The 119,271-nt window shown below is 37.0% G+C and overlaps 2 protein-coding genes across 4 annotated transcripts; both read right to left on the bottom strand.

Moving 5' to 3' along the window:
* Positions 1-9,968: 9,968 nt before the first annotated feature.
* On the bottom strand, positions 9,969-41,840 carry LOC117015037 (membrane cofactor protein-like). Its single transcript, XM_033093428.1, is given in 10 exon segments — positions 9,969-10,016; positions 15,965-16,141; positions 16,397-16,555; positions 24,600-24,797; positions 25,677-25,737; positions 25,739-25,763; positions 33,255-33,357; positions 33,679-33,784; positions 33,786-33,868; positions 41,720-41,840. Coding segments are annotated over 8 exon segments (786 nt in total). The 3' UTR covers positions 9,969-10,016; positions 15,965-16,141; positions 16,397-16,466.
* Positions 41,841-41,959: 119 nt separating this feature from the next.
* On the bottom strand, positions 41,960-82,588 carry LOC117014326 (membrane cofactor protein-like). 3 transcript variants are annotated; one of them, XM_033092041.1, is made up of 12 exons: positions 82,502-82,588; positions 79,087-79,272; positions 78,643-78,742; positions 73,271-73,356; positions 71,442-71,639; positions 62,981-63,163; positions 60,424-60,471; positions 55,512-55,562; positions 54,969-55,004; positions 54,398-54,458; positions 45,834-45,912; positions 41,960-43,180 (listed from the first exon to the last, which is right to left on the bottom strand). In XM_033092041.1, the coding sequence occupies exons 2-12, from the start codon at positions 79,238-79,240 to the stop codon at positions 43,115-43,117; spliced, it is 1,062 nt and encodes a 353-aa protein (XP_032947932.1). In that variant the 5' UTR covers positions 79,241-79,272; positions 82,502-82,588; the 3' UTR covers positions 41,960-43,114. The 3 variants fall into 3 exon arrangements, with proteins under 3 accessions (XP_032947932.1, XP_032947933.1, XP_032947934.1); XM_033092042.1 differs by lacking the exon at positions 82,502-82,588 and adding an exon at positions 82,335-82,444; XM_033092043.1 differs by lacking the exons at positions 41,960-43,180; positions 45,834-45,912 and having other exon boundaries at positions 54,373-54,458.
* Between the last annotated feature and the right edge of the window lie 36,683 nt (positions 82,589-119,271).

Below are 119,271 nucleotides of genomic sequence, written 5' to 3' on the forward strand. Positions count from 1 at the left end.
AACTAGAGCAAAACTTTGTAAATCTTTTCCTTCACTTTTTATATGAAAGTATATACTTGCCATATATCATTGTATAAATTTAAGGTGTACAGCATAATGATTTGATAATGTATATATTGTGAAATGATTACAATAAATTTAGTTAACATCCATCACTTCACATAGTTACAAAAATTTTTTTTCTTCTCAGCAATCAAAACTTTACTCTCTTAGCAACATGACAATATACAATACAGTATTAATAATTATAGTCACCATGCTGTACATTATATTCCAGTACTTGCTTACCTTGTAACTGGAAGTTTGTACTTTTTGACTACCTTTATCTAACTTCCTAACCCCACTATGCCCTTCATCTGGAAACTACAAATCTGGTACCTTTTTCCAAGTTTTTTTTTTTAGATTCCACATGTAAGATCAGTCAGTATTTGTCTCTCTTTATATGACTTATTTAACTTAACATAATACCTCTGATATTCACCCATGTTGTTGCAAATGTCAGGATTTCCTTCTTTTTTTAATGGCTGAATCATATTCATTTGTGTGTGTGTGTGTGTGTGTGTGTGTGTGTGTGTGTGTGTGTGTAAATAACACTTAAGTTATTTCCATGTCTTCATTATTGTAAATAATGCTGCAATAACAAGGGAGGTACAGATATCTCTTTCACATAGTGATTTTATTTCCTTCGGATATACAACCAGAAGTGAAATTGTTAGACAGTCTGATGAAAGGACATGGGGACATTACTCTATTGGAGCCCACCTCAAAGCAAAAGCCTGTCACTATGTGTTCTTTTACATTAAAACAGGAATGGTATAAGAAAACATTGACAACTTAGCAAAAGAAACAGGCATCTCAGTGTCCTCTTTGATGTTTGCTGTCATGAGATCTTAGCTCAGGTTATTAACGTCTACATATTCACCGAATATTTTTCGTAAGAAACAACATCTCTGAAAAGAAATACACACAAAGCAGATACCTTTAAATAATAAAAGCAAACCTTTCTCTCGTCTGTTCCTCAGAGAGAAATAAATTTTACTTCTCTGTGGCTCTCACCAGTTACATAGGTACGGAACAGTGAGTAGAAGGGAAAGTGGCTGAATAAAATAGTGACATCGAACCAAAAAGAAAGAGTGGCATCATAAATGATAAAATCCATGTTAGAGGGGAAGAGAAGTAAAGCTGACAATTAAGTTCATATATTATGACTTTTCTGATTCTCATTTAGGAATTGGAAAGAGTAATTTTGCGCAAGAAGCTACTTTAACTTTGAAGACTTACAGATCTTTCAGCACATGAACAGATTCTAAATATTGTGCAATTTGTTCACCTCTGAAACATTTAACCTGAAGTGAATAATGTAAACTCTCTTTCATGGAATTAACAGATTGCAGGAGGAGAACTAGTCCTGGTCTCTAGCATCTTAGACTTTGAGGGAATACACAGAGCATGTATTAAATGCATGCAATGTTGTCTTAGAAATCCGTTTTATGACAACTCATACATTCTCAAGTGCATCTTGACTTCTGCACTGAGTACAGTTTCTTCCCGTGGCACATTTGTTTTCAACCTGAGGGAAGATCTCCGTGGAACTGATTATAAAACCTCCCAATTTCCTCGGATGGATCTAAATCTTGTAAATGTGCTCTTTCAACTAGCTACAAAATCTTTTTTTTCTTCAGTTTTTTGTTTAAAATATTTTGAGGAGTTGTTGAATGCAAAGAATTTTAGAGCCAAGTAGAAAAATGTTTATTTGTTCCTCCAGTTTTCTGCCCTATGTCATGTCATTATAGTCCCCACCACCTGACCTGGCCACTGTATACAATAAATCCAAAAAACCTTTGTGACATTCATTTAAGCAGGCAGCTTAACAATTACAAAATCTCCACATCAGTCATTATGGATATAATATTAAAAATAGATTTATGTTATAACAAATGATAAATATTGTTAATGGAAAAAAGAAAAACTAGTCACAGGTAATTAAATACATAAATTATGCAAATAATTCTAATGAATTTAGCAAGCTCCCTTATCTATATATAATATAATCAAAATAAAAATTATGCATCTGTGAAATAAGTGAAAACATAAGTGAAAACTACACTACAAATAAGTGAAAACATTATTGTAAACAAAAGGCATCTGTTTTTTGGAACCACACAGTCATGACAAGCAAAATGAATTCATGCAGTAGGAAAGGCTAGAGCAAGGGAGTCCAAGACCTGAAAATATGGTAGGAGAATTAATTAAGAAAGGAAATTGGAAGGGAAAAGGAGGAAGGGAGTAGATGGGGCCCATTACAAACCAAATTTTAGTAGGTATTTTAACTTTGTGGTTATTTTCATCATAATTTAAATAATGTTTAAAAAAACTACTTATACTATTTTGTATTTTGGAGACTTTCTTTGGTCTTTCCTTTCTTTCCTTCCTTCCCTTCCCTTCCCTTTCTTCCTTGCCAAACGATGAGGGACAGTTTGATTTTGACAGTGGTTTCCTTATGTAGAATAGTTTTCAACAACATTCTCCTATACAGACTCGCCAATCATAAACTTTTTAGAAAATGATATAAGGGCATCTAATGTTTTCTCCCTCCTTCACATAACCCCCCCACACACACACACACTACAACACACTACATGTTGCCTTGCATATTCTAGCAGTAATTTTGACACGGAAGTCTAAGGTGTAACCAAATCTTACATGTATATGGACGCTGTTTTATTTTTTGTCACACTACGAGTATGTCTCCCTCTCCTCCCATCTCTCCCTTTCTTCTTTCCTTCCTTCCTCCCTCCCTTCCTTCCTTCCTTCCTTCCTTCCTTCCTTCCTTCCTTCCTTCCTTCCTTCCTTTAATTTCATTTCACCCATCCTCGTACTCCCCACCCCTTTGGCAACTATTGACTATATATATTATCTATGCTGTACTTTACATCCCTGTGACTATTTTGTAACTACCAATTTCTATTTCTTAATCCCTTCACTTTTTCCACTCAACTCCCCAACCCCCTCACCTCTGGCAACCATTAGTTTGTTCTCTGTATCTATGAGTCTATTTCAGTTTTGTTTGTTTATTCTGTTCTTTAGATTCCACATATAAGTGAGGTCATATGGTATTTGTCTTTCTCAGTCTGACTTATTTCTCTTAGCATAATATCCTGAGGTTCATCTATGTTGTCGAAAATGATAAGATTTCATTCTTTTTTATGGCCATTGTATAAATTTACCACAATTTCTTTATTCAATCATCTATTGATGGGCATTTCTGTTGTTTCCATATCTTGGCTATTGTAAATAGTACTTCAGTAAACATTAGGCGTGCACGTATCTTTTTGAATTAGTGTTTCAGATTTCTTTGGATAAATACCCAGAAGTGGAATTGCTAGGTCATAAGGTAGTTCTATTTTTAATTTTTTGAGGAACCTCCATATTTTTTCCGTAGTGGCTGCACCAATTTGTAATTCCACTAACAGTGCACAAGTTCCCTTTTCTCTACATCCTCACGAACACTTGTTGTTTGTTGATTTATTGATGGTGGCCATTCTGATAGGTGTGAGATGATTATCTCATTGTAATTTTTATTTGCATTTCTCTGATAATTAATGATGTTGAGCATCTTTTCATATGTCTGTTGGCCATCTGTATGTCCACTTTGGAGAAATGTCTCTTCATGTCCTCTGGCCATTTTTTAATTGGATAGTTTGGTTTTTTTTGGCATTGAGTTGTATGAGTTTTTTATAAATTTTGGATATTAACCCCTTATCAGATGTATCATTGGAAAATATCCTCTCCCATTCAGTAAGTTGTTTTTAGTTTTATTGATGGTTTCTTTACTGTGTAAAAACTTTTTAGTTTGATTTAGTCCCATTTGTTTATTTTTTTCTTTTGTTTCCCTTGCCCATGGAGATGTATCCAAATACATACTACTACGACCAATGTCAAAAAGTTTACTCCGTATGTTTTTTTCTAGGAGTTTCATGGTTTCAGGTCTTATATTTAATCTTTTATCTATTCTGAGTCTATTTTTGTATATGGTGTAATTAAGTGGTTCATTCTTATTACTTTGCGTGTATCTGTCCAGTTTTCTCAACACCATTTGTTGAAATGACTGCCTTTACCTCACTGCATATCTTTGCCTCATTTGTTGAAGATGAACTGACCATGTAAGCAAGGATTTATTTCTGGGCTATCTATTCTATTCCACTGAGCTATACATATATCTGTTTTAATGCTAGTACCATACTGTTTTGATTATTGTGGCTTTGTAGTATAGTGTAAAATCAAGGTGCACAATACTTCCTACTTCGATCTTCCTCAAGTTTCCTTGGGCTATTCAAGGTCTTTTGTGGTTTCATATAAATTTTAGAATAAGGTGTTCTAGTTCTGAGAAGAATGTCTTTGGTATTTTAATAGGGATTGCATTGATACTATATATTGCTTTGGTAGGAAGGACACTTTTTTGTTGTTGTTTTGTTTTTTGTTTTGTTTTAATTTATTGGGGTGACAATTGTTAGTAAAATTACATAGATTTCAGGTGTACAATTCTGTATCACATCATCTATAAATTACATTGTGTGTTCACCACCCAGAGTCAGTTCTCCTTCCATCACCATATATTTGATCCCCCTGACCCTCATCTCGCACCCCTTACTCTCTGATAATCACTAAATTACGTTCCCCAGATTAATTTTCAAAACCCCGTGGCCATCTTGTGGCTACTGATTGTTTTCTAATCCCCTCACCTTACTCCTTACCCCCACCCTCCCGCCCATCTAGCAACCCTCAGTTTTTCCTCTTTGTCTCCAAAACTGTTTCTGATTAGTTCATTCACTTATTCTTTTCTTTAGATTCTGCATATAAGTGAGATCATATGGTACTTATCTTTCTCTGTCTGACTTATTTCACTTAACATAATATTCTCTAGGTCCATCCATGTTGTTGCAAATGGTAAGATTTCTTTCTCCTTTATGGCTGCGTAGTACTCCTTGTATAAATGTACCACAGTTTCTTAATCCAGTCATCTACCGATGGGCATTTCAGTTGTTTCCATGTCTTAGCTATTGTGTATAGTGCTGCAATAAACATAGGAGTGCATAAAGATTTTTGAATTAGAGTTTTGGATTTCTCCGGATAGATACCTAGGAGTGGAATTACTGGATCATAGGGTAGTTCCATTTTCAGATTTTTGAGATACCTCCATACTGTTTTCCATAGTGGCTGCACCAATCTGCAATCCCACCAACAGTGCACAAGCGTTCCCTTTTCTCCACATCCGCGCCAGCACTTGTTGTTTGTTGATTTATTGATGATAGCCATTTTGACTGGGGTGAGGTGGTATCTCATTGTGGTTTTTATTTGCATTTCTCTGATGGTTAGTGAGGTTGAGCATTTCTTCATATGTCTGTTTGCCATCTGTATGTCCTTTTTAGAAAAATGTCTCTTCAAGTCCTCTGCCCATTTTTTAATTGGGTCGTTTGTTTTTTTGGAGTTGAGTTGAGTGAGTTTTTTTTTATAGATTTGTGATATTAATCCCTTATCAGATATATCATTGGCAAATATCTTTTCCCATTCAGTAGGATCCCTTTTTGTTTTATTGATGGTTTACTTTGCTGTGAAAAAACTTTTTAGTTTAATATAATCCCACATGTTTATTTTTTCTCTTACTTCCCTCGCGCGAGGGGATATATCAGTAAAAATCTTACTCCGGGTAATGTCTGTGAAGTTTCTTCCTATATTTTCTTCTAGGTATTTTATGGTTTCAGATCTTACATTTAACTCTTTAAGCCATTTTGAATTTATTTTTGTATATGGTGTAAGGAGGTAGTCCAGCTTCATTTGTTTGCATGTGTCTGTCCAGGTTTCCCAGCACCATTTATTGAATAGACTGTCTTTACCCCATCGTACATTCTTGCTTCCATTGTCATAGATTAAATGGCCATATAGGCATGGATTTATTTCTGGACTCTCTATTCTGTTCCATTGATCTATATGTCTGTTTTTATGCCAGTACCATGCTGTTTTGATTACTGTAGCCTTGTAGTATAGTTTGAAGTCAGGTATTGTTATACCTCCCACTTTGTTCTTATTTCTCAAGATTGCTGAGGCTATATGGGGTCTTTTATGGTCCCATATAAATTTTAGGATTATATGTTCTATTTCTGTGAAAAATGTCGTTGGTAGTTTGATAGGAATTGCGTTGAATATGTATATTACCTTAGGCAGTATGGACATTTTAACTATATTAATTCTTCCTATCCATGAACACGATATGTGTTTCCATCTATTTATATCTTCTTTCTTTCCTTTCTTCAGTGTCTTATAATTTTCTGAGTACAGATCTTTTACTTCTTTGGTTAAATTTATTCCCAGGTATTTATAGTCTTTGGAGCAATTGTAAATGGGATTTTTTTTAAATTTCTCCTGATGTTTTACTATTGGTATATACAAATGCAACTGATTTCTGAATATTAATTTTTTATCCTACTACTTTACTAAATTCATCTGTCAGCTCTAATAGCTTCTTGGTGGAGTCTTTAGGGTTCTCTCTATATAGTATCATATCATCTGCATATAATGATAATTTTACTTCCTCCTTACCAATTTGGATGCCTTTTATTTCTTTTTCTTGTCTGATTGCTGTGGCTAGAACTTCCAGCACTATGTTGAATAGAAGCGGAGATAGTGGGCAACCTTGCCTTGTTCCTGATCTTAGAGGGAATGGTTTTAGCTTTTCCCCATTGAGTATGATGTTAGCTGTGGGTTTGTCATATATGGCCTTTATTATGTTGAGATATGATCCCTTTATTCCCACTTTCTTAAGGGTTTTTATCATAAATGGCTGTTGGATTTTATCAAATGCTTTTTCTGCATCTATTGATATGATCATGTGATTTTTATTTTTCAGTTTGTTAATGTGGTGTATCACATTAATTGATTTGCAGATGTTGAACCACCCTTGCATACCAGGGATGAATCCCACTTGATCATGGTGTATGATCTTTTTAATGTATTGCTGAATTCTGTTTGCTAATATTCTGTTGAGGAAATTTGCATCTATGTTCATTACAGATATTGGCCTGTAGTTTTCTTATTTTTGGTGTCTTTGTCTGATTTTGGGATCAGGGTGATAGTGGCTTCGTAAAAAGTGTTTGGGAGTCTTCCCTCCTTCTGGATTTTTTGGAAGAGCTTGAGGAGAATAGGTAATAATTCTTTTTTGAACATTTTGTAAAATTCACCTGCAAAGCCATCTGGTCCAGGGCTTTTGTTTGTTGGGAGATTGTTGATTACTGATTCAATTTCCCTGGTGGTAATCAGACTATTCAGGTTTTCTGTTTCTTCTTGAGTTAGCCTTGGAAGGTTGTACGCCTCTAGAAAATTGTCCATTTCTTCCAGATTGTCAAATTTGTTGGCATATAGTTGCTCATAGTAATTTCTTAAAACTTTTTATATTTCTGCTGTGTCCATTGTCACTTCTCCTCTTTCATTTCTGATTTTATTAATTTGGGTCCTCTCTCTCTTTTTTTTAATGAGTCCGGCTAAAGGTTTGTCGATTTTGTTTATCTTCTCTAAGAACCAACTCTTCGATTCATTGATCTTTTGTATTGTTTTTCTGGTTTCTATTTCATTTATTTCTGCTCTGATCTTTATTATCTCCTTCCTTGTGCACCCTTTGGGCTTATTTTGCTGTTCTTTTTCCAGATCCCTTAGGTGTGAAGATAAACTGTTGGTTAGTGATGTTTCTTGTTTCTTTAGGTAGGCCTGCAAAGCTATGAATTTCCCTCTTAGGACTGCTTTCGCGGCATCCCATAGATTTTGGGTCGTCGTGTTTTCATTTTCGTTTGTCTCGAGATATCTTTTGATTTCTTCCTTGAGCTCATGCTTGACCCATTCATTATTTAGTAATAAGTTATTCAGCCTCCATGAATTGGTGTGTCTTCCAGTTTTTTCCCTGTAGTTCATTTCTAATTTCATAGCATTGTGATCAGAGAAGACAATTGGTATGATTTCAATTTTCTTAAATTTATCAAGACTTGTTTTGTGGCCTAACATATGGTCTATCTTGGAAAATATTCCATGTGCGCTTGAGAAAAACGTGTATTTTGCAGCATTGGGGTGAAATGTTCTGAAAATGTCAATTAAATCCAAGTGGTCCAATGTATCATTTAAGGCTGTTGTTTCCATATTGGTTTTCTGTCTGGAAGACCTGTCGTCCTTTGTTGTCAGAGGTGTGTTGAAGTCACCTACTATGATAGTGTTACTGTTGATCTCTGTCTTTATGTCAGTCAGTACCTGTTTTATATATTTAGGTGCTCCTATGTTGGGTGCATAGATGTTTACTAGGGTTATGTCCTCTTGTCGGATCGATCCTTTTATTATTATATAGTGCCCATCTTTATCTTTTAATATGTTCTTCATTTTAAAGTCTATTTTGTCAGATACAAGTATTGCAACTCCAGCTTTTTTCTCATTTCCATTTGCATGAAATATCTTACTCCAACCCTTCACTTTCAGCCTGTGTGTGTCTTTTGTTCTGAGGTGAGTCTCTTGTATACAGCATATACAAGGGTCTTGCTTTCTTATCCAGTCAGCCACCCTATGTCTCTTGATTGGAACATTTAATCCGTTTACATTTAAAGTGATTATTGATAGGTACATAGTTATTGCCATTTTTAAATTTGTGGTTAGGTTGTTTTGATCTTTCTTCTATTTACAGAAGTCCTTTTAGTATTTCTTGCAATGCTGGCTTGGTGGTAATAAATTCCTTTAGCTTATTTTTTTCTGGAAAGCTCTTTATCTCTACATCAACTTTAAATGATAGCCTTGCTGGATAAAGCAATCTAGGTTGTAGGCCTTTGTTTTCCATCACTTTGAGTATCTCCTGCCACTCTCTCCTGGCCTTCAATGTTTCTGTAGAAAAGTCATTTGATAGTCTTATGGGCGTTCCCTTTTATGTAACCCTCTGTCTTTCTCTTGCTGCTTTTAGGATTCTCTCTTTGTCTTTCAGCTTTGCCATTTTAACTATAATGTGTCTTGGTGTGGACCTGTTTGGGTTTATCCTGGTTGGAACTCTCTGCACTTCCTGGGCTTGTATGTTGGTTTCCTTCATCAGGTTGGGGAAGTTTTCAGACATTATTACTTCAAATATGTTCTCAATCCCTTGCTTCCTCTCTTTACCTTCTGGTATTCCTATGATGCACATGTTGTTGCGCTTGATGTTATCCCAGAGGTCTCTTAAGCCATCCTCATTGTTTTTTATTCTTTTTTCTTTCTGTTGTTCCGTTTGGGTGATCTCTGCTACCTTGTCTTCTAAGTCACTGATTCGATCCTCTGCTTCATCTAACCTGCTGTTAATTCCTTCAAGTGAGTTCTTAATTTCGGTAATTGTGTTCTTTAGATCTAACTGGTTGTTCGTTATGATTTCTACATCCTTCTTTATGTCTTCTTTAAGCTCCTTAAACATTCTTATTACCAGTGTTCTGAACTCTGTCTCTGAAAGGTTGGTTACCTCTGCTTCATTTGGTTCCAGTTGTGGAGGTTTCTTCTATTCTTTTATTTGGGACGTGTATCTTTGTTTCCCCATTCTGGCTGACTCTCTGTGTTTGCTTTGATGTATTAGGTAGATTCCCTAGAATTCTTAGTTCTTGTTAGGTTATCTTATGTAGTATGTGTCCTTTATACTTGACTTGCACCACTTTCTTCTCCTCTGCGTGTGCTCCAAAGGTGACTCTTGTGTTGTGTATATTGTCCTGTTCAAGAAGAACTTTAATTGCTTTTCGCTTGTGAGTAGGTGGGGTTAACTCTTAGGCTGACTCGTTGTGAGACTTGGCTCTGCCCCCCGCAGGGTGTTCTGCTGCGTGAGGGTTAACCACTTAAATGTGGTTTGCCCTCTATGGGCTCTAGTGCCTTCAGAGAATTCCCTCTGGGTGTGTGACTTTTAGGTCAAATCCAGTAGTACTCTGGTTTGGTCTGGAGTTGGCCTCTGGATATGTTGAATCTTGTGCCTCTTAAGCTGGGCCCTGGTAGGGCAGTTTCAGAACAAAACAAATCACCAAGCATAACAACAACAACAACAACAACAACAAAGAAAAAAATCAAATACATTCATATGTAAAAACATCCGATAACCCCCACTCAACATACGCAAAGATATCTAAGATATAAAGACAAAGCAAAACAAAACAAAACAAAGCAAAACAAAAAGCAGTGCCAATCTTGGCTTAAGCCCACCAAGTAATGTCCAGGTTGTCCTCTGCTGTACCAAAGAGCCCCCTGCTTATTGCGCAGGCAGAGCCGGTCACCTGGTGCCCAGAGTGACTTTGGGACTGTAGATTTAAATGCGTGGGCCTGATGGGTCTGGATGATAGTTTTTACAAAGTCAGTGCAGTTTCTGCCCTTGCCTGAACATATGCACACTGAGAGTAGCACCACCAGCCCCATGTCCAGTACTCCTGAGTCTTAGGGCACTTCTTCAGTGTGTGTGTGTGTGTATGGCGTGGTGAGGGCGGGAGATTTCTGAGCTGCTGAAAGCCCAGAGCTGCGTCTGCTGCTTACTGCTGATCCCTGGGAGTGTCTCGGCAGTTGCACTTGCCCCGCCCTAGGCAGGCCAGAAAGGGTGGGGACTGGGGGTAGAGGAGTCTCTTCTCTCCTAGCCCAGCCAAAATCACACTCTTCCCAGCCTATTCCCTGGGTCAGGGCTGCCTGTCAGTCTTCCCAGAGCCTGAGCACTACTACGGCTCCTCTGTAATCTGACACTACTCCTCAGTTCAGTGTCCAGTTTAAGTCTCTGGAAGGGCGGGGGTAGGATTGGAAGAGCGGGGGGGAGGGGCCCAGGTATGGAGTCTGTGTTCTTTGTCCGCCCCAGGGCCCACTAGCCGCCCTCCTGGTGGGAGAAATCAGCCGTGGGACGCAGGGAAAGAGCCCACCTCCTGGTCTATGTGCTCTCCGTTCTGCCCTGGGATCTCGTGAGTACCCGGAACTGCGGGTGCCACCGCGGTTTTCGCCGCCACCGCCACTGCCGGCTGAGACCCCGCTGCGGGCCCGCACGTTTTCACTCCGCTCCCTTCCTTTCTTCCCCTGCTCACCCAATTAGCGCACCTTCCAGTAATCCTTCCATGAGTCTCTTAGCTGTTCTGTGTGATGAGCAAAGAGTTCTTTGGTGGGTTATAGGTCCCGTTTGTAATAAGATCCGGAGGAGAACTCAGAAAGTGCGCCCCGCTGCCGCCATTCCTATGATGTCAGGAAGGACATTTTAATGATAGTAATCTGTCCAATCCATGATCATGGTATAGCTCTCCATTTATTTGCATCTTCCACTTCTTTCTTCAGTGTCTTATAGTTTTCAGAGTACAACAGGTCTTTCACCTGTTTGGTTCAATTTATTCCTATGTATTTTATGCTTTTTGATGCAAATGTAAATGGGATTGTTTTCTTAATTTCTTCTTCTGATCATTACTGTTGTATAGAAAAGCAACAGGTTTCTGTATATTGATTTTGTATTCTGAAACTTTACTGAGTTCATTTATTAGTTCTAATAGTTTTTTGTTGGAGTGTTTATGGTTTTATAAATATGTAGTATCATATCATCTGCAAATAGTGAGAGTTTCACTTCTTTTCTAATTTGGATGACTTTTATTTCTTCTTTCTGTCTGATTGCTGTTTGCTAGGACTTCCAATATTACGTTGAAAACAAGTAGTGATAGGGAGCATTCTTGTCTTTTTACCAATTTTAGAGGAAAAACTTTCAGTTTTAACTGAGTATGATACATTTATTATACCAGAGGTGCCAAAACAAGGTATACAAGTGGACACTTCGGTCAACATTGCTCAAGCAGTAGTTTGCCATAATCAGAAGTATCTGGTATACTGGTATATTTGTATTGGTAACCACTTTGAGCACCTCTTGTAATTGAAGAAGTCAAATGTTACTTGTATTCATCTTTTGTTATCAGTATACATTGAGCATTACAATTTTAATAGTTTTCCTTTCGTAAAATGTGTATACATGTTTTTGTCACCCTCTGTATATAGCCTTTATTATGTTGAGATATGTTCCTTCTATAATGGCTTTTTTGAGAGTTTTCATCATAAAAAGATGTTGATTTTTTAAATTGCTTTTTCTTCATCTATTGAGATAATCATGATTTTTATTTTTTATTTTGTTAATGTGATGTATCCTGTTGATTGATTTATAGAAGTTGAGCCATCCTTGCATGAAGTGGGATAAGTCCCACTTCATTATGATGAATAATTCTTTTTTATTTATTGTTTAATCTGGTTTTCTAATATTTTGTTGAGAATTTTGGCATCTATGTCCATCAAGGACATTGTCCTTTAATTTTCTATTTTTGTATGTTTTGGTCTCGTTTTGGTATTAGGGTAATGCTAGCCTCATAGAGTTAGTTTGGAAGCATTCCTTCCCCCTTTTTGTGTTGAAATAGTTTAAGAAAAATAGGTATTGATTCTTCATTAAATGTTTGGTAGAATTCACCTGTGAAGTCATCTCATCCTGAACTTTTTTTGGAGAGTTTTTTGATTACTGATTCAAACTTATTGCTAGTATATTGCATTGTGTGTTCACCACTCAGAGTCGGTTCTTCTTCCATCACCATATACTTGAGCCCCTTTTCCCTCTTCTACTACACCTCCAACCCCATTACCCTCTGGGAACCACTAAACAGTTGTTTATGAGTTCTTGGTTTTTTGTGTTTGCCTTGTTCATTTGTTGCTTTGTTTTATATCCCACATATGAGTGGAGTCATATGGTTCTCAACTTTTTCCATCTGGATTATTTCGCTTAGCATAATAATCTCGAGATCCATCCATGTTGTTGCAAGTGGCAGTATTTCATCTTTTCTTATGGCATACCACATCTTTTTTACCCAATCATCAATCGAACAACATCTTTGTTGTTTCCATGTCTTGGCCACCATGAACAAAGCTGCAATAAACATTGGGGTACATATAGTTTTACAGATAAATGTTTTCAGATTTTCTGAGTAGATACCCAGAAGAGGAATTGCTGGGTCATATGGTTATTCCTAATTTTTTGAGGAATGGCCATACGGTTTCCCATAGTGGCTGAACCAATTTACATTCTAACCAGTAGCATATGAGGGTTCCTTATTTTCCACAGCCTCTCCAACACTTGTTATTACTTGGCTTGTTGATGACAGCCATTCTAAAAGGTGTGAGGTGGTATCTCATTGTGGTTTTGATTTGCATTTCCCTAATAGCTAGTGAACTTGAGCACTTTTTCATATATCTGTTGGCCAGTTATATGTCTTCTTGGGAGAAGTGTCCGTTCAGGTCCTCTGCTCATTTTTAATTGGATTATCTTTTTTTGTTGTTGTTGAGCTGCATGAGTTCTTTATATATTTTGGATATTAGCTTCTTAGCGGAGGTGTTGTTTGCAAATATCTTCTCCCATTAGGTTGGTTGTCTCTTTGGTTTGATGATGGTTTCTTTTGCTGTGCAGAAGCTTTTTAGTTTGACATAATCCTATTCACTTATTTTTGCTTTTACTTCCCTTGTTTTTGAGATCAAATTCATAAAACCCTCTCTGAACCCAAAGTCCAGCTACTGAATTTAGTACCTATGCTTTCTTCTATGTAATTTATTGTTTCAGGTCTTATATTTAGGTCTTTGATCCAGTTTGAGTTAATTTTGGTATATGGTGACAGATAACAGTGTGGTTTCATTCTTTTGCACATGGCTTTCCAGTATTCCCAGCACCATTTATTGAAGAGGATTTCTTTTCTCCATTGTACCTTTTTGGCTCCATTGTTGAAAATTATCTACCCATATATATGTGGGTTTATTTCTGGGTTCTCAATTCTATTCCATTTGTTTGCGTTTCTATTTTTCTGCCAATACCATGTTATTTTGATTATTGTCACTTTGTAGTAACAAATTGAAGTCAGAGAGTGTGTACCTCCACCCTTGTTCTTTTTTCTTAGGATTGCTTTGGCTATTTGGGTTTTTTTTTGTGATTCCATATAAAACTGATGATTTTTTTCTATTTCTTTCAAAAATGCCATTGGGATTTTGATGAGGATTGCATTAAATCTACACTGTTGATTCTTCCAATCCATGAACAGAGAATATCTTTCCATTTGTGTCTTCTTCAATTTCTTTTAATAATGTCTTGTAGTTTTTAGTATATAGGTCCTTCACCACTTTTGTTAAGTTTATCCCTGCTATTTTATACTGTTTGTTGCAATTGCAAAAGGAATTTTTTTTTCATTTCCTATTCTGAGATTTCATTATTAGTATATAGGAATGCAATGGATTTTTGAACACTAATTTTGTATCTTGCATCTTTATTGTATTTATTTATTGTTTCTAGAAGTGTTTTGGTGGAGTCTTTAGAGTATTCTACATAAGGAATCCTGTCATCTGCAAAAAGTGACAATTTGATTTCTTCATTCCCAATTTGTATGCCTGTTATTTCTTTCTCTTGCCCGATTGCTCTGGCTAGCACTTCCAACATTATGTTGAATAACAGTGATGAGAGGGGGCATCCCTATCTTGTTCCTGATCTTAAAGGAAAAGCTTTCAGTTTTACACCATTAAGCATGATATTAGCTGAGGGTTCATCGCACGTAGCCTTTATTATGTGTACTTTTCCTCTGTTTCCATTTTATTATGAGTTTTAATCATAAATGGATGTTGCATCTTGTCAAATACTTTTTCTGCATCTATTGATATGATCATATGATTTTTATCCTTTAGTATGTTTATGTGATGTATCACATAGATTGATTTGCAGATGTTGAACCATCTTTGTGCCCCTGGAGTGAACTCTGCTTGATTATGATGTATAATCTTTTTAATGTATGTTGTATTCAATTTGCAAGTATTTTGTTTAGGACTTTTGTGTTTGTATGCATCAGAGATATTGGTCTGTAGTTTTTTTGTGTTATGCTTACTAGGTTTTTGTATCAGGGTAATGTTGCCCTCATAAAATGAATTAGGAAGTATTGCATTTTCTTCAATTTTTTGGAAGAGTTTGAGGATGACAGGTATTAAATCATCCTTGAATGTTTGGTAGAATTCACTAGTGAAGCCATCTGCTCTTGGACTTTTGCTTTTTGGGAGGTTTTGGATGATTGTTTCAATTTCCTTACTGTTCATTGGTCTGATTTGATTTTCCAGTTCTTTGTGATTCAGTCTAGGAAGGTAATATATTTCTAAGAACTTGTCCATTTCTTCTAGGTTATTGAATTTGGTGGCATATAGTCCTTCATAGTATTCTTGGATGATCCTTTGTATTTCTGTGATATGCATTGTAACTTCTCTTTCATTTCTGATTTTGTTCATTTGTGTCTTTTCTCTTTTTTCCTTAATGAGTCTAGCCAAGGGTTTGTCAATTTTATTAATATTTTCAAAGAATCAGCTCTTTGTTGTATTGAATTTTTTCTATTGTCTTTTTGTTCTCTATTTCATTTAATTCTGCTCTAATTTGAATTATTTCCTTTTATCAGCAGATGAAAGGAAATAATTTGTTCATCTTTTTCTAGTTCTTTAAGATGTAATGTTAAGATTTCCAGTCAAGATGGCAGAGTAGGTAAATGCTGTGCTCACCTCCTCTCAGACCACATCAATTACAACTGAACTACAGAGAAACCATTATTGAGAATTGCCTGAAATGCAGCTGAACTGAAGTCCTACAACTATGGACATATAGACTAAGTCACTTTGAGACTGGTAGAAGAGATAGAGATGCAGAATAGGCTGGTCCTACACCTGCATGTGACCATTAAAAATCAGGAGGGATATCTCAGCTGTAGACGTCCATACCCAAGGAGTGAGGGGACTTAGCGCCTGCACAGCCCAGGGTTTCAGTGCTGGGGAGGTAAGTCCCCATAACTTCTGGCAGTTAAAACTAGCACAGATTGTGAGTGAGTGAGATGGAGGGCAGCTGCACTCCCAACATTCCTTTTAAAGGGACTGTGCACAAACTTACTTGTTGACAGACTCACTCTCTCTGAGCTCCAAACTGGGGCAGCAGCTCGAAAGGCACCAGGTACATATGGGGAGGAAATGAACGGTCTTGCTTCAGGGTAAAAGCTGGAGGGGTAGCTTTCTCCTGGAGGAAAACGCTGGTGGAAGCCATTCTTTCTTTGTTGAGTCCTACCCCTCCCTGCAAGCAGAGACAGGCAGATGCCATACCTCAGTCTCAATTAAACTGGCTATCACCATTTGTCTGCCCTGCTATAGTGATTCCCTGAGACTATGGCCCACCCAGTGTTCAGGGATACCCAAGCTGCTTCCAGTGGCTCAAACTGCAGATTTTCCTAAAATTTCTCAAAGGTTCACAAAACTCAAACAAGCAGCATCTGACTTCACTGTGTCTTGTACCTCTGGGTAAGTAGGCTAAGCATGGCAGTTGCGATACCTGGCCTCAGTTCGCAGCTTGGCCTCTTGAGTCACTTTCAATCACAGTGTGGGCAGCGGCCATCTCTGTATCACTTGTGGCTCATGCCAGGTGGCCCCAGGCAGGACAACAACTGTGGCTGAACTTCATCTTCAGCTGGTCCTGGACCTCCTGGGAGCCCTGCATAGAAACAAGCACAGAGAAGTAGCCAAAACGGGCAGACAGAGAAACACTTACCAAATGAAAGAACAAAACAAAGCTCCAGAAAAAGAATTAAACAAAATGGGGACAAGCAATCTCCCAGATGCAGAGTTCCAGACATTGGTTATAAGGATACTCAACGATTACCCTTATGATCATTGGGAGAACTTCAACAAAGAGATAAGAAATATAAAAATGGAGATAGAGAACATAAAAAAGAACCAGTAAGAAATAAAGAATACAATAACTGAAATGAAGAATAGATTATAGGGAATCACAGTAGATTAAATGAAGCAGAGGATTGAATCAGGGATTTAGAAGATAAGGTAGCAGAAAACACCCAATCAGAACAGCAAAAAGAAAAAAGAATCCAAAACAATGATGAGAGTTTAAAGGGCCTCTGGAACAATATCAAGCATACCAACATTCGCTTCATAGGGGTACCATAAGGAGAAGAGAGAGAGCAAGAAATTGAAAACCTATTTTAAGAAATAATGACTGAAAAGTTCACTAACTTGGTGAAGGAAATAGATATACAAGCCAAGAAAGCACAAAGAGTCTGAACAAGATGAACTCAAAGAAGCCCACACCAAGACACATCATAATTAAAATGCCAAAAGGTTAAAGACAAAGAGAGCAGCAGCAAGAGAAGAAGAGCAGCTTAAAAGCAGCAAGAGAAAAACAGTTATCTACAAGGGAGATTCCATAAGACTATCAGCTGATTTCTCAAGAGAAATTTTGAGGGCCAGAAGGGAATGGCAGGAAATATTCAAAGTGCTGAAATACAAGGACCTACAACCAAAATTAGTCTACCCAGCAAAGCTATCATTTAGAATTGAAGGAAAGATAAAGCTCTTCTCAGACAAGAAAAAGCTAAAGGAGTTCCTTACCACCAAACCACTATTGCAAGGACTGTTAGAGGGACTTCATTAAGATCAAAAAAAAAAAAAAAAGATTAAAAATGTAAATAATAAAATGGCAATAACTACATATGAGGTCTGACAAGTTCGCAAACTCATCCTAGAAAAAGTACTACATACCTCATTGCTGAATATCACTATGGTCACTTTCAAAGTACTCTTCTTGGGAAGCTATGCACCAATGCTAGCTCCTAGTCCATCTTTCAAAGCAATTTTGGAACACTTTTTTTGGAATGGCCATCAGAGCTGTCATGTTACCCTTGATGTCCTGAATGGCATCAAAATGTCTTCCTTTCAATATTTCCTTTATCTTTGGGGAACGAAAGAAACCACTGGGGGCCATATCAGGTGACGGGAGGTGTTCCAATACAGTTATTTGTTAAATGGCTAAAATTCCCTCACAGACAGTACCATGTGAGATGGTGCATTGTCATGATGCAAGAGCCATCAATTGTTGGCGAAAAGTTCAGGTCATCTAACTTTTTCACACAGCTTTTTCAGCACTTCCAAATAATAAACACTTGGTGAACTGTTTGTCCAGTTGGTACAAATTCATAATGAATAATCCCTCTGATATAAAAAAAGGTTAGCAACATTGTTGCAACAAGTTCGCAAACTTTATTGTCAAATCTTGTATCTATCAACTATGACTTTAAATGTAAATGTATTAAATGCTCCAATCAAAAGATAGGGTGGTTGAATGAGTAAGAAAACAAGAAGTTTACATATGCTGCCTACAAGAGACTCACTTCAGATCAAAAGACACACACAGACTGAAAGTAAAGGGAGGCAGAAAAGGTATTTCACAAAAATGGAAACAAAAAATAAAAAGGCTGTGGTAGCAATACTTATACCAGACAAAACAGACTTTAAAATAAAGACTATAAAAAGTGATAAAGACCCAGTGATCCCAGTTCTCCATAATTATCCAAAGAAACCCAAAATGTTACTTGAAGGGGACATGTGCATCCATATGTTTATTGCAGCACTGTTTGCAATGGCCACAATGTGGAGGCAGCCTGGGTGTTCATCGATGGATGAATGGATAAAGACTAGATGGAATATATATAATGGAATATTGCTCAGACATGGAAGGGTATGGGTTCTCACCATCAGCGGCAGCATGGATGGATCTAGAGAATATTATGCTCAGTGAAGTATGTCAGACAGCGAAAGGCAGGTGCAACATGATTTTGCTTATATATGGAATCTAAAGAACGAAACAAACAAACAAAACAGAAACAAACTCATAGATAAAGAGAACATTTTGATGGTGCTAGATGGGAGGAAGGTTAGGAATGGGTTAAAAGGGAGAAGGGATTAAAAAGTCCAAATTGGTTGTTACAAAGTAGTCAAAGGGATTTAGGGTATAGCATAAAAATATAGTCAATAATATAGTAATATCTGTGTATGGTGTCAGGTGGGTACTAGTTTTATTGGTGTGATAGATGGGAGGGGTTTGATGGACAGGGTGAAAGAGATGAAGACATTAAGATGTACAAATTGGCAGTTACAAAATAGTCATGGGGATGTAAAGTAAAGCATAGGGAATATAGTCAATAACATGGTAGTGACAATTTATGCCACTAAATTTATGCCACAATTTAGTGCCAGGTGGGTACTAGACTATTCCAGGGGATCACTTCTTAAGTTATATAAATGTCTAAACACTATGCTGTACATCTGAAATTAATATAAAATAATATTGAATGTCAACTTTAATTGAAAAATTTAAAAAGGGTGGGAAAGTTAAAGGAGAATAAGAGGTTCAAATTTCCAGGTATAAAACAAGTAAATCATGGGGATTTAACGTACAGCATAGGGAATACAGTCAACAATATTGTGATAGTATAGTATGGTGTCAGATGATTGTTGGACTTATGGTGATCACTTCTTTTGGTATATAAATGTTGAATAATTATTTTGTACACCCAAAACTCACATAATATTGTATGTTAACTATATTTTAATAAAAATATTTTAAAAAGAGATGTAATGTTATGTTGTTTATTTGGGATTTCTTGTTTCTTGAGATAGGCCTGTAATGATATAAATTTCCCTCTTAATACTGCTTTTGCTGCATCCCAGTAAGTTTGATACGATGCATTTTCATTCTCATTTGTTTCTTTGTATCTTTTGCTCTCTCCTTTTATTTTTTCTTTGACCCAGTCGTTCTTTAATAGCATGTTGTTTAATCTCCACATATTTGTAGTTTTTCCCATTTTCTTTTTGCAGTTGATCTCCAATTTCAAAGCACTGTGGCTGAAGAACATGCTTTGCATGATTTCAATCTTCTTAAATTTGCTGAGGCTAGTTTTGTGTCCCAACATATGGTTTATCCTTGAGAATGTTTCATGTGCACTCGAAAAAAATGTATAGTCTGTTGTTCTAGAATGAAATGCTCTGTAAATATTGATTATGTTTATTCGGTCAAATGTTTCATTTAAGGCTGATATTTCCTTATTGATTCCCTGTTTGGATGATCTATCTATATCTGTCAATTGGGTATTTAGGTTCCCTACCATAAGTGCGTTTTTGTCAGTTTCTTCCTTTAGTTCTGTTAGTAGCCGCTTTATATATTTTAGTGCTCCGTGACTGAGAGTATATATACTACTACTAAGTGTAATGTGTGTCTTCTTGTTGTATTGTCCCCTTTATCATTATGAAATGTCAATCTTTGTCTCTTGTTACCTTTTTTATCCTGAAGTCCGTTTCATAAGATATAAGTATAGCTACACCTGATATTCTGTGGTTGCCATTTGCTTGGAGTATCATTTTTCACCCTTTTAATTTGAGTCTATATTTCTCCTTATAGCTGAGATGTGTCTCTTTGAGACAGCATATGGTTGGGTTTCGTTTTTTGATCCAATCTCCTACTCTGTGCCTTTTTATTGGTGAGTTCAGTCTATTTACATTTAGGGTGATTATTGATATATGTGGATATCCTATAGCCATTTTATCTTTTTTTTTTCTGGTAGGTTGATGTCTCCATTGTTTCTTTGCCTTTGTGTTTCTGTCTGTTATTTTAGTTTGGTGGTATTCTATGATTTTTCCCTCTTTTCCTCCTTTTTATATTATGTGTGTCAGTTCTGGATTCTTTTTGAGTGGTTACCATTAAATTTATGTAAAAGACAGTTTCAAATACACAGTAGTCTTTTTTCTTCAGCATGCATCTTATCTCCATCCCCCTCTGCAAATTCAAATTTTTACTCCCTCCCCTTTTAAGTTTTTGCTGTTAAAAATTATCCCTATTTATGCTGTGAGTTCGTTTCTGAGTCTCAGTACCAAATTGCCCTCTTCTTTTTTTTTTTTTTCACAGATGTTTTCATCTTCTTTACCCTTTATGTTATGTTTCAGAGTATAGTGCCCTATTCTATTTAGGGGTTTCCAATTCCTGCTTCTGTCTGTTTGTTAGTAATCTTGCTCATAGTTTTGTATCCTTTTGTCCTTTTGTTTCCAGTCAAATAGCCTCCTTTAGTATTTCCTGTAATGCAGGTCTTGTGATGCAAAATTCCCTCAGCTTCTATATATCTGGACAGGTCTTTCTTTATTCCTCCTTCATATTTAAAGGATAACTTTGTTGGATAACTATTCTTGGCTGGTAATTTCTCTCTTTCAATATTTTGAATATGTGATTCCACTCCCTCCTGGCTTATAGAATTTCTGCTTAAAAGTCTGATGGAAATCTAATGGTTTTCCCTTGTAGGTTACGGACTTCTTTTCCCTGGCTGCCTTGAGAATTCTTTCTTTGTCATTAATTTCTAACACCTTCAATATAATGTGCCTTGGAGAAGGCATGTTAGGATTGAGGTAATTAGGTGTTCTATTTGCTTCTTGGATTCGAGGATCCAGTTCTTCACATAGGTTTGGGAAGTTCTTGTTGACTTGTGCCCTTCTCCCTCTCTTCTCTTTCTGGTATACCCATCATTCCTGTATTGCTCTTTCTGATGGAGTCAAATAGTTCTAGTAGAGTTCTTTAATTTCTTCTAACTCTCAAGTCTCTCTCTTCTTCCACCTGCATCATTTCCAGATTTCCATCTTCAACATCACTAATTCTTTCCTCCATATAGTGAGCTTTATTTGTTAAGTTGGCTATTTAATTTTTCATCTCTTTTATGGAGTTCTTTAGCTCCAGAATTTCTACGTGGTTCTTTAAAAATTTCAATCTCTTCGATAAAATATTCATTTTGTTCATTGATTTTATTTCTGAGTTCATTAAACTGCCTATCTGAGTTTTCCTGCACCTTGTTGAGTTTTTTCAGAACTGCAATCTTGAATTCTCTGTCATTTAAGTCACATTATTTCCATGTCTTTAAGTTTATTTTCTGGATATTTTTCATTTTCTTTCTGAACTGTCTTGTTACCTTGGTTATTAATGGCAATTAATGGAGTATTTCTCCTGGGCATCTATGAGAGTGAATTATATAGCAAGTTGATATGAAGAGGTCTTTCTTTTGTTCTCCAGTAGGTAGCACTGGAGCATTTTATTTTCTGTTGCACTGAGGTGTTTTATTTTCTATTGCAAATTTCTATTGTTCTACCTTCTCACACAATGGGCAATTTCCTGGGGAGGTGGGCTTCTCCTCTGTGACCAAGTCACCTTGGTCTCAGGACCACCCCCATGGGAGGATGTGGTGAGTGATGGGGTTCTGAGCCACTGAAATCTCAGTGCTGGCCCTGCAGCCAGATTCAGAGCTATGCACCTCAGCAGACTTGGGTGCCCCCACTGAAATCAGCCTTGAAGGGTGGGGGAGAAGCAACTGGAATATTTGTGACTTTGTTCTCTTCCAAGTAATTGTGACGGCAGATCACAGCTACCTCACCCCTGTAGCTCCTTCTTTTTCACTGGAATTAGCTGTACTGTGAGTCTGCCACTCAGGAACTCTCTCTCCAGTTCTCAGTGCTGTAGATACTCTGCTCTTTACTCTAACACTGCTACGATTTTTTTCTGGACCCATTGCTAACACTGGGACGTTGCTGGGAGGCAGGCAGGCAGGCTCCTTGGCTTTGTTTCCTGCCTGTCAGTGATGGCTGGAAGACAGCAGTTGTTGCACTTCTGTATTTGGTCTTTGCCCTGAGGACTCTGCCCTGATCGTTGGGTCCAGCTGTATTATATGCTGATGTCTCAGGCAAAATTGCTGGGGCTGCAAGGAGTGCACATGTAGCCTCAATCCTCCCCTCTCCCAGGACCACAGTAAAGCTCTGGGCTGTGTCCTGAGGCCCCATCTCTGCACTTCTTCCATTCCCTCCTCCCCTGTTCACCCTGATTTTCCCACCTTCAGATGTTTCAATGTGCGGATCTCTCAGATGTGTTGGTATATTGCACAGGGAATTCTTTGTTGCATTATAGTGTTCAATTTACTGTAATTGCAAGGGGAGATATCAAGGAGCAACCCTCATGCTGCCATGTTTCTGATGTCCCTGTTTTTTAGGTTCTTAAGGTGGAATCTTAGATTATTGATCTGAGTGTTTCTCTTTTTCTACTGTATCTCATGCTATAAATATCCTTCTAAGCAATGCTTTGGCTGTATTCCAGAAATTCTGATATGCTGTGTTTTCATTCTTATTCATGTCAGAACATTTTCTAATTTTTCTTGTGACTTTTTCTTTGATTCATGGGTTAGCGAGAAGTATCTTGCATAATTTTTAAATAATTGGGGATTTTACATACATCTTTCTTTGGGTTTCTACATTCATTCCATTATAATCGGATAATGTACAGGAAATAATTTTAATTTTTGGAATTAAAAAATTATTGTCTAGAATATGTTATTAAAGATCATTCTACTTGCACTTGAAAAGAGGAAGTATTTTGCTGTTATTCAGTGTTTCATTTCATTCAAGAGTCAAATACCCTACAATATCTCCCTACACTTGGTCATGCTCTAATGCCTTAAACATTGTTATTTAAGTACAGGCATATCTTGGGGTTATTGAAGTTTTGTTCCAGACAACAGTAATAAAGTGAGTATCAAAATAAAGTGAGTTGTAATGGTTTTGCTGGTGAGAGTCTTGCCTTCAATTTGTAAAAAATGCAACATCTGTGAAGTGCAGTAAAGTACAATTAAACAAGGCATGCCTGTATGTTTTCTCCAGAGTGTATCAATATTATTTGTGAGAGGATTAGTCTTTTACAATTTAATCTATCATTTTCTCTGACCACAACACTCATATTTCTTGTATTACAAGACAAAACTTTCTTATTTTTAAAGCCAGTATGTATTTTTTGATACTTCTAAGTAAAAGAAATCTTGCATATACAAGAAAAAAAATTGCACATACAAGAAAAGAAATTCATGCATATACACAGAAATTTATGCGTATACACAGTCCGACAGGTAAGTTCATGAACTCATCATAGAAAAAGTGCTACATACCTTATTGCTGAATATCACTAAGGTCACCTTTGAAATACTCCCTTTGGGAAGCTATGCACCAATGCCAGTGCCTAATCCACCCTTCAAAGCAATTTTGGAACTCTTTTTCTGGAATGGCCATCAGAGTTGTCGTCATAGTACCCTTGATGTCCTGAATGTCATTAAAATATCTTCCTTTCAATATTTCCTTTATCTTTGGGTAAAAAAAGAAGTCAGTGGGGGCCAGATCAGGTGAGAAGGGAGGGTGTTCCAATACAGTTATTTGTTTACTGGCTGAAAACTCCCTCATAGACAGTGCCGTGTAAGCTGTTGCATTGTCATGATAATGTTGGCGACAATTTCAGGTCGTCTAACTTCTTCACACAACTTTTTCAGCACTTCCAAATAGTAAACTTGGTTAACTGTCTGGTTGCTGAAAACTCATAATGAATAATCCCTCTGATATCAAAAAAGTTTAGCAACATTGGTGCAACAAGTTCGTGAACTTAATTGTCAGACCTCATATATCAGAGAATGTCAGCAACATGTGAGGTGAGGGGTGGGGATCTCTACAACTAGAACTATTTTTTTTATTTATTTATTATACTTGACCTATGTTAATTTAGAAACAAATTTAACAGGAGGAAAAAGCACATACGGCTGTTTTATTTATTTGTTGGTAAAAGTATTTACCAAGTGTTTCCATACTATTTACAATGAGAAGGAAATACATGGAAATATTATTACCTTTACATTCAGTAGGGTCACTACTCCATGTGTTATGTCCAGAACAAATCAGCTTGCTCTCTCCAACAAGTGAATATTCATCTGGTCCATTTGAAGGATTACAACTATAAGTCACTACTTCATTATATTCAAATGTGTCCTTGTGATTATTGGTATATTTTCTATTGGATATTTTTCCAGGTGGTTGACATAAAACCTCTGAGAGAGAGAGAGAGAGAGAGAGAGAGAGAGAGAGAGAGAGAGAGAGAGAGAGGACATGACAGGCAAAGGAAAAAGTGAAAGGTTAAGACAGCGTTAGTAATGTTTTGTGAACTGCCTTCAATACATTCATTAATGTAAATTTCTACAATCTAGTTGTGAATCCAATATCTATTTAGAAGAAAGTTTCTATGAGAAAATGTATTATCCCAATTGAAACCATTAATAGAGAAATGAACTTTTAGAATAAAACTCATTTTCTGAAATAGTTTATATAAAATACCTATATGAATTACCTATATTTATCTGCAAGGCCATACTAAGTTTGGTTCTCACCATAAGAGATTCTGACAATTTAATGAGAAAATTGCTTATGATTAAAAATACAAGTCAGTGCTGGTTGACAAGTGCTTCATAATTTATAAATATATCCATTACTAAATCGATGGTTCACAGTTTTATCAAGATTGTCTTTTTTCACTTTCATCCTTAAGAGTATACAGTGAAATTTCCAATGTCTACAAATTGTTTGATAATGCAAAAAACTGAATCCAGAGGTCTTCCTTTGAGTCACATGTTGAAGACAGTTGAAAGATATGCAACAGTGCCACTATTCCCATATTTGTTTTACATATTTTTGATTGTTCATTAAAAATTTTCCAGTTTTTAACATGTATTGAGCTTACTGTTCTTAAAAATGAATTGATACTTATTTAAACAACTTCTCTGTGTTAATTCCAGTATAATGAATGTCAATGAACCTAACACACATGTAGAAGAGCTCTATGGAGTCTTTGTTAATTTAATAGCATAAAGGGGTTTCTAGGCATAAAAGGTTGAGAACTGCTGCTCTAAATTCTGACGAGAGAATGTACTTACTTTCACACTGTGTGGGACTATCACTCCAATCCACAGTATCTCCAGAAAGTTCACAATATATATATTTTGGTCCCAATTAAGTAATAACTAAATGAGAAAAGAAAAGATTACTATTTTCTTTATCAGTTCACAAGAAACTCATAATAATGAAGAAAATTTTTATATACTTCTTTTTCTCCACTACAGTAGTTTAAGGGAGAAGTTTCTTTTCTTTTATTTTAAACAGTTTTTTTTTAAAAAAACCTTTTATTTATTTAAGTGTGTTTTTCCAGGACCCATCAGCTCCAAGTCAAGTAGTTGTTTCAATTTAGTTGTGGAGGGCGCAGCTCACAGTGGCCCATGTGAGAATCGAACCGGCAACCTTGTTGTTAAGCGCACACGCTCTAACCAACTGAGCTAACCGGCTGCGCCAAAGGAAAGGTTTTTTAAATAATGTGTATTGAATATGTTAACCAAACCTGCAATTTAATGAAATGAAGAGTATCTGCTGTTGTACATGCATTGGCCAAGGGCAAAATGTCTACATAAATCAGTCAAGCTTGTCAGGATGGCCTCTTTGCTATCTCTTGCAGTCACATCACACATTCACATTTCTGCCCTCGTTCCTGCCATTCTGCTCAGTCAGCACACGACTGAGTAGAGACATCAGGCCTTAGAGTTTGCCTGACTGGATTCAAGTCCCAGCTTCACAACTGACTCATTGATTGATTTGGGCAAATTCCTTATGTTTCTTTCTCAGTTTCCTCATTTATGAAAAGGGGATAATAGTATATAGCTCTTGGGGTTGTTCTGAGTAGTAGATGAGTTGGCAGGTGGAACATAGTGGATCCTAGGTAAGTTTTAGGTCTTATTAACATTCTTCCGAATACTTTCCTAGGAGTAGGAAGGAAAACTACTCAGTGAAATCTCTGATGATTTACATTCACAGTACTCTCTCCTCCTCTGGACTGTCTTTATAATGATCATGAATAAATCTATTTCTTTGGTACTTCTCATTCTCATTTACCATTTTCCTTTGACATCTCCCTGTATATATTGTCCTTCTCAATAAGGCTACAACTTTTTTTGAGAATAGTTGATGAATTAACCTTTCAGTCCTCTGTAAAGTGCCTTGCAGTCTGTCTCTAATGTTTGACCTGATAGTTTCACTTGATCAAACTAAAAAATAATCCAAAATTAAACAATGAGGCACCTTAGGTGCTTCCAGCTAAATTTCCTCCCAAGACTCACAACACTGACTCTATATTATAATGTATTAAGAGAAGATTATGGGACTATAGCAGGTAGGAAGCACCAAGAATATGTCTCTCCACCAAGAAAACAATTTCCCTACTAAAATCAACCTGATGTAACTGTTTTGGAATCTTGGAGTCTGCTGAATGCTTGCAACTTCCAGGAAAAGACCTGGACAGGTAAACTGTGTTAATTTGGGTCAGTTTCAGCTCTTAACATAGTGACAGCAACCTTTCTGACTCCTACAGCAGTCAGCCTGTGCATGTGTTCCTAGAGCAGCTTATAAGCAGGAGCCGGGGGGGGGGGCATAAAGGACTGTGTCCTCAAAATATCGGAGTTCCACGCTTTTATCATTGATTGCTTCTTCTGATCACAGAGAAGCAGACCAAGAAGTGGGTAACCATTGTTGTCGCACCTCCCATGACTCTTGCAAGCTCCTTCTTTGCCAAAAGAAGGGGATTTAAGGATCCAGTGATCTTTGCCACTTTATCATTTTGGGGGCAGATATGAAAAACTGAGACATTAAAAAACAACTGCATATGTCAGAATAATTAGAGAGTGACTACAAAAGGCTCTGAAAAGACCTGAGAAGACCTTCAGTTTATATGTTAGGCAGATACTCAGCACAGGGACACCATACCAACAACAAAAACAACAACACCAACAAAAAAAAAACTAGGGAAGGGTGAGAATCTGATTTGCAGAATTACCCAATTATTAGATTCAAATGTTCAGAACAACAACAAAAATCATAAGGCATACAAAGACACATGAAAGGATGGCTCATTCATAGAAAATAATAAATTTAAAAAAATTTATCCCTGAAAAAAAGACCTGGGGGCAGATCTTGAGAACATCTCTATTAGACAAACTCTTTAATATAGGCATTGAAACTGTGTGTACACCTTTCACAGGTACTCTCGGTGGTGAAACTGTGGTTTCTAGTTCCACAGTCCTCTTTTTTTTTTATAAGGCAACTGAGTAGCAGACACAGAGACACAGATCTCTGTGAGCACCCTGACGGAGAAGACACCAAGATTGAGCCCAGTGACACCATTAAAAATGTCAAAGCAGAATGCCAAGACAAAATGGGCATCACTCTGGACCTACAGCATCTGATTTCTGTGAGCAGCATGGAGGAGGGCCACACTCTGCCAGACTACAGTTTGCAGAAGTAGTTCACCCTGCACTTGATGCCTTGCCTGTGTGGTAGAATCAGTGAGCTTTCTTCCACCAGCTCCCCAAAAATAAAACAGCACCAAAATGATACTGCCTGTACCCTGACACTATCAACTGTTTCTAGAAGAAATGAGGATACACCAAAACCTGCAACAGAAGAAGCTGGCCAAAATAGACCTCTCCACTGTCCTCCTGTATCCTAAGTGGGGCTTCCTACCACATGGCACTGGGACTGCAAAAATTTGAAAAACAAAAAACTTTCTTAAGGATGTTCAAGAACTAGCAGAGGAAATGTAAAAATGGATGGAAATATAAATTATGAGATGGAAACCTTAGACGCCAAAAGAAAATTCTGGAGTTCAAAAGTACGATAACTGAAATGAAAAATTGACTACAGGAATCAAAGGCAGTGTTGCGCAGGCAGAAGGAAGTGTCAGCAAACCTGAAGATAGGATGAAGGAAATTATTGAGTCTGAGGAACAGTGAGAAAAAAGAATGAAGTGAATGAAGAGCCTAAAGGACATGTGGGACACCAATAAACAGATCTATCTATCTATCTATCTATCTATCTATCTATCTATCTATCTATCTATCATCTATCTATATATCTATCTATCTATTTATACTTATATATATATACACACGCGTGCGCGCGCGGTAGGACTCCCTGAAGAAGATATAAAGGGGAAAGAGAATCTTTGAAGAAATATTGGCTGTAAACTTTCCACATTTGATAAAAGAAATGAATATAAATACTCAAAGAGCTCAACAAACTCCAAGTAATATGAACTCAAAAAGACCCACACTAAGACACATAATTATCAAACTTTCTAAAGCCAGTGACAAAAAGAGAATCTTGAAAGTTGCGAGAGAGAAGTGAATCAGCATGTACAATGGATCCTAAACAAGATTATCAGCAGATTTCTCATCAGAAACTCAGAGGCCAGAAGACAGCAAACTGAAAGAATCAAAGTGATAAAAGAAAAAAACTGTCAACCAAAAATCCTCTATACAGGAAAACTGTGTTTGAAAAGTGAGGGAGATATTAAGACTTTCCTAAAAGTAAAAGCTGAGGACAATTGTTACCACTAGACTTCTCCTTCAAAAAAACATTCAAGGGAGTCCTGAAAGGTGAAATTAAAACATACTAGGAAGTAACCCAAAGTTGTATGGATAAACATCTCACTAAACAAATGGGCAATTATAAAAGCTAGTATTATTTTAATAATGGCTTGTAAATGCATTTTTTTGTTTGTTTTCTATGAGTTTTCAGAGACTAATCTTTAAAAGAAAATAGTGTAGAAGCTAGCATTCCAATTATAAGTGCATTGTAACCAAAATATCAACTGAAAGTGGTGGGGAGGGACCTGATAAGGATCTGTTTTTGTAATTTATTGAAATTAAGTTGGTATAAATTCAAAATGGAATGTTAAAACTGTAGGATGAATGTAATCCCCATAGGAACCACAGACAAAATTGCTATAGAATATACACACAAAATGAACTGAGGAAGGAATTTCAACATTTCATTACAAAAATCAACTAAACACAAAAGAAAATAGTAGTGTCAGAAAAGGGGGATCAAGATTAAACGCATGTAGAATACATAGCACAATGACAGAAGTCTCTCCTTGTCCATAATTATTTTAAATTTAAATGGATTAAACCCTAGTATCAAAAGACAGGGAAATAGATAAAAACACAAAAAAACTATATGCTGTCTACAGGAGACTCACTTGAGATCGAAAAACATACAGAAGTCGAAAGTGAAAGAATGGAAAAAGATGTTCTTTGCAAATAGTAACCAGAAAAGGGCAGGGATGTTTATACTAATTTGGACAAAATAGACTTTAAATCAAACAATGTTACAAGAGACAAAACAGAACATTATATTTTTATAAGGCTTAAATACTGTAAGAAGATATAATAATTGTAAACATTTATGTACCTAATGACAGACCTACAATATATATGAAGCAAAATTGAAGAGAGAACTACACATTTCTGCATAATAGGCATTTCTCCAATAATAGTTGGAGACATCAATATCCCACTCAGAATAATGGACAGAACAACCAGACAGAAGATAAGTAAGGATAAATGGGACTTGAACAATATAATTAACTAAGTAGATCTCATAGACATGGGACATCTTCCAGGACAGACTATAAGTGAAGCCACAAATTAATAGCAACCAATCAATACATTTAAAAAGATAGCTATCATACAAAGTCTTCCCTGACCATAACAGAAAGAAATTGTTGAACAAAGACCTTCACAGCCAGAAGCTTTTCAGAAAGAAAAGGCTTATTGAGTCATATGCTAGCCAGAAAAAGGACCATGTCCTGGGGCATGCAGTTTACTACACCAGCTGAAGGGTAGATGGAGGAAGGAAACATGTCCACCATCCTGGGTTTGATAGGACTCTTTTATAGTTTGGAGAAGAGAGATAATAAGTTGTTTAGAAGAACTGGCATTGGCTATTGACAAAGAGCATGAAAGAAGGTGAAGTGGATTTAGTCTGGGATAGGTGTACAGTCCATAAGGAAGAAGTGTTTGCTGCTTTTGATCTGGTTGTGGGTAACAGTCTGGAACATGCATAGTCTAGATTAGACTATTACCTGAAATAGTTCTTATCTAAACACTATGCTGAAATAGGTCTGAAAGTTCAAAGTTTCAACACCAATTTCAAAGTTTCATATATTCAGGCAAGTGAGCAGCCTTTTTTGTTGGTTTCTGGCATTGCCTCTGTTAACTGACAAACTCTCTGTCTCTTCCTACCACCCTCTGGCCTACTGAAATTTAATTTCCAACATCTCAGAATCTTTCTTTTGTCAAAGTTAGAAATAGATATCAAATGGAAAACTGTAAAGTCACAGAATTGTGAAAAGTAAACAACACACTTTTAAACAACCAATCGATCAATGAATAAAACACAAGGGAGGGGAGCTGACTCTGGGTGGTGAACACACAGTGTGATTTATGGATGATGTGATACAGAATTGCACACCTGAAATCTATGTAATTTTACTAACAATTGTCACCCCAATAAATTAAAAAAAAAAATCGAACCTACAAATTCATGTAAAAAAAAAAACAAACAAACAAGGGAAATTAGAAAATACTTGGAGAAGAATGAAAATGAAAACATAATATCCCAAAACTTATGGGATTTAGCAAAACAGTGTCAAGAAGGTGGGGGGAGTGATTTATGGCTATAAACACTTACAGTAAAAACAAGAGATCTGAAATCAACAACCTAACTTCACAAATTGGGGAATTAGAAAAAAGAGACTAAGGTCAATGCTAGCCAAAGAAAATAAATAATAACATTTAGAGCAGATATAAATGAAACAGAAGAAAAAAAAATCAAAGAAAATCAATCAAACTAAAAGTTGGTTTTTGAAAAGATCAACTTATAAAAAAATCAACTGATAAATTGATAAAAATTAACTGGATGGACTTAGAAAAAAAGAAGACTCAAGTTACTATATCAAAAATGAAAGTGGGGACAGTAATACTGATTCTACAGAAATAAAAAATATTATAAAGCACTATGAATGACTTTATCCAACAAATTGTATAAACTAGATAAATTGGAAAAATTCCTAGAAACACAAAACTGACCAAGACTAAATAACAAAGAACTAGATAACCTGAGTAGATCTATAATTAGTATGGAGATTGAATTAGTAACCAAACATCTCTCAATAAAGAAAAGCCCGAGATCTGATGGTTTCACTGGTGAATCTTACCAAACATTTAAAGAAAAACTAATATCAATCTTTCTCAAACTTTTCCAAATAATTGCAGAGACAGGGAGACCTTAGAACGCATTCTATGAAACCTGCATTACCGTGACACCAAAGCCAGACAAAGACACTACAAGAAAATAAAGATGCAGACCAATATCCCTTACAATTCTTGACATAAAAATTCTAAAAAAAAAAATATGGAAACAGGATTATACATCATAGCCAAGTGAGATTTATTTCCAGAATGCAAGGGTAACTGAATATATGAAAATCAATCAATGTAATCTGTCATATAAACAGAACGAAGGGGGAAAAACCACACTGTCATCTCAATTCAGGTAGAAAAAGCATTTGACAAAATTCAACACTCTTGCATAATAAAAATATGCGACAAACGGGGAACAGAAGGAAACTACCTTAAGACAATAAATGTTATATGTGAAAAATCCACAGCAAACATCATACTCAATGGTGAAAAGCTAAAGGCTTTTCCTCTAAGATCAGGGACAATGTAAGATGGCCACTTTTAGCACTTATATTCAACATAGTATTGGAAGTTCTACCCAGAGCAATTACACAAGAAAAACAAAATAAAGACATCCAAATTGGTTAGGAGGAAGTAAAATTATCAGTTTAGAGATACTAACATCTTATATGTAGAAAACCCTAAAGACTACACACAAACACACACACATACGCACACACTCACACACCTACACACATACTAATACTGTTAGAATAAATAAATACAGCAAAGTAGCAGGATACAAAGTTAATATAAAAAACTGTTGCATTTTTAAAGTGTTTTATATTTGCCCTCTAAATGCACACCTTTCATAAATGTACAATATCCCAAATATATACTATTAAAAGAGCCCTGTAGGAAAAAGGCTATTATTAAGTGCTCAGTACCTATTTTTGACCTCTTCACTCTTTTGTAGCAGTATCAAAAATAAGCTTTTCCAACTATGAGACTTGGCCAACATTATGGCACCAGCTAACCTGGTCTATATTCATCTGGTAACACTTGACAGTTATCTCGATGCAAGAATATTTTTGCTTGGCAATCCTAACTCACATTTCTATAAGCCCCTCTTTAGCTCTGAGAGTTGGCCATTTTAAATAGGGTGCACTTTGTTGTCAAGGATAAAGTCACTATGATTGCTACATGTTTAATGCTAACAATAGGCTTATTATTACGTATAGTATTATACAATTTTGCTTTCCTTCATTTGCAATTTCTATTCATTACTCATCTTTATTATCTCCGTAAAAGCCCAAGAGTTAATTAGCTACAAGTTGTCACACAGAAAGCAAGATGAAATCAACATTATGGAAACACATAAGAGAAGCAAAACATAAACGGAATTAGTAACATTTACCTTATTCCTCTAAGGAGCAACTTACTTACCCCTCATTACAAACATAGTAAGCCTGTGGACCAAACTCAAAAGTTCCATTTATATAGATTATTTGGCCATTTTGGGGTTCCCCTAGCTGTGGACATAATTTTCCTAAAAGAAAAATTTCAAATATGTTGTTTTATACCAATTTCCAAACAGATTTTAATCAAAATAAAAACCCTACATTGCTCTTTTGAATTCATAAAAATATTCTCTTTCTTTGACTCTTAAAAGCCCGAACTTAAGATTCACATTCACTCTGACAACCAATTTCCAAGAAAAAGATTCTTGGCAGATTTTCAAAGACAGTGCTATCTAAAATCTACAGTCTCATGAGAAATGATGAGAAAACCATCATTGCAGTAGTGAAATATGCAGTCTAAAATTTGTGAAAATCTCTAGAGCAATAAAAAGACAATTTTGTTTTTTTACTAGTACAAACCTCCTGGAAAGGTGCCCATGTGTTATCAGGTTGACAAACAGTAGAAGTGGTAAGAGGAGGTACAACAGGCTTGTACCCTAGACGACACTTAAAAATCTATTCTGTCCCCGGGAAGATACACGGTTTTAGGAAGACCCTTGAGCATCATCGATCCAAATCTCGGTGGATCACCACAGGCATCTGTGCATAAGAGAATAATAACTTGAAAGTTAAGTTTTTTATTTAATTGTTCGTAGTATTCTTTAAGGATCAATCCTATTTCTGTGTTGTCAGTTGTAATCTCTCGTCTTTCATTTATAATTTTATTTTATTTGTGTTCTCTCTCTTTTATGCATGATGAGTCTTGCTAGAAGCTTGTCAATTTTATTTATCCTTTCAAAGGTCCAGTTCTTATGTTTCATTAACCTTTTCTATTTTTTTTTCTATTTTCTAATTCATTTTTCCCACTCTGATCTTTATGATTTCCTTCTTACTACTTACTTTGGGTTTTCTTTGTTCCTCATTTTCTAGTTTCTTTGGGTGTAAATTTAGATTGTTTATATGGGATTTTTCTTCCTTCTTGATGAAGGCCTGTATAGTTATAAACTTCATCATCTTATAAACTGCTTTTGTTCCATCCCATAAATTTGTAAGGTTCTGTTTTCATTTTCATTTTTCTCAAGGTGGTTTTTGATTTCCTGTTTGATTTCTTCTCTGATTACTGGTTAACCTGAAGCATGTTGTTTAATCTCCACGTACTGGTGTTCGTTTTTTCTAAGTTTTCTTCCTGTAGTTGATATCTAGTTTCATTCCATTGTAGTCAGAAATTATGCTTGATATTATTTCAGTCCTCTTGAATTTATTGCAGCTTGTTTTGTGGCCTAGTATGTGATCTATCCTGGAAATGTTCCATGGGCACTTGAGAAAAATGTGTAATCTGCAATTTTTGAATAAAATGCTCTGGAAATGTCTATTAAGTCAAACTGGTCTAATGTGCCATTTAAGGACATTATTTCCTTATTACTTATCTGTCGATCCGTTCATTGAGTTAAGTGGAGTATTAAAGTTTTCAACTATTATTGTATTACTGTTAATTACTGCTTTTATGTCTATTAATATTTGCTTTATATACTTGGGTGCTCCTATGTTGGGTGCACAGACATTTACAATTGTTATGTCCTCTTCTTGGATAGACAACTTAAAATTATGTAATGTACTTGTTTGTCTCTTTTTCCATTCTTTGTTTTAAATTCTACTTTGTCTGATAGGAGTATTGTTTATCATAACTTTCTTTTCGTTTCTATTTGCATGGAATATCTTTTTCTATCCCTTTCCTTTCAGTCTGTGTGTGTCTTTTAATGTAAAGTGAGTCTCTTGTAAAACAGCATATAGGTGGGTTATGATTTTTTATCCAATTGGCCACTGTATGTTCTTTCGATTGGAACAATTAGTCCATTTACATTTAAAGTAATTATTGATATGTATGTGACTATTGCCATTTTGTTATTTGATTTTGGTTGTTTTTGTTCCTCTTTTCTGTTCCTTTCTTCTTCTCTTGATCTCTGTTTATTTCCTTTAATGCTTTGATTAGATTACTTTTTCTTCTTTTTGTGTGTGATTTTTGTATGGTTTTGGTTTATGGTTACTATGAGGTTATTATATATCCACCTATAACTATAACAGTCTATTTTAAGCTAATATGCATTTAAGTTCAATCCCATTCTAAAAGCACTACTCCTCAATCCACTTTTTATGTTTTTGACATCATGTTTTATATCTTTTTGTTTTGTGTATTCTCCGATTATTTATTGTAGTTATAGTTAATTTTGCTATTGTTGTCTTTTAATCTTCATATTAGCTTAAGTGGTTGATTCGCTGTGATTATTGTATATTTTCCTTTACCAGTGATATTTTTTTCTTTCCCTTATTTTCTTCTTTCTGGTTATAGCCTTTTCTTTTCTAGTTAAAGAAAACCCTTTAACATTTCTTGTTGGCCAGTTTAGTGGTTGAGAACTCCTTAAGTTTTTGCTTGTCTGAGAAACTCTTTATCTCTCCTTCAATTCTGAATGATAACCTTGCAGGATATAGTATTCTTGGTTGTAGATTCCTTTCTTTCTGTACTTTATCTCCTGCCACTCACTTGTGGCCTATAAAGTTGCTTCTGAGAAATCAATTGATAGCCTTATAGGGATTCCTTTGTATGTGACTTGTTCACTCTTACTGCCTTTAAGACCATCTCTTTTTCCTTAACTTTTGTCATTTAAATTAACATGTCTTGGTGTATGTCTCTTTGGGTTGATTTCGTTTGGAACTCTCTGTGCTTCCTGGAACTGGATGTCTATTTCCTTCCCCAGATTATGAAAGTGTTTAGCACTTATTATTTCTCCAAATTTTCTTCCTGTTCCTTTCTTTCTGTCTTCTCCTTCTGGAATCCCTATAATGCAAATGCTTGATGTTATCCCAGAGATCCTATTATACTATGCTCATTTTTAGAATTCTTTTTCCATTTTGCTCTTCCGAATGGGTGATATCTACAATTCTGTCTCCCAGGTCAGTAATCTATTCTTTTGCATTAATTAATCTGCTGTTGAGCCCTTCTAATGTATTCTTCATTTCAGTTATTGTATTCTTCATCTCTGATTGGTTCTTTATAACATTTTCTATCTCTTTGATAAAGTACTCTCTGAGTTCCTCTATTCTATACTCAAATTTGTTTAACCTCCTCATGACCACTTCTTTGAATTCTTTATCAAGCAAATTACTCACCTTCATTTAATTAGGCGTTTCCTGCAGAGATTGTTTTTGTTCCTTCATCTGGGGCATATTCTTCTGTCTCTCCATTTTGTTCGACTTTGTGTGTTTGTTCCTATAAGTTGGGTGGAATCTCTCCCAGTCTTGAAAATTTGTTCTCTGTGTATTGTTTGTGTCAAATAGCTTAGGTAGGTTGGTTGTAGTCGAGGTGTGTGTGTGTGGTGCTTGGTGTGTTACCTGGCCTGACGGAGTGGGTTCTAGTTGGGGCAGCCTGGTGTGCATGTTTTCTTGCCCTCCTAATCTGGGTGTGGCTGCCTGGTATAGACATGGCTATGGAGTTTATGCTTGGCATGTCCTGTCCATTTGTTTGTTGTCAGAGCAGAATCTGAACGGAGCTGCTCTGTATGCTTACATTTCAACTCCTTACTAGCTCTATCCTATCTCCAGGTAGGACAGCCTTCTATAAGTACATAGCCATACCTTTCTAGTTCTGCACCCTCTCCAGGCAGGACAGCCATGAGCAAATGCACTGCAGCACCCCACTCTGCATGGGGCAACCCTGCATATGGGCACCACAAAGTTTTACTAGTTTTGCACTTTCTTTGGGAAGGGAAGCCCCAAATGTTCATGCAGCAGTACTCCACTATCTCTACACTTTTTCTGCATGGGGCAGTCCTGCATGTTTACCACAGTGTTTTGCTAGCTCCACCGTCTCTCCAGGAGGGCAGCCTCACGTGAGAACACAGTAGCACCCCACTATATGCATACTTCCTTTGGACAAAGTAGCCCTGCAGGTGGGTGCCATAGCATTTGGTAGTTCCATACTCTTTCCAGGTGGGGAGACCTGTGTGCGTGTGCAGCCTAGTGGGTGTATGAAGCAGTACCCAGCTATATCTGCTAGATCAATCCATGGGTGCAGCAGCCCCTTGCATGCATGCTATAGTGCCCTCATGGTTCTGCTGGATATAGCTTCTGCAAGAGGGGTGTCTAGGGATGCACTCCAGTGCCCTGCATGTTGGCCAGAGAACCTGAGTTGAACTCCCACCCACTATCCACATGTAGGGGAAATGTAAACAATGGCACTCACCAGTTCCTCCAGCCCTACATTGTTCCCTTAGTTACTGGAGAGCTCTTGCAGTTCCCCAACTTTTTCTCTGTACTCTCGCTCTCTCTCTTGCTGTTCGTACAGAAGTTCTTCAATTGGCGCACAGTTGTCTCTCAGGAGGAATAGCTCTCAATATAGGTGTACATTCAATGTGCTCTTGGGAGGGGGTGAGTTCAGTGTCCATCCGTCTACATGGCCATCTTGTACTGGTTTTCTAATTCTTCATGAGTCAGTATAGAAAGGTTGTATATTTTTATGAATTTGTACCTTCTTCTAGATTATCAAATTTGGTGGTGTTAGCCTTTCATAATAGTCTTGTATAATCCTTTGTACTTCTGTAGTGTCAGTTGTAATTTCCCTTCATTTCTGATTTTTCCTTTTGAAAGAATCAGCTCTTTGTTTCATTAATTTTTTCTACTTTTTTATCTCTATTTCATTTATTTCTACTCTGATTTTTATTCTTTCTTTCCTTTTACTGACTTTGAGCTTTATTTATTCAACTTTTTCTAAGCCTTTAAGGTGTAATGTTAGATTGTTTATTTGAGATTTTTCTTGTACGCCTGCAGTGCTGCAGACTTCTCTCTAATACCACTTTTGCTGCATCCCCCCAATTTTGGTATGTTGTATTTTCATTTGTCTCTATGTATTGTTTGACCTCTTATTTCTTCTTTGACAAATATTTGTTCAGTAGTATGTTGTTTAATCTCCACATATGTGTGCTTTTTCCAGCTTCATTCTTGTATTTAATTTACTGTATCATATGGTTGTTATTAGAAAAGCTGCCTGGTATGATTTCAATTATCTTGATTTTATTGAGATTAGTTTTATGCTCCAACATTATGGTCTATTCTTAAGAATATTCCATGTTCATTTGAAAAAAATGTTTATCATTTAGGGATGGAAAGTTCTATAAATATCAAATAATATCATTTGGAGTAATATGACATTTAAGGCCAATATTTCCTTATTTACTTTCTGTCTGGATGATCTGAGCATTGCTATCAATGGGGTATTCTGTAATATACAATACTATATATTATTTTTGTCAGTTTATCCCTTTAGGGCTGTTAGCAATTGCTTTATATATTTTGATGCCTCAAGGTTGGGAGCACATGTAATGATAAGTATTACGTTTTCTTGATGAATTATCCCCTTTCTTATTATAAACTATCTATCTTTGTCTCGTTACCTTTTTAATCTTGAAATCTATTTTGTCTGACATAAGTACAAGGTTGGACAGTTAAGTTCGTGAACATGTTGCAATGATGTTGCTAACCTTTTTTGATACCAGAGGGATTATTCATTATGAACTTGTACCAATTGGACAAACAGTTAACTAAGTTTACTATTTGGAGATGCTGAAAAGGCTGCATGAAAAAGCTAGACGACCTGAACTTTTCGCCAACAATTCATGGCTCTTGCATCAGGACAATGCACCAGCTCACACAGCACTGTGTGTGAGGGAGTTTTTAGCCAGTAAACAAATAACTGTTTTGGAACACCCTCCCTACTCACCTAATCTGGCTCCTAATGACTTCTTTCTTTACCCAAAGATAAAGGAAATATTGCAAGGAAGACATTTTGATGATACTCAGGACATCAAGGGTAATAAGACAACAGCTCTGATGGCCATTCCAGAAAAAGAGTTCCAAAATTGCTTTGAAGGGTGGACTAGGCATTGGCATCAGTGCATAGCTTCCCAAGGGGAGTACTTGGAAGGTGACCGTAGTGATATTCAGCAATGAGGTATGTAGCACTTTTCCTAGGATGTTTGTGAACTTAATTGTTAGAACTCGTACAAGAGTATTGATACTGACGCAAAAGAAATGAGCATTTGGAATCACAAATGTGACAAGACAGACATCTTTGCATTCTAGTGGAGAGAGAACAGAAGAGATAGTTTTGTAAGAGTGACTATAAGTTACAGGGAATTTGAGCTGGAGTGTGTGTGTTTCCCTGAGATTGGTTAGAGAAGGTCCCTGAAGGGGTAACATCACAACTGAGTTTGAAGAATAAGAAGCAGCCAATTATGCAAGAGGCAGGAGGAGAACGTTCTCAGACTGAGGGAACAGCGAGTGCAGAAGTTCAAAAGTGGCAGAGTTTGGCCTGTCTGGTGAGCAGAAAAGCCTTCCCTTCCACCAGTCATTTGTTAAATGCTGTTAGAGAATCATGCTCCTTCTTTCAGATCACTTCTCTTGGGTTATATATTATGGTTTGGTTACTGTCTGCCACACCCAATAAATTTTAACAAATATTTATTGATTGTCTACTGTGTACCTGGCACTGGGACTCTACCAGTAAGCAAAATGCAATCCCTGCTTATATTCTTAGATGTGTGTGTGCGTGTGCACACACACACACACACACACACACGCAAACCAATAGTGAAACAAAGATTATGAAAATAGAAATAGTTTGATATTGCTCACCAGTGTATCACCAGAACCAGCACAGAACCTGGCACATAGAAGATAAACATTTGAAGAATGATGGCTGCTAAGGACAGAATGCAGCATATAAACTGTATATGCAATGGGATCCTAAAAATAACTTGAGCACAGAAACACAAGTGCATATAAAGAAAGAAATATACCCAAGTATTATAAATGGTTGTCTTTGATTGTATACATTTAATACAACAAGGATTTTTAGTATACATATTCATATATGTATACTCACATATGTATATATGTATACATATATATTTATACAAATATATGTATATATATATAAACAGATGGTGACAAAATTATATACACATTTTTAGGAAGGGAAAAAATTGTATTAAAATTGCAATACTCTATATATACTGATAACAAAAGATGAATACATGTCATGTATATATATAGTATATATACCAGGGGTGCCAAAAAAATGTATACAAGTGGACACTTTGGTCAACGTTGCTCAAGTAGTAGTTTGCTGTAATCAGAACTGTCTGGACGCTGATGGTAACCACTTTGAGCACCTCGTGTAAATGCAGAAGTCAAATGTGACTTGTATTCATCTTTTGTTCTCGGTACATATCGAGTATTACAATTTTAATAGTTTTTTCCTGACTTAAAATGTGTATACATTTTATGTAATATATATATATGTATTCATTCTATTCAATGAAACACGAAATAAACTTAAGTGAATAGGCCTTCAGCTTTAGAGTATGAGCTGTAAAGGGAAATCATATTAACATTATCATTCATTTCTTAAGATTCTAATTTCTCACTAGATGTGGCTTCCAATATTTTTTAGATTGCTTCTGATCACCCCTCAAATAGGACCCAACCTAATGAAACAAAAAACAAACAAACAAACAAACAATGCCCAAAAGACATAAAGACATTTGGGAACAAAATAGGACACTGCTTATATTAGATAGGAAAAGGAAAATAACTCCTTGGTTCAAACAAAAAACAACAACAAAAAAGCAACAGTCTGCAAACCAATATCAACACGTTTTGGGGGCACGAAGCAGCCTGTTACCAATCTGTACAAAAGGCACTGCGCGCCCTTCCCAATCCCTCTAAACCTCAGGCAACCAAAGCTAGCTCTCTCTCCAAGCCTCCACGCAAAACATGCGCTCCCCAGGCCCCATACAAAGCCCCAGTTTCCTTGTCCCACACCCCGCACCGCTGGCCTAACCAACTCCGTGAAGCACACACCGGGTAACACCCTGCCCGGCCTCCCCCAGCGCAGCCCATCCCAGCCGGGCACAAACACCGCATTCACCATGACATCACCCCACCCGGAGTACACAGCACAAACCCTCCACTCCTGGCATAATACGGGCTCCGGCAACATCCTCACCCTCCTGGGCACTCAAGAGCAAGCCCTCACGTAGGGCAGCGGTCGGCGCACCCCAGCCAGATTAGCTCAGTCCTGAAACACCTGCAAGCTCGGCCCCGGGCAAACACCAGCCAAGGCCAGCGCCCCGCAGAGCTAAGTGCCGACCACCAAGCAACCTTCACTGCGGGCACTACATGGTCCCCCCCGCCCTGGATCCGCGCACAGCACGAGCTGGGGGATCTCTGGCTACGCCTTCACCCCAACTCCTCAACACTTGGCTCGCCACGGCCTCGCGCCTCCTATCTGACCCACCAAGCAAAGCTCCCCCCACCCCCTCCCGCCCTTGGCTCCGCCGGCCTGCTCCAGGACCCACTCCAGTTCGTCGCCAGAGAGAAGGCTCTCCAAGCCCCTACCGGAGGATGTAGGTAGCAGGAGCACTTGGACCACCAAAAGGATCCCAACGAAGCTCCAAGAAGAAAAGGGGCTCGCGGGGCGGGGAGGCGGTGCTTTGCGCGGCGCGCAAGACGCGGTCATTTTAGGGGAGATAAGCGGGAAACGTAAGGTGCAGTGAACAGTTACCTTTTTGAGCGAGGATACGAGACGCTACAGTCCCCAGACTAGGGAAGTGCCATTTGCGGAATCCCAGGTGGGCGTTGCCTGGCCCATGACACACCGGGGCCGGTCGGGGACACTCCGCGGGCTGCATGGTGAGGACTATGCAGAAGCACACCGGCGGCTGGCCGGCTGGCGGGAAGGAAACGGCTGGTTCACCGCGCATTCATTGACAATTACCATTTTCAAAAGCTGCCCAGGTGATGCTGACGTACATCAAACGCTGAGAACTGTTTTCCTCAGAGGTGTCATTAGCAATGTGTCTATCTCAGTGGAAATATATCCCCGCCCCCTTTCTTCTGCGGTACTGTCCTCAGTGCTACTCAGTTAGCTCATCCCGTGTGTATTGAGAATGTGCTACAAGCCAGGCACCGCACTAGGCCATGCGGGTACCAAAGCAGGTAAGACTCTGCTCCTGCTTCCAAGGAGCCCAGTCTCTGACGGGAGGGGTGGGCATACCTGTACACGCCCACCCTGTGCATGCTCCCCTGGGTCATGCTGCCAGTGCCCTGTGATGCAGGATCAGGGTTGCCTGAGGTGCTGTGTCTCAACAAAGAGGGCACATTCATATTTTTTAACCCACATTCACCTGGGTGGGCTCTCGACTTCCGTGGAGCTATCCCACCACCTTGCCCCTTTGCCTGGGCTGCCAACTCTCCTATGGCAAGCCTCACAGGGAAGAAGGAAGCTTTGGGGAGACTCTCCAGCCCTCCCTCTGAACTGGGAGAGGGAAGGTTGCATTCAGTCCTAGATGCTGCTGAGGATGCATGAGGCTGGGAACAAGGTCTCTGTGCCGTCTTCATGGAGGGCCGTGCTGGCTCCGCTGTGCTCAGCTTGGAGACAAATAAAAACGTTTTTCTTTTCTCTTCTCATTATCAGTAAATGAAGCAGATCCGCTGCCAGGGTGACACAGAGAGGGACAAGATGCGCACTGTCAAGGTGCCTGAATATACATTTTTCTGAACTATGATGAATTTTTTTCCAATGGAGTCTGTATTCTGATCACCGCCCCACGTTGACACTTTTATTATTTGTAGCTCAATTTCATGGAGCAGATTTGGTTTTCTTTCCCAATTGTAAGATTCTTTTCAAACAAATCACCCTCAGCCTCTGATGGTGCCTTTGGTTTGTCCCTCTTCCTGGGAGGATATTTCTTCAGGACTGAATTCACGTAGTGCTGTGTGGAATAAAATCATTCATTTTCTCCAAGAAGCCTTTTGTTTCACCCCACTGGTTTCCAAAGAAGCAGGCTTTTTTTTTTTCTGATGAGAATAATAAAAGAAAGTAAAAGATAATATTTATTGAATGCTAACTCTGTAACAGGCACCTTCCATGTGGCTGCACACACACGATGGCTTATTCATCACAATAGCTGTATGAGGAAAGTGCTAACATGAGCCTCGTGTCACAGAGAAACAAATGCAGACTCAGAGAGGTGTAGGAACCTGCCCAACATCCTAACATTGTAAGTTCGTCAGTGGCAGAGTCAGGATTTGAACTCAGGTCCTTCTGACTAGAGAGCACGGGTTCTTAGCCACAGTACATCACTAACGCTTCAGGCACAACCTCAGTTTCACATCTCATTTCACATAACATTGCTCAACTCCCTGGATACGGGAGGTGGTTAACACAAGGGAAAACCTGTTCCTATGGCCTACTTATGTCTTTGCTTCCCTCAGAATTAGTGACGGAAGGAATTATGATTGAACATGGGGCACCGCTTAGCTCAGGATGAGGTACTAACGCTCCCTCCCCCCAAAACCCAGGGATCCTTCCTGCTTGGGTTCCAATGGGATGGGAGTAATAGTTATAGCCCCGCTGCCTGCAATCTGTCTTGGTAAGATGTGAATTTACTAAAATCTTCAAGGGGCTTTACTGACTATACATTCTTCCTGGTGGCTTATCAAGAGAAAGATTTTCTCGACACAAAGATATTCAACCTCATCGGGTCTGTGGCTGTGATCGTCACCATGGTCTTTTACCTGGAATTAAGAACTGAATTATCAAGGTGAGTGTAGTACCTCTGAGATTCCACTAAACAGCAAAGAATATTTCACCATCTTCTCCAGGGAGGACTTCCCCCTTTCCTCACCTCCCCCTCCTGGCCTCGCTTACTCACATTCTGTTAAGTTACAGCCTGGAAGTCGCTTACCCGTCTCTGTTCCATAGGCTTATTATAGGTGGTGCTGAGCTGCCTGGCACCAGTTACCCCACCATCTGCTGTGGAGTCTGGTCAATGGGTACACAAATATGCAAGGGAGCAGAGGTGCAAAACCACCTATAAACTCTACACAACCGGCCTCGAATGGTATTTCCCTCCATCTACATCACCTACCCTCATTTCCCCCAGTCACACATTCATTTATTCACCATTTATTCACTTGAACAAACATATACTGAACACCTAATGTAGGCCAGGCACTGTGCTAGGCATAAATGCAGTTTAAAAAATGGTCCCAGCTCTTAACATGCTCAGAATCTAGTGGAGCTGGCAAACAATAAAATGATGGCTGTAATTCAGTGTGGGTAGGCGAACGGAAAACACTTTGGGAGCTCCTGGTGGGAAGGTCAAAGTGTCAATACGGCAGCCAAGGTAGAAAGAATTTTCTGTACAAAGGCTTACAAAGAAGGGAGAAAGCCAAAGTATCGGGGCAGAAACTCCCCATTCTCTGTTACTTCAAATGCCCACCTTATTTTAGGACCTGGCAGCCCACTGCTCCATGAGCTCTTCCCCAGGTCCTGGAAGTGAATGCTGATTCGTTTGTCAATTCCACCTCCCGTCACCAGCGATCAGTCACGGCAGGGACAAGCGAAGCTGTCCTCGCCAGTGAAGGGCAATGTGCTGGGGCTTCTGGGGACATAGTCCTCACTTGTAGAAAGAATCAGAGACATGCCCCTGGTTTGTCTTTGAACTTTGAAGATGGGAGCTTAGAGTTTCTGAAGCTGCCTTTCAGATATGAGAAGGGAGGCCAAGAAAACTGCAGAGAAGCCGACAGAATCCTGATATTATTGAGTTACTACACATACCAACCCTGTGACCACTTACTTGATATGCGAGATAATAGTGTCCTTCTTATTAAACAGCTTTCCATTGGTTTTTCTGTCACTTGCAGCCTATAGAACCTTACTTGATGGAGCAGATATGCCCCTCCTACCTTACCGCCTTCGTTTGTGTACTTCCTGCTACGATAGACGCCTTCTTACCAATGCCGTCTGTTACATCCTACACACCATGAGACCCACCTCAATGTCCCCCACTTCCCCTCAAGCCAGTGTGATTCTCCCTCCCATCTTACTTCATCCCCACTTTAGAAGGCGTTCTTTCTTGCATCCTAGTTATTTCTGTGCTTGTCTTATTCCTACTACTAGATTGAAGTTCTCTGAGGATAGAGACTGTGTTTTATGTTTCTTTGCAAACCCTGAAGTGCTACCCCACTGTGTGACCTCAGTGGGTGCTCAATAAATGATTGATAAATTGAATGGGATGGAATGGAGTCTGGGGAGAAGTGAGATATAAACGGAGAAGCTATGATTTGGTGAAATAAGAAGGGCGACCAAGCGAGGCAGAGAGAGCATAAGGCCTGAGAACCTGCAATATCAGGGCATGGAGAATCGTCAAGTTTAAAAAGCCATGTTGGATGGCATCTCAGGTGAGGGCTGACAACACCAAGCTGGGTAGAAGTTGACAGTTGAGGATGAGGGACTCAGGAACTAAAAACTAACAAGCATAGAGATAAATTTATACATAAACTTACAGCTCATCTTAAATAATGTCTTTATACCTGGAAAGACAACATGACTCTGAAATCAGGGATGGTTGGTGTGTCATGTACCTAACAGGTGAGATTTCTGGTAACAGACTGATCACTCACTGCCAGGTTCCCCTCTGCCAAGCCTTGGGAGCGATAACACTACCTCACAACAGCTGCCTGGGCCTCCGAACAGCTCTTGGTTGATGCTGGAGTGGCTTTGGAAATCCAAGAATGCATGGGAGCTGCAAAGGAAGTGATGAAATATATTTGTAGCTGAGCAAATTTCAAAACTTCTTGTGACATTCAAGGCTGCAGGGGAGGGTGCCAGACATGCCACAAAGGTAGGTGCGGAAGATGCTCCTTCTAAGATCTGAGCTGGAAGTGAAAAGATAAGGAAGTGAAAGGTTTGAGTTTTATTTTGGGTGGAGAAATCAGAAAGCAAAACTTCTTATTCCAGGACTTGAAATGTAAGAGAGGCACCAGGGTTAGTGCTGAGGAATTATCTAGTGGGCTGGATTGGATCCCTTTATTCTGGGTAGAGCAGAGTTAATTTATATCCTCCTCTACTTCTGCCATTTTCTCCTTCCTTTACCTTCTTTCTCTCCTCCCTTGCTCCCCTCTTCCTTCCTGAGAAGTATGGCTCCTACGTCTGTGAAGCAGTGCAGTGGCTTCAAAGGGATGAATTAGTGGTCAGGTTCATTTATGTCTGCATCTACTTATAAGAAAGTGGAGACTCAGCTTGTGTGCAGAGCCAGCTTAGAATTGTGGACGAGGGCTAAGGGGTGTCCATTTCTCAGGTGAAAACTTGAATCGGGCCTCTTGCAGTACTCATCACTTGTGCTGGCCCTTCCCCTGATGTATTTGGCTGTTTATGGCATATTTCTGTGTCTTTGTTAGAGTGATGGACATGCAGATAGACAGACCTGATGGAAGCCCACAGGAAATGATTGCATATGAAAAATAATGACTTTGTGCTCTCCTAAAAATATTAGGTGACAGCCCTCCCCATTTTATAAAGATCACAGGACTAGAAGTCAAGACAGTCAAGTTGTAATCTAACTGCTCACATGTGCCCCTATGTTGAGCAAGCAACCTCTTCTCTTTCCTGGAATTCATCTTCTTTACCTGTAAAGTGAACACATTGGACTGAATGAGCCCTAAAGTCCCTTCTAGAAATTTCACTTTGTGTTTCCAGGATTCCTGACAATGGCAAAAGCAAGAATGAGTGCAGCCAACATTAAAGCCCTCACTGTTCCATGCCTGTTCCATCCAGGGAGCATGAGCCCATGGTGACACATGAAGAGCACAAAGGCTTCAGATATTCTGCACCACAGGGAAGGGCTCTGCTGCCCATTGACCCAGGCTGAGGTGAAGCACAGTATGGATTTTTTTTTGTGTGTAATTTCAATTACAGTTGACATACAATATTGTTAGTTTTAGGTGCATAATATAGTAATTAGACATTTATATAATGTACAAATTGATCACCCCAAGAAGTCTAGTACCTATGTGACACTATACATTACAATATTATTGACATATTCCCTATGCTGTACCTTACATCCTCATGATTATTTTTATAACTGGCAAAATCCCTTTTACCTTTTTTGCCCATCTTCCCCACACTCTGGTCCCATCTGGTGGTGACCATAATGTTGTTCTCTGATCTAAGAATTTGTTCATTTATTTTGTTTTTTAGATTTGAAGTATAAGTAAAATCATATGGCATCTGTCTTTCTCTGACTTATTTCACTTAGCACAATACCTTCCATGCATGTTATCGCAAATGTTACAATTTCATTTTTTTTTATGGCACAGTAATATTCAATTGTATACATGTACCACCTCTTCTTTATCCATTCATCTATCAGTGGACACTTAGGTTGCTTCCACATCTTGGCTATTGTAAATAATGCTGCAATGAACATAGGGGTGCATTTATCTTTTCGAATTAGTGCTTTGGATTTCTCCAGATAAATACCCAGAAGTGGAATTGCTGGGTCATATAGTAGTTCTATTTTTAATTTTTGAGCAACATCTATATTGTTTTTGATAGTGGCTGCACCAATTTACAATTCCACCAACAGTGCACACGAGTTCCCTTTTCTTCACATCCTTGCCAACACTTGTTTGATTAATTGATGGCCATTCTGACAGGTGTAAGGTGATATCTCACTGTGGTTTTAATTTGCATTTCTCTGATGATTAGTGATGTTGAGCATCTTTTCATATGTCTATTGGCTATCTGTATGTCCTCTTTGACGAATATCATTTCAGGTACTCTGCCCATTTTTTAAATCAAATTGTTTAGGGGTTTTTGGTATTAAGTTGGATGAGTTCCTTATATATTTTGGATATTAACCCCTTAAGGATGTATCATTGCCAAATATCTTCTCCCATTCAGTAGGCTGTCTTTTGGTTTTGTTAATGGTTTCCATTGCTGTGCCAAAATGTTTAGTTTGATGTAGTCCTATTTATTTTTTTTTTATTTTGTTTCCCTTGCCCAAAGAGACATAGCCAAAAAAAAAAAAAAAATTACTAAAAGCAATGTCAAAGAGTTTACTGCCTACGTTTTCTTCGAAGAATTTTATGGTTTTGGGTCTTAAATTTAAGTCTTTAATCTATTTTGAGTTCATTCTTGTATATGGTGTAAGAAAGTGATTCAGTTTCATTCTTTTGCATGTATCTGTCTAGTTTTCCCAAGCACAATTTATTGAAGAGACTGTCTTTACACCATTACATATTCTTGCCTCTATTGTCATACATTAGTTGACCATATGGGGTTTATTTCTGGACTGTTTATTCTGTTCCATTGATTTATGAGTCTGTTTCTATACTAGTGCCATGATGCTTTGATTACTATGGCCTTGTAATAATAGTTTGATATCGGATAGTGTGATACCTCCAAGTTTGTTCTTCTTTCTAAATATTGCTTTGGATATTCGGGGTCTTTTTTCGTTCCATATAAATTTTAGGATTATTTGTTCTAGTCCTGTGAAAAAATGCCATTGGTATTTTGATAGGGATTGCACTGAATCTGCAGATTGCTTCGGGTAGTATGGGCATTTTAATGATGTTAATTGTTCCTATCCATGAGCACATTATATGCTCCCATTTATTTTTGTCTTCTTCAATTTCTTTCTACAATGTCTTATAGTTTTCTGAGTACAAGTCTTTTACCTTCTTGGTTAAATTTATTCCTTGGTATTTTGTTGTTTGATGCAATTGTAAATGGGATTTTTTTCTTAATTTCTCTTTCCGATAGTTCGTTATCAGTGTATAAATATGCAACTAATGTCTGAATAACTAACTGGCTCAGTTAGTATCCTGTACCCTGCTACTTTACTGAATGCATTTATTAGTCCTAATAATATTTTGGTGGAATCTTTAGGGTTCTCTATATATAGTATCATATCATCTGTAAACAATGATAGTTTTACTTCTTCCTTTGCAATATAATTTCTTTTTCTTGTCTGATTGCTATGGCTAGAACTTCCAATACTATGTTGAATAAAAGTGATGAAAGTAGACATCCTTGTCTTGTTCCTGATCTTAAAGAAAAAGCTTTCAGCTTTTCACCATTGAATATAACGTTAGCTGTGTGTTTGTCATACGAGTATATATCCTTTATTATGTTATGTTGCCTTTATCCCCACTTTGCTGAAAATTTTCATTATAAATGGATGCTGGTTTTTGTTAAATGCTTTTTCTGCATTTATTGACAAGATCATATGATCACATCCTTCATTTTGTTTATGTGGTGTATCACATTAATTTGCAGATACTAAACCAACCTTCCATCACAGGAATAAATCCCACTTGATCATGGTGTATTATCCTTTTAATGTATTGGTGAATTTGGTTTGTTAATATTTTGAGGATTTTTGCATCTATGTTCATCAGGGATATTGGCCTATAATTTTCTTTTCTTTTTTGTAATGTCTTTGGTTTTGGTATCAGGGTAATGCTGGCTTTGTGAAATAAACTTAGCTGCCTTCCCTCCTTTTTAATTTGTTTGAATAGTTTGAGAAGGATGGGTATTGATTCTTCTTTGAATGTTTGGTAAAATTCACCTGTTTCATTCAACCTCTGCTTCATTTAATATGATGTTGATTCCCTCTACTGTATTCTTCATTTCTAACTAGTTCTTTTTTGTTTTATACCACAGTTTTTAATGTTTTATATCTCTCTGTTGAACTTCTCACTGAGTTCATCTATTCTTCCCCTAAGTTCATTGAGCATCCTTTAACCAGTTTTGAATTCTGTATCTGCTAAATTGCTTGTCTCCATTTCCTTTAGTTATTTTACTGGAGTTTTGTCTTGTTTCCTTATTTTGGCTGACTCCCTGTGTTTATTTCTATGTATAAGGTAGATCTAATACATCTCTGGTCTTGGTCTTATGTAATAGGTGTCGTGTGGGGCCCAGTGGCACAGTCTCCTTTGTAAACTGAGCCAGGTTCTCCGGGGATGTCCTTTGTGAGAGCTGTACATGCCTGTTTGTTTGAGTCTTGACTGTTGTTGGCACATCCATGGGAAGGGCTGATCCTTGGGCTGACTGGCTATGAGGGCTGGCCGGAACTACAGTAGACAAGCTGACGTGTGGGGGCTGACTCCACTATGGAGCAGCAGTTACTTTAGTGGAGCTCTGATGACAGCTAAGTCTGCCCTTTGGATGTGTCATTTGTAGAAATGGTTGGATGGTTCTCTGGTGTGGTTTGAAGCAGCCATTGGATGTGTTGGTTCTGGAGCCTCTTGGGAGGGGCTCCGGTGCAGGCCAAGGTCATCCCCTGCTTGTGCTGGGCTTGCAGCTAGCTGGTAGGAGCTACAAAGTGATTTGCAATAGGTTGCCACTTGTGTGGGGCTTGGAGGTGCTTGGAAGAGGGTATGCTGGGAACGGTATCCTGCTGCCACTTGTGCCAGGCTTGCAAATCTTTGGTGGGCACCACTATGTGAGCTGAGGCCAACTGCTACTTTTGCTGGGCTTGTGGTTACTTAGTTGCAGCTATGTTCCAAGCTAAGCATGGCCATGACTTATGCCAGACTTGGGGCCACCTGAAGGGAGTTACAATGGAAGTTAAGACCAGTCACCATTTGTGCTGTGCTTGGAGCCACCTTGCAAGAGGAACAAGTCACACTGAGGCCTATTGCTGCTTGTTTGGGTGGGGTTTGTGGACCTTTTAGAAATTTTAGGAAGTCCTCACCATAAGTCAAGATAGGCCACTTGTGTGGAACAACTGCTTAGAAGAGGCTTGGGCCTGGTGTGTGAGTTGGATGATGCAAGGCCTGAAGGAATCACCAGGGGGCATTGAACGGTATTACCCATGTTAATGGAGAGCTCACATTTGGTATCTGCCTGCGATTGGCCAGCTGGGTGGGAGGAGAGTTCAGAAAAGGAACAGTGGTGTCTGTTAGGATTTCTGTCTCCTGGGAGCACTGTTGATCCCTGCTGCCACAGCCCTCAACCTGAAGCTTATCAATTTAGCTCCTCCCCATTTCTTCCTGGCACTTTCTGAGCTGCTGCGCTTGCACTGGGGTCCTGAGTCAGTTAGTTTGTGAGCAAGTGACTCTGTGTGCTATCCCTTTCAGACCAGTAGTGCCTACGTCTCCTGCAGCCCTCCATCTTATTGGGACATAGTTTTTAAAGCCAGATGTTATGGGGACTCCACTTCCCAGCACTAGTTCCCCAGACTGGGGCACCCAATGTGGGGCTGGGACTCCTTGATCCTCACGGCAGACCTCCACAGCAGGGAATACCTCCCAATTCTTAATTGCCACACTGTGGGTGTGGGACGTGCCCATTCCACATTTCCACCCTTCCTATCAATCTTGAGGTGGCTTCTTTTTTATATTCTTAGTTATAGGAATTCTGTTCAGCTAGTTTTCAGGTGGTTCTCAATGATGGTTGTTCTATAATTTAGTTGTAATTTTGGTGTGGTTCTCGGATGAGGTGAGCAGAGTTCACCTATTCCACCATCTTGACTGGAAGTCAGTCTGAAGCTTTTAAGATAAGCAAATAGATCTCTTTCACAGAAAGACTTGTGTGTTTCAGTCAGCTACTTCTGCACTGTGCCCTGGGGGGTTAGCCACAGCTAACTGGCTGAACCCTTTAAGAACTATATCTCAGTTCACTATAGCCTTTGGCTTTCAAAGCTAGATGTTTTGGTAGCCCATCTCTCAGGTGCAGAACTTAAAAGATGGGGTGCTAGTTATGGGGTTCAAACACTTCACCCCTCAGGGAGAAGCTCAGAGATATGAGTCCCCACCTCACTGGGGGTCACCATGCCATGGGTGGAGTGTATGGAGAGATTGTGTCTCAGCCTCTCCTACCCATTTTGAGTGTTTTTCTCTCCACCTGATGTGTGGAAGTTGGTCAGTAGTTTTTGGATCTCTTTGAGGGAAGTTTTCTATGTGTAGCTGTAGATTTGTGTGTTGTGAGATGAGGAGAGTTTAGGATCCTCCTATGTCACCATCTTAAACTGGATGTTCAGGTTACAAGACCCATTAACAGTTAGCTAGAGAGGGTTTTATTATACTTATTAAGGAACCTTTAAGTATTTTGGTGCAGTGATATTTTAAACGAAGAAGGAAAGTGAGAAGCAGAAAACAATTTTCTTTTACTTTCTTGAGAAGTTATTTCTGTCAATATTAAGAAACATCCAAACCTGTAGAGAACTGTTATGAGTTTATCTGAGCCAAAACTGACAATTGCTGGGAAACAAGATCTCAAATACTTTGGAGAATGATAACTTTGTATTCTCTTTTACACATTTGAAATTAAGGAGGGAACATAAGAAAGATTAAATGAAGGTAGAAGAAAGCAAGGCAGGGATTGGATTACAGGATAGTTAAGATTCTGTGTTCTCTTGAGGGTGGTTACACATATTTTAAAGGTATGTTAACCTAGATGCACAAAAACAATGGACAGGGATTGCTTAAGGCAATAAAACTTTTACTGAAAAAGAGTAGATGCCTAGGGTGTGACTACCTACCATGACCTGCCCAGTTAGGAATTTATGATCTGATCACCCTGTGTGGTTACATTCCTAGGATCCCCTTTTTGTCCACACTACACAAACCTTTTGGACTTGTAAAAATATCCAACTGATAGTATTTCCTATTCACACTCTTGTGTATATGTAATTTAAAATTATACTGATTGAAATATAAATATGCATAGAAAATGTTCCAAAAATATAAGATTTAGGATTCAAATGAAAGCATAACAGGTATTTAAAAAAGATAGCCAATAATATAAAAAAAGTCTGAACTCTTTATGATTTAAAAATGTACTTTTATTACATAGCCCAAACCAGGTGATTAACACAAAAGGAGATATTGCTGTCAAAGTTGACATAAGGGGAACAATTTTAAAATGGAGCCAGAGTGCCATTCTAGAGGAACTGCCTTGCATGTCTTGCTCTTTGAACCTTTGGAATGTTTGCACTGGGCAAAAGAACCTTTGGACTGGGCCAAAGCAACATTGCCTTACAAACAAATGTTTGTAAAGCCAGCAGGACTGCAGATCCTGACCACAAGGACTAAGAATTGTGGGCTTTCTATCGGAAGATAAAATCAGTAACCAATCATGCATAGCTAAAGAGTTGCTCTGCTTGTCAATGCCAACAGAAATTCTTTCTTCTTCTCATGTAATTATTCCATTCTAGTTCTCATAAAACCCCTTTGGCTTCACCCTGTAATCAGGACACTATACGGGTTTCTGCCTGAATCTGTGCTGCAAGAGTTGCAATTCATTGATCCCAAATAAAAACTTGTTGCTTCTCATTTTAGCTTTTAAATAAACATCATAAAATCATGAATACCAAAATCCTTAAAATTGTATTTTTGATTTCAAAGATATTTCAAAAACTACAGGAAAAAATGTCACTAAAAATCAGAAATTCCAAATTACCTAATTTTGGTCTACACTCCAGGATTTATTGTCTTTCATAAATTGTAAATTACTTCATTAAAATTTAAGTTTGGTTTTTAAAAACGCTATTCTCCTTAGAAGATCTGTGTTTGTCTGCTTTTTTTCTATTCTAAGCCCACCTTTTTCAATTTTTATAGATCAAAAGGCAGGTAAAGTTAATTCAGTGCCTGTAAATCTTATCCCTCTCAGTAACTTTAAGTTTATTTAACCCATCAGTTGCTGTAAATTACGAGAACATAACAGGAAAAAACAAATAGTGTTGCTTCTAATTCCCCAGTTTAACTTACATAAATAAAAAGCCTAAATGAAAAGAAATCAAATTGGGTATTTGAATGAGATACCTACAGAGCTTCTTATTAACTACCTAACGTATACAGAGAAATGGAAGCTTTCATCCTAAAAATTATAGTGAATACAACTGTCAAAGTCTCTACAGTGAACTATTTAAATTTAACCCTGCCACTAGCCCAATTTAGGAAATAGAGTATACCTAGGGTAGGGAAGGCCCCATAATGATCAAAGATTTGCTGCAGAACTTAAACCTCAAACCCCACAAAAAATTTTCTTCCAGTTATATATATAACAGCTGAAGCAAGTCTGCACAGATTACTCTTGTTGCAATAATATTAAAAGCAGCTGAAGATATTTTTAGTAAGGAAATGTGATTCCGATGGTACACTAATACAGCACATTTTAAAAATAGATGGCACACAAAACAGAGTACAAACAAAAGTGACACGAAAGTATGTCAAGAGTGAGAAGGACCAATAAATTAGAAGAAACATGCTTTAATTTACCCTTTCTTCTCTCTGCGAAGACATTTGTACACGCAGGTGCAAATTACTGCAATGCCAACAACTACAAGAAACCAGAGAACAAATAACATGTATATCTGAAAAATAATTTCCAAGATTCAAAATCTAGCAGAAGAAATTAATATTGGTTACATTTCAGTGGTCAGAAATGTTATTTTATTTAAGCACATATACATTTATATTCCACCTGGACTATTTAGTGTCTAAACGCAATTCCCTGGAATCACTAAAACAGTCCACTCAGTAAGTCACAGCAGAGTCCTTGCTTAATTTAGAAAATTACCAAAAGCATATATGGAATACAAACTTTTATGACTAATCTTCTTGGAAAAACATGTATTAATTAGAATTTGTTATAAGTGGACATATAGAATATAAAATAATATATAATCACCAACATGAGATGGTATATCATATAAAACGTCAGGTGTTTATTGAGTGGTTTACTTAATTTCAATCTATAAAAACTATAGAAACTGCAAAATCATTAAAAAATAATACTTCTTCACAGTAATATTTTGATTTAAGTGGTATCCAAGCTTGGGATACTTACGTATAGTAAGAATAATTAAAGTAATGGTTCCTGCATCTGAGAAAAAATGAAAACAGATTTGAACATATTGAGCATATATGGGTCCTAGATAGTAGCTGCATTTTAATTTTGATCAGATAATCTAAAAACTACAGCAAAAACACTTACCAATCTAGTTTTAGTATGACTGCTAGTGCATCTATATTATTTTGATCACAGAACACTTCAGATAGATTCCAGATATAGGACCCACCTGTGAAATTCTTAATAGGAACCTCATTTGTCATTGTTCTGTGCTATAGTTACTACACCAGGTTATTTAGGAAAGATTAACAACCCAATTAGAATTCATAAGATTAGAGAAAATTACCTATATATATGTCTACACATACTACCACTTACATTTGTCATGGTATCTATAATATGAAAATAACTGTAAATATCAATTATTAGTAATAATTGGTGACATCTTATTTCTTCCCTAACTACAAATAAATGAACGTGATATTTTCATGTAGAACTCTATGGTCTTATAATGCAGGCTAATTAATAACTAAATAATACCTAATTCCTCAAAGTCTTCAATTGATGGTAATTCACTGGGATTGGGATATCCTAAAAAAAAAAAAAAAAAAAAAAGGAAATAGTTAAAACAGAAAGACTAAATAAAGCTTGAAGATCTATAAATTCATTGTTTTTTATTTTTTGCCTTTGTATAAAAGTGCTTATAATTTCAGTTTCTTTATTAATTATATTAGTGTTGCTCATTAATGATGGTATCAGAAAATCTTAGAAATTTATATTCAGTGTCAACAACATTCTTCTTCTGTCCGTTGACATTTCCTGTGACAATATTGTGTGGTACAATAAGCAAATTTATCATTACTGTATTCTCAGAATTAGCCTTGTGCTTAATGTGATGCTACCCAAAATTTTTTAAAAAGTGGAGGGATTAAAAGTAGTTTAGAAGTTGATCTGGATTAGAAAGACTCTTTAACAAAATAAAGGTCATTTATTAAAAAACCGATAGCTAACATTATAGTCAATGGTAAACGACTGAAAAATTTTCCCTTAAGATTAGCAACAAGAGAGGATGCCCACATATGCCACTTCTAGTCAACATAATACTGGAAGTTTGGGTCAGAGTAATTAGGTAAAATAAGAAATAAAAACCATCAAAATTGGCATGGGAAATATAAAATTATCTGTTCATAGATGACATGATCTTTTACATAGAAAACGCTAAAGATTTTACATACACAAAAACCCCAACTTGACAGAATTAATAAATGAATTCAGCAAAATTTTATGCTATAAAAATCAACATTCAAAAATCAGTTGCATTTCTATACATCAAAATAAGCAATCCAAAAAGGAAATTAAGAAAACAATTCCACGTATAATAATATCAAAAAGAATAAAATACTTTAGAATAACCAAGGAGGTAAAAGACTCATACACTGAAAATAACAAAACAGTACAGAAAGAAATTAATGGAGACAAAAATAAAAAAAGGATATCTTGTGTTGATGGACTGGAAAACCTAATATTAAGACATAAATACTACAAAAAAACCAAAAACCGTATAGATGAAGTGTAAACCCTATAAAAATCCTGAGGATGCTTTCTGTAGAAAGAAAGAAAGAAGCCCATCCTAAAATTCATATTGAATCTTAACGCACTCAGTATAGTCAAGGCAATCTTGAAAAAGAAGAGACAAGTTGAGAGGACTCATACTTCTTGATTTCAAAACTTACTACAAAGCTACAACAATCGAAACGAAATGACACTGACATAAAGACATACAGACCAATGTAATTGAATAGAGGGTCTCACATATATGGTCAAATGATGGTCTACAGTGAGCTTCTAAGAACATTTAGTAGGGAAATGGCAGATTTTTCAACAAAAATTTCTTGGGAAATTGGATATCCACAAGCAAAAGAATGAAGTTTGACCCTTATATCACATACAAAAATTAATTCAAAATGGATCAACACTAAATATAAAAGCTAAAACTATTAAACTAGTAGAAGAAAACATAGAGGACAATCTGGCAATGCTTTCTTGAATGTGACACCAAAAGCATAGGCAACAGAAGAAAAAAATAAAGAAATTGGACATCTTTTGTGCATCAAAGAACACTATCAATAGAGTGAAAAAACAACTCACAGAATGAAACATCTGCAAATCATATCTCTGATAACGAACAAATACCTACAATATATAATGAACTCCTAAATATCAGTAAGAAAAATACCAACCCAATTCAAAAATGAGCAAAGGACTTGATAACATTTCTCCAAAGAAGATATTACGAGGTCTGACAATTACATTCGAAAAATCATCCTAGAAAAAGTGCTACATACCTCATCGCTGAATTGCTGACTATGGTCACTTTAGAAGTACTCCCCTTGGGAATCTACGCACTGATGCCAGTGCCTAGTTCACCCTTCAAAGCAATTTTGGAACTCTTTTTCTGGAATGGCCATCAGAGCTGTCGTCATATTACCCTTCATGTCCTGAATGTCACCAAAATTTCAATATTTCCTTTATCTCCGGGAAAAGAAAGAAGTCATTGGGGGCCAGATCAGGTGAGTAGGGAGGGAGTTCCAATACAGTTGTTTATTGGCTAAAAACTCTCTCACAGGCAGTGCCATGTGAGCTAGTGCATTGTAGTGACACAAGAGCCATGAATTGTTGATTCAGGTTGTTTTCGTCTACCTTTTTCACACAGCCTTTTCAGCACTTCCAAATAGTAAACTTAGTTAACCGTTTGTCCAGTTGGTACAAATTCATAATGAATAATCTTTCTGATATCAAAAAAATGTTAGCAACATCTTTTTGACTCTTGATTTGGACTGACAGAACTTTTTTGGTCATAGAGAATTGGCTGACTTCCATTGTGCACTTCGATGCTTTGTTTCAAGGTCATATTGGTACACCCATGTTTCATCACCAGTGATAACAAGCCCAAAACATTGTCTTGCCTCTCCAAAAGGTCTTGGCAAACTTCGACTGTCCGTTGCTTTTTGTTCATCGTGAGCAGATTTGGGACCATTTTTGCACACACCTTTCTCATGCCAAGATTTTCAGTTAAGATTTTCCTAACTGTTTCTCTATCAATGTTTACTTGGTCTGCTGTGCTTCTCACACTCAGCCAACAATTCTGTAGCAGAATTTGATGATTTTTGCAATGTTTTCATCAGTTCTGCTCATTACTGGCTGCCCTGACCTCTGTTCATCAGTGACATGTTCTTTTCCCTCAGAAAAATGTTTAATCCATTCGCTGTTTTCTTCATGGCATTATCCCATAAACTTGGACTCCCATGTCCCTGATTTCACTTTCACTCTTGCCAAGTTTAACAAGAAATATAATGTTTGTTTGTTGCTCTACTTCAAGCTCAGACATTCTCTCAATGGCACACAAAAAACACTCACCAACATAATGAATGCCACTCAGCAGGACACCGCCACACACCAACATGAACACAGCTGTGAGACACTGATACAGTGCTATTTGTACAGTGCTGCCCATGTAAGTGCACAGTGGTAAGTTTGTGAACTTAGTTGTCAGACCTGTACAAATAGCAAATAAGCACTAATCAAGGAGGAAATGCAAATAAAAACCACAATGAGACACTACTTCACATATTTTACCTACCAGGTATAGGATTGTTATTAACGAAAAACAGAAAATAATATGTGTTGGCAAAGAGTTAAAGAAATTAGAACCTTTGTGCATCACTGGTGATAATGTAAAATGGTGCAGCTGTGACAGTATGATTGTTTCTCAAAAAATTAGATACAGAAATACCATAAATCCCAGCAATTCTACTCCTAAGTATATACCCCCAAAATTGAAAACAGGGGCTCAAACAGATGCTTGAATGACAATATTCAGAGAAGCATACTCAGAATAGCAAAAAGTGAAATCAAGCCAAGCGTCTACCAACAGATGAATGGATAAACAAATGTGGTATATATAAACAATGGAATATTTTCAGCCATAAAAAGAAAAGTTCAGATACATGCTACTCTAAGATGGATGAACCCTGAAAACATTATGCTATGTGAAATAAGCCAGACGAAAAAGTACAAATGTAAAATTCCACTTATACGAGGTACCTAGGATTGTCAAATTCATAGATATAGAATAGGGTTACTGGAGTAGAGAGGAGGGGAATGAATGGGCAATGACTCTTGAATGGGTATAAAGTTTTAGTTTGGGAAGATGAAAAGTTTTGGAGATAGATAGTAGTGATGGTTACACAACAACGTGAATGTACTTAATGCCACTGAACTGTACATTTAGAATGTACAATTGGTAAAAAAGAAATTAAATAAAAGTTGATCTGGAAAAATTATCATGAGAGCAGCCTGCACACTTCTGAATAGGAAGTGTTCTGCAAGATATTAAAATATATTACAATACTACATTTAAGAAAACAATTAGATGCTGGCACAAGAACAGACAGAATCTAGGGAACAGAAATGAAACTAATACACCTACGAATTTAATGCATGATAAAACAATTGGAGAGAAAACAACTTATTCCACAAATGGTGCTACTTAGCCACTGGATGGGACCCAATCTCATTCCATATACTATAGTGAATTTCAGATGTACCAACAATTTAAATGCAATCAGAACACATAGTTGAAATGTTTATATAATTTGAGCACAGTGAAACTTTAAGCTTTTATAAGAAAGACACAACACTCATAGCCATTAGGGACAAGATCGATACACCCTACCACCTAAATGGTATATAAATGACTTCTGCATATAAATGACCACTGATAGGAAAAAAGTTAAATAAAATATGGTATATGTTAAAGTTATCATTATAAAGGATGGGGATAAATCTGAATAACCCCAATCTAAGACAGTAAGTGTAAAATGTGAGAGTTTTAGAAAAATGTGAACAGTACAATCCCATTTCTGGTTAAGAAAAAAGGAAAAAATGCTAAAATATGTATAACTATACATATAAAGATATTTAAGTACAGAAATAGTAAAAAGACACCTAAACTATTAACAGTGATTAACTCAGACAATGAGAAGGAGAAATAATTTTTTACTCTGTATACTTTTGTAATGTTTGAAAATTTACAAAAATATATTTGTATACTACTCATGTAACAAAGTTATAAAAAGGAATCTATATCCATTAGTAGAGTATAAAAATCTTAAAAGAAAACTGACTAGTAAAATTAAGGCCAAAAAAACCTGGAAAAAATGTTCACTACATTTTAACAGGCCTTTAATTTGTAATGAGTTCTCACAATCAACAAAAATAATATTTTAGAAACCTAACAGAGAAATGAGCAAAGGACATGAATAAATAAATGTATACATAGAAGGTTTAGCCACATTAATAATGAAAGAAATGCAAATTAAAATAAGACATGACTTTTCACCCATCACCTTATGAAATCCTTAACAGTATAAATTAGATAAAGTCACTGAACCTGGATATCTTGAAACTGGAGGCTTGGTTGCATGAGTAGGCTTAAAACCTGGAAAAATAAATTTGATTTCATTCACTAGCATTATCAATACAAAATTATGAATATGATATTTTTATTTCTTGGAAAGATCAATTATGCCTCAAACTGAAAAATACGCATACTATCCGAACTTTGCATTTCTACTTCTGGGAATATGACCTAAATACATATTTACACAGGTACACAAAGATATATGCATAAGAATGTTCATTATAATTTTAAAATTATAAAATATATAATGGAAATCCTAGAAGTAATAACAAATCATAAAAACAATGTGTTCAGAGGAAACATTTATTTAAAAGAATGTCATCCAGTAGTATCATACCACATGATCTCTATACTTTTCCACTTAATATTTCATGAACCTAGTTTCATATTAGCACAATCAGATCTACTTTATCATCATATATGTTGCTATTGATTCTTTCCACATAGTTTTTCTCTAACTGATGATTAGAAAAGATGATTAATAATCCCATGAGGAGTTTTGATTTTTGATTTTTAAAAAAGTCCCTGTTGTTTCTCCTTTTCATGAACTTTTTCTCACAATCAACTCTCTTCTCTTTGAAAAACTGAACTCTATCAGTGCTTATAAATTCTTAATGAATTCTTTTGGTCAACTCTTTCAAAAGAGCATATCAACAAACACAGTATCCCACAGTGCATAAACCCACTAGGACCATGTAAGTAAACATGGATGTGTTGATGAGTATAAAGTTCACCTGTAATCTTAATATAACAGTCCACCAAAAAACCATCTGTTTCCCCCCAAACCTCACAGCACTCAGCTAAGGTACTCAAGGTGGTTACAAGGTACCAGGTATACACGAATTATAAAAATGTGTTCTATTACCACATTAACGTGCATAATTCCCCTCAATCCTTTAAAATATTGGGACAACCAGAAATATACCAACAAATTAGAAGCCAGTAATTGAGATTTACTTGAGTGCAACACTCTCAGATGTAACAGGAAACTAGGCCCACAGAGAGGATGTTTCTGGAGCAAGCAGAGCCTAACCAGGATCCTGAGAGAGGTCGGCCCAGGCTAATGCTCTTCCCACTATGCCTGTCTCTGGTTTCTGCTTAAACCAAAGAGAAGTCAGGGATCGCAGCATTGAAATCAGGAAGACACTCCTCCCACCGTGTCAAAATAGTCTCTCAAGTCTTAAGCAGAGTGGTTGATCAGTTGTCCATGTAACAAGTCCTCCATTTCATTTTAATAAATAAGGACTTTCGCTGCCTTTCAGTTGCTATGAAATAAATAAGGACTTTCCCTGCCTTTCAGTTGCTATGAAATAAATAAGGACTTTCCCTGCCTTTCAGTTGCTATGAAATTTAGTTTCTGTTCCCAAATAGAAATTCCCAGTAAAGACAAAAAGAATAACTGTATGAGGTGGGGAGAGGTGGAGTTGGCAGAAATACCAGTCTTGTTCTGGAAGACAGCAGTAATTTCCCAGTTCAGACTGGACTATACAAAAAGAACTAAACTTGCTGCAGTCTGGGAAATGAAACACAGCCCTGGATCAGAAAGATATGTGTCTCCCATCCAAGACCCATATCTGAAACCTATGTAACTTTACTAACCATTGTCCACCCAATAAACTTTAATTAAAAAAAAATAATATGTGTCAACAGATCACTTTTAAAAAGAATTAAAATAGCAAAATTGGTGACACAAAAAAACATACATGTTAGAAAACAAATGCCACAGACATTCCTCTTCACTACTATTAATTGGAGTGATGCTGTAAGTCATATGAGCTTCCTTTAAGAGCTTCCTGTATGTCAGGCACTGTGCTAAGTGCTTTAAGTGCACCCAATTTAAGCTTTATTATCATCCAATAATTAAGACATTAAATCATTGTACATATAAGTAAATATATTTGAAGTTTAAATAACTTGCCCAAATTTACATACCTGTTTATATCTGCGGACTATGGAAAATAATTTTAGAATCACTAAGAATAAGAACTAAAATGGCTGCAAATGTATTCTTCCTCTTTCTATTACTAAAAGTGATAAATGAATGGATATAACATGATATTAATATAAGCAAGAAGTTACTAAATGTGAATGACTTAAAATAAGAGGTTTTGTATTGAGAGGAACTGATATTGAAAAACATAATAATACAGGATTAATCGCTTGGGAATTATCACTTTTTTTCATTTATATGAATTATGACTTTCATTCTTTATTTATTTAGATAAGAATTCATGATTCAATTTATCCTGAAAAATGGTTGCTATCCATTTTTATACATAAAAACACTGAACAAGAGAAATTTATATACCTGTATGATGTACATAACGTGCAAAGAATGTTATGAAAACATATAAAATCACGACAGCAATTCTATATGAACTTTATGCCATACATCTGTCATGGATATGAATACAAGACAGAGTTACTTACTAAAATTGCCTCTTTTCAATTATTCCGTATCATTGATATTTAATGTCAAAGAAATAAAACCTTAAAAAAACAAGAGGAAAAATGATACAATTTGTACCTTTTATACATGTTGGCATCTCAGGCTCCCAAGTATTGTTTCCACCACAGAACACTGGGTTGCTGCCATTAAGGTAGAAACCTGACAGGCATTCAAATAAAACCACAGCTTGGTAGGAAAATTTTTCTCTAATTCCTGATACCAGTTTTCCATTCTTGAGTACTGGATATTCACATTTGACTACTGAGAAGTAGAGAAATTCCAGAATTAATAGAAAGTTGCTTTAACATAGTACCAGAAAAAATAATGCAAAATAGTAATTTCCGGTGGAAAAAGACAAGGGATGGAAGACAAGATGTTAAACTTTAAAAAAATAAATAAATAAAAAGACTTTATTTCTGCGTTTTATAATTCCAGGCAAACAGATTTAGAGAAATCTAATAACCTTTCTCTACCTAGAACAAACTGTCATTATAGTTTATTGGCTTCTTACATTTATTTTTTACTGCAAATTTTGAGAAAGGTCTGACTACTAGATACAAATTCTGGATAAGTTCAAATGCAACTTTGGGACTCTTTAGCTCTAGGAATTTTTTGAAATTTAATGCAGACAGTAATTATAGGACCCTGCTTTTTCAGAAAGGCAAGAAAGACTCTTGTGGGAGGATAATAGTTCAATTCCAACATAAAGGTTGAAAAGAAGTTAACCATGCAAAGATATGCAAAAAGAAAGTCCTCAGGTAGCAACATACACAAACTTGGGATGTCAAACAAATAGAAAGGCCAGTGCAGGTAGGGCTCTGTTTTTCAAGCATTTTGGACTGCAACTCAGAGATCAAAAACCACATTTTAGATTGTACACCATTAAATAAGCACACAGGGCTGAGACAAAGTTAAAAATTAATAGAGTTCAAATTAGTATAGTCTGGTTATTTCCCATTCTACTCTACTTCTCAAGTAAAATGCTGGTCATGAACTTCTAGACTGATTTCAGAATCCAGTATGGGTTTGGCAGAATTTGGAAAAAATAAAAACAAAAAGAGCACTGGGCTGGGCGGTGAGTACAAGAAAACGTCTTACGTGATAAATCTGAGCAACAGAAAGGGCCCATAATGTACAGCCTTTTGAACCATAAGAGTGTTCTTCCATGTTGCCTGTGGATATGAATTTCCATCAAGTATCTTTTCCCTTCAGACTGAAGAAGTTCATTTAGCAATTCTTGTAGTGCAGTTCAGGTAGTGACAGTTCTCATAGATCTTTTCTCTTTTTTTGAAAATGTTTTTATTTCATTTTCAGTTTTGAAGATTTCTCCCTGACAGAGATTTCTAAGTTAAGTATTTTATTTTTCTTTCAGCACCCTGGTAAATACTGTCTTCTAGTCTCCACAGTTCCTTAAGAGAAGTCAGCTGTCATTCTTACTTAGAGGGGTGGGGGGAAATGTAATTTCCCCCCGCCCCATCTCACTGGCTGCTTTTACTTTTATCTCATTTTCAATAGTTTTGTCGTGATGTATTTAGTGTTTTTAATTTTTTTATAAATTAAAATTATTTATCCTGCTAGGGTCACTAAATTTCCTGCACTAGTGGCATTGTTGTATTAGATAAAATTTCTATAATTTTGGCTTGCATTTTTTCAAATAATTTTCTACATGGTTCTCTTTTCTTTCTGAAACTCCAATTACACGCATGTTTAACTGCTTGCTATTCTCTTACAGTTCTGTAAGTCTCTCTCTTTACAATCTTTATTTTCAAATCATATTAGATTTGTATTGTCATGACTTCAAGTTCACTGACGTTTTCACTGTTGTGCCAATCTGATGTTAATTGCACCTAATGATTTTCTTTTAAGTTAGGATTACTGAATATAATTGAAAACCAGTCAAATTCACCCTTTTAATTGTACAGCTGTATTAGTTTTGATAAGTACAAATAATCATGTAATTACCACTACGACAAAGGCATAGAGAAGTTTCATTATTTCATAATCCTTCCTCATGCCACTGTGTGATTAACCTCCACTCTCTGCACCTACCAGCTAGCCACTACTGTTTTAAATCTTTATTGTGTTACTTTTCCAGAATATCATCAATGGGATCATATCCTTCTGAGTATGGCTTATTTCACTAAGCTTAATACATTTGACTTTCATTCCTGTTGTTGCATGCATGATTCAGGAGCTGCTTCCTTTTCATTGCTGAGTATTTATTCCCTTGTATGCATGTACCAGTTGGTCATCCATGTTGCTAGTTGAAGGACATGTGGGTTGTTTCTAGTGTGGGATGCTTGGTGGTTATGAGTATTCTCATACAAGCTTTTATGTGAATGTTTTCATTTTACTTGGATTGCCATATTGTATGGTAAGTGTATTTTTGACTTTATAAGAAATTGTGAAACTGGATTTCAAAGTGGTCGTACCACTTTGCATTCTTACCAGCAATGTGTGGGACTTCCAATTGCTCCATATCCTTGCCAATACATGCTATTGCTAGGTTTTAGTTTTAGTTTTAAATTTCAGCCACTTTAAAAGGTGTTTAGTGGTATCCCTTTGTGGTTTTCAATTACAGTTTTTGTATATACTAAAGATATCGAGCAACTTTTTGTTTTCATCATTTACTTTTTTGCCATCTGAATATCATGTTAAGTGAAATAGGTCTATTCAAATCTTTTGCCTATTTAAAAAATTGGATTGTTTTATTATTGAGCTTGTTAAAAGTTCTTTATATATTATAGATAAAAGTTCACTATCAGATCTGTGTTATGCAAATATTTTCTGTGTATTGTTTTTTTGTTTGTTTGTTTTTGTTTTTGCATTCTCATAACAGTCTTTCGCAGGCCAGAGGTTTTGAGTTGGGAACATCCAATGTACTAAATTTGTTTAAAGGATCATGCTTTATGGGTTGTATTTAAGAAACATTTAGCGAGGTCCAAGTATTTTGTTTTCTTCTAAAAGTCTTATAGTTTTAAGTTTTATGTGTAAGTCTATGACCCATTTTGAGTAAATGTTTGCATATGGTGCTAAAATAGATTCAGATTCTTTTTTTTTTCATATGGCTGTCCAATTGTGCCTGTATCATTTTCGAAAAGATTATCCTTTTCCATTGAATTGTTTGTACACCTGAAATGAAAATCAACTGGACGTATTTCAACCGTCTAATTCTGGGCTCACTATTCTGTTCCATGGCTCTATATGGCTATCCTTTTACGAATACCACACTGTCTTGATTATATACCTTATATTATGCTTTATATAAACTCTTGACATCAAGTAGAATGCATCCTTCAATTACTTCCAAAATTGTTTTGACTATTCTAGTTCATTTGTCATGCCACATACATTTTTAGAATCACTTCATCAATTTATACAAAAAAATCCGACTGGAATTTTTCTTGAGATTGTGCTGAATTTTTAGATCACTTACAGAGAATGGATGTCAATATTATACTGAGTCTTCCAATCGATGACTAGTGTATATCCCTTCATATATTAAGGTCTTATTTTTTCCTTATATTTATTGGGGTGATATTAGTTAATAAAATTATATAGGCTTCAAAGTATACAATTCTATATCATTTATATATTGTGTTGTGTGTCCATCACCCAATGTCAAATCTCCTTATGTCACCACATATTTGACCCCCTTTACCCTCTTCTACCTTCTGCCTTCCCCCCTTATTCTCTGGTAACCACTAAACTGTTGCCTGTGTCTGTAAGTTTTTGCTTGTTTGTTTGTCTTATTTGTTTGTTGCTTTCAGTTTTATATCCCCTATGAGTAAAATCATATGGTTCTTGACTTTTTCTGTATAACTTATTTCACTTTGCATGATAATCTCAAGATCCATGCATGTTGTTGCAAACGGCAGTACTTCATCTTTTCTTATGGCTGGGTAATATTCCATTGTATTTATATACCACATCTTCTTTATGCAATCATGTATTGAAGGACACTTTGATTGTTTCCATGTCTTGGCTACCGTGCATAATGCTGCAATGAACATAGGGGTACATGTATCTTTATGGATAAATGTTTCCAGACTTTTAGGGTAAATACCCAGAAGACGGATTGCTGGGTTGTATGATAATTCTATTCTTAAATTTTTGAGGAAACTTCATACTGTTTTCCATAGTGGCTGTACCAATTTACATTCCCATTAGCAGTATATTAAGATCTTTCTTAATTTCCTTTATTAGTGCTCAGTAGTTTTTAGCATTCAAACCTTTCACATATGCTGATAGATTTATATGCAAGTATTTTGTGTTTTGGAGGTGTTTTAACCAGTACTTTTAAAATTTCAATTTCTGGTGGTTACTGCTAGTAAATTTATTTCTGTAGATTTATCTTGTATTTTGCAACCTTGCAAAAACTTAACTCTTCAGAAGTTTCTACGCAGACAATAATGTCATAAGTGTATAGAGACTACTTTATTTCTTCCTTTCATATATGTATGCCTATTTCTTTTGTTGCTTTATTGCAGGACCTCCAGTACAAGACTAAATAGAGTGGTGAGAATGAATATATTTCCTTTGTTCCTGCTTTCGGGGGAAATAAATTAGTTTTTTACTATTAAGAATAATGTTAGCTGTGAGATTTTTGTAGATGCCTCTTGTCAGGTTGAGATGGTTAGTTCCCTTCTATTCCTAGTTTGCTGAGAAGTTTTATCATGAAAAGATGATGAGTTCTGTCAATCGCTTTTGGGGGGGCATCTATTAAGAGATCATATGTTGTTTTCTTCTTTACAGTCTCTTGATACTTTAAATCACACTGATTAATTTTTGAATTTTAACCAACCATGCATTTATGGGATAAATCCTAATTGGTTATGATAAACTACTATTGTTATATATGGCAGGATTTGACTGATATTTTGTTTAGAGTTTTGGTTCTATATTTATTAAGGATATTGTTTGTAATTTTCTTGCAGTGTTTTGGTATCAGGATAATGTCCTCATGCAATGAGTTGAGAAGTATTCCCTCTTCTTATATTTCTTAAAGAGTTTGTATAGAGGTGCTACTATTTATTCCTAACATGTTTGGTAGACTTCCCCAGGGTGGCCATTTGGGCCTGAAGTTCTCATTGTGGGGAGAATTTAACTACAGAGTCTACTTTGTTTAATAAGTATAGGAATATTCAGGTTACCTATATCTTTGAGCAGTTTTGATATTTTATGTCTTTAAAAAAATGTTTTTTGATTGTGGACCACCTTGTTGGGCTATCATTTCACTAATGAGAAAACTGAGCCTTTGCGAGATTAAGAAACTTAGCCAATGTCACTCAACTAAGTGGCAGAGCAGGGTTTGGAAGTTACACAGTCTTTCCCTCCCTCCCTCCCTCCCTCCCTCCCTCCCTCCCTTCCTTCCCCCCTTTTTAATATGCTCCCATGGTTGAAAATGTTTTACTGAAAATTTTGGGTAAAGATTTAAAGTCAATCCCATTGCACTCAATATTTTTTTTCCATCCATCTCTCCACTCCCCTCCCCTTTGGTAACCATCAGCTTAGCTTGTTCTCTGTATCTGTGAGTCTGTTTCTATTTTGTTTTGTTTATTCATTTACCCTATAGGTCCATCCATATTGTCACAAATGGCAAGATTTTATTCCTTTTTATTGCTGAATAATATTCTACTGTGCGTGTGTGTGTGTGTGTGTATCTCACATTTTCTTTATCTATTCATGTATCAATGGACACCAGTAATTTGTTTCTTTCAAGGAATTTGTCTATTTCACTTATGTTGTCAAATTTATAAGCATAAAGTTATTTTTGTAATATTCCCTTATTTCTTAAATAGACATTTAATGCAAGATATTTAGTGTTGTCTTCTTTTTCATTCTTGATATTGGTAATAAATATTATCTTTTTACTTGTCACTCTAGCTATTGGTTTATGTATTTTATCAACCTTCAAGAACCAGGTATGAGTTTCATTGATTTTCTTTATTACCTCTTTTAAATTTCATTGATTTCTATCTTTATTATCCACTTCTGTCTTCTTTAATTTGTTGTTCTTTTTTAGTTTCTTAAGAGAGAAGCTTCCAGATTACTGATTTGAGACATTTCTGTTTTCTAACATAAGTATTTTATGCTATAAAAGTTTTTCTAAGCAATGCTTTTGCTGTTATCACACAAATTTTGTAATTTTGATATGTTGTAATATTTTCATTCAGCAAAACCTTTTCGAATTTCTCTTGTGATTTATTCTTTGACTCAATGCTTAATTAGAAGTGTCTGGTTTCCAGAGGGAGACGTCTGAGGGGGCGGGAAGCCACGCTGCTCATCTCAAATTAGCATCTCGTCCCTGCCCGGCGGCGGCGCACGGAGGGAGCCGGCAGGTCATGGCTGCGATGCCCTTGTTGGTTTTCTGTTGCTGCTATAACTGCTCCTGAGGAGCTGAGGCTCTCGGTCCAACAGCCCATGAGGAACCGAACTGTGCCCACTGCCACACGAGTGAGCTTGGCATAGACCCACTCAGTGGGGCCTGCAGCCTGTGCGAGACCCCAAGCAGAGGAACTAGCTGAGCTGCACCCAGATTTCTGACCTGCAGACACTGAGAGTCTAGGAGGACCCACCTGATCAGGGAGAACAGAGGATTAAGGAAAAGAGAGAGGCCGGCCTGGTGGCTCAGGCGGTTAGAGCGCCATGCTCCTAACTCCGAAGGTTGCCGGTTCGATTCCCACATGGGCCAGTGGGCTCTCAACCACAAGGTTGCCGGTTCAACTCCTCGAGTCCTGCAAGGGATGGTGGGCTGTGCCCCCTGCAACTAGAAAAATGGCAACAGGACCTGTAACTGAGCTGTGCCCTCCACAACTAAGACTGAAAGGACAACTTGAAGCTGAACGGCACTCTCCACAACTAAGATTGAAAGGAAAACAACTTGACTTGGAAAAAAGGCCTGGAAGTACACACTGTTCCCCAATAAAGTCCTGTTCCTCTTCCCCAATAAAGAAAAAAAATAAAAGAAGAGAAAAAAAAAGTGTCTGACACGATTGTCAAATCAGTCATGTATTACCTAACAATGGGGATACATTCTGAGAAATGTGTCAATCAGGCAATTTCATCATTTTATGAACATCATAGAGTGTACTTACACAACCTTAGACAGTACAGCCTACTACTCTAATTGTAAATGTTACACTTTTTTTTTTTTTTTTTTTTAAAGATTTTATTGGGGAAGGGGAACAGGACTTTTTTATTGGGGAACAATGCGTACTTCCAGGACTTTTTTTTTTTTTTTCCCAAGTCAAGTAGTTCTTTCAATCTTAGTTGTGGAGGGTGCCATTCAGCTTCAAGTTGTTCTCCTTTCAGTCTTAGTTGTGGAGGGCCCAGCTCAGCTCCAGGTCCAGTTGCCGTTGCTAGTTGGAGGGGGCACAGCCCACCATCCCTTGCGGGAGTCGAGGAATCGAAACTGGCAACCTTGTGGTTGAGAGCCCCGCTCCAACCAACTGAACCATCCGGGAGCTCAGTGGCAGCTCAGCTCAAGGTGCCGTGTTCAATCTTAGTTGCAGGGGACGGAGCCCACCATCCCTTGCGAGACTCAAGGAATTGAACTGGCAACCTTGTGGTTGAGAGCCCACTGGCCCATGTGGTAATCAAACTGGCAGCCTTCAGAGTTAGGAGCATGGAGCTCTAACCGCCTGAGCCACCGGGCTGGCCCGTAAATGTTACACTTTTATAAAACCAGCAGCGCAGTAGGTTTTTTGCACCAGCATCACCACAAACACGAATACTGAATTGTGCTATGATGTTATGACAGCTGTGATGGGCATTTCTCCAGGTGATAGCATTTTTATCTCCATTATAATTTTATGGGACCACCTTTGTATATGTGGTCCATCACTGACTGAAACATCGTTAAGCAGTGCATGACTGTATTTGGAGATTTTCTAAATTATCTATTTTGATTTCTAAATTCATTCCATTGTCACCAGATAATGCACTCTAATTTCAACTCTTTAAAAAAGTTAAAAGTTATCTTATTGCCCAGTATATGGTCTATCTTAGAGAACGTTCCGTGTGCACTGGTAAAGAGTAAATACTTTGTTGTTATGCAGTAGTCCCTTTCTTCTAAGAGTCAAATCCCCTCCACTGTCTCCCTGGCTTTTGGTCACTCTGCAGTTTAGTGCCTTAAACATTGTTTTTTAAACATGTGTGTACAAAGTTTTTCATTCTTATCTGTAAGAGAGTTAGTCTTTTACAATTTACCATTACCTGTAGCCAGATCTCTCAGACATTTTAATATTTTTAAGCCGGTGAGTTTTGTTTTTGGTTCCTTCCAAAAAAAATACTAACTTTTACATATACACAGTAGTTCCCGTTGTATAAACTGGAACGCCAAGAACATGTGGGCTTGGGAGCTGGGGAACTTTACAACTAGAATTATTTTTTATTCAGCCTGACATATATTAAATTAGAAGTCAATTTAACAGGAGTAGGAAGCACATATGACTGTTTGTTTACTTATAGGTAAAATTATTTACAAAGTGTTTCCACAGTATTTACAAATGAAGAAGGAAATAAATGGCAATATTACCTTTACACTCAGGAGGGTCACTACTCCATGTGCCAGGCCCAGAACAAATAAGCTTGCTTTCTCCAACAAGTGAATATTCCTCTGGTCCATGTGAAGGATCACAACTATATGTCACTAATTCATTATATTCAAATATATCCCTCCAACTATTGGTGTGTTTTCCATTTTTTATTTTTCCAGGTGATTGACACAAAATCTCTTTAAAAAAGAAAAAAAAAGAGGAAATGAGAGGAAAAAGGAAAGGTGAACAATTAAGACAGCATTAGTAAAATCTTATAAACTGTCTAACAGATTCATTAACATGATTTCTACAATTGTATTGTGAATCCAATACCCATTTAGAAGAAGGTTTCTGAGAAAACTGCATTGCCTCAAAGTCAAACTATGTAGAAATGAACTTTCAAAACAAAACTCACTTAAATACCTATATGAAATACCTTTATTTATTTATAAGGCCATGCCAAGTTTTGTTCTAGTCATAAGAGTCGCTGAAAATTTAATGAGAAACATGCTTATCATTAAAAATAAAATTCACTTCTACTTGAGAAATGTTTGTAATTTATAAATATATCCATTCACTAAATCATTCACAATAATACCAAGATACTGTCTTTTTTCACTTTCATACTTACAATATATGGTGACTTTTTACAGAGGTTACAAATTGTGTTATTTGGCAACAGACTGAATCCAGATGTCTTCCTTTAAGCCAGATTTTGAAAAGATTTATAAACATGTAAAACATGCCACTATTCTCACTATTTGTTTTGGAAATTTTTTATTTTTCATAAAAAAATACATTGCATATGTTAACATGTATTGAGTTTACTGTTTTTAAAAATAATAAGTAATTATTTTAGAAATTTCTCAGTGTTAATTTCAATACGATGAATATCAATAGACAAAACCACATAAAGAAAAGCTGTTTAGGATCTTTGTTAAATTAAAAGTATAACGGGCAAACAAAAAGTGCTGGCAAGGATATGGAGAAAAAGGAACACTTGTGCACTGTTGGTGGGATTGTTTTTGGTGCAGCACTATGGAAAACAGTATGGAGGTTCCTCAAAATATTAAAAATAGAACTACCATACAACCCAGCAATTGTACTTGTGGGTATTTATCTGAAGAAAACAAAAACACTAATTAAAAAGATATATGCACCTCTAGGTTCATTGTAGCACTATTTATAATAGCCAAGATATAGAAACTACCTAGGTGTCCATCAACAGATGAATGGATAAAGAAGATGTGAGATATATATCTGTGTGTGTGTGTGTGTGTATGTTTGTGTGTATATTTTTTACACACATACATACATATACAATACAATATTACTCAGCCATAAAGAAGAATGAAACCTTGCCATTAGCAACAACATGAATGGACCTAGAGGGTATTATGCTAAGAGAAATGTCAGACAGAGAAAGCCAATACCATAGGATTTCACTTAGATGTGGAATAAAAAACAAACAAACAAACAAAACAGAAAGACTCATGGATACAGAGAACAAACTGATGGTGGACAGAATGAAGGGGGCTGAAGGGATGGGTGAAAAAGGTGAAGGGGAATAAGAGATACAAACTTTCAGTTATAAAATAAATAAATCACGAAGATGTAATGTAAAGCTCGGGAAATATAGTTAATAATATTGTATTAAATTTGTGATGATCACATTGTAAGGCACATAAATGTTGAATCACTGTGTTGTACACCTAAAACTAATACAATAATGTATGTCAACTATAACTAAAAAAATCAGCATAAATGAGTCCCGAGGACAAAAAGATTGAGATTGCTCGTCTAAATTCTAAAGTGAAAATTTACTTACTTTCACATTTTGGGATATCATAGTTCCAATGCACATTGCTTCCAGAACGTTTACAAGTTAGAATTTCTTCTCCTTGTAAGTAATAACTAAATGAAAAAAGAAAAGGTTACTGTTTTCTTTACCAGTTAACAACATATACATAATAATGAAGAAAATTTTCATATGGTTGTTTTCTACACTACAGTAGTTTAAGGGGGGATTTTCTTAAATGACATCAAATAATGAAAGTGCTAACAAAATTTGAAATTTAATTAAATAAACAGTTTGTGCATTTGAACATACATTGGCCAAGAACTAAGATAGCTAAATAAATCTGTCATGCCTGTTAATGAGGTGATCGCCATCTCTGGCAATCACACACATATTAACTTCTCTGCTTTTGCTCCTTCCATTCTGCTCAGTCAGGACCACCACTGAGTAGAGATCAGGCCCTAGGGCTTGCCTGCCTGGATTTAAGTCCCAGCTCCACGAATGACTTGTTATTTGAGCGTGGCCAGTCCCTTATTGTTTCTCTTTCTCACTTTCCTCATTTATGAAAAGGGGTAATAATATATATCTCGTGGGGTTGTTGTATTAGATGAGTTAGCATCTGGCACATAGTGAGTGCTAGCTCTTATTAAAACAGCCTTATCTCAGAGATATCATGGGTTTGGTCTAGACTACCGCAAAAAGCAAGTATCACAATAAATCAAATCACAGCAATTTTTTGGCTTACCAATGTATATAAAAGTTATATTTACACCATACTGTAGTCTATTAAGTATGTAACAGCATTATGTCTAAAGAAACAATGTACATACCTTAATTTAAAAGTATTTTATTGCTAAAATATGCTAACCATCATCTGAACCTTCAGTGAATTATGACTTTTTTGCTGGTGCAGGGTTATGCCTTGATGTTGATGAAAATGCAGCATGCAAAACACAATAAAGCAAGCACAATAAAATGAGATATGCATGTATTCTTTAGGTCAGAATATCTTTCTAGGAGTAGCTCAGGCAATTTATGTGGTGAAATCTTCTATGATGATTTATATTTACAGTATTCTCTCCTCTGGACTCTTATTGTAATAATAATAAATAACTATTTGGTACTTCTCATTTACTATTTTGCTTTGACAGTTCTCTGTATATATTGCATGCCTCAATAAGGCCACAGATTCTTTGAAAAGAATCTATGTCTTAAATGTTTGGTATCCTTCAAAGTACTTTAGCAGTCTCTTTCTATATAACTGTTAACTGGATCGTCTAAAATTTTTACTTGATCAAGTTAGAAAATTGTCAGTGAAACTTGTTTGTACATGGTTCCAGTTGACTTTTCCATCAAGGCTCACTCATTTTCCCTATACTTTAGTGTTTTAAGAGAGAATCCTGGGAAGATGGCAGTATAGGAAGCACTAGGACTCTGTCTCCCAAACTAGACAACAACTGCAATGGCAGAATCTGACTGATGTAACTATTTTGAAGGTTTGCAACTTCCAGGGAAAGATTCCAACAGGAAAATGTAATTTCTGTCAATTTCAGCTCTTCAGGAAAATAGCAGATACACCCTCGACAATGTGGCAGGCAGCTGTGTATGTGTTCTTGGAGCAGCTTGCAGTAGCCCGGGGGGGAAAAAAGGCCCTGTCCTCCAAATATCTATGCCCTGATTGCTGCTTCTGATTATAGAGAAGTGGACAAAGAGATAGAAAGCCACTATTGTGGCATCTCCCCCCTCTCTAGCAAGCCCTTTCCTCCCCAGCTGAAGTGATTTTCAGAGGATTTAAATATCCTACACCCTTTCCTCCCCACTTCATTTTTTGTTTTATTCTCCCTCAGGTGCCAGACATTAAAAACCAGGATCTTCAAAAACAACTGCATAAGGTATATGGAAAATTAGAAATTGAGTGCATGTGCTCAGTGAAAGGCTCAGGAACGAACTAAAAAGACCTTCAGTTTACATCTCAGGCTGAACTTCTGCACAAAGATACCCTACTTAAATAAATAAATAAATAAATAAATAAATAAATAAATAATAGTAATAATAATAATACAATAACAAAAAAATAGCAAGGTCTAGAAAAGGTGAATAAGCTGATTTCCAGAATCACCACATTATTATATTCAAAATGCAGTATTACACACACAAAAACATCACAAGGCATACAAAGAAAGAGGAAAGTATGGCCCATTTAAAAGGAAAAAAAGAGACAATAGAAACTGTCTCTGATAAAGATATGATGGCAAATTTACTAGACAAAGACTTCAAAATAACTATCTTAAAGATGCTCAAAGAACCATTAATAAATGAAGAAGTGGAGGCAGTCAAGAAAATGATGTGTGAACAAAACTGAAATATCAACCAATAAGGATATTAAAAAACCTAAAAGAAACCAAAAAGAAATTCTGGAGCTCAAAGGTACGATAACTGGTAAGAAAAATTCTCTAGAGGGATTAAGGCAGATTTGAGCAGGCAGAAGAATGAATCAGTAAACATGAAGGAAGATAGGGCAATGGAAATTATTATATCTGAAGAGCAGAAAGAAAAAGAGTGAAGAAAAGTTAACAGAGCCTAACGGATCTGTGGGATGCCATCAGGTGGACCAACATACACATAGTGGGAATCCCAAAAGGAGAAGACAGAAATGGGCAAAGAGAATATATGAAAAAAATCACAGCTGACAACGTCCCAAATTTGACAAAAGACATGAATATAAATATCCAAGAAGCTCAATGACCTCCAGGTAAAATGATTTCAGAAAGATCCACACTAAGACACAATAAAGTTGGCTCTCTAAATCTGCGGGTTTCACATCTGTGGATTTAACCAACTGAGAATTGAAAATATTCTTAAAATGAAAAAGTACAGACTTTTTTTGTTATTATTCCCTAAACAACACAGTGTAATAACTATTTACATAGCATTTATATTTTATTAGATATTATAAGTAATCTAGAGATGATTTAAAGCATATGGGAGCAGGCAAATACTATGCCACTTTTTATAAGGAACTTGGATTGGTATCTGCAGGGTGGGGAGGGAGGTCTGGAAAGAATCCCCCATGAAGACCTAGGGATTACTGTAATCACACTTTCAAAAACCAAAGACAAAGAGAGACTCTTGAAAGCAGAAAAAAAGAAGTGAATCATCATCTACAAGGGATCCTCAATAAGATAATCATATCATCAGAAACTTTGGAGGCCAGAAGACAGTGGACTGATATACTAAAAGTGCTAAAAGAAAGAAACTAACAAAAAAACTTTAAGCCAAAAATCCTCTACCTAGCAAAACTGTCCTCAAAAGTGAAAGGGAAATTATGACAGCCCCAGATAAACAAAAGCTGAGGGAGTTTGTGACCAGTAGACCTCCCCTGTGAGAAATTCTCAAGGGAGTCCTCCAAAGTAAAAATGAAAGAACACTAGAAAGTAACTTGGAGCCATATGGAGAAATAAACACCTCATGAAAGATAAATACATGAGCAATTATAAAAGCTGGTATTATTTTAACAATGGTTTGTAAGTATAATTTTTGTTTTCTTCCCAATTTAAGAGATAATATAATACATTTAAAGGAAAAAACAATTATTACTGTAAAAACTAGCATTACTGTAACTTTGTTTTTAACTCCTAACCTTGTTTTCTATATAAGTTAAAAGAGTAATGCATTTAAAAGAACTATTAATTTATGCTTTGGGACACACAGTATATAAAGATGTAATTTTGTGACAGCAACAACCAAACGGGGTGGGGATGGAGCTATAAAGAAAGGAGCTAAGTTTTTGCACGTTATGGTATTAAGCTGGTATAAATTCTAATTTAGACTGACATGACTTTAGGGTTTTAAATGTAATATCCCTGGTAACCACAAAGAAAACAGCCACAGTATATACACAAAGGAAATGAGAAAGGAATCTAAACATTTCACTACAAAAAGACTAACAGAAAAAGAAGACAGGAATGCAGGGAATGAGGGACAAAAGAATTACGAGGCATATAGAAAGCAAACAGCACAGAGACAGATCAGAAGCCCCTCCTCGTTACTAATTATTTTAAATTTAAGTGGCTTAAACTTTCTAATCAAGAGAAATAAATAGGCAGAATGGATAAAAACACATGATCCTATTACATGCTGTCTTTAAGAGATTCACTTGAGATCCAAAGACAAAATTAGGTTGACAGTGAATGGATGGAAAAAGGTATTCCATGCAAACAGTAACCAAAAGAGAGCAGAGGTGGTGGCTTCTAATACCAGACAAAATAGACTTAAAATAAGAAAAGGTTACAACAAACAACATTATATATTAATAAAGGGTACGTATAACAAGAAGATATAAACATTTATGCCACCCAATGACAGATCCTCAAAATACATAAAGCACAACACAGCATTGAAGGGAAAAATACTTTTCTACATAACAGCCATTTCTATAATAATAGTTGGAGACTTCAATACCCGACTCACAATAAAGGATAGAACTGTTGTTACCTTAGGCAGAAAGAACAGAACACAGAGCCTGGGGAGAGAGGAGGGAGGAAGGCAAGGATGGAGTCGGGGGGACCAAGAAAAGAGGAGATGAGATCATTCTTAAGAAAAGGTACAGCTATAGCTAATGGATTATAACACTATTAGCACTGCAGGCAGGGAAAAATCACCCCGTGTCGCCATGACAGCTCCTACAAGGGAATCCTACCTCCCCATGGGAAGGAGAGTGGTCAGTGGACCCACCCTGGGGAACACCCTGGGAATGCCTGCGACACCACCCGATTATTTCGTGCCCTCTTTCAAATATACTCCTAAATTTCTTTGTTCTTTGGTGCAGTTGCTCTTTTTCCTGGCCTGCCCACTCTCATGCCATCTCGAGAGTGTACTGGACTACTTCCTTTCTTTTAGTAAGCCCTCTGCTTGGTTGGCTTGCCTCTCTTTGTTCACATGGGTAATATTCATGGAGTACCTCCCAGAATGCCTTCCTATGATGATACAAGGACCCTTTTGTCCTCGGGTAACAGAAGATATATAAGGAATTAGGGCACTTCAACAACACATTTCTGTGAGCCCTCCTTTAACTCTGAGAATTGGTTATTTTAAATAGGGCGCACTTTTTTGTCAAGGATAAAATCACTATGATTACTACATTTTTGATGCTTACAATAAGCTTATTATTACATATAGCATGTATTATATAATATTGCTTTCCTTCGATTTAAATTTCTTTTTACTAAGTACTTATCTTTTCAGTCTCCATAAAAAGACCAAGAGTTGATTGGTTGCAAGTACAACTTGTCCCACAGAAAGCAAAATAAAATCAACTTTATGGCAATACTTAAGAAGAGAAGCAAAACAAAAATGGAATCAGTAACATTTACCTTATTTCCTCTAAGGAGCAACGTACTTACCCCTCATCACAAAAAAATTGAGCTTCGCGGTCAAATTGAAAGCCCACTTCTGGGCCTACTGCTACACCATTTGGGACTTTTGGAGTTGGACATTCTTTTTCTAAAAGAAAATTTTCAAATTCATTTTTATGCCAATTTCAAAACCTCTGAATCAAGATCAAAATTCTACACTGCTCTTTTCAATTCATGCAATCTTATTTTCTCCAGTTAACTACTATAAGGGCAAGCACAAAATTCATTTACCCAGGTAACCAATTGCCTACAAAATAAATTCCCAGGAGATTTGTCAAAGTCTAAATATCTGCATTGCTATCTAAAACCTAGTTTCATATTAAAAAAAAAAATTATTAACATAGTGGAAAATGGACTCTAAAGTGTGTAAAAAATCACTAGAGCAAACACACACACACACACACACACACACACACGGTATTGTTTACTTACTGAAACAAGCTTCATCGAGAGGGAACCATGAGTTATTATTCTCACAAAAGGTAACGAGGGGAAGATATAGTGAATAATAGTATCCTGGGTTACACTCAAAATATATTTTCTCCCCAGGTGAATATGAAGATTTAGGGACACCCTTGAACTTCATAGATTCGAACACTGGTGGTTTACCACAGGCATCTAGAGATAAGAAAATAAAAACATAAAAATATTTAATCTCTTTGACCAGCCAGGTCCTGTGGCCTGGCAGCCGGTAGGTAGGACAGAATAAAGGAAAGGTCCTTGGCAAGATTTTAAATAATTGTTCCATGCTTTCACCCAACTGGTAGTAGTAGTAGTAGGGGAGGATGTACCTACCGTGCTTGCTTTAAATAATATGTTAGCTTTTGGTTTGTTGGGGAATGAGCTGAGTTTTTAATCAACAGTAAACTGAAGAGACAAAATATGTGTTTTTGATCTGAAAAATATATATAGGTATGCATCATTCCCACTTTTTTTCTAAATTCATTTCAAAATTCACTTCTGCTCTAAGAAGTTGTCTATATAGTATATAGCACTCTGCTCAGAGCACTCTTTCATAGTTTGAAACAAAGTGATGATGACCTGTCATTTCAGGCTCAGTCTCCTCTTAGAAGGCAGGTTCCTAGAGGTCAGGGATCACAAGTTTTCTTTTTCTACTAGACTCTGTACCCAGTGGGTGCTCAAGAAATGCTATGTATGGTAAGAGGTGATCATTAGATAAGCACTGTGTATTTCAAGATCAAAATAAATATGGACTAAAGTATTTTAAAATACAAGACTTCATTTCATATAATTCATAACAGTGAACTGAGCATTTTATAAGTAAACAGACATAATTTAAATATTAAAATTTACTACTCTGAATAGCCTCAAATGAAAAAAAAAACTGCTTTCTTGGACATTATTTTAAATAAACTTAATCTTCCTTCACTGATCAATGGATAATGCATTCGCTCAGAAGTTACCTGAGGTAGCTGTTTGGGCTGTGCATCCAAAATATCTCTATAGTAAAGTTACTATATTGCTATGACTTTAGAATTTTTAATTTCTGTTTCCTTTTTTGTAGTTTTTTTCTCCCTAGAATAGTGCCATTTTTACTTCAGCAATTCCTCTTCTTTTTAATTATCTGTGGGCTTGAAAATCTAACAAATGTGTTAGAACAATTATGTAAAATAATGTGATGAAGATATATCAAGTAAACTAAAGGGCAAAAGAATGCAGAGGCTTCTCCTATGAGGTTAAGGACCTAAGAAGAAAGGACATAGATCTGTTTGGATCCCTGAGGAACCTTCCCTTTCTTACTCCCTGGATTGGTCTTACTTCAGATTGAGAGGCTGGCTGGTCAAGAGAGCTCTAAACATGTGAAATTTTACCCTTCTTTCATATCATATTCTAAATTCTGAAATTCTCTCTATCTACACATAGTCCAAAATTTCATTTCCACCATGTCCTGAAATCCACCTATTAGCAAAATGTTTTCAACATTTCCACTGTGCTGACCTTGATATCGTAATGTTCCTCAATCAACTGCCCAAAACAAAATCAAAAGTCAGAGTAATTAAAAGCACTGTTTAAAAAAAGGATTAGTATAGAGGTGAGTTTCATTAACATTACATTTACTGAATACCCTGAGCTAGACATTTCCATTTACATAGGAAAACAAACATGAACTAGAAATTTTATTTAACTCTGCTCAGAAATAAATGCATAACATCATTCCAGAATTTCCTAGAACCACCAAGAAAGAAATCACATAACATTAAATCATACAAGTATCCTTTGTTTTATGCATTCAATCTCAGTAACTATCCTGAAAGCATATAAAGAAAAGAATATTCCTAATATGACTTTTTAATACAATAAGCATGCATTTATACATACACACACATTCAGTAGGTAGGTAGTACAGAATAAATGTAAAGGTCTTTGGCAAAATTTTAAATAATTGTTCCATGCTTTCACCTAAGTGGTGGCAGTAGGAGAAAATGTGCCATATAGTATATACCAGGGGGGCCAAAAAAATGTATACAAGTGGACACTTTGGTCAATGTTGATCAAGCAGTAGTTCACCGTAATCAGAAGAGTCTGGAAGCTGATGGTAACCACTTTGAGCAGCTTTTGTAATTATATAAGTCAAATGTGACTTGTATTCATCTTTTGTTATTGGTATATATTGAGTATTGCAATTAATACAGTTTTCCTTTCTTAAAATGTGTATACACTTTTTTTTGGCACCCTCTGTATATATATAATACTCATTCCATGTAATGAAACACGAAACAAACTCAGTGGATGAGCCTTCAGCTTTTAGTTTATGAGTTACAGAAGAAAATCATATCAACATTATTTGTCACTCATACGATTCTCATTTTCTCACTAGAAGTGATTACCAATATTTTTGGGGTTGCTTCAGATCGCCCCTCAAACAGGACCCAACCTAATGAAAAAAAGAAAAACAATGCCCAAAAGACATCTAGGAATAGAACAGGAAACTGATTATATTGGGTAGGAAAAGGAAAGTAACCCCACGTTTAAAAAAAGCAACAGTCTGCAAACCAATACCAATACAATTTGGGGGCAAAAAAGAGCCTGTTACCTTTATGTACAAAAAGCACTGCGCGCCGTTCCCAATCCCTCTAAACCCCAGGCACGCAGAGCTAACTCTCACTCCAGGAGTCCACTCAATACATGCGCTCCCAGGCCCCACACAATGGAAGCAGAATGTCCTTGTCCCACACTCCACACCGCTGGGCTGACCAACTCCGTGAAGCACACACCCGGTAACACCCTGCCCGGCACAAACACCCCACTCACCAAGACATCACCCGGCCCAGAGAACACAGCGCGCACTCAAAAGCAAGTCCTCACCTTGAGCACCCGGTCGGCTCTCTCCAGCGCGATAGGCTTAGTCCTGAAACACCTGCAAGCTTTTGTTAGGGACACAACTCGGCCACCGGCAAACAGCGGCCGCGCCCAGCGCCCCGCAATGCTCGGTGCTGACCACCAAGCAAGCTTCACGGCTGGCACTACATGGTCCCCACCGCCCTGGATCCGCGCACAGCACGACCGGGAGGATCTCTGGCCACACCTTCACCCCAACTCCGTATCACTCGGGTCCATCCAGGCCTGCGCCTCTTACTCGACACACTAAACTCAGGTCGGCCTTCTCCCCAATCCACTCCCGTACGCCCCCGGAGCGCACCCCTTCTCAAGGCCCGTACCGGAGAATTTGGGTAGCAGGAGCACCAGGGCCACCAAAACGAACCCAATAAAGCACCAAGGAAAAAACGTTCTCTCGGGGCGGCGGGGAGGTGCCGTGCGCCCCGCACAAGACGCCGTCATTTTCGAGATTAACGGGAAATCTCAGGGACAGTGGGCATTTATATACCTTTTTGAGTGCGGATACCAGACGCAACAATCCCCAGACTCACAAAGCTTCAAGTGAGGAACCACAGATGGGCGTGACCTGTCCGCGCCACGGCGGTAGTGACTCTGAGTACTGGGGCCGGGCGGAGCCAATCAGCGAGCAGAATGGCGGGGCTCTCGCGCCGAGGTTGGCGCCCTAGGTGTGGAGAGAACGGGGCGTGGTCCTAACCCACCTAAGTCAGCAGGCAGTTTGGGTAAGGAAACAATTGCTGGTGGAGTCTTGACTGCGTTTTCCAGAACGCTGGATTGAAGAATAAAGCTCATCGACCTGAAAATAGAAACCCATAGCCCAGACAGTGGTTCTACCTGGGGACAACACCCCTCAGGGCTCCATCTTTGTCCTGGGGCCTCCAGTCTGTCAGGATTACCAGAGCCCTTGCTTAATATTTGAGATTAATCAGGCATAATTGGGGACCATGTGAAGATGGTGACAGTTCAATATGTCTACTACTGAATTCCATCAAAGCCTGTTAGAATTCAAAATCACAAAGATTGTTTGGCCACTGCATTCCTAACCCCTAATGTAAATTACTGTGCCCCCAATTCCCTTACAAGGACCCCTGGGAAGGTAAATTATTAAACATTGCCATATTAGGCCTCAACCTATGGAGCCCTTGCCCTTTCGGAGCTAAATGTTTTATTGAAGACCAAATGTACATGCTTAAAAAAGGTAAGGACAAGGGTATACCTTGGAAGCAAAGAAAGTCATTTGAGTTATGGTGGTTAGGAATTGGACAGGTGAAGTAGATAAGAACTTTTCTGGTTAAACAATCTCAAACGATACTAAAAAATTAAGAACGAGCAAGATTTTTTGTAGAGTTGTGAGTAAACCAGTAAGACTAGTTAAATGAAAAAGAGTAATATGACGGGCATCAAAGAGTAAACAAAAGGGGTTCACATTGTCTTCCTATTAGTTGGCAAAGGATGTGAACATCAACCAATGTAAGCATTTTGAGGGGACCCAGCACCCTTAAACTTTTAGTTTTTAACATAACTTTTCCAAATGTGAAAAGATTTAGAATGGACATAGTTTTTAAACCACCAGTTCCGTTTAGAGCTTACACCGAAGAAATCATCAAAACTGTGAGTAAAGATGTATAAAATATAAACCATAAGTGTCTAGCAAAAGTATTAAGGAACTGGTGGTAGGTAGCTTTATGGGATAGAATTCTATGCAATAGGCAGTGTTAAAAAAAATATCAGTGTAAGAAACTATGCTATATTTGTAAATGGAAAAAGCAGAGTCCAAATCAGCACACGAATATACCTTTGGGTATTCCTTTTATTAAAGCAAAAGTAGTATATTGATGCACATAAAAAGAGATTAACTGGTAATATACTACTATTAACTAATAGTTGATAGGATTATAAATATTTTGTTTTCTTTGTGCTTTTTTCTATATTTTTCTATATTGACTATGTTACATTTGGAATCAGGTAAAGAAAAAAAATTAAATCCAACATGTATGTCAATGTCAATTTTGTTCATAGAATGGCATGGATAGAATCTGCAGATTAAGGTATGAGTGGATTGTGAGGAAATGGAAGCTCTCCATATAAAGCTCAAATGCATCTTCTGGAATTACAAAACTTTATATATATTTAAATAATGCTACATCTGAGATGTACTAAAGAATTTCTGGGTTCAACAAATCATGGAATTTTCTCTTCCTTTCAGACCAACACAATGTTTAGATTCTTGGCAGAGCATGTAAGACAAAGAATCTTGGATTATTAAATCCAGATAGTCCATAGTGATACTTAATTGAAGGAGATATAATTAAACAGTGAAAAGGAAACTCAATGAGGGGGGATTATCATTACTGTTAAGTCTTATAGTAGTAAAACAATGATATAACAGAAACGTTTTGTGCCTCAATGTTGGCACTTATTTGTGAAAACAGAGGATCTATTTATCATTCTCTACAACCATCTGTACACAATTACATGTGTCAGTTATATCTCAATAAAACTGAAAAAAAAAACCCTTTCCCATTTAGTTCTAGACTTGGAAATATGTTCTTCTGAGAAAATTTAAAAGATAGGGGAAAATATGGCTAATGTTTGGTAACCTAGTTACAGTTTCTAGGTTAGATTTAAGGACTGGGGATTTACGGGAACTTTCACCAGTGAAATTTCTACACCTGGGACTCAACAAGCCATTGTTAATATAATTGAAGACATTCACATTGATTTCTTTAAATTATTTTGATTTGACCCATCTGAGGCTCTAGCTAATATGTTCTGAGCCATGTTCCCTATTTTTTTGGACAAGCTCCATGAGGCAGAGATAGAGTTTTCTTGCTTTTTCTCCAGTGCCCAGATTGCTCTAGGCCTATAGTAGGTGCATAATAAATACCTACTAAATACTAAATGAAGTAAATAGGTGTTTCTGTCAATTGCATTTAACATGCCTTTGTCCATTCTCCTCCAGCATGGATTTACCAAATGCTGGGAAAGTTCAGAAAGATTTTGATTATAGTAATAATTTCAGACACTAGGAACAAAGCAGGATTCGACTCTAAAAGGAATGAACTACAAGTGTCAGAACAGGTAACCTTCCTAAACAGGCATTGCAAGCTAACCTATGATGCAAAGCTAATGTCTATCCCTTAGCCTCGAGACCGTTTTAGTGACTGAGTTCAAAGGGAAAGTGTTGACAGTAAACTTCCTAAGGTCCTCATAGAAATAGAATTCAAAAGAATCAATGCTTTGAGTGAAGTAGGGGAATAAACACTAGTGGTTCCTCCAATTTTTCCTAAATATGTTATTAAACTGTCAAAAAAAGAGAATGGAAAATATGCGTGTTTGTAGGTCATGGTTTGAGCTGTAGAACTTCTTTAAAGCAAAGGACATCCAGAGAAAAGCAGGTGTAGCAGTAATTATATGAGACAAAACAGAGTTCAAGATAAAATGGTAACAAGGGATAAAGATGGATATTTTATAATGATAAAGAGGACAATTCATCAGGAAGACATAACACTTATCGATATATATGTACGCAACCTGGGAGCACCAAAATATATCAAGGAATTGCTAACACACCCAAAAGGAGAAAATAACAAAAATACAATTATAGTAGGGGACCTGAGTACCCCATTGACAGCAACGGACAGATCACCCAAGCGGAAAGTCAAAAAGGAAATATTGATCTTAAAGGACACATTAGACCACATGGACTTAATTGATATTTGTAGAATTTTCCATCCTAAAAAAACAGAATACACATCCTTCTCAAGTATACATGGAACATTCTCAAGAATAGACCACATCATGGGGCACAAAACATGTTTCAATAAATTTTAAAAGATTGAAATCACACTAAGCAAATTTTCCAACCACAATGGTGTGAAACTGGAAATTAACTACAAGAAGAAAGCTGGAAAAAACACAAATATGTGGAGATTAAACAACATGCTACAAACAACCTTTGGGTCAAAAGAAATAAAAGGTCAAAAGATACGTAAAGACAAGTGAAAATGAAAATAGGAAAATAGGACATACCCAAATTTTGGCGCTACAGCAAAAGTGGTACTAACAGGGAAGTTTATAGCATTACAGGCCCACCTCATGAAACCAGAAAAATCTCAAATAAACAATCTAGCATTAAACCATAAAAAAGTGTAAAAAGAAAAGCAAATGATATGTAAAGTCTGTACAAAAAAGGGAAGAATAAACATCATAGTGTAAATAAATAAAATAGAAAATGGAAGGACAATAGAAAAAATACTAATGAAACAAAGAGCTGGTCCTTTGAAAATATAAACAAAATTGACAAACCTCTGGCTGGACTCACTAAGGAAAAATCAAGGAAACTACAAATATATAAAATAAAAAATGAAAGAGGACAAGTTACAATGGACACCACAGAAATACAAAGGATTGTACAAGAATACTAGGAAAGGCTAGATGCAATCAAACTTGAAAACCTAAAAGAAATGGATAAATTCTTAGAAGTGTCCAACCATCCTAGACTGAATCATGAAGAATTGCAACACTCGAGAAGACTGAGTACAAGTAAGGAAATTGAAATAGTAATCAAAAAACAAAAATCCAGTACTAGATGGATTCTCTGGTGAATTCTACAAAACATTCAAAGAAGATTTAATACCAGTCCTTAGCCTCTTCTAAAAAAATTGAAGAGGAGGGAATACTTGCTAACCGATGGTATTTTCAAATGCTTGGCTTTTCAGTACCTTGATTTTCTCTACCAATGATCTTATCCTTCACTCTACTATGACACTAATGCCCATGTTCTTACCTTAGATTGTGTCTTGTTAATAATGCAACCCCTCCAGAATTTCAACCATCCTACTCTCCAACCACCAATCCTGTCTTTCTAGTATGCGTTGACTCCAACAATCTTTGTAATTCTTAGTATCTATAACCCATTGATTTCACCACCATCTTTCAGTCTCAAACATCCTTACTGTCCTCATTTTCAATCTTACAAGGTTAAATTTCATGGTCCATCATTATAATTGCTACCTTGCATACAACCCCGGTTCCCTTGCCCTACTCTCAATTTATTACATTCATTAGACAAACAATAATTCTAGTTAAAGTTAGTTCTCCATAATGCCCCTGTATTGATGAAACTGAATGTGGATGGAGAAAAATACATATCCATGATGGATAGTTTTACTTTAATGACACTCCAAATGGATCATTGTAATGCTATGAGGTATTCCTACTATATTTGCTTAGTCCATTTACTGTCTCATTCTCTTAAGTGACTATTTCTTTTTTTTTCCATTTAATTAATTAATTAATTAATTAATTAATTTATTTATTTATTTTAGTTTCAGGTGCACAAAACAATGTAATAGTTAGACATTTATCATTTATATCCCTCACACTGTGTCAACCCCCCGCCCCCCACCCACTATCCCTGTGACATAGCACACAGCTGTTACATTTCCACTGTCTCTATTCCTAATGCTGTACTCCACTTCTTGTAACTATGTACATATATATATGTATGTATATATACATATATATGTATATGTATGTATATGTGTATATATATATATATATATATATATATATATATATATATAAATTGTAGTTGAAATTCATTATTGTTCAGCTTCAGCTTCAGGTGTAGAGTGTAGTGATCAGGCATCTACATCTTTCCTGAGGTGGTCTCCCTAATGAGACAAGTGTCCATCGGGTACCCTACAAAATCTTTTACATTATTGATTACATTGCCCAAATTAACTTTCGTGACCCCGTTGCAATCTTGTGGTTACTGACTGTGCTTTCTAATCCCCCCACCTTCCCCCTTTTTCCCACCCCCCTCCCATCTAGCAACCCTCAGTTTTTCCTCTATGTCTCTGAAACTGTTTCTGATTAGTTCATTCATTTATTCTTTATTTAGATTCCACATATAAGTGAGATCATGTGGTATTTGTCTTCCTCTGTCTGACTTATTTCACTTAACATAATGTTCTCTAGGTCTATCCATATTGTTGCAAATGGTAAGATTTCTTTCTTCTTTATGGGTGTATAATACTCCATTATATAAATCTACCACAGTTTCTTAATCCAGTCATCTACTGATGGGCATTACGTCTTGGCTATTGTGTATAATGCTGCAATAAACATAGGGGTGCATAAATTTTTTTGAATCAGAGTTTTGGATTTCTCTGGATATATACCTAGGAGTGGAATTGCTGGATCATAAGGTAGTTCTATTTTCAGATTTTTGAGATACCTCCATACTGTTTTCCATAGTGGCTGCACCAATCTGCAATCCCACCAACAGTACACAAGGGTTCCCTTTTCTCCACATCCTCGCCAGCACTTGTTATTTGTTATTGATGATACCATTTTGACAGGGGTGAGGTGGTATCTAATTGTGGTTTTTATTTGCATTTCTCTGATGGTTAGTGAGGTTTAGCATTTTTTCATATGTCTGTTTGCCATCTGTATGTCCTTTTTAGAAAAATGTCTCTTTATGTCCTCTGCCCATTTTTTAATTGGGGTGTTTGTTTTTTGGAGTTGAGTTGAGTGAGTTTTTCATAAATTTGGGATATTAACCCCTTACCGGATATATCATTGGCAAATATCTTTTCCCATTCAGTAAGATCCCTTTTTGTTTTATTGATGCTTTCCTTTGCTGTGAAAAAACTTTTTAGTTTGATGTAATCCCATGTTTATTTTTTCTCTTACTTTCCTTGCCCGAGGGGATATATCAGTAAAAATCTTTCTCTGGGTAATGTCTGTAAAGTTTCTTCCTTTATTTTCTTCTAGGAATTTTATGGTTTCAAATCTTACATTTAAGTATTTAAGCCATTTTGAATTTATTTTTGTATATGGTATATGTAAGGAGGTGGTCCAGCTTCATTTTTTTGCATGTGTCTGTCCAGGTTTCCCAGCACCATTTATTGAATAGACTGTCTTTACCCCACCGTAAATTCTTGCTTCCATTGTCGTAGATTAAATGACCATATAGGTATAGATTTATTTCTGGGCTCTCTTCTGTTCCATTGATCTATGTGTCTGTTTTTCATGCCAGTACCATGCTGTTTTGATTACTGTAGCCTTGTAGTATAATTTGATGTCAGGTATCGTTATACCTCCCACTTTGTTCTTATTTCTCAAGATTGTCGAGGCTATCCAGGGTCTTTTATGGTTCCATATAAATTTTAGGATTATATGTTCTGTTTCTGTGAAAAACGTCCTTGATAGTTTGATAGGAATTGCGTTGAATATGTATATTGCCTTAGGCAGTATGGACATTTTAACTATATTAATTCTTCTTATCCATGAACATGGTATGTGTTTCCATCCATTTGTATCTTCTTTCATTTCTTTCTTCAGTGTCTTATAATTTTCTGAGTACAGATCTTTTACTTCTTTGGTTAAATGTATTCCCAGGTATTTTTTGGTCTTGGAAGCAATTGTAAATGGGATTGTTTTTTTAATTTCTCCTTCTGATGTTTTATTCTTGTATATACAAATGCAACTGATATCTGAAAATTAATTTTGTATCCTGCTACTTTACTAAATTCATCTATCAGCTCTAATAGTTTCTTGGTGGAGTCTTTAGGGTTCTCTATATAGAGTATCATGTCATCTGCATATAATGACAATTTTACTTCCTCCTTACCAATTTGGATGCCTTTTATTTCTTTTTCTTGTCTGATTGCTGTGGCTAGAACTTCCAGCACTATGTTGAATAGAAGTGGAGAAAGTAGGCAACCTTGCCTTGTTCCTGATCTTAAGGTGAATGGTTTTAGCTTTTCCCCATTGAGTGTGATGTTCTCTGTGGGTTTATCATATATGGCTTTTATTGTGTTGAGATATGATCCCTCTGTTCCCACTTTCTTAAGGGTTTTTATCATAAATGGCTGATAGATTTTGTCAAATGCTTTTTCTGCATCTATTGATATGATCATATGATTTTTATTTTCATTTTGTTACTGTGGTGTATCACATTAATTGATTTGAGGATGTTGAACCACACTTGCATACCAGGAATGAATCCCACTTCATCATGGTGTATGATCTTTTTAATGTATTGCTGAATTCTTAGTTCGCTAATATTTTGTTGAGGATTTTTGCACCTATTTTCATTAGGGTTATCGGCCTGTAGTTTTCTTTTTTTGTAGTATCTTTGTATGATTTTGGGATCAGGGTGATAGTGGCCTTGTAAAAAGTGTTTGGAAGCCTACCCTTCTTCTGGATTTTTTTGGAAGAGCTTGAGGAGAATAGGTGATAATTCTTTTTTGAATGTTTTGTAAAATTCACCTGTAAAGCCATCTGGTCCAGGGCTTTTGTTTGTTGGGAGATTGTTGATTACTGATTCAATTTTCTTGGTGGTAATCAGTCTATTCAGGTTTTCTGTTTCTTCTTGAGTTAGCCTTGGAAAGTTGTATGCTTCTAGAAAATTGTGCATTTCTTCCAGATTGTCAAATTTGTTGGCATATAGTTGCTCATAGTAATTTCTTAAATTTTTTTGTATTTCTGTGGTATATGTTGTCACTTCTCCTCTTTCATTTCTGATTTTATTAATTTGGGTCCTCTCATTTTTTTGATGGGTCAGGCTAAAGATTTGTTGACTTTGTTTATCTTCTCTAAAAACCAACTCTTGGATTCTTTGATCTTTTGTATTGTTTTTCTGGTTTCTATTTCATTTATTTCCACTCTGATCTTTATTATCTCCTTCCTTGTACTCCCTTTGGGCTTATTTTGCTGTTCTTTTTCCAGATCCCTTAAGTGTGAAGGTAAACTATTGATTAGTGATTTTTCTTGTTTCTTTAGGTAGGCCTGCAATGCTATGAATTTCCCTTTTTGGACTGCTTTCGCTGCGTCCCATAGATTTTGGGTCATCGTGTTTTCATTTTCGTTTGTCTTGAGATATCTTTTGATTTCTTCCTTGATCTCATGGTTGACACATTCATTATTTAGTAATATGTTATTCAGCCTCCATGAATTGGTGTGTCTTCCAGTTTTTTTTTTCCTGTAGCTCATTTCTAATTTCATAGCACTGTGGTCAGAGAAGACAACTGGTATAATTTCAATTTTCTTAAATTTATCAAGACTTGTTTTATGTAGTCTATCTTGGAAAATATTCCATGTGCACTTGAGAAGAATGTGTATTCTGCAGCTTTGGGGTGAAATGCTCTGAAAATATTGATTAAATCCAAGTGGTCCAATGTGTCATTTAAAGCCATTGTTTACATATTGATTTTCTGTCTGGAAGATGTGTTCCTTGTTGTCAGAGATGTGTTGAATTCCCCTACTATGATAGTGTTACTGTTGATCTCTGTCTTTATGTCAGTCAATATCTGTTTTATATATTTAGGTGTTCCTATGTTGGGTGCATAGATGTTTACTAGGGTTATGTCCTCTTGTCAGATCGATCTCTTTATTAGTATATAGTGCCCATCTTTGTCTTTTAATATATTCTTCATTTTAAAGTCTATTTTTTCAGCTATAAATATTGCAACTCCAGCTTTTTTCTCATATCCATTTGCATGAAATATCTTACTCCAACCCTTCACTTCAGCCTGTGTGTCATTTGATCTGAGGTGACTTTCTTGTATACAGCCTATACAAGGGTCTTGCTTTCTTATCCACTCAGCCACCCTATGCCTTTTGATTGGAGCAGTTAATCCATTTACGTTTAAAGTGATGATTGATAGGTACATAGTTATTGCCATTTTTTTAAATTTGTAGTTAGATTGTTGTCATCTTTCTTCTGTTTACAGAAGCCCTTTTAATATTTCCTGCAATGCTGGCTTGGTGGTAATAAATTCTTTTAGCTTGTTCTTATCTGGGAAGCTCTTTATCTCTCCTTCAATTTTAAATGATAGCCTTGCTGGATAAAGCAATCTAGGTTGTAGGCCTTTGTTTTCCATCACTTTGAGTATCTCCTGCCACTCCCTCTTGGCCTGCAATGTTTCTGTAGAAAAGTCATTTGATAGTCTGATAGGAGTTCCCTTGTAAGTAACCTGCTGTCTCTTGCTGCTTTTAGGATTCTCTCTTTGTCTTTAACCTTTGCCTTTTTAAGTATAATGTGTCTTGGTGTGGACCTGTTTGGGTTTATCCTGGTTGGAACTCTGCATTTCCTGGATTTGTGTGTCGGTTTCCTTCACCAGGTTAGGGAAGTTTTCGGACATTATTACTTCAAATGTGTTTTCAATCCCTTGCTTCCTCTCTTCACCTTCTGGTATTCCTATGATGCGCATGTTGTTGCTCTTGATGTTATCCCAGAGGTCTTTTAAACCATCTTCATTGTGTGTTATTCTTTTTTCTTTTTGTTGTTCCATTTTGATGATCTCTGCTAACTAGTCTTCTAAGTCGTTGCTGATTCTATCCTCTGCTTCATCTAACCTGCTAGTAATTCCTTCAAGTGTGTTCTTTATTTCAGTTATTGTATTCTTTAGTTCTAACATTATGATTTCTCTCTCCTTTATGTCGTCACTAAGCTCCTTAAACATTCTTATCATCAGTGTTCTGAACTCTGTCTCTGATAGGTTGGTTACCTTTATTTCATTTTGTTCCAATTCTGGAGGTTTCTTCTGGTCTTTTATTTGGGACATGTTTCTTTGCTTCCCCATTCTGGCTGACTTTCTGTGTTTGCTTTGATGTATTAGGTAAATCCCCTAGGGTTCTTAGTTTTTGCTGGGTTATCTTGTGTAGTATGTGTCCTTTATATTTGACTTGCACTACTTCCTTCTTCTCCTCTGCATGTGCTCCAAAGGTGATGCTTGTGTTGTTTATATTATCCTGTTAAAGTTGATCTTTAATTGCTTTTAGCTTGTGAGAAGGTGCGATTGACTCCTAGGCTGACTAGTTGTAAGACTTGGCTCTGCCCACAGCAGGATATTCTGCTGCATGAGGTTTGACCACTTAAATGAGGCCTGGCCTCCATGGGCTCTTGTGCCTGTAGAGAATTCCCTCTGGGTGTGTCACTTATAGATCAAACCCAGTAGTATTCTGGTTTGGTCTGGAGTTGGCCTCTGGGTGTGTTGAATCTTGTGCCTCTGAGCTGGGCCCTGGTGTAGGACAATTTCAGAACAAAGCAAATCACCAAGCACAACAACAATAACAACAACAAAGAAAAAATCAAATACATTCACATGTAAAAACAACCGATAACACAGGCAAAAATATCAAAGATAACAAAACAAAAAAAGTAGCGCCAGTCTTGGCTTAAGCCCACCAAGTAATCTCCAGGTTGTCCTCTGCTGTACCAAAGTGTCCTCTGCATCTTGTGCAGGCAGAGCCGGTCACCTGGTGCCCAGAGTGACCTTGGGACTACAGATTTAGATGAGTGGGGCTAAGGGGTCTGGATGGTAGTTTCTACAAAGTCAGTGCCGTTTCTGCTCTTGCCTGCACGTATGTGCACTGAGAGTAACACAACCAGCCCTGTACCCATTTCTCCTGAGTCTTAGAGCTCTTTTCCGTGTGTGTGTGTGTGTGTGTGTGTGTGTGTGTGTGTGTGGCGGGCGGGAGATTTCTGAGCTGCTGAAAGCCCCGAGTGGCCTCTGCCACCAGCTGCTGATCCCTGGGAGTCTCTCCACACTTGTAATTGCCCTGCCGTAGGCAGGCCAGAAAAGGTGGGGGCTGGAAATGGAGGAGTCTTCTCTCTCCCAGTCCAGTAATATCACAGTCTTCCCAGGCTCTTCCCTAGGTCAGAGCTACACTCAGGGTCTTCCCAGATCCTGAGCACTATGGCTCCTCTGTATCTGACACTAATCCTCAGTTCAAGGGCTAGCTTAAATCTCTGGAAGGGCGGGGTTAGGATTGGGAGAGTGGGGGCAGGGGCCGAGGTATGGAGTTTAAGTCCTTTGTGCAACCTAGGGCCCAGCTGGACGTCTCAGCTGAGGTTATTGCCTCAAATGCTGGATATGCTGCTGTCTCAGCAGGAGAGATCAACTGTGGGACGCAGGGAAAGAGCCCACCTCCTGGCTTTTGTGTTCTCTGTTCCATCCTGGGATCCTCTGCATCTCCGCAGCCGTCTCCACTCCGCTTCCTCTCCTCTTCCCCTGCTCGCCCAATTTGCCCACCTTCAAGTAATCCTCCTATGAGTCTATTAGCTGTTCTGTGTGAAGAGAAGAATGTCCTTTGATGGGTTATAATGTTCTGTTTGTGGTAAGATCTGGAGGAGAACTCAAGAAGTCCGCCTCACTTCCGCCATTCCTATGGCGTCACTCTTGAGTGACTATTTCATATATTTTATATTGACATTGAACTTGGACATCTCCCTATCATTCTTAATCTCTGTTTATAGCTTTGCTTGTCTTCTGAGAAAATAGAAGAAATCAAAGAGAATTTCCACACACTTGACCCAAAGACCTGTATCTGGCCTGTATAGCGTCCTTAGCTCCTGATAGTGTGGGTATATCGTTCACACCCTTGTCTAAGGCTAACCTCTCCGCCATTGCCTAGATTTTATCTGCTCTCACTTGCTCAAGGCCATCACTCCAGGAATTCTTCTCACTCTCTCCAGCATCATCATTTCCCCTTTTCTATTGGACTTTACCATAAGCATGCAAACATGTTATTTCTCCAAATATAGCAGGCATAGTCCCGTTTTCTCCTTCTAATGTTCCTTTTGCTTGGACCACTTTCTGACCAGATATCTGTATGTATGGCTACCTCCCTCATCTCCAGGAGTTCCTTTACTCAAATGTGACCTCCTCAATGAAGCCTTCCTTGTCCACTATTAATAATTGCAGATTCACTCAGAACTTCCTATCCTCTTTCCCTGCTTTATATAATTTAACAAATTGTACTTATCATTTTCATTTTATTACCATTGGGCAATCTGTTTATTGTCTGTGTCTCCTGACTAGAATAAAAGCTATAGGAGGATATGTTTCACTGCTATATCCCAAGACCTAAAATATTACTTAGGACACAAAGGATTTATATAATTATTTGTTGAATAAATGAGCGAAATGATCGAGGTAGCTATAGTGAAGCACAATTTCAGAAAATGTGATGGTAAAGAGAAGGGAGATAGCTTAAAATGGGTGGTTAGGGGAACATTTCTTTCCAGATGGAGGGTATGTTAGATATTTGTTGCTTTAACTGGGCCCCTTCTTGCGGAATTGGCCGCCTGCTTTTTACTTCAGGAAATTCCCTCTCTCCCATGGTTCCATGTGGTTCACATAGAGCATGGTTTCTCCATTGTGACCTATTGACATGTTGAACCAGATAATTTTTTTTGGGTGGGGGGGTTGTTTGTCATGTGCTTTGTGGGATTTTTAACAGCATCTCTGGCCTCTATCCACTAGATTCCAAACATGCCCCTCCTCCAGCTGTAACCAAAAATGTCTGGAGATATTGGAGTGTGATCACCCCACTTGAGAACGACTGAAGTAGATTAATGCTACCCCATCTCCAAGCCTGGGCAGGCAGCTCAGACCTTCTCCTCTGCTATTTTACTGCCCTGGCTTTAGTAAGTAGTTCAGTTGGGGACATGTGACCCTTTGTAGACAAACTAGAGTTAGTGCAGGGACTTTGAAGGAGTTACTGGACAAGAAAAGCTCTTTGTGCTGGAATGCTAAACTGACAAAGTGTATGATTGGCATTGTTAGCAAATATTTGCCAGTTTTTAGGGATTGTGTACCAGAGAATGAGGCCAGCAAAGAACAGCAGAACCAGGGGATAGAACAGTTTCCTGAGGATATGCTCTGAATATTTAATTACTGTTTTGAGTAAAGCCAGCTAGCTATTCCCTTGACATTTTCTATAAAATCCCTCTTTGGTCTAAGCCAGTGTGAAATGGATTTCTGTCACTTGCAGATTAATGAGTACTGGCTTGAGCAGGTTTGCAGGTGGAAAGGAGCCAGTGATGAGAGAGGGTAAACCTGATGAAGCAATGTTCTGGAAAGGACAGAAAGGGATGAGAGAGAACAGTATAGTCTGTGAAAAGTGGTAAATAGAAATGGCGATAAAGATGAGTGGATATACGTAGATAAGCTTGGAGATGGAGGGAGAGGAAGTTGAGAGTTACCCTGTAATGTTTTCATCATCTGCTAAAAGGATGTAGAATAGATTACAGATAAAGGTAGAATAGAGTAGATGGTTTGAGGTGCATGAACAGATAATCTGGAGAAATGAAAATGGGACTGACTGTGAATGAATAAAAGATGCTGAACAATACCCCACTTCTGTGTATATATCCAAAAGAATTAAAAGTAATGCATTGAAGAGAGATTTGCACACACGTGTTCAAAGCATATTATTCACAACAGCCATGAGGTGAAAACAAGCCAAAAGTCCATCAACGAACAAATGGATAAACAAAATGTTGTATATATGTGCAATGAAATATTACTGAGCCTGAAAAAGGAAGGAAATTCTTACATATGTTACAACATGGATAAACCTTGAGGACATTATGCTACGTGAAATAAACCTGTCACAAAAAGGCAAATACTGTACTGTTCCACCTACATGAAGTATCTAAATAGCTAAATTCATAGAAACAGGAAGTAGAATGGTGGTTGCTGGGACAGGAAGGAAAGGGGAATGCAGAGTTATTGTTTAATGGGGATAGCATGTCATTTTTATAAGATGAAAAAGTTCTGGAGATCTGTTGAACAATGATGTGAATATACTTAACACTTCTGAACTGTACACTAAAAAATGGTTCAGATGGTTATTTTTTTATTATATGAGTTTTACCACAATTAAAAAACAAAAAAAGATGACAACATAATCTAAGAAAAGAGGGGTGGAGTAAATTTGTGGTAGCCAGTGAGCAAGGTTTCATTTCCTTAGTATTTTAAATGCTGTATCAGAGAAAATTGACAGCTGGATTTAGAGTATGGTTGGAAAGGAAGACTGTGGTGATGGGCTGGGGAAAGGTGTTGGCTGAACAAATGTAACAGAAAGTTTTGAGGATGAGGGAATTGAGTTTGTGAATTGAAATTTTGGCCAAAAAGATAAAATGGTGGGATTTAGAATGCATAAATGTTGAATCAGGAACTCTAGAAACCCTAAGACCATGTCTATTATTGAAGAGTTAATTGACTCCAGGAAAAAAATCATATAAGGCAAGTGTTTTTTTAAGATAAAATTTATTTTAATAATTAATATACATTTTATTAATATACATTTTATATTTTAGAAGCAACTAGAGCTTCTGACAAATCTGCCAAGGAAACCTCCAGAGCTTGGTTCTACACCAGAATGACAGAATTAAAATTTGACTTACATAACAAAGTTTTGTACAAACTGGAATTAGTAAGTGATTATGAAAAGGCAGAAAATAAATTAATAACCAACAAACTAATGTTAATAAAACCAATATTCAAAGGCAATACATTGTGAGAAAATCTCAAACCAAGTGGAAATAAAAGTGAAATGTTAACTGTATCAGAGGACACTACTATGAAAATAAAATCAGACTTCCCAACAAAAATATGGCAGTGATAATCACAGGAAATGCTTCACACTTTGTTTAAATAATTAAAACCACATAGTAACCAAAAGTATATGGCAACAGTAAGTATGCTGATTACAAAAAGAAGAGTCTAGATACAAGGACAGCTCTTTTTAGTGTCTTCCTTTAAAAAGTGACCCTTTCAGAGCTATGTAATTGCTCATAGCCATAGCCTGGCTTCAGGCACATCACAGGTGAGGCTTTGAAAAGTCCTTGAAGAGCACATGGCAGTGAAACTGGGCTTCCATCTTTATCATCAATCAAACTTTCTCTGTTCTTCTTGAGAATAAGTGCACATAGGAAGTTATAGCTTATGAGACCATTTCACTGATGTTGAGAGCATACAAATAGACTTGCTGGTATTCAAATGTTTTTTTTCCAACCCATGTTCAGTTTGATTCCAAGCAGAAGGCACACTGAAACAGATCATTTCCATTTAGGAGGCAGCATGAATAGCAGTGGTGCAAATCAAAGTTAAAATAATGAAAGTGTTAACATTCGCTGTGTACACCAATTATAAGTGCTATAACAAATAAAGCATCAAGCCTATTAGAAAATATTTCTTAAGAGGTCCCTCACGTAACATGATCTGGAGCAAATAATAATTAAATTAGTGATAAATATGAATAAAAAAGGGAGAAACTGAAGCAGTATTCTCATTTAATCTCAGTATTCTCATTTAATCATATGTTCATTCAATAAATATTTATGTAATAGCTTTACTTTGGACCCCCATTGGTTTGGATTTACAGATCACTCTGGCATGACCTCCCCTGTTCTCCTCAACCCTTTCCTCTGACTCAACAGCAACAAGTAACCTTTTCTTTCTCCACTGTCAGAGCATTTTTTCTGTATCTTGTTTATGGTATGTATTCTTACTCTATGATATGTATGGGTTTTTGTTTTTTTCTAAAATAAGTTCTAAGAGGGCCAAGGTGATACCTTTTATTTTATAGATTTTGTAGGCAGTTTGAAGTCAGATTTGAGCTTGAATTCTACCTTTGCCAATTGCTGACCCTGAGACCTTGGCCATGAGAAATTTTTAGCATTGGTTTTCTCACCTTGGATATGATATGCTCACCTGGCATTATCTGTGATAATACTCCCCTTTCTGTGTTGTAGTCGGGGTAAATGGGATAAGGCATGAAAGACCCTCAGCATAGTGCCTGGGCATAAAAACCCTTCAACTGTTCACCCTCCTTTTCTCCTGGGAACCTCGGGGTAGGGGGGACACTTCCTGTTGCCTGTCTACCTTTCTATCCTCCCTATCATTGTTTTCAACAATCATTGTGGCTATTTAATGCCTTCACCTTTCATCTTAAATTCCTATTATCTCCTTTCCCAAACTTCCTCTCAGCTGATCGTTTTACTTTCTTCTCATTGGGAAACAGAATTATCAGAAGGGAACTTCCTCACTTGCTTTCACCATCACATTTCCCTGCCTGCCTTCATCTGTACCCATGTGTTCTGCCTTCTCTCCTGTTATTAAGGCCACGCTCCTATATGAGGTCTGCAGACCTGACCTGAGCACTAGACTAGATCCTGTTCCTTCAGGCTACCCAGACATTGCTCCAGTAATTCTTCCTTTTCTCTCCTGACATCATTTCCCCCTCTTCTACTAGATTATTCTCATCAGCATGTAGGAATAGAATCATAGCTGCTATTTCTCCATTCTTAAAAATATTTCTCTAATTTACTTACTTTTGCCATCACTCTACTTATCTGCTCCTCTTTATAGAAAAACTCCTTGAAGGAGTTCTCTGTAGTTGATGTCTCCAATTTGTCTCTTTTCATTCTGTCTTAAGCTCACTTCAATCAAGGACTTGCTTCCCTCCTCTCCACCAACACTGTTCTTGTCAAGTTCACCGACAAGTTTTGTGCTGCTAGGTACAACAGGCAGTTTTTGCTACTTACATTTCTTGGTCTATCAGCAGCATTTGACAGAGTTGATCACTCCCTCCTTATAATTCTTTCTTCACATGACCTCTAGAACACCACACTCTGGGGGTTTTCTCCTGTATCAGGCTAATTCTTTGTTCCTTTGTTGGTTTCTTCTCTGTCCATGAATCCTAATGTTGGAGGATTCAACGTTCAGCACGTGGACCTTTTCTCTTTCCTAGCTTCTTTCACCAGCTAGGTGATCTTATTCGATATTCTTACTATGCATGCCCGTACACTGACAAGGCTCAAATTTATATTTTGAGCCTGGATCTATTTTGTACTTCCTGTTGCCTTCTTGACAATTCTACTTGAATGTCTATTTGATACATCACACTTAATATCTCTAAAGTTGTTATTCCGCCCCACCCCCGATCCTGCTTTTCACATTCTCACTTGTCTTAATTGAGAGCAATTCTATCCTTCCAGTTGCTCAGGCCAGAAATCTCTGGCATCGTCGTTGACTCCTCCCTTTTTCTCATATTTTGATACAAACTGTCAGCAAAGCCTACTGCCACTATCCTAAAAATGCGTGCAGAACCTGACCTCCTCTCAACAGTTGCTGGTAGCCACTCCCAGCCTGCTTCCTGGATTATGGGAATAGAGTCTTCATTGATTCCCCATCTTCTGCCCTTGGTGTCCTACACTCTGTTCTTATCAAAGCAGTTAAGCTGATTGTTTGTTCCTCCACTTAAAACCCTCCAGTGAGTCCCATCTCAGAATAAACATCACTTTCATTACAATGCCCTGGCATCCTCTTATGATCCATCATCCTCACCCTCCTCCCCTTCCACCTCGGATTTCCTCACCACCACTTCCTTCTTGCTCAGCCCATATGAGCTTGTATTAGGCCACACATAGACTTGCTCCTGGAATGGTTTCTTTCCAACCAATGCTGTGCCTCCAGCACAGCAGACACACAACACCTTATGGTCTTTGCACTTACTGTTCTTTCTTCCTGGAATGTTCTTCCCTACAGGGCTGCAGAGCTGGCACTTTACTTCACTCTAGTTTTTGCTCAAATGCCATTTTCCTAGTAAGGACTTCCGTTCAACTACCCTGCACTCTCTATCAGCCTTTCCTGCTTTATTTCTCTTCATAATATCATATTATCATTTATTTTATTCTTAACCATCTGGCTATTATGTAAATATTTGTTAAATGCATGAATTCCTTAAAAACAGGGACAGAAATTGGCAATATGATTAGGTAAGTTAACAACTTTTCTGCACTAAAAATTGTGCAATACAATCATACATACTTGGGACTATCTTATTGATAAATATAAATTGAAGGAAATTTTGACATAAAATTAATAAAGATATTTCTATTGTATTACATATCAGTTTGTCTTCTGGTTAGCTTGCTGGGTAGTATGGATCAATAGAATATACTTTTTGTGTTTGTAAATAAAGATCGTAGTTGTAAAATAATCGCTAAATGACAGAAGGAAGAAAAAAGTAAAATCTTTACTCATTGGCCATGATTACTCTAAAGATGTAACAGTTGTTTTCTTTTCATGGTTCCCAATACATAGCAAGTACTTTTCATGGATGATTCCATCTTATTGTTCTAAGTAGCCTATGAAGTAATCAGTATAATCCCCATTGTTTGGAAAAGTCCATAAAAATGAATAACTTGCTAGGCTGCTAAGTGTTCAAATCAGAAGTTGACATTAGACAGCTTTTCCTTAGATCTGGGAGTCTTAATAACTAATAACTATGATCCCGAGGTTGAAAAACATCAAAAAGAAGCTTTTATTTTAGAATATGATCACAAATTTACATTCTCGGAACACAATCTTCCAATCTAATTTAAAATGAAATTCAAAGGAAATTTTATGTTTAATTCAAAATCTTTAAATCTTTAAAGCATTTTTAATGCTTAAAACTTTAAGCATTAAAGTTTTAAATTATTTTAAAGGGACATTTTTACTTTTACTCTTTGAAAGCACATACACTTTACTGTGCTTCTAAAACCATTTTGCTAAATTGGCAAAGGACAATACAATGTGATTAAACTACCATGTAGAGCTCTGAAATAAAGTACTACAAAATCACGAGGGAAGAAAGATTACTGCTAAGAGTACGTACAGCAGGTCACTCACCACCATATTTAAGAGGCCAGCTTATAGGACGATCAATTAAGAACATTATATAATAGGAATCTTTAGGTTAATACGAAGTAAGATTTTACTAAAATATTTTAGATGACTAGGAAAGGATAGCAGAGTCTCTTCTTTAAATGTTAGATGGCTTTAAAAATATTTAATTTTGTTATTAGACATACATTTTTAAATGACTTATTACTCAGCTCAAATGAGTAATTACAAAATTATGTAACACAGCTCAAATGTCTATATCAACTATAAGAAAATAAATTGAAGTCGGTTAGAAAATGGAAAAACAGCAGTGTGACGCTTAGCAATTTAGCTTAACATACATTTGGTTCATATTAATATAGGCACTTAAATACAGTATGGGATATAGTCATGTTAATAAACTCAATAATAATCAGACTGGTAAATTTTAAATTATTTGAGCTTGTAGATATTCCCAAAGTTTGCAAATTTTCATACACAAGCAATGTTCTGAGAGCAAACTTAGGAGCATGAAGGAAAGACATAGAAGCCACATTTTCTATTTATTTAAATTTGTAATTACTCTTGGCTAAAATTATCTTCTAACTTCCTGAGAGGAAAGCCATGCAAATCAGGTCCTTATTTTTTTTTCTTGAGACCTTTTCCTCTCTTGAATTCTTCTGTGAAACTACTCTCTCCAGCTTTTCTTACTCTCCTGCCTTTTATGCATTACTGTTCTTCTAATATGGATTCTCATCCCTATTTTAATCGTTTATGTTGTTTATGTTCTTTTTAGCCCCAAGGCTTAACTGTGTTTTAAATGTCACCTACCTCAGTCCAGGCCCCTCTCTTGAGTCCTACATCACAGGTGCCACAAAGTGACAGATCAGAAATGAACTCATTATCTTTCCCCACAAACCTGTACCTCTCCTCTTTTGCTGAAACACCGGGACGACCCACTGACCTCCACTTAGCTCATTCTTTGTGCCCCCTTATTCCTATGTTCAGCAAGACACTCAACCTTGGAAATCCTATCTTCTTTTTGTAATTTTTATTAAATTTATAGGGGTGACATTGGTTAGTAAAATTATACAGGTTTCAAATATGTATTTCTGTAATACATCATCTATATATTGCATTCACCTGTCTTCTTAAAAGTGAAGATACCTTACATCTGTTCCATCCTCTTGATCCCTGCCACTGCTGCTTTGGCTGATAGCTCAATCCTGTTCCTTCTTTTGAAAATGCGAATCTGAACATATTTTTTCTTTGCTTAAGATCCTACAGGATAAATTCCAACTCCTTGTCATGGCCTGCAGGCTTTTGATGATCTAGTTCCTGACCACCTTTCTGGATTTCGCCAATCTCTGTTAAATGGAAGGAAGACCAGTTCCATGGGATGTTAAAAGCATTATGTGAGAAAAAAAGAGTTGTGCAGTCCAATAAGTTTGGGAAATTCTGGTTTCAAAAACAAATTAGACATGCTACTTTATTATGAGACTAAATATCCCCATGGTGATTGTGAATCTCCATGAGAAAAATATAGTATGCTATATCTCCCAATCTTATTTGTTCATAGAATGCCATTTCTCCTGATGTCATTCACAACAGCAGGTTTATGTAGTACATGCTCTCATAAACACTAGAGACTAAAGTACCTCCCAACTGTAGATCCTTGCCAGACCTGCCGTGCTCGGACCCTCCCAGGAGTAGAACAAAGTACTCAGGTTCATAGATGCTATCGTTGCACAGCTTCAATGTAGTCCCTTCGTGTCTGATGCCTACACTAGTCATTATATAACTGCGAACAATGTAATCAGATGGCTCCAGATGACTTAGTATGTCAAAGAAATTTTCTTGGAGTTTGTGGGTGACATGTTTAGTGTGACATCACTTGGTCCTCCCCCACTGGAATTTAACACTTGGTAAGAGTTTACCTGATTATCCTCCCTAATACATACTGGCATATACAGAGGCTCGGGAACTTACACACACAGAACATCCCCAGGCGAATATGAGGTCTGACAATTAAGTGCACAAACTTGCCATTTATAGTAGAAGGGACTTTTAAACGTTGTTGCAAACACCATTTCCTTCTTTATTTTCCAACAAGCTTCTGAAGAGTTTGGAAATACATGGTAAATTTACATCTTGGTTTATTTAGAGACTGGCGGAGACCCAGGGATTTCTCTGTAGAAGACTATAGTAGATTCTATCTGATATTTGAAAAATTTTCTGATTATGTAGTGCATACTGATTTGTCTTATTTCAAATTATACACCACTTAATCTGTACTTAATATATAGCCACCTGTTATTACATCTCTACTCTTTGCTGCTTTACTGTGAAATCTTACATTCCCAATAGTTTATTATGCATTTCCTTTCTTTTTCTGAAGCTATAACTTTTTATTGATCTTGATTTCTCCCATGGGTTTCCCAAAAGAAGACAATGTATAAAGTCTTCAGAGTTCTTACTAACTACTTTTAAAGAAGTAATTCTCCCATCCATCCATCTCCTCCTCTTTGACAACCATCAGCTTGTTCTCTGTATCTATGGGCCTGTTTCTGTGTTGTTCTGTTTGTCTTTTTTTTTTTTTTTTAAGATTTCACCTATAAATGAGATCATATGGTATTTTTCTTTCTCTTTCTGACGTATTTCACTTAACGTAATACCCTCTAGGTCCATCCATGTTGTCACAAATGGCAAGATTTAATTCTTTTTTTAATTGGCGATAAATATTCCATCATATATATATATATTATATATATTATTATACGATGGATACATATATATAGTACATGTATACATGTATGTATATAGATACATATATTATATGATGGATACATATATGTGTGTGTGTATACACACACACACACACACACACACACACACACACATATATATATATATATATATATATATATATAGAGAGAGAGAGAGAGAGAGAGAGAGAGAGAGAGATATGAACTCCTAGGTTGCTTCTCTATCTTCACTATTGTGACTAATGCTGCAATGAACATAGGGGTGCATATATCTTTTTGAATTAGTGTTTCTGTTTTCTTTGAATAAATACCCAGAATTGGTATTGCTGCGTCTTATATGGCAACTCTATTTTTAATTTTTTGAAGATTCTTCATACTGTTTTCTATAGTGTCTGTACCAGTTTACAATTCCACCAACAGTGTATAAGGGTTCCCTTTTCACTACATCCTCACCAGCACATGTTTTTTCTTGATTTTTTTGATAATAGGCATTCTGACAGATATGAGATGACATCTCATGGTGGCTTTGATTAGCACTTCTTTGATGATTTGTGATGTTGAGAATCTTTTCATATGTCTGTTAGCCATCTGTGTGTCCTCTTTGGAGAAATGTCTATTCAGGTCCTCTGCCCATTTTTAAATAGTATTGTTTGGGCTCCACACCTACATGTGGCAGTTGAGAATCAACAGGGAGATCTCAGCTGGGGAGGTCCCCTCTGAGGAGCAAGGTCTCAACCCCACACTGGGTACCCCAGTCAGAAGCACCAGTGCTGGGAAGAAGAGTCCCCCAACATTTGGCTGTTAAAATCAGAAGGGATTCCATTTGTCTGGGTGAAATGGAAGGCTCCTGGAAACAAAGGGGTCTTCTTAAAGAGCATGTGCACAGACTAATTCTCTCACAAGCACTCACGCACTCACCCTGGGCTCCAGCAGAGGGATACCAGCTCAGGGTCACCATGGACATATAGAGAGAAACTGAGTTGTGTGGCTTCAGGGTGAGGGTTGGATGGACAGCCATCATTGTCCATGTGTTGAAACGTTTCCCCACACGGGCAAATCTGAATCTACATTAGCCTGGTGAACACCACTTGCACCACCTTGATGACTCCCTGAGATCATGCCCCACGCAAGTTGCACACCACTGGAAGCTCTTTCAGCAGCTGAACCTTATGGAGAGCTGGACAGTCGGCGGGTGGCGGCAGTACTCTGAATCCCCTGTGCCTTTGCCTAAGAAGACCCAGAATGAGTACTGGTGGCAGCTCGCCTCAGTTTGCAGCGTGGCCTTTTCCACATGCCTCCAGACTGAGCACAGGCAGTTACCAACCTGGGATCACTTTGTAGCTTCTAACAGGTAGCCCTGGCAAGTCGTAGGTGCCATCCAAGGGGCCCTGGAATCAACATACCAGTGACCAACTTCAGAACACAACAGAGCACCACCTGATTAGCTCCACAAGTGACACACCCAAAGGGTGGTCATGGCAGGCATGAGAGCATGCTGGGGTGAATCCTGATCTATGGGGTCAGGCCCCACAAGCAGCTTGTATGCCCTAGTCATGGACAATCCTCATAGCCAGTCAGCCTGAGGGTGAATCCCACTCACTGATGTACTAACAGCAGTCAAGTCTCAACTATAATGGGAGGGCACACAAACCCACACAAGGGACGCTGCTGATTCATGCAGCTCAGGTGAGCAGGGAGACTGTGCCACTGGGCACACAGAGAATCAACTACATAAGGCCACCCTGCCAAGATTGGGTAGCAGATCTACCCAATACGTAGAATCAAACACAGACAGATAACCAAAATGAGGAGACAAAGAAAAAATTTCCAAATAAAAGAACAGGAGAAAACTCCAGAAAAAGAACTGAATGAAATGGAGGCAAGCAATCTACCAGTTACAGTGTTCAAGACACTGGTTATAAGGATGCTCAAAGAACTTAGTGAGCATCAAAAAGGATACAGAAACCATAAAAAAGAAACAGTCAGAAATAAAGAACACGATAACTAAAATGAAGCATCCACTAGAAACATACACTAGAAGGAATCACCAGCAGACTAGATGAAACAGAATCAAATCAGCAATTTGGAAGACAAGGTAGTAGAAACAACCAATTGGAACTGTAGAAAGAAAAACGAATTTTTTTAAAAAATAAGCATAGTTTAAGAAACCTCCGGTACAACATCAAGCATAACAATATTTGCATCTGAGGCGTAGCAGAAAGAGAAGAGAGACAGCAAGGAATTCAGAACCTATATGAAGAAATAATGACTGAAAACTTCCCTAATTTGGTGAAAGAAATAGACATAAAAGTCCAGGAAGTGCAAAGAGTCTCAAAAAAGATGAACCAAAAAAGTCCCAACAAAACACATCATAATTAAAATGCCAAAGGTTAAAGATAAAAAGAATCTTAAAAGCAATAAGAAAAAAGCAGTTATTAGAAGGGAGCTCCCATAAGACTGTCAGTTGATTTCTCAACAGAAACTTTGCTGACCTGAAAGGGATTGGCAGGAAATACTCAAAGTGATGAAAAGCAAGGACCTACAATCAAAATTATGCTACCCAGAAAAGCTGTCATTTAGAATCAAAGGACAGATAAAGAGCTTCTCAGACAATAATAAGCTAAAGGAGTTCATCACCACCAAATCAGTATTACAAGAAATTTTAAAGAGACTTCTTAAAGAAGAAGGGGAAAAAATAAATATGAATAATAAAATAGTAATAACTATGTGCCTATCAATAGTCACTTTAAATGTAAATGGATTAAATGTTCCAATTAAAAGACAGAAGGTAGCTGAACAGATAAGAGAACAAGACCCATACATACGCTGTCTACAAGAGACCCACTTCAGATGGACAGACACACACACACACACACACACACACACACACACTAAAAGTAAATGCCTGGAAAAAGATACTTCATGCAAATGAAAAAAAAGCTGGGGTAGTAATACTTATATCAAACAAAACAGACTTTAAAACAAAGTCTGTAATAAGAGTCAAAGAAGGACGGTTCATAATGACAAAATGATCGATCCAACAAGAGGGTATAACCTTTGTGAACATTTATGCACTCAAGATAGAAGCACATAAATATATAAAGCAAATATTGACAGAAATAAAGGGAGAGATTGACAGTAATACAATCATAGTAGGAAACTTTAACTCTCCCATTGACAATAATGGATAGATTTTTCAGACAGAAAATCAACAAGGAAAGTACCATTAAAAAACACATTAGACCAGATAAATTTAATTGATATTTTCAGACCATTTCATCCACAAACCAGCGGAATATACATACTTTTCAAGTGCACATGGAAGATTATTCAGGATCGACAACATGGTAGGCCACAGAACAAGACTCAATAAATTTAAGATTGAAATCATATCAAGCATCTTATCCAACCACAATGGTATAAAATTAAAAATCAATTATGAGAAGAAAACTGAAAAACACACAAACTCTTGTAGGCTAAATAGCATGCTACTTAACAAAGAATGGGTTAATAATGAGATCAAGGAAAAAGTCAAAAGATAGCTTGAGACAAATGAAAGTGAAAACACAATGACCCCAAATCTATGGGACACGGTAAAAGCAGTCCTAAGAGGGAAAATCACTGCAATACAGGCCTATCTGTAGAATAGAAACAAGAAACGAGAAAAATCTCCAATAAACATTCTAAACTTACACTTACAGGACCTAGAAAATACTTACAGGACCCACCGCAATACAGGCCTATCTGTAGAATAGAAACAAGAAACAAGAAAAATCTCAAATAAACATTCTAAACTTACACTTACAGGACCTAGAAAAAAATAGCAAACAAAGGCCAAAGTGAGTAGAAAAAAGGAAATAATAAAGATCAGAGCAGAAACAAACAAAATAGAGTCTAATAGAACAATACAAAAGATCAATGAAACCATGAGCTTATTCTTTGAAAAGATAAACAAAATTTAAAATTGATAAACCCTTAACCAGACTCATCAAGATATATATATATATATATATATATATATATATATTTATATATATATATATATATATGATGAATATAGATGCAAAAGTCCTCAACAAAATATCAGCAAACCGAATTCAGCAATACATTAAAAAATAATCATGATCATCATGATCAAGTGTGATTTATTCCTGGGATGCAAGGTTGGTTCAATATTCACAAGTCACTTAACATGATGCACCACATAAATAAAATGAAAAATAAAATCATATGATCACATCAACAGATGCAGAAAAACATTAGACAAAAATCCAGCATCTATTTATGACAAAAACTTTCAGCAAAGTGAGAATAGAGGTAACATAACTCAACATAATAAAGGCCATATAAAACAAACCCACAGGTAACATCATATTTAATGAGGAAAAGCTAAAATTGTTCTTTGTAAGATCAGGAACAAGACAAGAAAGCCCACTCTCACTACTTTTATTCAACAAAGGATTAGAAGTTCTAGCCATGGCAATCAGACAAGAAAAAAATAAATAAATTAAAAGCATCCAAAGTGAAAAGGAAGAAAAAAAAACAACTCCTTTTGCAATTGCAACAAAAAGAATAAAATACCTAGGAATGAATTTAACAAAGGATGCGAAGGACCTATACACTGAAAATTATAAGACATTTTTAAAGGAAATTGAAGAAGACACAAAGAAATGGAAAAACACTCTGTGTTCATGGATTGAAAGAATCAATATAGTTAAAATGGCCATTGTGGGGACAGAGTCCCAGAGAGCAATTTCCAGGCTCTTGGCCTTGCATGGGGAGGTGCTGGCTCGGGTAGTGAGTGACCATCAACTGTGATTGGTTGGCCATCAGCTGTAACCAGTTAGCCAATTGGCTACTGATGTAACTGCAGGGCTGCGTTGATTGGTTGGTTGGTTGGCAGGCAGAGAAGTGAATGGCGGACTGCGGATCATGTAGCTACTACTGCATGTGTCTCGCCCAGCCGCCAGAGAGAATATAGTGGGATGACTGCCCTATCTATGGCTTCGTGGGTGTTCCTTTTTGACCTAGCCATATCCTGCGTTCTTATGTGGGGAGAGGGACTAGAGACCCCGCAGGCCACCTCGCACGACAAATGGCGCAGCGAGCAGGGAGGGTCCCCTGCACGACAGCCATATTACCCAAAGCAATATACAGATTTAATACAATCCCATCAAAATCCCAATGGCATTCTTTTAGAGAAATAGAACAAAAAATCATCAGATTTTATGGAATCACAAAAGACCCTGAATAGCAAACGCTCTCCTAAGAAAAAAGAATAAGGCTGGAGGTATCACACTACCTGACTTCAGCTTGTACTACAGAGCAACAGTAATTAAAACAGCATGGTATTGGCAGAAAAACAAACACACAGACCAATGGAATAGAATTGGAAACCCAAAAATAAGCCCACATAAATATGGACAGATAATTTTTGACAAAGGAGCCAAATACAATGGAGCACCTCTTCCATAAATGGTTCTGGGAAAATTGAAAAGCCACATGCAAAAGAATGAAACTAGATGACTATCTGTCACCATATACCAAAATTAACTCAAAATGGATCAAAGACCTAAGCATAATATTTGAAACAATAAACTGCGTAGAAGAAAGCATAGATACTAAACTTATGGACCTTCGTTTCAAACAGGATTTTATGAATTTGACCTCAAGGCAAGGTAAGAAAAAGCTGAAATAAATGGATGGGACTATATCAAACTAAAAAGCTTCTGCACAGCAAAAGAAACCATAGATAAAACAAAGAGGCAATCAACCGAATGAGAGGAGATATTTGCAAACAATAGCTCTGATAAGGGGTTAATATCCAAAATATATAAGAAACTCATACAACTCAACAGCAAAAAGACAAATAATTCAATTAAAAAATGGGCAGAGGACATGAACAGAAACTTCTTTGAAGAAGACATACAAATGGCCAATGGATATATGAAAAAATGCTCAACTTTACTAGTTATTAGGGAAATGTAAATCAAAACCACAATGAGATATCACCTCACACCTGTCAGAATAGCTACCATCAAGAAGACAGATAATAACAAGTGTTGGAGAGGCTGTGGAGAACAAGGAACCCTCATACACTGTTGGTGGGAATGTATATTGTTGTAGCCACAATGGAAGGCAGTATGGAGGTTCCTCAAAAAATTAAGAATAGAATTACCATAAGACTCAGCAATCCCTCTCCTGGTATCTACGCAAAATATCTGAAAACATTTATCCATAAAGATATATGACTCTGATGTTCATTGCAGCTTTATTGACAGTGGCCAAGACATGGAAACAACCAAAGTGTCCTTCAATAGATGATTGGAGAGGCGGCAGGGTGGCTCAGGTGCTAGGAGTACTGTTCTCCTGATGTTGAAGTCGTTGGTTCGATTCCCATATGGGCCAGGGAGCTGCGTCCTCCACAACTAGACTGAGAACACAGGCTTGAATCGGAGTTGGGATGATTCAACTCTCGAGCTGGGGAGAAAACAAGATGATTGGATAAAGAAGATGTGGTATATATACACAATGGAATGTTATTCTGTCATAAGATGAATATTATGTTAAGTGAAATTCAGACAGGAAAAGTCAAGAAAAATATGACTTCCCTGATATGTGGGATATAAAACTGAAAGCAAAGGAACAAGGCAAACAAACAAAGAAACAAAAACTCCGAGACACAGACAACAGTTTAGTGGTTACGAGAGGGTAAGGCGGAATGGGGGATGGTAGAAGAGGTTAAAGGGGGTCAAATATATGGTGATAGGAGGAGAACTGAATCTGGGTGGTGAGCACACAATGTGATATATAGATGATGTATTATAGAATTGTACACTTGAAATCCATGTAATTTTACTATCAATTGTCACCCCAATAAATTTAATTATACAAAAGGAAGAAGTAAAACTGTCATTATTTGCAGATGACATGATACTATTGAGAGAGAACCTGAAAGATTCTATAAAAAAACTGGCAAATGAATTCATTAAAGTAGCAGGATACAAAATCAATATTCAGAAATTGTTTTCATTTTTATACAACAATAATGAACTATCAGAAGAGACATTAAAAAATAATCCCATTTATAAATGCATTAAAAAATACCTAAGAATAAATTTAACCAAGGAGGAAAATGACCTGTACTCAGAAAATTACAGGATACTAAAGAAAGAAACTGAAGAAGATACAAATAAATGGAAGCATATACTGTGCTCATGGGTGGGAAGAGTTCACATCCTTAAAATGTCCATATTACCCAAAGCAATCTATAGATTCAATGCAATCTCTATCAATTCAATGCAATCCCCTACCAATGGTATTTTACACAGAAATAGAATAAATAATCTTAAAATTTATACGGAACCACAAAAGACTTTTAATAGCCAAAGCAATGTTGAGAAAAAACAATGTTGGAGGTATCGTAATACCTCATATCAAACTATATTAAAAAACTCTAGTAATCCAAAAAACATGGTACTGGCATAAAACAGACATGTAGATCAATGGAAAAGAATAGAGAGCTCAGAAATAAACTCAAGCCTATATGGTCAATTAATCTATGACAATATACAGTTGGACAAGAATATACAGTGGGGTAAAGACAGTCTCTTCAATAAATGGTGTTGAGAAACTGGACAGATACATACAAAAAAATGAAGCTGAACCACATTCTTACACCATATACAAGAATAAGCTCAAAATGGATTAAATGTAAGACCTGAAATCATAAAAATTCTAGAAGAAAACCTGGGGAGTAAACTCTGTCATTGCTCTTAGTAATATTTTTTTCTGATAGTTTTGCACAGCCTAGGAAACCATCAACAAAACAAAAAGACAGCCTACTGAATTTGAGAATACATTTGCCAACGATACATCTGATAAGGGCTTGATATCCAAAGTTTATAAAGAACTCATACAACTTAAAATCAACCAACCAAACAAACAAGCAAACAAAAAACCAACCAACCAAACAAACAAAAAACAATCCAGTTAAAAAATGGGCAAAGGGCCTGAATAGACGTTTCTCTAAAGAGGACATACATCTGTCCTCTAAAGAGGACATACATCTAAAGAGGACAGACATATGAAAAGATGCTCAGCATCTCTAATCATCAAAGAAATGCAAATTAAACCCACAATAAGATATCACCTCACACCTGTCAGGATGGCTGTGATCAACAAATCAACAAACAACAAGTGTTGACAAGGATGAGGAGAAAAGAGAACCTTTGTGCTCTGTTGGTGGGATTGCAAATTGGTGTAGCCACTATGGAAAACAGTATGGAGGTTCCTCAAAAAATTAAAAATACAACTACCATATGACCCAGCAATCCACTTCTGGGTATTTATCTGAAGAAATCCAAAACACTAATTTGAGAAGATATATGCACCCCTATGTTCACTTTAGCATTATTTACAATAGCCAAGATATGGAAGCAACCCAAGTGCCTATCAACATACGATTGGATAAAGATGTACATATATACAATGGAATATTACTCAGCCATAAAAAAGAATGAAATCTTGCCATTTGCAACAACATGGATGGACGTAGAGGGTGTTATGCTAAGTGAAGTCAGTCAGAGAAAGAGAAATACCATGTGATTTTACTTATATGTGTAATCTAAAGAACAAAATAAATGCACAAAAACAGAAATAGATTTATAGATCCAGACAACAAACTGATGGTTGCCTGAGGGAGGGCAGTTGGAAGCCTGGGTAAAAAAGGTGAAGAAATGAAGAAGTACAAATTGGTAGTTACAATATCGTCATGGGAATATAAAATACAGCATAAAAAATATAGTCAATAATACGGTAATAACTATTTATGGTGCCAGATGGGTACCAGACTTAACAGGAGGGTCACTTTGTAAATTATATAAATGTCTAACCACTATGCTGTACGCATGAAAATAATATAAAATAATATTAAATATCAACTGTAATTGAAAATAAAAATTAAAAATAAATTCTACTGTTTGTTTTTCTGGTATTGTTTTATGAGTTCCTTATATATTTTGAATATTGACCCCTTATAAGGTACATCATTTGCAAATATTTTCTTCCATTATATAGGTTGTCTTTTCATTTTGTTGGCAATTTTCTTTGCTGTGAAAAAGCTCTTTAGTTTGATGTACTCCCACTTGTTTTTGATTGATTGATTGATTGATTGATTGATGGATTGAATTTTGCTTATGTTGTCTTTGCTTTTTGTGTCAAATCCAAAATATCGTTGCCAAAACTGATATCTAGGAGCTTATCCTTACGTTTTCTTTTAGAAGGTTTATGGTTTTGGATCTTATGCTCAAGTCTTTAATCCACTTTGAGTTGATTTTTGTGTATGGTGTAAGGTAAGGGTCCAGTTTCATTCTTTTGCATGTGGCTGTCCAGTTTCCCGTAGGCATATCCTTTCCCCATTGTATAATCGTGGCTTCTTTGTCCTAAATTAATTGATCATATATGTGTGGGTATATCTCTTGGTGCTCTTTTCTGTTTCATTGATCTATATGTCTCTCTCTTTTTTTTTTTTGCCAATATCATGCTCTTTTGATTATTATAACTTTGTAATATAGTTTGAAATCAGGAAGTGTGAGGCTGCTAGCTTTGTTTTTCTTTCTCAAGATTTTTTGGCTATTTGGGTCTTTTGGGGTTCCACACAAATTTTAGGGTTGGTTTTTCCATTTATGTGAAAAATGTCATTGGAATTTTGATAAGGATTGAATGAGATCTATAGATTGCTTTGGGTAGTATGGACATTATAACAATATTAAATGTTCCAATTCATGGACACCGTTCATATTTTCTCAGCTGCACTTCCTGCTCAACTCTTATCTTCGTAAACTTAATCCACTCAACATCTTCTCTAGGAAGCTTTTTCTACTTCCCTCAGGGAGGCAGTGATCAATCCTCTTGGACTCTCTTCTGCATGATGTCTCAGGTAATTGGCACCTGTTTTTGTGTTTAATAGTTAACATGGCTAACTCCACTAATCCATGTGGCCATAGCGCTTAACGTAATAATGCTCCCCAGAGTAATTGTTAAAAAGAAATTTTTAACCAAAGTACTACTGATGTCAAATGGAAAACAATGGTGAAGAATATACTGTAACGAATGTAATATTGAAAATAATTATCTTAAATCTTTGTGCACTAGAGAAAGGTTTGCCATATAATTTCCTTTATTGCCTTTCTTCCAGTATTCTGGTAACCTAGCAATTGACAGGATAAGAACTGCTCTTTGCATTGTAATATGTAGAGTAAGGAAATTAAGAAACTATTGTGTAAACACTTGTTGATCTTGGCTTCCTCAATTAGAAAGAAAGAAAAGACCTAAAGCAGGCAGAAGAGTCCACCCATAACAGGTGATTTTGGTTTGTTTGTTTGTTTTCAAAAAAGCAGACCACTTCTGGAGGAATGATACTGGTCCCAAAATTTTACAAATGGTTCCTTCATTGATCACAAACCTTTTGTCAACTACGTCTGAGAAGGCAAGCCTCTCAGGCACAACCGTGTCTGCTTACAAAACTTTCTCCTCATGAGCCGTTTCAGAAATGAAGTATTTATTTTATCCACATATTTTCCCTACCCAGCATAGTAATTACTCATTTTTCCTTTCTTTAAGTTTTATTTTATCCTGATTTTACTTTCCAACCTTAAACTTAAGCTTGTTTTTCCTCTTTTTCATTTGTAGTTTGTTACCTTTCATGTTGCACCAGATAAACTTTATTTTGCTCTATTCCCAATAGTGTTCATAGTCTCCTGCAACTTCTATTGTTAAGCTTAATCTTTATTCTTTTTTAAAAAAGTTCCTTTAGTTTTCTTCTTACCACCTTCCTTCCCCCAACATAAATGAGCTCCATAATGATCAGTAACAAAAAAACTGGAGTATCTTGGGTCCTCCAGACTTTACATAAACAGGAGAAGACAGAGCTGCTATGACCCTCAGCTCTCACTGCCTTCGCTTTTTAGGCACCACAGAAAGGCTATCCTAAGTATGGCTCTTTAAAGAACCTTCCTCCTGGATTTTTTCCTGGGCTCTAAACCACAGCCTAATATTATACTTCGTTTTCTAGCACCTAATAGTTATACAAGAGTGTTGATACTGAGGCAAAAAATAAAAATAAAAAAATTTTAAAAAATGAAGCACAAGTATGACAAGACAGACGGGACCTCTGCATTCTAGTGGGGAGAGAACAAAAAAGACAGTTTTGGAAGAGTGACTATTTGAGCTGCAGTGTGTGTCTACCTGCAGTGGTGTGGTTAGAGAAGGTCCCTTTGAGGGGATAACATCACAACTGACTTGGAAGGATAAGAAGGAGCCAATTATGCACCAGGCAGGAGGAGAATGTTCCCAGACTGAGGGAACAGCAAGTGCAGAAGCCCCAAAGTGGCAGAGTTTGGCCTGTCTGATGATCAGAAAAGTCTTCCCTTCCATCAGTTGTTAGTTAAATGCTGTCAGAGAATCACGCTCCTTTCCTACAGATCACTTCTCTTGGGTTATAATATATTAATATTATGTTTTGGTTCTTGTCCACCACTCCCAACAAATTATAACAAATATTTAGTAGTTTTCTACTGTGTGCCTGGCACTGGGGATCTAACAGTGAGCAAAATACAGCCCCTGCTTATATTCGCATGCATGTGTGTGTTTGTGTGTGTGTGTGTGTGTATGTGTGTGTGTGCGTGTGCAATCAAATAGTGGAATAAAGATCATGCAAATAGGAATGGTTTGATATTGCTCACCAGAACAAGCACAGAACCTGGTACATGGAAGGTAAACATTTGTAGAATGATGGCTGCTAAGGACAGAACGAAGCATATAAACTGTGTATGTAATGGGATCCTAAAAATTACTTGAGCACAGAAACACATGTGCATATAAAGAAAGAAGGAAATATACCCAATTATTAAAAGTGGTTGTCCTTTGATTGAGTTTGTTTTATACAAGCATGTCTTTTGTAGCATATAGATAGATATAATTTTAAAGTACATATTCCATTCTGTGAAACACAAAGTAAACTTAGTGGATGGGCCTTCTATTTAGTTGTGAACTGTATGGGATACCATATTAACATCATTTAGTGATCATTTCTTAGAATACTTATTTCTCACTAAGTTTGGCTACCGATGCTTTATATATTGCTTTGGATATCATCTCAAATATAACCCAACCTAATGAAAAGAAGGAAACAATGCCAAAAAAGCCATTCGGTAACAGAATAGGTAATTGACTATATTGGATGGGACTAGAAAGATGACTCCATGGCAAAAAAAAAAAAAAAAAAAAAAAAAAAAAAGATGACGTTGGGCAACAAGGAGCCTGTTATCTGGGTAGAAAAGCATTGCAGGCTCTTCCTCATCCCTCTAAACCCCAGGCACTCTGAGCCTGCTCTCACCCAAGGGGTACACGTACAACATGTGCTTCCCAGCCCCCACACAAAGCAAGTAGTGAGTTCCCTCCCTAAACCACTCCAGGTCGCCTCCCGGAGCGCAGACTCTCTCTAGGCTCCTGCCGGAGGATGTGGGTAGCAGGAGCACTACACCCACCAAAAAAATTCCAAAGAAGCTCCAGGAAAAAAAAGGGGCTGTTGGGGCGGCAAAGGAGGGGTCGTTCGTGGTGCGCAAGACACCGTCATTTTCGGGGTCCTCAGAGGGAAAACTGAGCGCAGGGAGCCGGTACCCGATTGAGCAAACCCAGACTCACAAAGTGTCAAGTGCCTAACCACAGGTGGGTGTGTCCTCGGCAGGCCCGGGGCGGGACTGAAGGAGGCACAGGAAAGGGTGTGGCCAACCGGGCTGGCTGCAAGGCGGGGCCTCGGCGCCTGCGCCGTGGGGTTGGGGGTGGCGCATTTAGGCCTGGAGACTAAGGGGCGTGGCCCTCTCTGGGGTTTGGCCACTGCGCTCCCAACAGGTAGTGTAAAATTACTCTACACCCTACTCCCTCGAGAGGAGCCCTGGAAAGGTAAATTATTAAACAACACTGTCCAGTAGGACAGGGGGCCTCAATTCTATGGTTCCCTTGCCCTGGCAGAACGAAATGTTTTATTGAAGAGGAAGTATACACGCATGAAAAGGTAAGGACCATGACATATTAAGCGGCAAATTCTTGGAAGCAATGAATGTCATTAGAGTTAATTGCTTAGGTGAAGTAGATAGGAGGAAGAACTCTTCTGATGGAACAATCTCTCAATGCTGGAAAATTAAGAATGAGCAAGACTTACTTGTACAGTTGTAAATAAACTTGTATGACTAGTAAAAGAAAAAAAGAAGAGTAACTTGAAGGGTAGTAAAGAGCAAACAAAAGGGGTTGACATTTTCTTCCTCTGAGTTGGCAAAAAGTAAAAACGTCAGCCAATGTGAGTAAACATTTTGAGGGGACTAGCACCTCAAACTTAATTTTTAACATAACTTTTCCATATGTGAAATGTTTTGAAATGGACATGGATTTTGAACCACCAAGTCTGTTTAGAGTTTATTGCAAAGAAATTATCAGAGCTGTGGGCAAAGATGTATAATTTTTGAAAAACATAAACCCTAAGTGTCTAGTAACTGTATTAAGGAATTGATGGTAGGTAGCTTTATGGGATGGAATTGTATGCAGCAAGCAGTGTAAAAATATCAATGTGAGAAACTGATATTTTGTAAGCAGAAAAAAACAGAATCTGAATCATTATGTATCTTTTGATATTCTTTTTATTAAAACAAAAGCAGTATATTGATAAACAGAATGAGAGATTAGTTGTCCATATACCATAATTATATTTCGTTTTCTTTGTGATTTTCATTTTTCCATATTGACTGATCTTATGTTACATTTGGAATCAGGTGAAGAAGGTTTATAGTGGGTTCTGCACTATAAACAAAAAAGAAGTGTTTAAACAAACAAGACATATGGGTACAGAAACAAATGAAGAGAGATTAGCAGAAAGTGAGTTAAAACATTAACAGTGGTTATCACCAGGTAGTAAAATTATATGTGACTTATTTGCTTTTCATATCTTCCTTCTGCATTTTCCAAATTCTCGTTAATGAGTCCGTTCTATATTACAGTTAACCCTTCAACATGAGTTTGAACTGCATGGGTCCACTTATACGTGTATATTTTTCAACAAATATATAGTTGGCCCTCTTGTGTCCCCAGATTTCACGTCCACGATTCAGTGAACCACAGATCAGAAACAGTATTTTCATTTAGGCAGGACCACTAACATTGTTTAAGGGTCATCTGTATAATCAATCGAAAATAAGAAAGAAAAACGACAGACTTGTAAACAGAAATCCTAGGCATTGCCATCTACCTTTAAGTAGTTGAGACTATTTCTATATCCTAAGTGCAGTCTTTCCCCCTGACTAGATAGTGCGTGCTTTCAGCACAAGGAAAGGGGTAATGGAGAGACCGTAATCCAAACTAAGAAGAGGGAGCGTCACTAGATATTGGGAGAGCATCAGCATCTTCAAGGGCACATGTTTGCATCTCTGTGAAGTCACTTCAAAGATTTTATGAGTCGCAGATCTTTGTTGAAATGAATTGGCTCCTTTCCAAGGATCATTTTAATTCAAGGTGTTCTCTGGCTTTATAGTACATTGTCAAGGAAGGATACTGAAATAACAAGAATTTTTATTTAGATGACTGCATGGTCCACAATTGAACTATCCAGAATTTATATGCTGATAATCATTATGCTGGCGTTACACATAAATTTCAAGTTTAAAAGAGGTGTTTATTGCCCTCTGTTGTGGTCGCACAAGAAAGTATGGCACGAATTGAGATACTATGTAGGAAAGAGAGGGATTAATGATTACCTTTCCTCATTGCTTCTTTTGTAAAAAGAAAAGTGTTCCCAGAGTTGAGCAATTAAATAAAAAGAGCTTTATTCCAGAAAACGTATGTACAGGTCCCTCTGAACACACAAATTATTTCCTTGAATCTCTTTTCTGAACCATGATTGTATCCAGGGAAATAAACAGAATCTGGTAGTTTGAGAAGGATCAGCTTCAGAAAGCATGCGCGCATCCTCTAATCACAAAGAACACTAA

The sequence above is a fragment of the Rhinolophus ferrumequinum genome, chromosome 22 (genome assembly GCF_004115265.2).
Source record: "Rhinolophus ferrumequinum isolate MPI-CBG mRhiFer1 chromosome 22, mRhiFer1_v1.p, whole genome shotgun sequence".
In the NCBI taxonomy this organism is placed as follows: domain Eukaryota; kingdom Metazoa; phylum Chordata; class Mammalia; order Chiroptera; family Rhinolophidae; genus Rhinolophus; species Rhinolophus ferrumequinum.

Excerpts from the sequence above, each read along its gene's own strand:
- LOC117014326 (XM_033092041.1), bottom strand. The coding sequence starts at position 79,240 with ATGAAGTTCAAGGGTGTCCCTAAATCTTCATATTCACCTGGGGAGAAA. Across the intron at positions 54,459-54,968 it reads TTTAATTATTCTTACTATAC|TTGTTGGCATTGCAGTAATT; the intron begins GTAAGTATCCCA and ends GGTTTCTTGTAG. Across the intron at positions 43,181-45,833 it reads GCCCAGGCAGCTGTTGTGAG|AAAAAAAAAAAGCCTGCTTC; the intron begins GTAGTGTTATCG and ends TATTCTCATCAG.